General features: G+C 42.5%; 5 protein-coding genes across 9 annotated transcripts; 4 read left to right on the forward strand and 1 right to left on the reverse strand.

Moving 5' to 3' along the window:
• Positions 1–6,485: 6,485 nt before the first annotated feature.
• On the reverse strand, positions 6,486–12,758 carry LOC311021719 (eIF5-mimic protein 2-A-like). Its single transcript, XM_084022475.1, has 12 exons — positions 12,639–12,758; positions 11,963–12,036; positions 11,288–11,464; positions 11,042–11,136; positions 10,895–10,960; positions 10,322–10,457; positions 8,814–8,923; positions 8,423–8,593; positions 8,172–8,318; positions 7,774–7,912; positions 7,428–7,550; positions 6,486–7,201 (listed from the first exon to the last, which is right to left on the reverse strand). Exons 2-12 carry the CDS (start codon positions 12,024–12,026, stop codon positions 7,170–7,172), a joined length of 1,260 nt encoding a protein of 419 aa, XP_083878601.1. The 5' UTR covers positions 12,027–12,036; positions 12,639–12,758; the 3' UTR covers positions 6,486–7,169.
• A 1,047-nt stretch (positions 12,759–13,805) lies between these two features.
• Positions 13,806–70,071, forward strand: myo1b (myosin IB). 4 transcript variants are annotated; one of them, XM_084022471.1, is made up of 32 exons: positions 13,806–14,078; positions 22,182–22,327; positions 24,996–25,111; positions 39,734–39,828; positions 43,077–43,181; positions 44,884–44,930; positions 46,773–46,836; positions 48,851–48,949; positions 50,033–50,136; positions 51,960–52,107; positions 52,773–52,891; positions 53,392–53,478; positions 53,613–53,678; positions 56,130–56,234; positions 57,755–57,817; positions 57,924–58,124; positions 58,345–58,571; positions 58,760–58,960; positions 59,778–59,871; positions 60,970–61,119; positions 61,250–61,318; positions 61,417–61,503; positions 61,918–62,004; positions 62,960–63,046; positions 63,872–63,958; positions 65,690–65,764; positions 65,883–66,011; positions 66,306–66,412; positions 66,533–66,665; positions 67,013–67,165; positions 67,699–67,829; positions 67,923–70,071. In XM_084022471.1, the coding sequence occupies exons 2-32, from the start codon at positions 22,202–22,204 to the stop codon at positions 68,053–68,055; spliced, it is 3,495 nt and encodes a 1,164-aa protein (XP_083878597.1). In that variant the 5' UTR covers positions 13,806–14,078; positions 22,182–22,201; the 3' UTR covers positions 68,056–70,071. The 4 variants fall into 4 exon arrangements, with proteins under 4 accessions (XP_083878597.1, XP_083878598.1, XP_083878599.1 ...); XM_084022472.1 differs by lacking the exon at positions 62,960–63,046 and having other exon boundaries at positions 13,807–14,078; XM_084022473.1 differs by lacking the exons at positions 61,918–62,004; positions 62,960–63,046 and having other exon boundaries at positions 13,809–14,078.
• An 11,585-nt stretch (positions 70,072–81,656) lies between these two features.
• LOC311022114 (uncharacterized protein) lies at positions 81,657–84,688 on the forward strand. Its single transcript, XM_084023145.1, has 3 exons — positions 81,657–82,237; positions 83,542–83,702; positions 84,367–84,688. Exons 1-3 carry the CDS (start codon positions 81,772–81,774, stop codon positions 84,658–84,660), a joined length of 921 nt encoding a protein of 306 aa, XP_083879271.1. The 5' UTR covers positions 81,657–81,771; the 3' UTR covers positions 84,661–84,688.
• A 1,272-nt stretch (positions 84,689–85,960) lies between these two features.
• Positions 85,961–97,155, forward strand: cfap65 (cilia and flagella associated protein 65). Of its 2 annotated transcripts, XM_084023143.1 has the most exons (35): positions 85,961–86,071; positions 86,411–86,493; positions 86,896–87,071; positions 87,233–87,335; positions 87,702–87,868; positions 88,098–88,306; positions 88,413–88,549; positions 88,630–88,855; positions 88,963–89,231; positions 89,320–89,514; positions 89,667–89,872; positions 89,997–90,153; positions 90,273–90,401; positions 90,557–90,808; positions 90,914–91,053; positions 91,159–91,243; positions 91,372–91,518; positions 91,671–91,836; positions 92,107–92,235; positions 92,331–92,493; positions 92,643–92,771; positions 92,903–92,993; positions 93,127–93,212; positions 93,346–93,409; positions 93,558–93,668; positions 94,000–94,191; positions 94,297–94,455; positions 94,602–94,739; positions 94,899–95,015; positions 95,106–95,231; positions 95,303–95,353; positions 95,474–95,673; positions 95,841–95,957; positions 96,173–96,595; positions 96,677–97,155. In XM_084023143.1, exons 2-35 carry the CDS (start codon positions 86,413–86,415, stop codon positions 96,753–96,755), a joined length of 5,220 nt encoding a protein of 1,739 aa, XP_083879269.1. In that variant the 5' UTR covers positions 85,961–86,071; positions 86,411–86,412; the 3' UTR covers positions 96,756–97,155. The 2 variants fall into 2 exon arrangements, with proteins under 2 accessions (XP_083879269.1, XP_083879270.1); XM_084023144.1 differs by lacking the exon at positions 95,303–95,353.
• Positions 97,156–106,797: 9,642 nt separating this feature from the next.
• wnt6b (wingless-type MMTV integration site family, member 6b) lies at positions 106,798–128,133 on the forward strand. The gene is made up of 4 exons (XM_084023248.1): positions 106,798–107,411; positions 116,561–116,781; positions 124,180–124,487; positions 125,825–128,133. The coding sequence occupies exons 1-4, from the start codon at positions 107,332–107,334 to the stop codon at positions 126,284–126,286; spliced, it is 1,071 nt and encodes a 356-aa protein (XP_083879374.1). The 5' UTR covers positions 106,798–107,331; the 3' UTR covers positions 126,287–128,133.
• Positions 128,134–140,234: the final 12,101 nt, after the last annotated feature.

The following is a 140,234-nucleotide window of genomic DNA, read 5'->3' on the forward strand; positions in this document are numbered from 1 at the left end:
GATTAGAATAAACGAAAATGAACACTGTTCAATGTTACAATATATTTAATCGCATGATTAATTGTTTCTCGGTCATAGAAACATGTCTACTCAGATATACTAGATGTCAGCATGAGGCGGGTTTAATTGGGATGCTTTTGACCTGCCTGCCCAGTGGTGGGCAACTGTGCATGGAGAAGAAAATCCTATATTTCATACGTAGGGGAACAGACTGCAAACATGCTACAATCACATTCTTTTTTCGTTTCTTTCATTGAGTAATGAAGCAATATCACCAATCAAAATTGGGAAAACTGTGATTGTTTGATGATTGTGATTGAACCTGCTTGAAAAGTGCACACAGCTTTTGTGTACTGCACAAGGCCAAATGTGCTACAAAGAAGCAAATGTTCAGTGGGCATAATCCTGCTATGGAGCTGCAACAACAAAATCTTTCTCTACCCGGTTTATTCCTCTTCATCTCCTGCTTTGAAAGGCAAAATCAATACCGCATGATGGCTTTCACCTCTCTTTCATCAGTGACAAAGACAAAATGTCCTTATATTCTGTGCAATATGTAACACCATCCACTATCAATAGCGCAGTCGTGGAACACCACATAAAAGCAGACGATAGAAGAAAGTCGGAAATTGACATCTCTCCATACAGAACATATGGAGTTGGAGTTGTTTCATCAAGCTAATTGGTCTAGAGTTTTCTTCACTGTGCCTTTTGGGTTTTTTGAAGCTTTTATTTATTTATTTTTATTTTGAAGGGTTGCTATAGAATTTTAAATAATTGAGTGAGTTTGTTTCATACTGAGGGAAATGTCCACAAGAAAATAAACATCATGAGAATTAACTCTGCTTGTGTGTTTCTTAAGAGTAAAGCTTGTGGGATAAGAAATCAACAAAACATCTCTCCTCTGGATCTAAGTATAATAATTACCTTTTTCTCTCTATTGTTTGTGATCATGTCCTCAGTCTGAATAGGCTAAACAATAAAGATTAGATGCGCTATTATGCTTCCATCGTCTCCGAAAGATTTCAAGGATTTTTTTTCTGAAACATTATGTTCCATTTAAGGCTATTGTGAACTCCTCAGGACACAATAGGGAGAAAGAAATACATCAGTCCATACTCTATTTCACTCATTGATTAAGAGTCTGGTTACATTCCAGATGTTGTGACTGCACACGCCTCTGAACATAATTTATATCAAAAGATTTACTCAATTTGGAAACATGACATGGCCGCTATAATAAAGGTAATACATACATTCAGCAGGATGGACTTTTAAACTAGAATTGATTGCTATGTCTGTGTGGGCTTTCATTACAGGAAAAGTTCTGCAATTTTGTGAAATGCACTTATCCGCTTTGTTCCCCAGAGCGTTAGATGAGAAGGACATCAGGCTGCAACTAGCAGATGGTTAGCGTCAAACTAGTCCTGCACATAACCCCGCGTATGAAACCACATGTCGTATTTGCTCTTTGTTTTTGTTTTTACACAGATTAAGCAAAGGAGATATAACGTGTTAATTGGTGAGCTGCAGAGGTGCTCGTATATGCGTTAGCAACAAGAGGATTCAAAGGATGTTCAACAGCAAAGACTGCGGAGGTGTGAAGGTTTGTGTGGAAGCCTGCTGTTTATTTGAACCAGGTATTATGTATTAAAAAAAATGTTAAGGTTGTAAAAAGATTTCTTTCCTTTTTTTTGCATTTTGTCTCGGTTTTAAACAGGATGAACGCCACAGTGACCTTCTCTGTGCCCTGGCTTAGACGACTGCAGCATCCAGCACCCACTAGAATGAACAGTTAGTTCCCTTGCTTGTCTGTGAAGAGAACGGAACGGCTTGAGATGTGACTTTTCTCTCACCTTTCAATAAATTTGTTAGAGTTTCTTATTGAATAGTATATAGAGTGTGTATGGTAACCCTCTGTTTTGATTGTTATTTTTCCTGTCAATCTTGTAAATGTGCTTGCTATATAAACATGATTTGTATGTTTCCCATTGTCAACCAACACAGACGAAGGCCAAGTGTTTTGGATGCAGAAGAGGTGTGAAGGACTCCATCGCTGTCAGCAAGAGAAGAAGAGAGAGATGGGACTTCACCTCTCCATTTTTTAAAATGAAAAACTTCACAGCAATGCATACTCTCTCAAGACATACACTTAAAATGGAGTTTTAAATTATTATTTCAATGTATCCTCAACATAAAAGTGTATCATTTTAGTTTATCCTCACACTATATTCAAATTTATCCCTATTGCCTTTTTTGGGTCATAATGAAAAAAATAAACTATCCTTTGCTTGGAGCATTATTGTCATCAATTGTGTATTGAGAGAAACATATATAAAATTAATATATTTGTCAAGTAGGATTTTACATAAACAGATTCAGAAGCTTGAAAAGAAAGTAAGCAAAACTATTTTCCTGCCGCGTACCTAATCGGTCGTTGGGGAGGGTTTGCTAATTACATTTTTGAAAATGTCACTTTTCATCGTGTTTGGGTGGGTTTTATTGAATATTTGCTATATTTCTATAAAATAACGTCGCTATTTAATAATAACTGAGTTCCTCCTCCCTACTCTGCCATTCCTTACAAAAACAAACAGTTTTGTAGAGGCTTTTTCATGTCTTTCCACAGCCTGTCTGAGTCCCTGGAGCCACTGGTGCATAAACGGGCGAAAGAAAGCTGAGAGCTGCATGTAGACCCAACTCTCTCTCTCTCTCTCTCCCCGTTGTAGAGCTCCACAGTCATTATGCCACACTCCAGGGAGACTCGTTAAAAACATTCTGGAGATGCAAACTTTCATTCCATTTGCAAGTTATCAGAGCAGTTTGTCACAGCCAAAGTGTTGTGATGTAGCTTTGGTGTTCCCATGAGGCCCCTGTCAAAGGGCCCACCCCTTTCACTTCTTGCACAGCTCCAACGGAACGCACTGACTGTACCATCAGCAGCGGCCTTAGGACAATCATTAGATGTAAAGATAATCAGAGGGAACTCTTGAATAAGCAATGTGATCTGGAGCAGGTGAGGTGGTAATAATGGAAGCACTTCAAGATGCCTCAAGAGCCTTTTTCCTGTGGATACGGAGCCAGGGAAAGAGCGTGCAGCAAGTAAATAGCAGCCCTTCTTTATCAATGTAGGCCATCCATCCCTTTGCTCCCAGTCGTCTGTACACAGCTTTCAGACCTGGGCCACTGAAGAGGGAAGAGGACGAGCCAGGAAAGTAATGATGTTTGTGATGAGCCTCAGTGTTGACTCAAGTCTAGCTGTTAAATCCCCGGACTCTCACAGCCAGGCCATTACACACTCTCAGTGTGGTCCCCATAAGCCAGCAGAGGGGCTTTTAGGGGGGAAGATGCTCTTATTTGAGGCTGTACGGACCACCAGATCAATGAACCCTGTCTGCACATTTCATCCCTTCAATTAAATGTATAGCGCTCACCTTTATGATTCCACTGTTAGCTGTCTTGTTTTTTCGACCCCTGCAGTGAATAGTATGTGGAGCACAGTATCCACAGTTGGGTCTTCTGAAATAATCCATCAATTCCTGTTGATTTCATATTAAAGAACCACACATCTAACATTACGGCCCAGCAGACAGGCTTTTGAGACCGATAAGTAAAATACATAAAGTAAAGGGGTATTCATTCAGGACTCACTTGAGGTATTCAGGTGGTAGAAATGAGTAGTAGCAGCCTTTGTGGAGTATTATGACACACCCGCCCCCCTGCAGCTGGAGCTATGCCTTCTTTTCTCACGATAAATGATAATGATGATGATTTTTCTTTTACCTGGCTCCATCCAGTTTGGCACAAATCAAGTGATTGTAACTCACATCCCCGTGGAGAGGTTTGATTAGAATTTATCCTGCCAGCATTTTCTGCCAAATCAACAGATGTACTACATTGGTCAACTAAAACCACACACTTGTGCACTGCCTTTACATCATATTCCGTTATTTAGGCATTTATTATCATCACATTCAAATTAAATCCATATTTTTCCATTATTTATTATTATTATTATATATTTCCAGACTAAATATTAGAGTAGTAGTAGAGTAATATAGGCCGTGTGACATCCATAGGAAGACCAACACGAGCCGAGTGGGGACAGTTGACAGACAACAGGGGCTTGCAAGCCTAGAACCCCCAAATAAAACCTCCTCAACCCTCTTGGTTTTAAGAGCTTAGCGGCTATTCCTGTCACAGAGGTGCTCAGTTGTCCATGATACAGCTACATTGAGGTTTGGAAGCTGCACTGATTTAGGATGTTGGGCAGGGGTTGATCCTAGGACAAATTGGCACCATTTAGTGAGTAACCATGTTGATCCTCATTTCCATATTTCACCTGTGTGCTAAGCCCAGCATTAGAGCGGGCTACCATAAATACGAAAGCAGCAGAGCAGAAACTAACTGGCCCACGACAAAATGCTGCTTGAAATGCAAAGCAAACAGATATCTCTTACAATTTGCCAATAACAAAAAAACAGTGCATCTTTTGTGCTCGGCACATCGTGCAAGGTCGGAGGCGCGCAGTGGTTTTCTTTTTGGTTGAAAACCCAAGTAATTATCTTAAGTCTCTCCCTGCTCATTGAAACGAACCATTGCCGTCTCCCTCTGTTTTCTGACAGCATTATTCAGATGAGTTGTGCATTGCAGTCTGAGTCGTGTTTACTGACCAAAGCTGCAGTGTGAAATCCAGAATAATTGCTCTCCACTACTCCCCTGGCATTCCCTGGCACATTGTGCCGGGCTCTTCAGTTCAAGCAGGAAGTCCAACTGAGACAGAATATTCCAAAAATAAATCAAGTCAATGCTCTGTTCTTCTATTTTTCTCTGACACATCTGAAAAAAAAAGAAAAAAAAGAAACATAATTTCTTTTTTGTTTGTTGTTGCTATGATTGCTGCGGGATAATAAGATGAAAACGTGTGTACAAAGTCACTGAAGGAATGCAGACACCTATCGCCTTCCTGTCATAAAGAGACAAGTCTGTCTCGCTCAGTATGTTTAGTGCCACCACACAAACCATGAGATAGAGCTGTGAAAAAGGTGAGCCTTTGGGATACCTACAGTATATCCAGCAGCCTAATGTAATTGTTTGAAAATGAGAGCAAAACAAACAGATGTGCACAGCGGCACAGTGTGCACAGCTCATTATAGCTGAGCCTTCTTCCACACGCAGCTATATCTGCTCAGCGCCTGTACAAAATGACATGCAGCGAGGAGCTCTCTCTGTGTGTGTGTGAAGTGAGGCAGTGCTGGTAACAAGGAGATAACAGTCCCACCAAGGCCCCATTGCCAGTGCTTTGTACAGGGGAGGGACGGGAAGCATCATTGCCATTCAGCGCTGTGCACACACACACGCGCGCGCAAAACGTATGCACACCCAAATCATAAAAGAAACCGTGTTTTCCCCTTTCCCCGTTGTCACTCCCCCAAATTGTTCCATGTTCTTTAGAGTGACTAAATAAAACCAAAAGACAAACAAATCCTCCTGGGACAGCGAGGCAGAGAATACACTGGTGTCGGATACATTGTAGTTCTGCTTGTGTAATACTTTCTAGTCTGGTTTCTTCAAAATGGCTTTTTCTATTTGAGCTAGACTCTTACACTGTAAAAGGCTTTGATGGAAGGAGAGATTCTCTTAAGGACTTAGTGCCATCTGTTGGTACCAAGTGAAACTGAGTCAATGTTCTTGGTGCTCTGCTGTACTGTACATATTCAGAATAGTATACAGTATGCATGCTGACTTGGACAAGAATGTATTACTAATTTGGTGTTGCAAGGCCATTATCAAAACACTTGAGAAAATGTGACCAAGGACGATGCTTATTCAGTCATTCAGCCTGCTTACTTACAATACATTCAGTGCCTGGCTTATTGTATGCATGAGTAGATCTCGAGAGGAAGAGATAATGACCTTGATTCCAATACCAAATTCAGAATTTTTGGTCAAGTTAGGGAAATCAAAACGTACTACTTTAATAGAACCTGTCATGCATGAGGATAAATGGCACTTAAAATTCTGAATTTGTTTTGCAGCAGGGCATTAAAATGAACAGTCCATTTCTCAGACTTTGTAAAATGACTGTCGCAATGAATGTGCATGGACCTCCGTTTTCATAACATCTTGAATCGCCATCTCACTCTCATTTTTGCATGCTTGACTGAACCATAATTACCATTTAAACATGGGGTAGCAGTGAGGTGAGGGAGATGGTTGCTTTCGCCCCAGGTCACGCACGCTAGGCTGCTTTTCCTGATTACTTGATTAAGTGAGGCTAGAGCAAATCAAACAATCGGAAAAGTTTATCTGTGCACACCAGATGGTTTTCCCTGAATAACAAGAATATTTCCATACCATTGGCTGTGTATGTATGCATGTGTATATATATATCCTGCCAATTTCTTCCAATTGCTCATAACATTTCTATTTAAATCACTATAATTTACATATAATATGATTGTATGCAATAGCCAATACGGTAGTAATGAAAACCATTCATTTCTCTTTATTTTAAAAAGTCAAACTGTATTGTAAAGGGAAAAAAATACACCTGCATGGTTCTGTTACATAAGATGTAGAGAACAATTTAAGTCATTTTGATGGGGCAACCATGACCGCTCCTGTTTGAAATGGCACATCTCCATCACCAATAATAGAGACAGGGTCTTAGAACCGGCAAAAAATTCAATTGTCGCATAATTGGCAGAAATGTAAAATGAGTTTACAAAAACAGTTTGCCTTTGACAGGACCAAGTTATCATGGCTACACAGATGGACCTCTGGCAAATAAGAATTCCATGACTAAATATTATAGCTGTGAAATGTGCCTCCAAACGGACTAATTTTAAAGGGAACCATCTGTCCATAAAAAGTTCCCCTTTGTTACATGAAAGGGATTTGGATCTATTCAGCTAAATGTGGCACTGTGACCGTCTTCTAGAGGAGTATAAAGAAGGGTACAAGTAAGGATTCAGAAAGAAAACATGTTGGAAATTAAAATAATAGTAAAGCCCTTACATTACAGTTGAACTAGGTTTTAGGAGGTAGGGAATAGAGAAGGAAAAAAACAAAATACAGACAGACTCCTTTGACAAGTCCTTCTACTGCATTTGGTGCTATGTTTATGTAAAAATACAAATCAAGATGGTAGTTGTAGCTAGAGGTCCTCAGTCTGCTTCCTCTTCCTCAGACTCAGACTCTGTAAAAATAAAGACATCAGTCAGCATTATGCTCACAAATTAAAACATTGATGCATGCTATAAGCATTACAAACAATGCAATTTCAATTGAGAAAAAAACAAGACACTGAACACATGGGATAAATCAGGTACGTCAGTTTGTACTCGTGCTTTGTACTACTAAAAACATCAACCCTTGGCATAATTTTGGCAATTAAGGTAAAAAGGAGGCCCTGAGATGCTTACCTTCCTCTGCATTCTTGAGCCATTCAACAAACTTTTTCATTTGTTCAAGGAAAACGCTCTTTCCTTTGGCAACGTGGACTTCGTTGTACCACTTCAGAATTGCCTCCTCACTCAAGACATCGGCTTTGAAAAGACAAAGACATTTTTAAAAATCTGCACAAATATTTCCACATGTGCTTGAAAAACAAGTCACCAGGCAGGTTGACAACATCAATCAAGACACACTTAAAGCTATAATCTCTGACCATCTGGCAGCATTCACACATGGCTTCCCACTATAAAACTTTACTTTTTCCACACAAACATGAGGATGGTAAAAGGAGCTTTAAGGACACAAATAATATACCTTTGTAGAGCAGCACAACAATTTTCTGGAAAGAGTTCATGAAGTGGATGTTGTCGTAACAGTACTCCTGGATCTTCAGCAGGAGAGTTACTTCAGAGAGGCCCTGGGAGGTAAACGCCTTCAACAGTGGGCTGTATTGCTGTAAAAAAAAAAGGGAAATTACAATTAAGAATCTTCTTGAAACAACTGTATTTTATGTAGTTCCTAAACTATCATGCGGCGTACGTGTAATTATGACTGGTAAAACAATGTATTAATACATTTTAAAAATCAGACACTGATACGACACTGACTGGCCAGTCACCAGTCATTGTTGATCTGCTGAAAAACAGTCAATTTAGAGCGTTAGCCAATCGATCGGTATAACTCTGTGCAAGAGCAGATATACAAGTTGTCACCTTTAAGAGTTTGATGGCTTGTTCTGTGACCAGCTCCTCTTTCTTGTTCCACTCCACAGAGCTCATTACACTGGCCCAAATCAGTGCAATCATCGTCTGCTCAGAGATGTTATTCTTCTTGATTTCCTCTCGGACGTAGGCGATGACCTGTAAGACCAGAGCCCAGATATGATAAGAAAAAGCAATCTTATGTGCCAAGATACACAAAATGGGTTTATGTAAAAGCAGCTGAAAAACTAAACTAGGCTTACATCTTTGAGAGGGTCCCCACGTGACATCTGCTCCTCAAGCTCTTTCTGCAACTCCTTGCGAGCACCTATGGATTGCTGGTTTCTGGCAAAGTCTGAAAGCTCCTTTAGTCCGGCATCCGAGAAGTACTTCGAGAAGTGCTCACAACTGCGCTTGTTGGCAGGGAACAGCTCCTGAAAAAGCACAGTCAAATATTGAGGCAGACCCTGTTCAGCTAGATGAGCCTTCTTCAGTCTTTTTTCCCCATAAATTGCCTGAGTACTGGATACCACAATCATACAGATTCTTATATCTTATTTTCTCCAAACAACCTCATTTAGAGTACACAGGCAGACGGTTGACCCTTCCTGCATTGGGAAGCATAATGCTTCATCTGCACCTCGTCATTCTCACCATGAGCCTGCTGTCCATGCCAACCTTTCGAAGACTGGAAGAAACAGAGTTGATGTCCTTTTCAGAAAGCCAGGATTTGAAGAGTTTTACAGCAAAGCAAGCTGAAACACCTGAACAAATGCATAAAAATATGAGTCAGCTGTTGCAAACCGATCTGCCAGGATAAAGTTAGGCTGAGTAATACAACGGTAAACAATATCACAGGATGCGATTAGACAGGTTTTAACTGGAATAATGCCCAAAATGACATGGATCCAGTAGATAAAATCAGTTGGGACCACAGGTATATTGCGTATGCATAAATCTCAAAAAATAAAAATAAAAAACTTAATATGATTTCAGTGACAGTAAATCTGAAATGGAAAACAGCTCCCCTTTATCTACAGTGACATTAAGGGTTCCGATACAGTAAGCCAAATGGGGATCAGTTGGTTGATAACTAACAAGAAGTTGCAGTACAGGAAGGCCAAATATAATTTTGTCATAGTTTAGAACACTGTCAACGTTTCATATTGTAACCGCCAGGAAGCAATGACATGCTTTTTTTTTTCTTCTTCTTTGTAAATTCTTGGTACAGAGTGGGACATTTTGTCACAATTCTTGATTGAATGTTTATGTAAGAAAAGAATCAAAACACAACATTAAACAATCCAGTATTTGTTAGACTAAAGTTTGATCAGCTGCTCTTAGTAGGCACTTCTTCTTTGAGGGTAGCTTGGCGTGTCCGTTTTTAATCCAGTTTGCATGAATATGTTGTGTACATTTGTGACTGCCAACTATCTAATCAGGCCAAATGTTTAGTGTGCGTCATAATGCTCCGGTCATTGTAATTGTAAAGTATAATGCTTACTCTACTTGTGTTTCAGAAAAATTGTTATTTGGGCACTTGCGTTGATTTCCAGGTTCATAATTAACAAAACAGACAAATGAAGAAAAAAACGAAATATCTAGACTTCATAAATCTATGAATGGCTTAGTAAGCGTATAAGCAAAGTTGTTGGTCACCTCTCAGTCATTTACTAATACATATGTAAGAATACAACCTTGATCATTTTTATGCAGTGGAGAAACAAACAAATCTCGAGTTAAACAGCATTTGATATGGTGAATGAATCTTTCTCTGATGCCACAGATATCAGACATGACTGCAGGCATGTACTGTTTTTCCATTTAATACAACTCCAAAACATTATAGGTCCTTTCATTGCTGCTTTATATCTGCATGAGATGTGGATGGGAAACTGTGGGCAGTCTAGTTTGTAGCTTTTTCAAAAACGGGGAAAAAAGGATTTCCCTCCTTGCTTCCAAATACCTGAAAGAGTACCGATTCATTAACTGTTCCTGAGCTAGTGCCTGGTTAGTGCGGTGTCAGCACTAAAAACGTATTGTTTTACAACTATTCATTTGCAGGTATCCTTAATCGCAGTCTGACTACTTCTACCTGCGGACCTTATCTGAAACAATGAACAGCACAATGAAGCATGCCTATGAGGCAGAGACGTAGTTACCTTCTTTGACTAGGTTCTCATTGAAGAGGCTGCTAAGAATGGCTGCAGAGAGATGGCCATTGCCCAGCAGAATTCCTGTTAGCATGGCAAGCTTGTTGCGCTCAGACTCTGTGAAGCCCTTGAGGAACAGCAGCAGCTGCCAAAAAGAGATAAATACAATATTGTAGGCTGAATTGAGTCAGATCTATATTCACATTTGGATTTTTTACATTGTAGAATAACATGGGGGCGGTGTAGCGGATAGCACTGTGGGTTCTCCCCATGTTAGCATGGGTTGTCCAGCTTCCTCCCACAGTCCAAAGACATGCAGGATGGGGATAGGTTAATCGATGACTCTAAATTCCCCATAGGTGTGAATGTGAGTGTGAATGGTTGTCCGTCTCTATATGTTAGCCATGTGATAGACTGGCAACCACTCCAGGGTGTACCCTGCCTTCACCCAATGTCAGCTGGGATCGGCTCCATTCCCCCGCGACCCTGAATACAGGATAAGCGGTAGACGATGGAGAATAACATGGTCAAGAATAAAGAAACTCTGTGTTCCTGTAAAGATGCATTTAACAAAAGACAAACCTTTTTAATCTCCTCCTGAAACCCTTTCTCCAAGTATTTGTAACGCCTGATGAGCTTGTTAAAGACCTACAGGAAACACAAAACATGATTCATAATTTGTACCAACTAAAAAAAGTGAATATTGAATAGTAATTGAATGGCACTCACCTGGGCATATGCCTGCATGGTCTCCATGTCCTCTTGTGCTCTGAAGAGACAGAATTCTGTGCGGGTCATGTCATCTGACAAGGTACCGCCTGGAGCTGAAAAGAAATGAATGTAAGATAGTGTGTTAACAATTGCATAAAACTGAATTAAGAACATAAAATATTTCCTGGGAACTATTTTTCTGACCACAGAGCATTCAGTTGTACAAAGTGTGAAACAAATATGAAAGAGTGTCCTGCTTCTTACCCAGCATCCCACCAGCCACCAGGATGTCGAATAGAGTCTCGGCATAGCGTCGGTAGTCAAGCTTGGCACCAGAGGCATCAAGGAACTTCGCGACAGCTTCCAAATCAGTGCCAGATTGGTTCAGACCTTGTACAATGCTTTCCTGAAACTGGGTGGGGTCAAACCTCTCCTTTTCATCTGTTGAAACAACAGATATTTTTCTTGAATGTATCCCTGCAACTTATGACCGTACAGCATTTTCAACTACATGTCCAACCTCATGCATACAATTCACATGTTATCTTAATTGCATAAGGAAGTTTAGTTAAGTGCTACAGTATAGACACATTTATTTTAGGTTTCTGTGGGTGTCTATTGACCTAATCTAAATGCATTTGCCACATAACAGTAAGCAAACTGTAAAAAAAAAAAGAAATGTGTTTAATATCTAGTCAGTGAACAAATGGGCCTGAGCTAGTGAAACTTTACAATGGTGTTTCTGTGTCTGTGGTTGTAAACAGGTAAGGTGCTGGATGGAAAAGTTAGCACTTTAGCAGCTAGAAGACATCCACCAGGTGCTCTTTGTAAAATTAGATGGAGGCCTACTTTATTGATAAAACTAATATCCAAGACCATCCAAAAGAGATCTCTTTAACCCCAGTATGCACTCTCGCGTGATTCCTTTAAGTTGCTCACCTCTTTTACGGGTTTTGAAACGCTGGCCTGTTAGCGTAGGCTTCTGCTGCCTTTGATTACTCATAAAATACCCTCTGGAAGAAAAAGAGAGATGACATAGGATCATGATTATAACACACATGTGAAACATATTTTCTAAGCCTATTGATCTGCGATGCATTGGGCGAAACAAACCCGATTTGGTTATTCACATGGCTGAAAACAACTATTTCAGACAAAGCACCCATTTACAGCCATTACGTCCAGTTAAAGTTAATTTACCAAATTACGCCAGTGCAACAGAACATTCAACGTTGAAGGCTGTTTTTAAATTGGTACTAATCAAAATATATCGCTAGGATAGTTGTAACGGAAACAAATGGGAGTTAGCATCTAGGATAGCACTGGAGTTAGCATCTAGGACAGCAAGGCATTAGCCATACCAACATTAGATAAACTGTAACGTTAAAAGCAACAGTCTCGAACACGTGTCTGGTGTTCATTGATATGATGCAAATATACCAAACGACTTAACGCTACGAATATCTGCCCGACTTCAAACAACACCGGCTAACGTAGATGCTAACATTAGGCTTGCTAACGTTAAATACACGCAGCCTGACGCAGTGTCGTAAAAAAAATCTTAAATATATGACCGTCGTTTGATCACATTCAATACAAACAAAGAGCAACTCACCTAAATTCTATTAATGAGCAAAAACAATCTGTGAAATAAAAACTAACACAACCGGAGTCCAGTAACGTTACAATCAGTTCCAGCCGCCAGGAAAGAGAAAAGTGTAGACGTAACAGCGCATGCGTATGAGCACTGACGCCAAGTGGGTCATTGCAGTTGTGTGTGGGTGTGGGGGGGTTGGTATCGTTCACAAACTATTCAAAACTTAGAGAAAATTGTCGAAATGAAATAACGATAGTAATCGTACTAACTTTTATATTATTCAATGCAATGTGGTCGCATTTTACCTTCTGCCTGTTGAGCGGAACGGAGTTCTATAACCTCAATCCAACTGTTACCCCCCTACAGATCGTAGTCTTTTTCTTTAGTTAGGGAGGCTACGCAATTGCCAGACCTGTCTTCACAACGCTGTGTCAGCGCTAAAATAATGAATAGGAAACATGTTTCAGACCCACAAAAAAACTGAACAGCGTCAGTTTTCTAGACATCAGACATGGGTTAAGCCATAACTTGTGCATAAAGTATATAGTTATACATGAAGTGTAGTTTCACAGCCAATGGTTTAACCCTATCTATTGACTGATGTGACTAGGTTAGTAGGCTATCATTAAATAATCGTCGACAAGTCGTTGCTATCTAGCCTTAAGACACAGGAGGGGGGTGTTGTGCTATCGGGTGGATAGGCTATCTATGGGAAAACTGTAATGTTGCATTACCTTCACCTCGTAAATATTGGATCTGATTCCCTCCTTTAAACGTGTTTGCTCGACACGCCCCCCACCCCACCCTTGAACCTTAAACTGTAGGACATATGCTAAACAAACTAATTTAATGCATGGTTTTACCACAAATAATCAGTACATTAAGCTGCCTACAAACATCACGTATCCATGAAATTCATTTCCCAGAATGTCTGTGCTCGTTTGTAAAACAAGCCCACCCTCTGGCCCAATGAAGGTTGGGTTAAAGACTAGACATGCACTTTGTGCTGTTTTTGTATGTGAGGTCAAATATAAGAAACGGTTGGTGTTCCAAAGTGTTGGTTGTGTGTGGAAAGCTTTATCATTTCACATTCATGTGGCATAAAAAACAAAAACACATTAATATTTCCGATAACATTTGAAGGCATCACAACCCCACCTCCCCCGCGCTGGAGGTGATTAGGGGACGCTGGACTAGCCCAGAGACGCCGCTCCAGCCACTCCCTACGCCCGGCGTACCCTGCACTCTCAAGTCCACCCGGAGCTCCACTCAAAGAGCTGAGATCCAGATGAGAGCCACGTCCAGCAGCCTCATCCAGCACGGCAGACGCGAGTAAAGGCAGCGGGGCGAAGGGCTTCAGGAGCAACTCCAGACTTGGAGAAGCACCTCTGGGATCCTACTTCTGTCCGCGGATTGGATTTAGGACGACGGGGGAGCAACTCTTGCGGAGATAAAGAGGCAAGTTTGAAACGTCCTCTCTTAACGCGCGCTGAAAATGTTACAACTGTAATGTTCTCGTCTGTTTGAATCGTATTTGTTGCGCTCGCCGCAACTTTTTCATCCAAACTAACTTTTGCACCATCTGCCCCACAAGCCCATTCATTCCTTCTCACTTCGCGCAGGAGGGGGTTGGGGTTCTGCTTTAATCTTTCCTTTTCTTTGTGTGCGGATTGCAATAGTTTGAGGATGAAACTACTGTGCGTTTTCGTCTCGCCATGTGTCTAGTTCTTAACCCGAACCCCAAGGCTCATTCAGCAGCGTTACCGGAAAGTAGCCTATGGCCGCTAATTGCACACATCTGCGGGTTTAAGTGCCATCTTTGTCATCCAAGAGAGTCCGAGCGCTGCAGACGCCGACACAGGAGGCAGCAGCACAGCAGATGTGTCAACTCATTAAAGTTCTTTTTTTCGAAGTAGCCTGCTGCTCAATAACGCCAATATCTGAACTACACGTGAATGGAAAGTTCTCTGTAATAAATGGGCGTTTTCAGTCAGTCGTGAAGGGGTGAATGAAGCCGGTAAACTCTGACCTCCATGTTGGGATCATTCAAAGTGTGCTGTTTAATTAAAACGACATCCTTCCCCTCTTTGATCCGAGGACACACTCGGGTCATTACAGGAAATGAGACAAACGCCAGCTTCAAACTAAATTAGGGTGGCTCTACCCTCGTGTCGCCCTTAGTTTTAGGAGGCTGGAATAAATGAATGCTCAGCCTCATGAATACAACTATTCACCTCACTGAGAAACATCCTCCTTGTCAGAGTTGACCTGCTTTCTGTCTGCTGGCCTGTGGGATCCAGCCGGAAAGTTATAAAATCAAAGTAGGGGGGGATATAAAAACTGTAGTAGAAAAGGATACATCATGCTACAGTATTGAAATATTCTGTGGTTGCATTAAATGATAATAAAAAGACTTGGTTATGAGAAACATGCTGCTGTGAGATCATTGTGGATGCATGTGATGTTCTTGAATACATGTGTCTGCATGTTTTGATTGAAAACAGCAGCTGTGACAGGTTTTCAAATGTGAATCAAGGCCTGAGCCTGATCGGACTCAGTCTAAACACAAGTTTTAACCTTCGTGTTGATTTTTTTTTTTTTTCCTCTTTTTCTTTTAAAAGCAGTCTAGTCTAAACTATGAGCAGTTTCCACACGTCTCCAGCATAAAAGCATTCATTCTTAAGTATTGGGCTATAAATGATTCAACACATGAATTCAGTGGAAATGCTACAAACGCAGTCTTGTTTTAGGCCTACTTTAAATGTTCTAGTTTGTCGCTTGCCTTTTGATGGAGGATTGTTTCTATGCTTTGACATTACTTTGTATCCTGCTGTTTTCGACTCCCAAAGCCATCTGTGGACTTGAAATCCCAAGAGGATCAGATAAAACCTTAAAAAAAGAGGAAAAAAAAAAAGATTGTGCCTTTCTCTTTGTGGTTTTTTTTCCACAAATATGCCCTGCCTCTGTTAGCCAGAGTCTCAGTCGGGAAGCCAGATGGGAACTTTATTACCCGCGCTGATCAAACAAACGGTGATGTAAGATGACTGTGAAAGGTAGTGTGGTGAGCCTGCAGAGTTGCGCTGAGACTGAGACTGCTGGAAAAAGTAACAACCATTCAGCTCAGTCTTGGGAGACGTCAGTGTGTGGGACTGTTGGCTTCTCGAGTAGCTCTCCTCGGTGTGAGCTTGTTGGCCCGCCTGCTTTCAGTTACATCAGGGTATTTTCTTTTTTTTTTATGTGCCTAACGCCTCCTTCATGAACACTGTTGTGTGTGTCCGTGTGTGTGTGGTCCAAAGTCCCCCAGCCAGCGCCATGGTGATGAATACCGTTTGCCTGTAGAGCTTAGCGTAGTGAGCGTGTGTCTTGTGTCCGTTGTCATCAGAGATGGACAGCGGTGCACATGTGCAGCCGCACCGACTGTCCCATGAAAAGCCTCCAGCAGCCCCTGTTAAAGGCTGATTTCCTGCAACCAAAGCCCTGTGGATGATAAGTAATTACATCATTGCCTCATCAACTTTGATACACCATTTCCAATTTATGTTACTTTGTAGTTGAAAGGGTAAAAATGCCCCCCCCCCCCCCCCCCCCCCCCCCCACACACACACACAATACACACACACACACACACACACACACACACACACCCATGCTGTTTGCCTTGGAACATTCTCCACACATATGATTTTACTGCTTAAAACGTGTATGTCCTTGTATGTGTCCCTGTGGAGCTAGAGTAATACAGTTGTACAGATTTTGTTTCAGCTCACTGGTTCTTTGTTAAGGCCACTACAGCTGCTTTCTCCATCCACTTATTGCAGTCCAAGCCAGACCAAGTGTTTGCCAGCCTGAAGTTGCTAATACAGAGGCAGCCTGGGGAACATTTGAGTGCAGTCATGTACTATAAAACAGTGGGGAAAAAAAAAAAATGTAACCTTGCAGGGTCCTCCTGTGTTTGTTTATTTGAAGGCTGATAAGTGGTTAGGCGACATTAATGCTATTATTACTCAGTGCGACAGCGTGCACCCGGAGCATCGGAAAATAACAGCTGTACAAACTGGGAAGTCAGGGTAGAGTTTTTATACAAAACCACATTTCTCCTTTTTATGAAGTGTTACAAGTGGAGTATGTGTATAGATGTGAGCATGCTTTATGTATTGCCATTTTAAAGAGGTTCGACAGTACGTCAACTGCTGCCTGTTCAATGATGCAAGTTGGAATCGGTAGTAAAAGTGCATAACTTTGTGAAAGTGCAGTGAAATAAGTTTGCACAAGGGATGTGTTAATTAATGCTCCATTGCTTCGAGAAGGGGGGGCATGTCAATCTGCCCAATTTGTCAAAATAAATACAATAATTACCTGAGTTGAGAGACTTAACCTTAAGTCTAACATTTTTTCAAAGCGGTTTTCAACATGGAAGAACAGAGAGCAAGAGGGTCCAAAATGGAGGAAGCTGTCGTAGCTTAGAAGTTTTGCGCGACCCACTTTGATTTAAGCTCCCCTGTCGGGTACACTCTGCTGACTGCTCCACAAAAAGAGCAATGGTTTTCAGACGATCATCAGACAGGACGTGAGCAGGCATTTACAAGTCAAACTGTCTGCTGGGAATAAGGCCCTTTTGATCACCACATTTTGATTCCGGTGTTGCTGGAACCTGATTGGTGCATCGCCATTTTTCAGCTGGGCCCTCGCCACCTTGAATCAGCAAACGCACAACTCCCATGAGACCAGCACTGTTCTAACTTTTGTGATCACGTTGCTCATACCAAGAAGCCAATTAAGAATGCGTTTCCGGGGCCTTCTAAAGCTAACACATTAGACTGTTGTTTTTAGAAGTCGTCTTGTCTCTTCTCAATCAAGGTTTTTGTATGCTTGGAGGATTAATTATGGTATGGCTGGCTGGCTGGCTGGCTGGGATCCTTTTGTCATTTTGATTACTAGGCGTAGGCTCGTGTTTTGCAAATCTACCAATCTCCCTGCAATTTCTGCCATATTGTCAATAAATTGCAGTGTTTGTTTGGTTCACAGGTTTATATTTAACCAGGTTGGAAGGTCGTGTGGCATGAAAACGCCATTCGACTGGCGCAGTAGATCGAAATCATGAAATCGGCAGCCATTAAGTGCCCGTTCCAAGAGGTTTGCAGTTTGTTCTGAATTTTTAGCACACGGAGCGTGATTACTCATGCACAGATCTGCACCTGGAGTGCTGCTGAGGACTCTGGATTCCAGGTCATTTTCTCAGGCAGGAGCTTGCTCTCTGTCCTCCTAAACCTCTGTTCTGGCCCACTCTTTGGCACAGCCCAATGCCCTACTGCTGCTCCATTAGGGAGGGCTTTAATCTCCATCCTTGCCAGCGGCCTGTGATGTGGGCCTCTCCTGCCCTGACGAGGCCAGCTCGATCCGCGGGGGAATTGCGCAGACTATTACGCTCCAAAATGCAGTCTATGTCACTGTAGACTGCAAGCTTGCTTTGTTAACGATGAAAAAATGCCAATTTCAGAAATTGGTAGCCACTTTGAGCTGCTTTTATTTCTATTCAAGCACATGCAGCCTAACAAGGAACAGCTGGTTTACTGGCTCCACTTTTGCACGTTTTCACTAATACTGTTTTTTTCATGCATGTGAAGGCCTGCGCGGCCATTGACCTTTTTGGTCGAGTGACTCTCCTCCTTGCTGAAGGACAGGAAAGAACATGTGGCCTCAGTCTAGGGCCTGTAACACAATGTACATTTAATGGTGTTTTTTCATGTTGTCCTCGCAGCTTGATCTGGGGGATCTAGGTCAATGTCAGCGACACGAAAGTAAAGTGTGTCGCATAATATTAGTAGTATGCACTGAAATCCCAGGTCCATCGGATGAAATCTCTCACCCCTGTTTTAGTTTCCCGTTGAAGAACTTGGCTCTTCTATATACAGCACTTTAATCTGTGGGAATTAAGGATCAAACTTCAATTTTAAAATTAAATTCTGTGAGTTGTACTGTATGGCATGTGTAGACACAAAACAGTCACTCACTAGTGTCCTTCTCCTGACATTCAAGGCGCTCTAACGCATTGCGTGACATCGCATGGGGGGGGGGGGGGGGGTATAATGTTATACTGAGGCTAGCAGAGGAGGGCTAATGTACTAGGATGTCCTAGCAATAAACAAATTATTAGGAAATCCTATTGAAACACTTTCCAGATTCAGATCTAACCAAGACGTTTCTTGTTTTGTTTTGACAATCTGTTTTTGATGCATAAGATCAGCACCTAATGTGCCAAACTTAAATGATGTGTAAACCACCATCTGCCACACACAGACATTGCCAAAACCTGACGTTTTGGAGCGCACGCTCTGAAAACAGGACATGCCTCCAGACGAGGGCATTTGACCATAACTTTCGCTACATCACTCATTCATGAGATTTCGATTTGAGATTAATAGCTGCTGAACCACGTGGGCATAATGTTTGGATCCTAAACATGCATCAAAGAGATTTAATCAATCTCTCTGATGCAAAATGCATCAGAGAGATTGATAAAGCGGGACACTTATAATCCAGTTAAACTCATTCGCTCAAGGTTCATTCAAGGGTCTTTGATTTAGACTGATGAAATGACTCTTGAAAAAGAGAGATTCTATAATCATAATAAAGAAGATTTTTCTTTAGTATTTGCTGCTTTGTGTGCATTGAGGCAAACTAAATGTTTTTTTTATTCCCCCCAACATAGACTGGTTATATTCCTCATCCCTCCACCACTCAGCAGTGAGGATAATCCCCTGAGTTTAATCAAGGCTGTCAGGTTTTCTCTCATTTTCCCCTTTTTGGATCCAGTGCAGCCGTTAACAGCAGGCAGCAACTCCTATTAATGGGATTGTGTCACTGGCTGCCTAGAAGCCACTTCCAAATCTGGGGTAGTGGGTTATCAGCAGAGGAGCTGAGGGCAGGCAGCGCCCCAGCTGCAGACAGATGCCGTATGTTGTTGGTCAGAACGGCTCTCGGGACGACATGGACCCACACGGTTGTCCCCCGGGGCATTAGGGGCCTCAGCATCTGTTTTCACTGAGGAGTAGGCTATGTCCTTTAAACTCCTGTCTGTTCGTATCCGACTAGACTCAGCACTTTCACTGTAGAATGCCGATGCACTAAATGTGCAGTAGCTGGGTAGTTAGCCACATCGGGGTAATTACTTTGACCGATATTGATTGAGGCAGACTCATGCATACATCATTTGAAGCTCTGAATGACCGATAAAAGAAGGTCATCACTTTTTTTGTGAATTTGAGTTGATTTGTAAGGCGTATTTGATAAAAAAAAATCCTTACTGTAAGAATCCATTCAAACTAATCTAATACTCTTATGAGTAACACACAAATGTGGAATGCTCTATAGATAATATATGCAGTGAGATCAGATCAGTATACTGCTGTTTCATCCCTCCAGGGCATCAGCAACTATGTAAAGAGGAAATGATTTAAAACTGCATTGCAGACAACTGAAGCAGCTGGTAGACGTGAGCTGTCGCTGGGGATGGTTTGGCTAAGTGCCATCAGACAGGCACGTTGCACTAGCCGGCCGGCAAAAAGTAACAGCCGTCACTGGACTGTAGTTTGACGAGTAAGCAAATTATTTCTCCTCCTGCTTTTGTACATGCCTCTGATTCAAGCCCGAGCTGTTGAAGCACTTTTTATATATATGTCTTAATTGCAAAAGAACATCAATCATTCTCCACCATTCTTCCCCCTCTCTCGGCCCACCTTTCAAAAATGTGTTTTCATGCTGAGTGCGAGACTGAGTGAGTGGTTTTTGGAGCTTGAGTCTTGCCTCCCACTAAGAGCTGGGCAACTTCTTTATGGGCCAATAACATTGTGCCCTGCAGGGGAACAGAAGCCAGGGGAAAAGTGAAGTGGAAGTCTACACATGGAATCTATTTTTCTTTTTTTTCTCCAAGAATGTCGTGCTGCTCCAAATTTCCTGAAAAAATGTTGGTTTGACAGTTGATGGAGTTTCTTGGAGACAAAGTGAGGGTTTTGTGCTGAAATGTCGAAGCATCGAGTCATATTTTTATTTTTTTTATTTTTTTGGCTGTCGGCCAGATCACGTACTGTTATCCTGTGATCTAGTTGTTTAATCCCCAAACACGAACTTCACACGCCACATCTGTGGCTGCATTATCAGATATTTGTGTGATATTAATCCATGCAGGGCATTTTATAGAGAGTTTGCTAACTTCAGGGCTTACAATGAATTCCATTCACACCACTGTTTTATTTATGTCTTATTATTATTATTATTATTATTATTATTATTATTATTATTATTATTATATATCTAATATATATTATTTTTATATATAATACATGGTTTATAGCATATCTAAAATGGAGTGCTAAAATAAATAGCGTTGCCGTATTTTCAGTTTCTGGTTATGCAGAAAAGAAAAGGCAAAGTTAGTGGTTAACAATGGATGTCTACATGGCCTCAACTATTAGCCTGTTGTGCACAGCCTGCCACAACGGCAGACATTGGGGTTTTTAGTGCAGCAAAGCCCTGTATCAAGGTCCTGAATGTATCGTAGGCCCCTCTTTTATCTCCAGCCCTATAGCATTGGGATTACTATCCCAAAGGAGCTGGGAGGCAACACAGGACTGAAAAATGCCACCCCCAGCAGTGTCTTTGTCATGGTGCATCCCAGCACAGGTCCTTTACTGGCTGCAAATATGATATTGCTGCAACAAGCAGGAGGGGTGCAGAAAAAGCCATGAAGCGGTTGACTGTTTTAAGGGCTATATCTTTGATTTATAAAAATCCCAGAAACGGGAGCAGATTCCAGCTGAGCAGACACCCAGAGGTCAAGGGCAAAGTTCCTTAGTTATGTAAGAGCCCATGGGACATTCTCGCATGCAACAGGACTGAATAGCCAATCAAAAGGCCCCGTTCCTCCCCTGGAGTCAAACTGCTGCTGTACAAACATGTCCACCCTGGAGTTTATTTGCATTGGCTAAGTTTAGAGCTGTTTATTTTCTGATCAGAGAATGGCTCTTTAAAAAGTTTGTTGGAGAGCCGACTGTAATGGACAACAAACATGAAATAAGGGCCTAATGGCAGTAATAAAGTGATACATTTCTAGAACAAGCGTTTCTCACCAAAACAAACGGCGTGTATCCTTGAGGTCCAACAAATGGGGTTTCGTGCATTTAATTCTAATAAAAAGTCTGCTGGAAGAAAATCGTGTTTTTCTTTGACCCATTTGCTTTGCCTGTATTGTAGTGGGTGGGATTGTAACATTTAAATCTCATGCTGAATCAGTGTCGTACCCCAAGGAGCACTGACCAAGCTGCATTATTGAAGCCTTGACAATGAGAACTGGTTGGCACATCACCACCTGTCGATCAATACGGTAGCACGATCACGCCACTTGAGTGCTTGCACGAGTGCCATCGCTTCCTGTCCGTGCATACAAAACAGGGGCCCACTCATAAAACATGGCTCTTGCCCCTATTGGCTATCAAAATTCACATGGTCCCCTTTTTCAACTTACAGTATGTGTGATGTATGCCTCTCTTTTGTGTTTCTGTGCAGGGGGGACACCTGCAGCCAAAATGGAGGTGAAGACGTCACTTCTAGACAACATGATCGGGGTTGGCGACATGGTCCTGCTCGAACCCCTGTCTGAAGGCTCATTCATTGAGAACCTGAGGAACCGATTTGACCACAATGAGATCTACGTAAGTCCACATTATTCAAAACATGAGTCTGGCAATACAGCGGCATCTCCTGTGAGTGTTGCATTAGACTCTTCTGCTCACCCCTGCATTCAAAGACTGATATAGATGGCTTCCCTAAGGAAACGCGCAGACACTCTATTGTTTCTTTTAATTTCCTTGCTCATTTTAGTCTTGGCCACAGTAACAAACCGATCAATAAATCACATCACTGAGGAATGTAGATGGCGCCTTTTTTTTAAATGAGGCATGAATTCCCAAGCGCAGGAACTAGAAATGGACCGGCAGGCTGGCTGGCTATCTCTAGAAGAAAGGGGGATTGATGAACTATCATTCCTGCATCAGCCAATTGGGTTCCGGGCTTTGTGCTGTGGTACTTCAGCATTGTTCTTCTCTGCAGGTTCGCTGTTGTAGACTTCAGCCAAGATGATTACAGCTCAGCTCTGGTTGTTGTTGGCTCACAGGGCCCATGGGATGATGTCACCTCATATAGCTATGATTGCCATAGCGGCGCACTAGATATTTGGCCGAGATGCAGCCCACATCCTGCTGAGGAATGGGAATGGTGTTTCCACATTTTCAATGCCCTTAAATTTCTGTCCTAAAGCGCAGAGCTTTTTATTTCCAGTGTGGTGCTGACCTCAATGTTGTGGATCTAGTTAAACACGTACAGTTGTGTACAGTTGTGTACAGTTGTGTATGTCATAAGTGCTCCTCCAAATGCTGCACGATCTCAATATTTGTGAAATTGCATTTTTGGTTTAGTACTGACAGCCTAGAAAAATAAAATGGAATTTTCATGGAAAAGGTAAATCACATTTCTATAATGGCAGTTTTTTGGTGGCATAAGCTGCACCTCGAGAGTGATGACCAGAAAAAAACCTGAAACCTGTAATTATCCAATAAATGTGTGGTGTACAATCCTTGCATGTGAATGTATTTTTCCCTCATGTGACATCATTCCTTACAAATGGTCCCCAACGCCCAACCCAAACTATCATATGACGTCTCACAGCAGAAGAAACATGGCTTTGTTTTCCTGAGGGACAGTGCATCATATGCCCAATAACAGAGTGGAAAAATCGAAGAGAATGAAGATCCCCGTTAACTGATGCCATGCTTCTTATGTCTGATTCACGCTTTCTTTTTTTTCTGACGAGAAGAATCGAGGAGTGTTTCTTGAATATTTACTTAATACCCGAGTCCGTCTTTGTTTTAACTATAATGACTTCTGCATTATAAGTTGCCTGAACAATGCCCTCTTTTTCCTTCACACCGGATGATCAGTCCCAATCTTCGTCCTAAAGGTGATCCCTAAAAGTGTAACTAGCATAGACGGACCCTTTTTATGAGTGCTGAATTTTTAGCCATTTTAAAACAATCCATAAGCCTAGTTTCTTAAGGCCTTTTCACACCAAGTCCCAATTTTCTTCCAATCTTTCAATCCACACACGTCATATCTATACTGCCTTGCACACAACTGTCTGAACAGATTGACAAAGAACTTGATTTATGTAACTGTTAGGCAAGTGATGTCTCATCCAAGCTGCTGTCGTTTTGGTGACTGGTCAGATGAGGTTTTACAACCAGCAAGACAGCAGGTGGAGAAAGAAGGAAAACAGAAAATGTCCAACTACCTGGACAATATAGACGGTGTCTGCATCCGTCATCAACCTCTGCTGATCGACATGTTACATGATCTGATCTGTCAGAGGTTTCATGAAATAGTCCCTTGAAATTTGAGGTTTTCATAATGATCTGCAGAGGCTAGAAGGAAAAACTTTTGATCAAGAGTAACACGGGATACATTTTTTGCATTGCACACTCTCTTTCCCTTTGTTACCCGTCCTCTGCACTTGAGAACGCCTCAACAAGAGGCTGTGGGAGGTTGTGGTGTTGCCACGGGGAAGGCCACGCTCCACTCTAGTCGGAGTGGGTTATGCAACAGCCATTACCATGGAAAGCAAAGAAAAATGTGTCAGGTTGATGTTTGAAAATGCTCTCTGGGCTGTGTTAAGCGTAGGAGGATGACAGAAGATGATGGCTGGTTACATTTGTTTTCAGAAATATCTGGGAGGTGTTATCTGTTGAGCAGCACCTGTGTGGATGCTCTTTTATGTGAAAATGTGAAACAGAGAAAGCGGTGCTTTTAAAAAAAATAAATAAAACCTTTTTGATGAAAAGCCACCCGCTGACATGTTGTACATGTTGAATTTTAATCACATATGATGTAATTATCTAATATTACAACATTTTTAATGGGAATAATGTAACCTCAATGGCTTATTTTTTTGAAAAAGATTTCCATTATGTGTAGAGTTTTAGGTGTCTCCTATTATCAACGCCTGTCGGGCATTAGTATGACAACATGAATACTTGCACACATGGATATATAGAACGCGCCTTCAGCACCATAACCTCTTTACCATCTTGAGTTTACTGCCCAACCTACAGATTCCATAAACTTGTCCTTGTTTTTACACATTTTCACTTTGCATTCTTCAACAGCTGCAAAAAGCTGACTGAAGCAGAATTTCTCCCACCACGTCTTAGCAATTAACACCCGAATGGACAAAGGGCAGGAAAACGTTGTTGCTACCAGTCTGTGTAAAACTGAGAACATATGGATTCACGCTAACCATCCCAACTCAATGTGTTCTTCTCCCTCCAGACATACATTGGCAGTGTGGTGATCTCCATGAACCCCTACAGGTCCCTGCCCATCTACACGCCAGACAAAGTGGAGGAGTATCGCAACAGGAACTTCTATGAACTTAGTCCCCACATGTGAGTCCACCTCCCAAATATCCTCCGAAACCACCTAATGTCGATGTAAACTGTATATCCTGCAGAAGGCTCATGTACTCAGAGTTGGAGGTTTTTCATTTGGTGTCACCCGTGTGAAATCTTTTTATGTTTCTGGAAAAAGTAACTGGTGTTAATGGGCCATTTTCCCCCCTTCAAGGCTTCGTTAGTCTGAATATTTTGAGCAGGAACTGGCATCTGTGTGTTGAAGTTTTTTTTTCTCCAAACCTCTGTAAGGATTATCAATTTAGACCCAGTGATTAATGAGGGGGAGGGGGGGTTGAGATCAGAGGGACACTAGTTCTTGCATGGGGAGTCAGTCTGGTGCTCTTGCTGGCCATTCAGCACCATGGCACACCATCTGTCCATTGGCAACGCTAAGTCGGCATTGCTGCGAGGCTGCCAAGATAAAAACAAAGCCCGGCACTCGTCAATTAGCCTGCTGTGTCTCTAGGCTGCAGCAAAACCCTCGGAGAGATGGACTGAAAGAGCGAGAGTGCCCTTGTCACAGAACAGACATACTCCCTGCACACAAAAGCAAGCTCCTTGGCTTTACTTTACAGCCAGCTATACAGAACTGACATGGCCACAGTTTCAGGCTGGTTTGCCCTCTTTTTTTCCCCCTCTTTAGTTTTACAGTGTCTGTCTCTCACCCCCTGTTCTTTTGTATACTGGTTGGGACTGCTAGTGTGTAGGAGGTTTTCTCCTTGTGCACTGTTTTTAAAAGGAAAGCATTGTGTCTTTAGGAGGTATCCTGATTTACCTGTTGAGCGATAATGACTTAAAAAAAAAGCTGTCCTTGCTATGCGCTTGACTTGGATTTGGAGCCGGTGCTGACTGTGCTCTTGTAAACATAGACAGACCAAGGCCAACTTGTTGATGAATACCTTGAACGGAGATGTTGCACTTGATGTGGAGAAAGAAAATCTATTTTAATTTTTCCCTGTAAAATCTAACATCGAACCAATATGTTCCTAAACAATTATTCCTTCATGGGAACTTTTAGAATAACCAAACATGTACACTGCTAGGTGGATGGCCCAAAGGATGTCCGTATTGGGGGTTTTAAACAACATTGCTTTTGCAGTGGACAGGTATTTTCAAAAATGGGCTCTACCACAAGATCATTTTGATAGTTTCAGATGGTTTAATATCCATTTGTCAATGTCTTTGCATGATCATGTTCACTCCATACTGACATGAGCATCAGTGTCAGAAAAAGGCAGTGATGAAGGATTTGACAAACATGCAAAACCACTTGTGTTATTCTTTAATCTGCTAACTTCAAGCTCTTGACTAAGAAATGACGGATGTATTGCTTGTTGTCCATTTCGGACTATAGTTAAGTGGATTCAATTACTTCTCTGGTGTCTATCTGAGCCATTCCATCTGATCTTTCTGAATCTTAATCAAAACACAGAGACAATGTCTAAGCTATCTGTAAATCCACTGAGCCAGGATGAAGAAGTCATTTTAAACCAGATAGGAGACGATACAATGTAATGTGTCCATTGCCATCCATTACCTAATAAGCAGGACTAGCTGCATTAGAATACACATTCAGAAAACAGCCCAAATCAGAAGCCTGCAGCATCACTCTATGTTCACGTCTCTATCTCCATTGATAGGCGACTTGGTTACACTGAGAAAAAAGAAATGCTTTCTATTGACTGAAATGTACATCTTCTAAACATGCTCAAACCATCTTACCATTAAGTAAAGAAGATTAAGCCTCGTCAAAAGCAGATTGTTTCAACATGCTACAGAAATAATTTTAATCCTCTGGTCAGGCCATCTGGACCATGCTTTAGGCTTTGCATTGATCATCCTCAAGTAATGTTAAACCCTCAGTCCGGTCAAAGATGAAACATTCTCATCTTTGTGTCATTTTTTTTGCAAACAAAATGGCTCTACATTTATCGCAGTTCATGTCGCCTCTCCTGAAGGCTACATGCTCTTCGGTCACTTTCACATTATGCAATGGCGTCATCCATTTAAATCATGTATTCTGTCTAGAGATTCGAGCTGTCTAATTCTAATATGAGAAAAGAGATGGTAATTTTCACCAGTGCTCGACGTAGATGGCCCGATAAAAGGTTTAGCGTCAGTTAAAATGAAAGCTAGCTGAAGAAACGGCTAGCATGTCAAAGGCAAAACACACTCTTCAGCTCCAAAACTGTTCAGTCAATCTTGTCTCATGTTATCTAGCAAATTGGTTACAAATGCATCAAAGATTAAGCGTGATTAATGTTAAAGGCAGAGTGGGTCTTTTGAAAAAAACACTTTGACTTTGAACGCATCGCCAAAACGCAAATATCCCAGACCAACTTTTTTGATTCGACAAGGTTTTTACAGTCCTGCCACGGCCACAGATGACTTTTTTAAAAAATGTTTGTCAGAGCATTTCATTTATTTATCAGTATGTTACGAGGATTTCAAGTAATATAAAAAAAAATGTTTCTGAATAGAATAACCTACTCGAACATTAAGCTAACTGCTCCTTTTGAAACTACAATGTGTATTTTATTTCTACGCAATTTTAATACACGCCTACCTCTCAATAAGCCCTTATTGGAGCAAATTAGAGAGCACATGACAAAGCTAGGCTAGTCGTGTCCACCTGCTTTGGCACTCTGTGACAAGCTAACGTTGGGCTAATGTTGAACACGTCATGCAGCTAACCTAGCTGTGTTTTGAGTGACCAGGAGTTGGAGGTGAACTTCCACAGGGAAGGTCGAAATAAGTGTATTTGCCTAAATGTCAGAGCACAATATTCAGACAATATACTTTCAATATGCAGTGTACTTCATACAGAGTGTATAAGAAAACCATAAATTGTTGTTTTCCCCGGCTCCTAACCACGCAGCGTTGGTGCTGAACCTTTTCCACGGGCCTGTTGACAAAGTCTAGGCAATATCCGAGACAACATTTTGAATATTTATGAAAAAAATTATTCAAATATATAAACATAGATGTAGCTGGATAGTTGTGGTTTGAAAACACATTTGGATGTTGTAATTTGAATGCATTTGACTTGATGGTATTCAAAGCACAGCAGAGAATAAGAATCACTAGGTGATTTAACAGCATGGTGTGTCTTGCCGTAAACACAAGGCCTGTCATTTTTCCCCCTGTGTTTAAGGTCACGCAAATGCAAAAGGAGAACAGTGTTTACTCTTCTCCCTTTTGCATTTTCTGTTGCAAATGAATATATTTGTTTAAGCACATCTATTATAGTAGCCTTCACCAAAATAGTGTAAATCAGTTTTTTAAACTAAAAGCAGAGTTTGAGTCATTCAGGTCCAAATTTTGTCTGTAAAGGTTGTTTATACTTTTACTGATATTTGAATTTTGAGCAAGGCAGAAGGAAAAACACTGCATGGATATCTGGTATACTGAGATGACTGCATGTGTAACAGAAAATTAAATTTATTAGATGTTCTTTTTATGTGCAACAAATGTTTCATTTTAAAAGAGTGTCTTTTATTTAATTATTTTCACATGAAAACACAAAGACAACTAGTGTCCTGTCAATATTTATTAGCCAAAAAAACATGGCTGAACTTCAGCTGACTGAGGTGCTTATTACTGCAGTGACTGGGGATCAGTTTTTGGCTTTAATTAAATTAACAGCAGGGGGTCCCAGGAATCCACCTCTTCCTGTCTTTGATCCACATCAGACACTTGGAACAGTATGAAGTCAGCAGCTGAGAACGGGTTGCATCAGTCAAGGCCAAAGAAGTTCACAGGGGTGTTTTGGATTTCAGTTATGAGCATATGAATCCCCATTGACTTTTTCAGTGGAAAAATGTATAGGTAGTACTGTATCTGTTATGTCTGTTAAGTGACATTCACCAACATCACAGTATTGTTTAGGATGTATGCATACATCCACAGACAGTGTAACACTACTGTGTTGGTCAGCAGCACTGAATTAGTCTTAGGTTTAAGGTTTTGTGTGTGTATGTGTGTATGTATGTATGTATGTATATGTATATATATATATATATATATATATATACGCTTGTCATGGACATGGGCACAATGTCACAAATCTATTTTCATTGAACAATGTGCCTATACAGCCGCCCTTAAAACAATCACCGACCTTGAAACTTGATGCATTATCTGACTTGGTGTGATGGGAATTGCATCCTGGATAGTCTATTCAGATGAGCTAAACGATTAATGCCTTTTAAGGTTATTGATTAAAGCCAGCAAAAGATGCCTGAACAGGATTAGGTTTTCCCTCCCATTGATGCCATTGCATCATCATTGGCTCATCGTGGGTGTGTCAGCCTCTCCACGGATGTCTGAAATACCTTGGTGTATGTAGGGAACAGTGAGTGTATGCAGGTGCTCATCCATTTCACACCTGCTCTTGTGAACCCCAGGTGGGTGGGTGCGTGTGTGTGTGTGTTTTGTGTGTGTGTGTTTTTGTGTGTGTGTGTGTGTTTTGTGTGTGTGTGCACGTGCATCATCTGGGAGAACTGCAGCTGGTCCCCTATCTCTAAAGTTGTTAGTAGACTAATTGCCTGTTACTTCCCATCTTAATTAGCATTAAGCCTATTAAAGATTAACAATGGCTCTTGCCCAGTACTGTACAGTATTGATTAATTAAGAAAAGGACAGTAGCTGTTTCCATGCTGTCATCAAGTGAAGTTTACCGGGCTGTCACAACATACAGCGAGTGTTCTCTTGGGTAGATTTTCTCCCAACAAATTGAAGCAAATTAGTTATTTCACAGTAAAAACAAAACAAAAACATGCATCAGTGTAGATGTGTGAGCTAGCTATGTTATGCTATGAATAAAATATAGACGCCAAGAATCACATTTCTGGAGATAGTAACAAATGCATTCTCATAACAATATAAAACAAAATATAAAAGGGAATTGCACCATTCAGTCAAACGTTTTTGCATAATTGCAAATGTAATGCATTTGATTGGCTGCTATTTGAAATATCAATATCAATATTGTCAAAACAAATATATCTGAATGTAAGAACAAAAAAAAAGCTAGGCTCTGTGTATCTCTGTGAATAAACTCTCCAGCTGGGTTGCCGGCCAATTTAGCAAAATGCTTCTCTACTCAGATGTGGCGCCTCATAATTAACTGGCAGGTGTTTTCCTCCCCTCTACACAAAGTCGAAGCATTAGAGATGAACTAATCAGTGGCCTTTCCCCATGCACAGCAGCCTTACAGATGGACTGGAGTCATCTTTTGTATGTGCCCTGCCACCCAGGCCAGACACAGATTTGTGTGTGTGTGTGTGTGTGTGTGTGTGTGTGTCCGTCTCTAGGGTAGGATCGTATTTCCCCAATGTTTAATGAGGTATTGAGACCCCCGATGCTCTCGGCGCTCAATACCTAGTGGCACTAGAGCATCAGCTACAGGGGGGCTTCATGACTGGAGTAATGGAGCAAAGAGGCCCAATGCGAGGCGTATGTCGGGGGTTTTCAGCTCTTATGCACGTGGCTATGACGCCTTGACTGATCTGCTTTTGTTATGGAGGTTAGACATTGAGGAATATCATCTCACTACGAGTTGTTTATTCATTGTCATTTCCTTGCTTATGGTGGTACCCAGGTCACGGGGGAGTTGTAGCTCTGTCTTTTACTCAGTTTGGCAAATAGCTGACCTTTGCTGTTGTACAACTACAGTATTACGCCACACAGTAAATACGTGTCTCATATCTCAAGAATGACTAGCAGGTTTAAATCCTTGATAAACCCGAAATGAAGAAACTGCTGTGTATCCTTCACTTGGAACAGGAAGCACTAATCATTGATTGCTGTAACTGTGGCTTCAAGTGAAAGGCCTCTGGCCTCCATGTCAGAAAGTGCTGAAGAAGACCAGAGACCACATATGGGTTGGGGGAGTAAGTGACTTGCACTGAGTGCCTTCCTGAACAGGATCACATTCCTTCTATGTAATCTCCTACTACAGAATACGTATGTGTAGCTTTAAGACTATGAGATCATTAGATCTCTCTCGACACTTTGCATAGGACAGTTCATGTGGCTTTTGCCGTTGTCCTGCATTCGGCTACATTAGATCCATTTTTGGGGCGAAGGCCTGGCATCACTACAGGCTTATTTACATCAAACTGCTGCCATAATGTGCAACACAAAACTGCCAGCGACCCATTTGTGTTAATTTCAATCATCAATAGACATAACTGTTTTACATGCAGGTTGTTGTATTACGATAAACTGCCCATGGTAACTTGGTGTTCTATCAGTGGGGAGGATGGACTTTGGAGCCATTTACTGCATCATGGCATCATGTTTACATTTCCAGTTTTGTCAGTTGGCACACTGATCAAAAGGCAAAAAGTAGAAGTTGGAAATTCACTATGTAATATATTTATTTGGGCAGCTCACCAAAATACATCCGACCCTTACCTTTTGTATTGGAGGTACCATCAAAATCCTTAACTGAAGTGATCAATTACTGCTTTCACCTACAGTTGTTGTTGTGGATTAGTTAATGCCCCCAAGTTGAAATGAGCCGTGTGAAGGCATGTTGTTTTGCAGCAGACTCAAGTGTCGGTTTGCTATAAAATCTGAACCTTTTGGAAAACCGAGGGCTCCTTAATAAGACATGAGGATGGTAGTTTGACATCCTTGTTGCTTACTGTCAAATAAAATACCACAGGCACAGCTCTGCAAAATACGATATCTTTTTTGATCCGTGTTTTCTTCCTCTTATCCAGCTGCAGTTATTCAGTAACAAGCTCACACTGCATGTACACTGTTTTGGTTATTATGCAAGACTGTTTTTCAAGGAGGCCTTCGTAATTTGCAGCACGGAACCTGTACGTAGGTAGATTTAAGTGGGCACTTGTTGAAATGGCATTTTGACTCGGGTGGGCAGAGAGTCCTCCAGCATGTGTGTTGGCGTAGTGTTGAGCTTGTTGAACCTAGAGAGGTGTGCGTGTGCGTGTGCGTGCGCGTGTGCGCGTGCGCGTGCGCGTGTGCGTGTGTGTGTGTGTGTGTGTGTGTGTGTGTGTGTGTGTGTGTGTGTGTGTGTGTGTGTGTGTGTGTGTGTGTGTGTGTGTGTGTGTGTGTGTGTGTGTGTGTGTGTGTGTGTGTGTGTGTGTGTGTGTGTGTGTGTGTGTGTGTGTGTGTGTGTGTGTGTGTGTGTGTGTGTGTGTGTGTGTGTGTGTGTGTGTGTGTGTGTGTGTGTGTGTGTGTGTGTGTGTTGTCCACCCACTTCTTCCAACACAAGAACACGATGCAAATGTATTGAATTGGATAATACAGTCATTACCGCTACATTTGTGCATAGAGGCAGCAGGTCTATTAGACACCTACAACACCTGGGTCCTGGTCTCTTCCTCCCCGAAAGCTTATAGATCACATACTGTATACTGTAGGTCTCTCTCCCCATGTAGCTCCACTTTCAAGCTGTGGAGAAAATGGCAGAAACGGTGCATATATTATAGTCCTGTTTATATTCCAATACAGGATGGTTGACATAGGACCCTGACCCGAGTTCAGACAAACGCTTTAATTACCATTTTTATTTATTGCCATTTTAATTCTACATTGGCGGCTATGTCATTTTGCCCATTGACTTTCTCCTACTGTGTGAACCAGGTTCTGTTTGGTGACACATAGTACCTTTGTTTACTAAACCGAGTGGCAATCATTAATAGCAAAGGGTTATGTATTCCTCTGTTTTCAAAGATTGTGCACCTTACTGCTGATAGGTGAATGCGATACAGATTAAACATGTGCCATTATTTATTACTTCTGCAAGCATACGATTTGATCTAATCAATTTTTTTTATTATCTGACTGTCCAAAGCCACTGTAAACTCTATTCTCTAAATCTCTATTCATAGCCAGAACAATGCGTATTGAGCTTTTTTATCTGTGTACACAGCTTGCATAACAACATGTCAGGGGCATACTGAAATGGAGGCAAATAGCCAGGACTCATAACCGTGGCACGCATATTTCCATTTAATCATTGAAGATCTATGTCACTTTTTCCTGCATAATATATTTTATCATTATGCACATTTTTTGGATGTCTTACTGGGACCAGATCTTCTCTTTGAGGTGCATGCACAGCGGTCCTGCAGTTGAATGGATGTAGAAACCATCCATTTTTGCTGTCGAGCTTCTGCAGTGCTGCTCCCGCTGTGCAGCTGGTGCACAGTCATGGCGGGGCAGCATGTGATTAGTCCCATGAAATCAAACAAGCTGTCAAACTGATTTGGAAGTGATTTGTGCAGATTGAGGATTCAGTTGGTTGTGGAAAATTTGGCCACGTCTGTGAGCCGTCAGGCTGGCACATACAGAGAAACTGTAAATTCTAATTTGCCAGACATTGTAGCGGAGTTAAGCTTGTGTCAGGTAGTGTCCACTGCCAGGCTAGCTCTTTATCGATAGATTGGGGGAAATCGCCAATGTTTCATTTACAAATTGAATCCAGCCCATGTGCCCAACAGTAAGTCAGATGCAGACATGGAGACGAGGGCTGGGCAATATATCAATATTCTATCAATATTGTGATATGAGACTAGATATCACTAGATTTTGAATATTGTTATAAGGCATAAGTGTTGTGTCGGTTTTTAAAGCCTTACACTAACGTGATATAATTTTCTGAACTTTACGGACTGTTCTCATCCTCTTATTTGCTTTTCATAATTAGTCATTAGTTACTGATGATTATTCATCATAGTGTACGTATTTTGTGAAACCACCAATATTCAACCCTACTACATCATTGCAATATCAATACATACAATAGTATTGTAACAAAGTAAAATACTTAGGGCATATCATCAGGAATGACCGTAATGATGATGATGATGATATTCAACGCCAGTGCTATAAATTGTATGCCCAGGCAAATATGCTGGCAGGCAAATTTCACATGGCCACTATTGAAGTCAAAACAGCTCTTTTTAGAGCATACTGCACTCCACTTTACACAGCACACCTCTGGTGTAGCCGTAGTAAAGCTAAGATGAATAAGATTAAGGTGGCATTTAATGATGCTCTTAGAAATCCCAAGGTGGGAAAGTTCTAGCAATATGGTAGTGAGCTGTAATGTTCCCACTTTGCAGGCATTACTTAGGAATTTTATGTACACATGTATGTCTCGGCTGATTGAGTCAAGGAGAATGGGATTATGTTTTTGACTGACCCTACCCAAAGTGAGACAAGATTTTCCTCCAGTTTATGGCACCAACATTTGTATGTTTGTTAACCATTGAGGACACATGTCTTTTTATGTGTAATCTTATGTTTGTTTGTATATTGTGTGTGTCTTTTATCTGGACCTCGAGTCTGCTTAAAAAGAAAAAAAAGTACAGAAGGATTTGGTCAAAATATTGTGATATATTTCTCTGTATCGTTTCAACTGAAAGCTCTTTTACTAACGGCTGATGTTTACGCTTTGAGGAAGGAATATTCCTTTTATGTTGCAGGACCCCGGTTACAAAAAGTTACCAGCTTACAAATGTTAAATCAACCCACGTGTATGAAGCGGGGCAATATCTCTCCCTTTTCAATCGTTCATTTGGACTCTGCACAAAAGACCCCTTGACAACTGTAATCCCTTCTCCCAAAACCGCTGTGCCTGTGGCCTCCTCATGTCATGGCGTGTGGAGCAGGAGAAGTTGTCACCCGTCGCTGTGGTGCTGATGTGGGAACCACACTACACTGTCGGTCAAACCCACAATGACTCTGTCTGTTGTCTGAATGGGTTCAGTGGGCCACGTGGTCGCCCTAAGGCCTTTTGCTTCTTTGAGGACATACCAAGTGATGTTGTACTAAATTAGGCATACCCGTATATCAATGCGGCCTTTGTGTGCGCACAAGTGTGTGCACTTTGCAGTGGGCCTTTAGGGCTTTTTTTTTTTTTCATTTTGAAAAACAAATCAAACATTTATTGTTTTTAAAAAGGTCATAGGTCAGTCTCAAATATCTATATAAAGAGATGTGATAATGTAAATGCAGCTGCAGTAGAGTCATACAAGTCTAGTACAGTTTTTTCAGTAGGTCATTTGGTCTGTAGTATGTCAACAGTCCTTCAATATCAAGATGTGTTTTCTATTCAAGGCCTCTGAGAGCCTGAAGTGTCACAGTGGAAGCCTGAGACATGGAGAGCAGGATGAAAAGAGGAAGTCCCCAAACCTTACAGAGCTGCTGCTTTCTGGGCTATAAAAAGGCATCCTGCTCCTTCCACCATCCTGTCTGTGGCTGTGTACAGTGGCTTTGTATTTTTCCCCTTAAGTGTGTTTGTCTACATCTTCTAGCCAAAGGCACAACGCCTTCATTTATCGCTGTATGAAATCTCATGATTGAGACAACACAACAGACTTTTTTTTTACTGATAATTGACACTCATTTAAATATCCAACTCGCTGAAAGAGCCTCAGAAGAGTCTTTGTTTCAGTGGATAGTACTTTGAGGATGTTTTGCTAACTCTCTCAGCATGCCTTCTTCCTTTTCCAAAGATCAGACGAATAACTTGAATCTGTGTTTCCCCCTGCTGTGGAACACTAAATTGCTGTGCGGTAAAGTAAATTAAAGCCCTGGACCCCCTCGAAGTTTGATGTATGGGTGGGGGACTATCAATTAGTAATTTAGCAGAGGTCTCAGACGACCCTGAGCAAGTGTTGAATAAATTAGAGATCTTGCGGCAGCCATGCTTCACTCTGAGCTTCTAATTTAGAGAGTTCGAGGCATTTGTTATTGCACCTTGTGAGTTGCACATGGAGAGTGCTGTTTAGCAAACATGATAGTCAGATGGTTGCTAAATTCTCGCCCTGCGTGCTGACCTCCTCCTCACCACCTGTTTTGCAGCCACACATTGTCATCATAAGCAATACACAGATGGGTCACATCTGTCTGAACCACAGCAGGTTTGACAACACTCTGAATGCCTGCCACTGTTCTCTCTCTCTCTCTCTCTCTCTCCCTCTCCCTCTCCCTCTCCCTCTCCCTCTCGTGTGTGTGTGTGTTGCACCAGCTACCCATACACCTGGTCATGAAGCATCAGGAAAGCGTTGCTTCCTTGGCGGATTTCCTGTGGCCTCCGGAGGAGCCGGCTCACACTGAGATCACAGCTCCATCCAAACACATAATAGAAACTTAACTGGATTTAGCATCAAAGTACTGGACATTGATCCATTTTAGGACTGAGAAATGAACAAAGATGTACTTTCCATATGTAAATGTACTGCATATCAGTATGAAGACATGGCTAACAGCCTCTGAGAAAGATTATTATTGTTTGCAAAAGTCCTTTCATCTCCCAGTGGCTGGGTGGGCCGCACTCCAGCCCATATATTACAGCTTCATTAGCATCTACAAATCATGACTTTAAAGTGTGCCGCATCTGCCCTCGGTGTACTCCACCCTTTTTAAGATTCAGGTCACACACTGCAGGCCCGTCCTGTACTCCTGTGCCCCAGTTACCAGAGGTTGGTAGTAAAAAGAACTGACTAGACTATTTTCTACTGCTTACCTCATGCCAGTGTGGCTTTGTGTTCACCGCTGCCACGTGCAAGTCCAAATTACAGCCTGCAGGCAGATGTGAAGGGGAGGTGCCAAGCAGCACTTATGGCCCAAGGCTCTCTTCCCGGACTAACCCCCACACACCCAGCTCCACGCTGATCCCGGAGGCCGCTGGGATCGCTGTGCCTCACGAAGTGCGTCGTCTGCCTTTGATGGTGACCTTGGTGCTTAATCATCATTTTGACTTCCACGTTTGTGAAGTGGTACAGCCTGTTGCTCTTCGTACTGCTTTCATGGGCCTAATGATAGCACAATGTTGTAGCCACAGGGACGGACATTCATTCTAATTCTGCCTTTTGTACGTGGGGGTAAAAATACAGATTAGTTTCTTGTGTGAAGTCAGTTTTGGTGTACGTTTTGGATGTTAAAATGTTGCCATCGTGTGGACGTGCACAGCTTTGGGTGTGGCCCCTGTCCCTTTCTGACTTCTATTCATATTGTGATTATATGATGGCCATTCATATTCATATGACTGGCTCTGTGTGGTGTGTGTATGTGTGGTAAAGGACCTCCCCCTCCTATTACACCCTTCACCTTCTCCTGGTACACTCCCCCCCCTCCCACTGGCGTCCTCTGGGGGTGACATAATTGTGTGATGCTTTGCTCATTGTCAGGATCAGGTCAGGCAACGGCAGTGTTTTCACAAAGCAGACATCTGCTGCGCTGTGCTGCCCTTTTCAACAGTGACGTAATGTCCTGTGGCAAGTCTCATCCATACAAACTTGGTATACAGGAGAGGGTACGGGCTGGGCAGTGATTAGCGATTGTGAGAGTGGGGATTTCTGAGTGAGAGGCTTGGGCCAGACAAAAACTGGGGGCTCCGAAAATTGACATTTGAGTTTCCGTTTTGCAATCGGTTTCTCTCCCCAGAACAAATTGTGCACATCCCCGAGGCCCAATAAGCATTTTAAATGCAGTTCAGATTTTTTTTCTTTTTTCTTAATACTTTGAAACCCGCAATGTTGACATCCATGTTAACATGGTTTAGCTGCTTTCTTGGCTAATGTTGATCAATGGAATAATGTGATGACACTGTATAATTGTGATCCAATACAAATGTAAAAATGAGAGCTGGATATGGCTGTCACAAACAACCTCAATCATTGTTAAACCGGGAAGGTTTTATACTTGCCAAACTTTGCATGACATGATTTCAATGCCTGTTAAAATAGTGAACCATAGCACCTCTAGTGTTTAAAAAAAAAAAAACATTGTTTAATGTAATTTCACAAGCCTACACCAGTTTGAATGAAAGGAACATACTGCATTAGCGTACCCCTTTTCCTGAGGGTTGGAGGGACGGCCCACACTGGGGGCTGATGAGGGAGAGGACTGGTTGCCGGGCTGCTCTGGTCCAAAACCATGTGTGACGGTGCAGAACCCTAAGCTCCATTAGCCAGCCTGAGCTTTAACTTCGTATTGTGGCCTGGAATGCGTTCATCTGGCTGTCCATCTCTGGGCCCCCCTTCTGTCTTGGCTTCTTACGAGCAATCAGCTACTTTTCAGATTGGAGGTCAGTGTTAGTTCAGCGAGTGATTATATGCTCCACGTTCTGCTCCTCGCCACACTGGCTTCACTGATGCATTTGTTGCCGTACCCCAAATTAGATTTTCTTTTAGACATTAGCTTCTTTTTCCATGTCTTGGTGTATTTGTGGAAGTTGGACTAGATAATAAATTGCAGAGTTATACTGCATACAGACTCAAATGCAGACTAATTATCCCTTAGAAGTCACTTTGAACCCTGTCCAACCAGTGTTTTAGCCTGCTGTTCGGTGCCACGCTACGTTTATGATATGCAATGTGCTTGAAACTGACGACAGCTTTGCCTCTACCACTTAATGTAACCTCAGCGACCGTGCTCAGAGTCCGATTTCCCATTGCGGACCCAGGTACAATCAACTGTTATTCATCTGTGAATGTCAGACATTCCTTCCCGAGTTCATGTCTAGCACTCTTGGTGCATACATACTCTATTAATGGTATTATTCAGACCTAGGAGTGTCCCCATCCTCCAGGCAAGGAATTACACCAAATAAGACACTATGGAGAGACTATTTTGATGCATTCCTCCCAAAATAACCTCCAGCTATATTTACCCTGTACTCAATGTAAAACCATTAGACTTCAAGATATTGATCTTAGTTTGCTAATTTGCAGTCTCGTATCCTGCTGGAGGAGAAGGTTGAAACGCACTCCCTGTGCAAGACTGTTTGACTGCTGCGTGGAAGCCAAAATATCTATTACTGAAGTGTTCCTTCTTTGTGGGCGTATCGCGTTGAAATTACAGACCACTGTGTCACATGATGAAACGGTTGTCATTGTGATACAACCCTCTCGCCATCCACACCCTTCTCTCAAACCATCATAAGGGACCGTCTGCATAAAGAGATGAAATAATATATTGTTCTGGAGTTCAGTAGGTGGTGAAACCGCAATAATCACTCCCACTTTCCCATTGTAACACTGTCCTGGAATGTATGACAATAGGCTTCACTTTATAATAGGCACTCTACTTTTTTATCATTCATTAATACACAAAGGGTTATTTCACATTCACCACAGTGGCTAAATGCCTACATCTGCATGGGCATTTTTCTTTTTGTAGTAGTAGTTACATTTCTGAAAGTTATGTGATAGTTCAAAATTAGTTTACATTAGCAGGAAAAAGGCTTTTAAGCGTGTAATTGTTCTTGTTTGGCGTTCAGGTGCAGGAGATTTAGCAGCATTAGTGTAGTAGTTACGTTTAGAAAAAAGGACAGGAAATGGTCAATATTCCAGCGATCAAAGCCAGATCCCAAATGTGAAGCAGCCCCTGTGGCTAAATAAAGCTGCAGTCCTGTCGCTGTTCTACAGATGCAGCCTGATGTCCAATAAAACCACATGCCATTGATTAGGATGGACCCCATGCGGCCTGGCATAGTAATGCATTATTCCTCTGAACTTTCACCCCGCTATCTCCCATGAAATATCCTGATATAAAATATGGATGTTATGTAAGCTGAGGGCATGTCATTGTGATGTGAAAGCTTATGACTTTGTACCTTTTTTCTTCCAGCTATGCTTTGGCAGATGAGGCCTACCGTTCACTGAGGGACCAGGACAAGGACCAGTGCATCCTCATCACAGGGGAGAGTGGGGCTGGGAAAACCGGTATGTAGCCAAAGGCTCACACCTTTTTTCTTGTTTTTTTATCTTTGTATTTATGCATTCAAGGTGAAATGTAACTCTCCATGTCAGGCAAAGCCGAGTCCATCAACACCCTGCTTGAATACTCCATTACACACATTTATACCTAGCTCACCTTGTGACTATTGGTATTAGTAATGCATCTGTTAAAATGGAAAGAGTCTCCACCATGGTGGCTGAGCATTTAACAAACGATTGAATCATTCTGTGAAAAGTCAACTCCATCGTCAGGCCGACCTGCGGAGCAGCACGTTTTTAGATCATTTAAACCATCCTGCGGCAAGTCTGGTAGAATGACGAGCGTCGTCTAGAGCACCGTTTCACCCAAATGACCCAATTGAAAAGTAAATGAATGTTCCTGACCATTATTACTGCAATTTCCACATCACTGTATATTATCTTGACAATGCAAAGCAGCCATTATGAAGAGAGATAAATTTGATAAATCACAACTTTTAAATGTATGCATATGGTCTGGAGTGGCCACAATCCGATCCGGCGGCTGGTACAGCTGCATCCGGTGTGTCCGAATGGTGTTGTTCCTTCCTAGCCTATGCGGCTCTGTCAGGTAAACATTGTCCATCTCCTCCTGTATCTTAAATCTCAACCAATCCAAATTAGGTTTTACTTCTTGTTTGTGTGGCTTGGAAGATGACATTTGCAAACTCACTGTGAAGGTGTGTACCACCCGTCTACTGTGTCGGAGTGTGTAGTGTAGTCGAGTGTGTGGTGTGAGGGAGAGACTCGAGAAGGCATAGGGTTGAATGTCAAGCCATTTGGGTGAGTGATTCTTGTGAAAACTACAAGCAGCAACACTAGAGACCAAGCAATCATATACAGGAATGTTTTGAAATGGCACTACACTTTAAGGAAATTCAATGGGGGGGGGGGGGGACTACTTTTTAAACTATCAAAGATCAGAATATCTTAGTTCATAGATCCAACAAAGATTTGTTTGAACTGTAGTCGTACAGTGTTTGTAAAGGTCGTTGTAAGATAAGAGTTGTTATGTATAAAGTCACAGCGCAGATTAAGATCAGATGTACGGTTTTCTTTTTCAAAAAGCCATTGCTGCCAGTTTTTGGAAAACATGTTGGTACATGAAACACGACTAAAACGCTGTGAGCACCTGCATGCGTGGGTTTAAAATGATAGACCAGCAGCATACCGATGATTTCCTGGTTTGCCGACATGCTCATGTCAGACTGTGCAATGAACTAGAAATGCGGATCCTGCTGATGCCAGAAGCTGCTTTGTTCACGTCCCTGGTCCATTTATTTCATTGCTGTTTCTAATAGTTTGGCCATTTTTGGGTCGGGAGCAGTCTCGCATACCTTATAAAAACTCAAGAGGAATGGAATTTCCTGATCTCGGTTGGCAGTGCCGTGTCACAGGTAAAAGCCATATTAAGTTGGCTGAGCACAAACTGTAGGAAAGCATTCGCAGTCAACTCCCCTCATAAAATACCTTCCTGTGCAGTAAGACGGACATATATTGATGCTTTTAAAAAAATGTCAACCCTTGCACTTGACACACAGGATTTGCATTTGTGGGACAGACTTTTCAGGTTAGGGCTGATGGATACTCAGTGCTCATTCGGTGTCAATTAAAACTGGCCATGTGGCTTTAACCAACGGGTGAGAAATATTGAAAAATATAATTATAGAAATGTTAACTGTGACAGCGTTATCTGTTGGAATATTTACTAAAGTCCGAAATACGGCAGCAGAAACTTCAAACTTGTCCCATTATCCCATTAACTTGTCACTCAATTAGACATATAGGCACTAGAGGTAAGATAAATGTTGAATTATAAATCCAAAAATGTATCGTTATGACTTGTCGGTATGGCTGTCTCCTCACCCAGCCCTACCCTTTATGTCCCATCCATTGCATTATAATATGACACACTGAGTTCATGCTATTAATAGCTTTGAACTATTTGCACATTGTTCTCTGGCTGGAGCTCCGATTTAACAACATAACTCCCCCCGTAGCATTTTGGCTGCAAACATCAGGGACCGTGAAGCCACACAACTACTTTAACAAAGGCCACTGTCAACACTCTAAAATTGTCAGTCACACGCTTATCCTGATCATTTCGGGGTTGGGAAAGGCAGTGATGCATCAATAAAACAGACCCACTGGAAAGCACAGCACAGTACACTTTGACGGATGATGTTTTGCACTATGCACCAGCCTTTATTTGTCCTCTCAGCCTCATGGATATTAAAACCCACTGCAAGAAGCTGTTCAGCCAAGTCACAGAGATAAATTTGGATTTCAGTAATCTCATCGGCCCCGGAGCTTTGTAGAGGAATAAGGCCATCAAAAACGTGCGTACCCCATCGATATGGGTCATTGACTTTCATGTCTGTTTCTTGTGCCGTGGCTCCCGTATGAGCAGGCAGCCGTGACGATCATTATTTTCCGATGCCAGCGATAACGTACATGAGACATAACATCGTTTTATTATCTGCGAGAGATGACTGAAGTGTATTTTCCTACCTTGAGACATAAAAAAAAAAAACATGTGAAGATTAAGTAGTGCCTATGTTGTTACTCAGCAGAGCAGGGACTCTTGATCTCTGCATTTTTTTTGGTACACCTTCCTATCTTTGCAAAATGTATGAGTGTGTCGGAGCTGTATGCATGCCAGGCTCATCAGCAGTCTGTACCAGCGACTACTGTCAAGCTCTTTTCTATCCCTGCTTGGCACGGCACACCCATCATTGGTTCTAGGTCATCGTCATCTCACTGGATAGGAGAACGAATCCTGAAGCTAGCAGTCATCCTGCAAGGCATGTTACTTGTTTCAGACGGCACAAGAGGCCTTTTTGAGCCCGTGTCCAGTTTCTCATCCAGGAAACACATTTTGGGAACACGCGGCACTCACAAAACCATCTCGCTGAATCCTTCAGATCATCTCTGTCGATCCCAATAAAGTCATGTTTCTTCAATGGTTCCCAGGGAAATTAGTCATTTCAATGATGATAACATGATGCAATAATGGTCACCGACTACTGAAATAAAGTGGGTCTCCATTATGAGGCCTCTTCTTCTGCTCTGCACCCAAGAATAATGAATGACCCACACCCTTCCCTGATGGGTGTCAGGGGGGATGAGGCAAAGGGAGTTTTACAGAGAATGTCAGGTCATGTCTAGCAAAGGCTTTGACCTAATATTATTTTGTCTGCGTCTGTGTGTTCCAGAGGCCAGTAAGCTGGTGATGTCATATGTGGCAGCGGTATGTGGGAAGGGCCAGGAGGTGAATAAGGTCAAAGAACAGCTGCTGCAGTCCAATCCCGTGCTGGAGGGTAAGTGAGCGCCATTCACACACAAGCTAATCCAGGGGGCCATATCGTCTCAAGTTCACATTCGAAGACTGGCCGACAAAACTTCCCCATTCGGGCAGAAACCTCCAGCAACAGTCTTCCTAATGGCCAGCAAGGGGCGACTCCTCTGTTTGCAAAAATAATTTGGATTGTATAGAAGTGGGAGAAAATGGCCCTACTTCTCAATTCGAGTCTTCTTCAAGGTGGCATGATCTTCATTTTTTGCAAATTATGGTTTCAGTTGGATTAAACCAGATAAAGTAAGCAATGTATGCTTTAGGGCGTGGCTACATTGTGATTGGCCGGTCGATTCCACAACTTTTTTGTTTTACAACTTCAACTTTTTCACAGTGAATTTTCAGTTTATAAAAGTAAATGCAAAAAAAACAAGATGGCGACGACCAAAAACCAAAAAGACCACGGCTAAATGCCAAACTCGAGGCTTCAAACCTAGTGGCTACGTTTACTTCTCATATACAGCATATGGTCTCATTTCAAAGCTTCCTCAAAATACAGCATTCTTTAGCCAACATTTGTCAGACATAAATTCTATTATATTGACCAGTATCTTTGCAGCCCTCAGCTACCTGCCTCTCACCCTGCATAATAATGATGTTCGATATTTTCCCCTGGTTTCGGAATACGTAATATGTACCAGGGACAATACATTTCTAACTCCTGCTAGCTCGACTTAGTGCGTCGACACAGACAAACGCATACATATGCAAATTCTACTGTCACAGACAAGTAAGCTGATCAGCAAAATAACATTTGGGGTCCTATAAATACTGTTTAAAGCACATTGTTTTAATTATCTACTTCTTCCCAGGACACCACACAGACATACTGTATCAATCCCACAGCTCAGTGCTGGCACAGGAACAGCTGTGTTTTAATTGGGGGCAGTGGACAGGAAATGCCCATGAATGATGAAGCTGTATACCCGGGTTGAGTCGCTGCAGGAAAAAACCTGCACATCTGCAAGAGTTTAGCTCCTGCCAATCTAATTACCCCGACGCTGAAATGAAGGGAGGGGGGAGCACAGTTAAAGTGCTACACGCAATGTCATGCTCGCTCCCCGCAACTCTTTCAGAACCTTTGTCATTCTTTGTCAACCAACGAAACGCACATTAATCAGCAGTTAAGCAGTTATGCTAATAGCGCACATTAATGGCATATTAATGTAGAAATGCGGTTTGAAGCCAATTGAGAGGGCTCTTGATTAAAAAAACGTGTTCCCAAAGGCTAATTTATGTACATAATCTGAGGTTTACAGTACATGTGCATACATGTTTGTGATGCATTTTCCTTATCACATCAAAAAAGGAATACTGCGTTTAAAGATTATTCATTATTGTTTGTTAATAAGAACTGGCACATACTGAAGCACTTTGACTTGAATGTGGTTAGACAGCCAGATTCAGGTCCTCCTAAACCAGGAAAGCCCTGGTGCTTTGCTTAATCCATAGAGAATTATGGGGCTTCATGGGTACAAATAGCTTTGACATCTAGCCCTTATGTGATTGACAGCTAGAACATTGTTAAGGATCATCCCTATGTTTTGGAATGTAAACAACCTTTGACTTGTTTTGATATTATTAGCCACAATGCCTCTAACTAGAGAGATTATCATAAATTATGCATTGATTGTGATGTTTTCATCATGTCCCACTATGATTTTCAGCCTTTGGAAATGCCAAAACAGTGAGGAACGACAACTCTTCCAGATTTGTAAGTATCCTCTCCAAAACTGACAAAACAACCAGTTCTTTTTTTTAATTAGTTGTGTGCCTCTCTAATGAGGCCTTTATATGCTAAACATTATGCACAGCGTGGATGTTTTCATTCCGACGTCATTCCATCCAGCACATAATCCGCCACTTTCATCTACGTTTTTGCTTGTTCATTCAAAATAAGCCCCCCAAAAGTGTTTTGCAATTTCCTTCTTTTGTGTCCTCCTCTATATCCGTTTTAAGTTCTTTACACAGTGGATTTCTCGTGTCTCTCTGGCATTCACCAAATTGAACTTCAAGTAGAGATCCCCGATGTTGCGGTGGCTTATTTTCCTCACATCTACGCGGATGTCTAGACACTAGTTGACATTAAAGTCACAACATCCTTTTGTAACGGCTTGATGGTTTAAGCAAAGGCCTGCAATTTAAAGGGGTTTTAAGCTCACAATAGGTCAAGGCTGATGTTTCCTGTAGACGCACGTCCCTCTTAAGTATAGCATGGTAATAGACATCTCTGTTATGTCTTTCACATCTAATGTGAGGACATGGTGTAATGGGTCTGTGCTCAGTTACAGCAGGTCTGCCACACTTCTTGTGGCACACTCACATGTGCAACTGCCTTTTGTGAGTGAGTCCTTTGACCTACACTGCTGTTCATCAAACACAGAGTCCAAACTTTCACACAACTGCACAGGTTCATTCTCTCAACGTAACAAAAGGACACGTTTATAAGTTGACTGATGGCTCTTATGACCTGCTGTGGCTGGAGAATGAGGAAGCTGAGGACATATGATGCTTATCTCTATGGCAGAGATAGCATCCCAAGGATGATTCAGGGTACAGACACTTCCACACAAGCAATTTATTTCCAGGCTGTGGCAATATGAAAGGAGACGGCTGTGCTTTTGCTTTTTTGTTTTCCCAAGAGGGCATTCTTACTGTTTCTGGCTCATTACTTACTGGACGGCCTGATCCAGCAGCAGCAGCAGCAGTAGCAGCCGCCTGCTTCAGGTTCCTCCCTCACGACATGACATTGCATCAGATCACCCCCATCACCCTTGTGTTCATGTTTAATCTTTCTAACATGAATGTTTATGTAGCTGCCAATTCATCAAAAAGTCAGTCAGTTTATCTGGCAAAAATAAATTCCAGAACATCCGAAAGTCTGATTGCAACACACAGCCGTGGTGCCATAACATTGAAGGGATATTTTTTTTTTTGCCTGCTGTTTTTTCCAGCCATTAGCAGCTAGCAGGCTTACCACCAATGCACTTCTCAAATCACAATTTTAGATTGCCTTTTCAAACCACATTCAATCATGTACCTACACATGCCCTTGATATATTTAGGTCATCTTGGCATCGACCTGTAGTCGATGACCTCGGGCCTCCCACTGTTCACCAGAACTCCTTTAGTTTATCGGAGACATATCGCTTTATTTTGCCGAGTGCAGAAGACTTGGCTGGAGCCCACACACCAGTAGAGCTCAGCATGCTCCGAGGACCTGTCTGCTATTAATACATCAGAGGACGGGGACTCTTTGTTCTAACTTCCAAGTGTCAGACCGAAGGAGAGAGGGGGCCCAAAACGCTTTGTGTCAGTCCTCCAGTAGAAAGAACTCTGAATGATGGGGGGCCCTTTCGGTCCGCGGAGGCCACTTAATTCATAGTAGTGTGATTGGCAGCTGGTGCTGTATTCTAACTTAAATGGAAGATGGATGAGATCCTCACTGTGACCTTAACTAAACTTATGAGCTGAGTTTTTGCACACGGCTCACATATGTACAGTGTATACAACGGTTACACAAGTCCAGTTCTGAATGTTGTGTTCTGATCCGCAGGGAAAGTACATGGACATTGAGTTTGACTTCAAAGGAGATCCTCTGGGTGGAGTCATCAGCAACTGTGAGTAATATCGACATGAACGTGGCATATGCAATTTGACGTCATATTAGCCACTATTGTGTCTCATGCTCTTTGTGTCCTCATCGACCTGACACTGATACAATTAAACATCGACAACAAATATCTACTAAGAGGCCATTCAAGGTATCATTGCACATTTTCCGCAAACCTTAGTATTAAATATTTTGCATTGATACCAATCTCACTCCCAGACCGGAACAGAACGCACCCCTCCGCCCACCGACTTTCACTCCTTTGCCGTTATCTTGCCTCTGTTCACATTGTTGTGTCTGCGCTGACTTCTCCGCCAGAGGTCACAGAAACAAAGGGAGGAGCTGACGGCCGAGGCACAAATGAACCACTGTCTGCTGGCTCGAGTTAGTCCAACACAAGGGACTGTGTGTGTGAAGAACAGCCACTGACATGTGACTGCTTCAGACAGGGCCGTCTGACTGCCTGGCTGGCTAGATAGACAGATGGACGAGGATGCTCCTCACATCCTTGCTCTTCACCTCTCGGCTCATTATTTTCCCACTGATGCACATCTATCGAGCTCTGTCCTACAGCTGATACTGCATAGCTATAGTTTTTGAAAAGGATATCACAGGATATTGTTCTCACATTCCTACTTTAATGTGTGTTTGCTTATCTTAAGGAGTAGGGTGATGTTGTGAACGTGCAATAGATGCTCTTCAGGATGCTTCACTCCAGAAAATGAGGGTTGTAGCTAAAAAGAAAAGGCAATAAAAAGATAGTTTGGAAGTGTTGGGATACACAGCGTGAAAGGTCACTTCAGTTCCATGAGGATGTGAATATTTCGATCAAATAAATTAAAAGCAATAAAATGTAGAACTGGAGGTAGTAGCTCTTCGCTGGTATTATTCATGCCCTGCTTCCAGCTACTCTGTCGTGGATGTTGTATTATTGATGTTCCGGCTCCTATAGAGTCACTTATGTGATCCATGGCGAGTAGGTGACACAGATTCACATTCAGCCTGACCCCCCGCTAACTCTGACAGCTGCGGGTCTCTGTGCAGAGCTCTCCAGTTAGTATGTCCTCGGATGCAGCGTAACGTTGCCCTTTCTGTCTTCCCGTCACACAGACTGGTGAGTCAGAGTTTGTCTAAAAAATCGACAAAGCCAGGAGCAGTTCTTTTTTTAAACAGTGGTTGAAATGGCAGTTCATGTGGATATTTATTTTTCTTTCACTTTAGTCGGTTTAATGCGAGTGCAGGCAGTCTCCTAAAATAAGATGTTTTTTAACCAGCCAAATTGGATGCTATTATCCCGCCAGACTGGAAGTGAAGAGGATCTCAAGTAGCCTTAGATCTTGAGCTCTGCTGTTGGTCTTTAATTAAATCATACTCAGCCTAATGCGGGGAGCAGATGATGGGTCCCCTTTTAATCAGGTACTGTTGCACTTGGTCAGTAGCCCAGGAGAAAGGGCTGACGTTTGATGTTCTTGTGTGCTTCCCACTTCCACTTCTGGCCACTTCTCTCTCTCTCTCTCTCTCTCTCTCTCTCTCTCTCTCTCTCTCTCTCTCTCTCTCTCTCTGTGTGTGTGTGTGTGTGTGTGTGTGTGTGTGTGTGTGTGTGTGTGTGTGTGTGTGTGTGTGTGTGTGTGTGTGTGTGTGTGTGTGTGTGTGTGTGTGTGTGTGTGTGTGTGTGTGTGTGTGTGTGTGTGTGTGTGTGTGTGTGTGTGTGTGTGTGTGTGTGTGTGTGTGTGTGTGTGTGTGTGTGTGTCTCATAATTACCAACATTATTTCAGTCCCCATGGCAACTTGGATACATACAGTAGTTTGAACCACGGTGCACTCTGAGCTCCCTACATACGCTGGGCATCAATACTTACAATAGCAGCCTAGCCCATTATTTACTTCACAAGGACACCTCAGTGAATCGCCATGGAAACCTTTTCCTGTGAAGACTATTTTTGGGGAATGACTTCTTGTCATCATGTGTCATTGTTTCCTTTTGTTGTCGTCCTACACTCTTTTTTTGTTTGTTTTTAAAGATCTGCTGGAGAAGTCGCGTGTGGTGAAACAGCCAAGAGGAGAGAGGAACTTCCACGTCTTTTATCAGCTCTTGTCTGGAGCCTCCGACGAAACACTCAGTAAGTCTTCAAAATGCTGAAGTGCATTGAAAGGGAGGTGGATAGAGGCAAAAGTTAACTTTAAGATTAAAGTGCTCCTGCTTTTGAGAGAAACTGCAGTTTCAAATATTGAAACATTAAAATGCACCCTTCTTATGAGCCCAAACTACCAACTGGGGTTGTGATATATTTAGCCTGATTGCCTGGAATAGATTGTGGTTTCAGAATATACACACATCTACTCACGAGGCATAATGACTCAAACTTCACTAGCTGAGCAGTCTAGTCCAAAGGAGACTAGACCATACTTGGATCTTCTGTTTTTACTTATTTAGGTGTCACCCACCAGCTGGGGATGGTTAACATGAGCATGGAGTTTGTGTTTCCTATTCTTTTTTAATCTATCCCCATCATCTGAAAAGCACCAGCGTGGCCTTCCTTATGTTAAAATGTTGCATACATATTTTCCAGCAGGATCGCAGCTGCGCACAACACATGGCTAATGCATTAACGAGCCAATCTTCCTGCCTGACAAACGGCACGGAGAACAAAGGCCAGCCGTGAAACCTCTTCCCTCTATTTGCTGCTCCGCGGACGGAGGGCATTGTTTTTATGTCCGGAACACGAGAGAACAAAATAACGATCATCGACTCGAGAGCACACATACATCAGGGGGGCCTGATTCAGCTGTAGTTAATGCCGCCGCTAATGAAATCTGACACTTGCACCCACCAGAGGAATAGATTTCTTTGCTACTAAATAGGGGGCTTTTAAAGAAGGCCATTTGATCTTCCACAATAATGTTCACAGCAGTGACTCAAAGAGCATACGCTGTGTAGAAAGTGTCTTAGGAGTGGGTTGAGCAAATTTGTATTAAGGGCCGGGCTGTCACATTTGAACCTTTGTACTTTCAAGTGATCCTTTTTTTTTTGTTTCTCTAGAAGGTCCTTAAGGACTGCAGATTATAACCATCATTACAAGATTGTATGTTTTTCCAAGCGCCTTCCAGCCGCGTGCGTGTGACTTTCTTTTAATGTAAATAAAGTGTGAGTTTCCTGTCGCTGAGCAGCTTCAAAGTTGAAATGGCAATGTTGTGTGTCACAGAAAAGCTGAAGCTGGATCGGGACTTCAGCAAGTACAACTACCTGAGCCTGGACTCCGCCGCGGTCAATGGGCTGGATGATGCGGCCAACTTCCGCACCGTCAGAGTGAGTAGCGCATGCATGCATCTGTTTTAATGATGCATTCAAGCCATTTGGTATTTTTTGGAGTAACCTGCAAAAAACTGCTGGTAGAAATGATCTCACTTTTTTTCTTCTTCAAAAATCCTGATTCCAGTTTTCTAAACCCAAAAAGGACTATCACAGAAACAGACGAACGAAAGCACACACTCATCATAAGCGGCGACACGCTCCGCCTGCGCTCAGCATTGACTTTGCTTTGCATCACAGCGAGATAAAGCCCGCACAGAGGGCCGAGGCGGGGGTTTCTCTTTATCGCCTGGACTTAAACTAACAGAGCGATACCTGTAGATCATAAAAGTCCATCTTCTGGGTTGTGAACACACTCCCTCCCAGATGTTGCCTAACTTGAACTTTGAACTGAACTTGAAAGTGAACGTGAAGCGTTGATTGAACACGGGGAAATTCCACGTGATAATTGGTGCACTCTGAAGTCGGTTCAACTTGTAACGGCAGCATTTCTTTGGGGAAAGCCACAGGAGACGAGGCAGCTGCTTCCTTTTTATTTAAATATGTTGGTGCACATACATGCAGGATCTTGTCCGCGGGTACAATACTGCTCCTTGTTATCGCCCCGAGCGTGACACATGCAGTAGGATGTTGTGTCTAAGAGACTCTTGCTACTGCCCTCTATTGTTATCAGGCCCGCTCCAGCGCGCCCCGCTCGGCTACCGTGTAAAGCCTCCGCAGTCCGCTGTGTTACATTCTGCTTTACTTGCGTTCCACATCCTGCTTCTCATCACCTCTCACATGGAGTATTCACAGTATTCCCCACACAGCTGTGTTTCACACACCGGAAACACAAAGAGGACTTTCCCACTAACTTAACAATGAGTCTCTCCACACGGTCCCGTCTGTTAGCCGAAGATGGACCCGCTTTCTTTACCATAAACCTTTACTTACATGTTTAGTTCAGTGTTAACTATGGAGTTTAATTTCAATAAATATGACAGGACTTGAACCCCAGTCAGTACTGTGCTGGTGTATTTTGAGGGACTTGTACTTCCATTTCTTTATACTTCTGCTGCAATACATCGGAGTACTTTTTACTTCACTACATTTATCACTTTAGTCACTAATAATACAAAATGTAATCAACAAATGAATTTAGATTGATGGAATTACTAAATTATTTTCCTTTTTTGTACTTTAAGTAGTAGTTTGATGCTGATACTTTTGCTTGTAACAAGAGTGTTTCTACTATACTTCAGGAAAACAGTTGAGTGTGTCTTCCTTCACCGACAGCAACAAGGATCATAAAGCTGCGGGTTTTGCAGCTCAATTATCTCACTATCTCCGGGATTCAGTTCAAGACATTTAAACATTCAACTGTGTCATTTGCAGTTTTCCATGGGTAGATTTAGCTGATATGTTAATGATTTTTTTTTGCTCGTCTCCTCTTTTCTTGTCACCACAGGAATTATGTAAATTGGATGCACTCTTAGTTTAGCCCTCAAAATAGAGACCTCCGTCAGAAGAGACTATTCTCTTGAATAAGATTGGGGAAAAATAAAAAACATGGTGATCTGGGGTTGACACAGCTTGATGGCTGGTGCAGTGCTGCCTTGTTCAATTTTTTTTTGGCAATTCCAATTATCATGACAATACTAGCTGAAGGCTGCAATAAAAATATGTCAGCTTTACGGAGGAGTGCGTTTGCACAGACAGACACTGCTATTACAATGCATTCATAGATTAATTCCTCTTTACACCCCTGTGTCTGTTTCTTAATAAAGCTCATTGACGTCAGCTGATCTGTGATGTGACCCCTTTTGCCCCCCCCCCCTCAGAATGCCATGCAGATTGTGGGCTTCATGGAGGACGAGGTGCAGTCGGTGTTGGAGCTGGTGGCGGCCGTGCTGAAGCTCGGCAACATTGAGTTCAAGCCGGAGTCGCGCTGCAACGGCACCGATGAGAGCCGCATCAAAGACAAAAACGGTGAGTGTGACGGATGACGAAGAGGAAGAGAGGTCTGCCTTCCATGTTATTCTAACTCATTCACTTTATCACGCTGGCAGCGTGATGTAGTCATGAGCTGTATTTTTGATTATTCAATAAATTAATTGGTTCTGTGGATTTCTTGTGAATATTTTAAAATCCAAAACCTTTTGACCCACATGGGCCTGATGTTGAGCCACTGCCCCCTATTGGCCACTTGTATCTCTTTTGCAGTCATCAACAAATACATATTTTTGTACTTTATGATTTGCATGACAAGAGCTGTTTGTGTCATCACTCCCACAGCTGTTCTGTTGAGGCAACATTTACATATTTCCCTCTGTGACGGTGGCATGAGTCATCTGAGTGCCGTCCTTTGCTGAGAGAACGCGCATCTTTCATTCTTATGAATCACTGGCTTGTTGCGGTCATATTGCATGCGTCTTAATGCGACCGTTTCCTAAGTTAGTTTTTAGCAGTCTTCCATCTCCACCAGTGGGATGACTGTGTTTGAGTGGGATACACATATGGTGATCTAAATCTTCAAAAACAAAACAAGTTTACATCCATCTGTTCAACCAGCTTTATGTTTAGCTGCAACATAAAATATAGAAGCGGGCGAAAGGTCATAATTGTATCCTTTTTTTTTCTTTTTTTTTTTAAAGATTTGAAGGAGATGTGTGAGCTGCTGGGGATCGAACAGTCGGTGCTGGAAAGAGCGTTCAGCTACCGCACAGTGGAGGCTAAGCTGGAGAAAGTGTCCACAACCCTGAATGTGGCCCAGGTCAGAGGAAACGTTACAAATCTGTCTTGCACCAGTTATGCCAATGCGTATCTGCCCTCCTTGAATTGACATTAGCACACTCTCTTCTCGCACACACACACACACACACACACACACACACACACACACACGGCATAAAAAGATAACGGGCCATTTCTTCCCCCTGACTTGCTCCTCCGGCTGCCGACTCTCATCCATGTCAATGGAACATGAAAACCTCTCCATTATAGATAAGCATTATTCCTCCTGGAAATTCAAATGTGGGTCAGTTTTTAGAGGTTAGTGGGTTCATTCAGACTTTATAGATGGGCCTTCTGACTGAAGATGGAACTGTCCAGAGAATTCACCTGACCTGAGAATAAGAATTTTTTTTTTTTTTTTTTTTTATTGTTGACCTATAACACTCAAGTATTAGCCTTCTTTAGGATTTTTAGTTGGTATGCAGAAATGTCGTGAAAAAGAATCCATGCATTTTCATCACCTGTAATGTGTATTTACAGGCTTACTACGCCCGAGACGCCCTTGCCAAAAATCTCTACACTCGTCTGTTTAGCTGGCTGGTTACCAGAATCAACGAAAGCATTAAGGTGCGTTAAATGCAGGAATATATTTCATGTCGGTCGATTTTGGTCAATTATTCAGTATTTTTCATGCTACTATAAAATCTGTCAGTACAGCCCTTCATAGTGTACTTCTAATATCGACAATATTCTCCCTGCAGGCACAAACTAAAGCTCGCCACAAGGTCATGGGTGTCCTTGACATCTATGGCTTTGAGATATTTGAGGTAAGACATAACGCACATCACACGGCCTACTCCTTGCTCCGAGCCACAAATACCACATCTGACCACTCCGACGCTTTATTACATTTAAAAGGATTTGGCCCTGGGCTCTTTGCATGCGCGATGTGGTACCCGTGAGGACCTTATCAACAAGAACTGAGGGCTGATAAAAGCACATTCACATCAGATTAGTTCAGCTTTATTGCTCCTATGGGGGAAATAATTGTTTGTGGCAAGGTGATTTCAGCACTAAAATCAGCATTTCACGGTAGGCAAATGGCAACGTTAAGAAACTGCTCAAAATCCATGAAAGGCACAACACGTCCTGTACATACAGACTGTCAAAGCCATTACACAGAGAATGTCTTTGACACCTCAGTTACATGACATATAGCTATGGGTTGTATGGTTGTTATTTTAGTTACACAGGCGTGCATGTGCATGCAAACACATGAGTGCACAGTGTAGACTAAATCCAAGTCGTATAAATGTTGTGACCCTGTTGCTTGATGCCTTCAGTCCCCCCACCTTCATATGCACTTGCCTTGTTTGTGTCATATCCCTGCCTGTTCACTCACTCTCAAGTCCTCCCTCTCCCTCTCACCGTTGTTGTGTGTCTTGTTCACCAGGACGGAGTAAGTAACACCTGCACCGGCCTGTTTGCTGTGCCAGTGTGCATGCTGTGATCTAAATGACTTCATTAACTCCGCTTTAACGGCGATTTCGGGCTCCCGGTGTGCAGCATAGCCACGCGACTGAATCGATGCAGAAGAAGCCGTTTTTTTTTTTCAGAATTTGAATCATGACATAACACTGAGTGGCCAGTTTATTAGGGAACACCCGGCTGAAATGAATGCCGTGCAAAACAACGGTTAATAAATAAACAGATAAACAGATATTTGTTGTCTATTATGGAGTGTTACACATGAAGATTGATACCACACTCTGGAAAATACATCCAGTTACTGGACAGACATCTACAATAACATAATGGTATAGTCCGAAATGTTCCTTTAACAGATGCAGATAGGTTGAAGTTATGGTAGCCTAGTGGCCATTATTATAAACACATTATAGTGAGAAAACTAAGTGTCAATTCCTTATGACACGGTGAGTGTATGTGAAGCAAAAATGAGTGGAAAAAACATTTCAGACCAGTCCAAGCCAGTGTACTCCACCCCCCCATAGAAATGTAAATGATTTCAATTTGTAACGGAGCATATTAAATGCAAGGAATTCCCCCTACCTTGAGGCGGGAGAATGGCTCAGTTGGAGCTGAAATAGTTTGAGGGTAACCGTGCAAGTCACATTTCAGTCCGGTCTCTGCTGCCATTTGGGTATAGACATGCTATCGAGTGCGTGTGTGTGTGTGTGTGTGTGTGTGTTTATTAGGGGTGAAGACGACAGTTGGGTTTCTCAGTAAAAGGAAATTAATTCTTAACTATAATCACTGATCTCCTTGAGGCCATGCCGTCTGTTCCATGGTCAGTGAGAAACCTTGCTGCGTCGTTCACTCCGAGCTCTAAACACGCCGTTCTAACCACCGTTGTGTCCTCACAGATGAATGTTAACCTAACCATGCACATAATAGGGCTGCTTCCAAGAATGACTCACCACTTAATGGTCATAATTGACAAGATAATTGAGAAACGTGGGGAGTGAAAAAAAAAATGGTGGAGGCGTTCAACACTCCGTCAATGTTTAATGAGGTCTGTCATGGTTTACAGGAACATGTTTTGATAAGGGTTTATAATCAGAAGGTGCACCAGCGAGATGCACCGGCGTCCCTGTCATCTTCCAGATGAATTACATGCAGGGTTATTACATACAGGTTATTGTTTGTTCACGCTGATTATTCGCAGTATCATATCAGATGTGCTGCTTTAAAAAATTTAAATAAAATAGTCCACCTCCTTTGCTGAAAAAAGAAGCCGGAGGCAGATGAGTTCAGTTATTGAAAATGGGCTATATTTTGAACTAGATGCAACTGCAAACATTACTGCGTGGCAAGAATAGTCAGAAGTGAAATTTGCAGGTTTTGAAAACGTGATTGCATCATTGTGGATGTAATCCGCCTATCAAATTACCAAAATCGTATCTTTTATACTAAATCTTAATTCCAGCAGCCACCTTTAGTCATGCAAAATGTGTCGAAAGCCTGTTGTAAGCTCTCCTTATCATCAATATTGGGACGACCACCCTCTTTGATACACTGCAGGGGATTGAATAAAGCAGTTGGCAACGATGGGAGCATGCATGTAGAGAAGAAAGGATGCTGTCAGAGCTCTGAGAAATAAGAAAACGAAGCTGGAGTCGTGGTTTGTGTGAAAAACGACAAACTATAAGACGCAAGCGTACCAATTGAATAAGTTCTGTACTAACAGATGTGGAGACGTTTGCTTCCACATTACAATGGCTGAGAGTGATTGTACTTTTTCTCTGCCGCTCCCACAGGAGAACAGCTTTGAGCAGTTCATCATCAACTACTGCAACGAGAAGCTGCAGCAGATCTTCATCGAGCTGACGCTGCGCGAGGAGCAGGAGGAGTACGTCCGAGAGGTACGTTTGTGTAGACGTACGACACTTGGACGAATTGCCCATCAAGCCCAGCCTGTAGCCCTGGAAACTGTCGGCGTTCAATGTGTGTGCGATGACAGTTGAACCTTTCAGGCCCCTGCAGCTCGATCCCACCCTGGCCCTGCCACTCAGCAGTTTAACCTCTGCGTTCTCGCCCTCGACTCAAAACGCATTTGTACTTCATCCGTGTCCGCTATCCCGTCTCCGTCGTCCATCACGCTCTGGAGTTAACCCTCTCCCCGTCTCCCCTCTGCGGAGTCCCGGGGACGGAAGTGATCCCTCACTCCAGTGAGAGTAAACACTCCCCGTCGTGGGTCTTTAAGCTCCGTTTGTTTTGAGAGCTCTATGTATGCGAGTGCTGCAGTGATGACCCCCACACCCCTTCCCCACTAACACCGCCACCAATGCTATTCCACTCCTGGCCCCTATCCAGTGTGCTGCATGGGAAAATACCACAGCGCTGGAGAAGGGGGGGGGAGTACCAGTCTGGAATTTGGCCAGTCATCCGTCAGTTTAAGCCACACCTTATTTACGCCCTACCCCCATAAGATATCGGTCTGATTGCTTACCGACGCTAAGTCCCAACCAATAAGCAGCTGTGCGTTTTTTAGTGGTAAGATGGAGATTGTTTCCCCTCTCTGCTCCAGAAAGGCTTCGTGCTCTGTCCTTACTCTGGTGAACATCGCGTCAATCCGCCACGGACAAATATGGCTATGAAGACGGATGTACCAACCATTTAGACTAGCTGAATAACTCCTACTAAGTGCACTAAGGTGGATGATCAAAGTATGCTTAAATGAGGAATGTTAATTGTTACTTTAAAAGGGTCGAGCCCATTTGGTGGTTCCGGGACATTTGTCCTAATGAGGCCCACATTCCCCATGTGGATGTTAAGTGCTAATAATGTTGATGTGTCTAGATTAGTGTAACATCAGTTTCTAACAATGTAAAACGCATGAGGTTTTAATTTTGGGTTTAGAGACACACTCGAGATTTTCACGTTGTCCAGGCACCAAGCATCGAATTAACAGTTTATAGACAAAACCCTTTTGTTTTGTTTTGTTGTGAGACTCATACCCATCACCAGTGGAATAACTGTCAGCACTTCTTCATCATTGTTACCGCAAAATCTGTTTGACTGTGAATAACTTTTTTTTTCTTTTCCGTGTTAAGCATGGTTGGGTATAAATAACACATTTGAAGAAGAGATGCTATGGAAGAGATCTCTGGTTGTGACTGTTGCCACAACTGTCACTTCTGCCTGATGAACTTTGTAGTATCTGTGTAACTGCGAGGACTACAATACTTGTTGAGGGTCACTGTGAGTGCAGCGTTGATTAGATGACTGTCCTTCAGGTACTTGACCAGATGCTCAGCGTCGAGACGAAGGCAGCTTCATCAACCGCTCACTTCTGTGAGAGGCTGTCTCATGCCGGAGAAATGTCGTGTTTGCTGGAGATAGAAAGCCATTGTCCCTTTGACCTTAATTTCTTTTGTTACAGGGCATCGAGTGGACCAACATTGAATATTTCAACAACGCTGTTATCTGTGACCTCATTGAGAATGTAAGTCAGTTTCCCAGTTATCAGAGCAAAAGCAGTCCAATGGCTATGCCTACAGTCCGGTAACAAAGAATCACGTAAAATGTACCTGAACACAATCTATGTCCAGCACCAGAATGGAATCTTGGCCATGTTGGACGAGGAGTGCCTGAGGCCGGGGACGGTCACCGACGAGACCTTCCTGGACAAACTGAACACCATCTGCGCTGAACACCTGCACTTTGAGAGTCGCCTCAGCAAGAATTCAAAGTTCCTCACTGACCACAGCCTGCCGCACAACTGCTTCCGCATCCAGCACTACGCCGGCAAGGTACTGTACACTGGTCTCCATACACAACAGGAAGGGACTAACGGATACTGTTTGTTGAATGACCTAGTGCCATAATGGGAATGCCAAAAACACTGATTGGATATAGATTGATATGATCTATTTATATACAATTAAATTCTATCCTTGCAGTACAGTTTTTGTGCAGTTGTGCTTCTTTGCATGATGAGAGGAAACGTCCGTTCTTCCTGTCCATATCAAGGTGCTGTACCGCGTGGAGGGCTTTGTGGACAAGAACAACGACCTGTTATACCGGGATCTGTCCCAGGCCATGTACAAGGCCAACCACAGCCTCATCAAACAGCTGTTCCCCGAGGGCAACCCGGCCAAAGTCAACCTGAAGAGACCACCGACGGCTGGATTCCAGTTCAAAGCATCGGTGGGGACGCTGATGAGGAACCTGCAGACCAAGAACCCCAACTACATCCGGTAAAGTCCTGTTATTCCTACAGAGTGTATCGGTGCCAGTCCAGCATATGGTGGGTTTGTGAAACTGCTGCTGTTACTGTGATACATTCAAGAATGCTTAAGTAAAATCCACAGTGTGTCTACAGTCTTGTAGCGTTGAACAGTTCAGTAATCAGTCTGACCAACCTCTCTCTCTCTCTGCTTCCCAGGTGCATCAAGCCCAATGACAAGAAGGCCTCCCACATCTTCACCGAGTCCCTGGTCTGCCACCAGGTGCGCTACCTGGGCCTGATGGAGAACGTCCGCGTGAGGAGAGCGGGCTACGCCTTCCGCCAGGCCTACGAGCCGTGCCTGGAACGTTACAAAATGCTCTGCAAGCGGACCTGGCCCCACTGGCGAGGACCTGCCCGGTAATGGTCCTGTTCATTCTGTGGCGGGGACTAATTGTTGGGTGGCAGAGGGCAGAGTTAAGAAAGTGCTCTTGTCACTGGAAGGTTGCCAAAACAAAGCCCTCATCTAGGTCATCGTGAGAAAGTGGAGGAAGTGAAAAGCGCTCATAGGTGTCTCTAACTACGGCAGTGAACCCCAGACGACTCCCAGTGGAGTGCCTGTGACCAGCACTAATAGACTGCAGTTTGAGTGGCCGGCTCCCGGGTGTGATTGTGTGCAGCTGTGTGGATTTGAACTGGGTTATCGCTGGAAAACGAGTTCAGCTAGCTTCCCTTGGATGAATAAAAGTTCAAATGGGGGAAAACAAATCAGCTGTACTTGACAACAGTTTACCGACTCAGCATTTATTTAAAGATATATAGCATTGCATGTGGACACAACATGAAACTCCCCCTTTACACCCTCTCAGAAACATACTGTACCAGTTGTTAAGCAGAAATGACCCAGTCCCTCTCTAAACTACATGTTGAGACAGCTCATCCTTTATCTGTCTCATCGGCCAGACTTGCGTGTTCCGTCCTCTCGATTCCTATCTGCCGTACCGTACGTTGTTATCTTGTTGTTCAGCCACCCCTCAGTTCTTTGTGCGGTTTCCGTGTTTCCTTCCTCCACATGTTTCTCTGGATTTGTTTCGTTCTCCTTTTTAATCATTCCCTTTCTCCGTTTCTCCAACTCTACATCCTCACTGCTCTTGCGTCCAAAATCGTCTCACTATGTATCAGTCGCTCTTATGTTGGTGTGAAGTATACTTTGAATGACCCTTCTGGCTCTCTTTAGGGAAGGAGTGGAGGTGCTAATGGCGGACCTCCAGGTCCCAGCAGAAGAGTTCTCCTACGGCCGCTCTAAAATCTTCATCAGGAACCCAAGAACGGTAAATAAGAAGCCCTGCGCCCCTTAAATATGTTTTGTAGCCCCAGTTTGTATTCACATCTGCTGTGTACTCCAGCAGATCAAGCTGTGTTTGAGCATCTAAAAGTTGAAAGCAGCGTGCTCAGCTGCCCTGTTTTCTCACAGTAAGATGTTTGTAAAGCAGGGTGGGCTGCACTCGGAGCCCCCACTTGAGCAATTAGCATGCAACCACCAGGGGAAAAAAAAAAAGAAAACACATGGTTTCACTTAGCCATCCCATCTTACATGGGAAATGAGCTTCTTTACTCGCTGCTTGTCTGCTCTACGACTGCTCAAGCCTGCAGCGATTGAATGGACTTTCTCTCCACCCAGTAAAAAAAAAGACCAACAAAGCTTGGAATAACATGATCTCATTGTGGGAGAATGATTTTTTTTTTTTTTTCCATAATTGCTTTTTTTTCTCTATCTGATCAACCTATCTGCCTTAGATATCTGCAGCTGCAAAATCACCACATAAGAGTCTAATCGAGTGGATTTAAATCCACGGTTCCAGACAATATTTCTTTTGTCTGTTAATCCAGCAGCCACGCCTCTGCTTTTAATGTTATCGAGGTTTGGAGATATTCATCTCATAAAACATGCAACAAGATGTGCCGTCAAAATGAAGCTCTCAGTGTACATTATTTATTCTATATATAAATCATGTGCTTTAAATAAGTTACCTTTCCTCACATGAACAGTGAGATAAAGTTAGAAATGCTGTCTTCCATGTGCAGAGCAGTGAAAAAGAAAGATACGTTGCCCTCAGATGAACAGATTGCTTTGGCTAACAGCAGGACAGTAAAATGATATAGATAAGTCGCTTGACGTAGGTCATTTTTTGATGCCCAAACTAGAAAGAGTTTCTCTGCCTTCCCAGGCAGATAGAATGGACTTTGTACTTGATATCAGTGAATCAGCATTTGCTCAGATAAAATATTTTTATTGATCTCATGGAGGGAGGAGTTTCTCTTTTATTCGTTTTTTTTCTTTTCATTTTATAACCCTGACCTTAAAGCAGAGGTTAAATCGGCACCTTACGTGACACCTGCCAACTTAATTCCCTCCTCTTCCTCCACAGCTCTTCTTCTTGGAGGAGAGGAGGAGGCAATGCCTGCAAGACCTGGCCACGCTCATTCAGAAGATCTACCGTGGCTGGAAGTGCCGCAGCCACTTCCTGCTGCTGAAGCAGAGTCAGATAGTGGTGGCGGCGTGGTACCGGCGATACGCGGTGAGCCTCTCCGCGGAAGCACAACGCACATGCAAATCACACGCAAAGCAAACCGGGCAGATTGACAGATGGTGTCGATGCGTGAAGTGAAGTTAAATCCCCGTATTTTCCATTTTTTTCCATCTCGCAGCAACAAAAGAAATACCAGCAGATCAAGAGCGCCACCACTGTGGTGCAGTCCTACACCCGAGGATGGCAGGTGTGCACCTTCCTGTGACTTCATTGTTTTAATCAAATGTAGCAGCAAAACAAGGGGGAGGGGGAAAAAACATTAAAACATGTACCCGTTTCCACCAGGCCCGCAAACTCCTGAGAGAGCTGAAGTATCAGAAAAGATGTGAAGAGGCAGTGACCACCATCTCAGCGTTCTGGCACGGCACACAGGTACTGAGGCATGAAAGTGCAGAGGAATATCAGAGAGGGAGGTTATTACCGCAACACAGCATCAGTCTGGGTTTGATACGGGCTTCTTTATTCATGTTGGGCGGGGAAAAGCTGCTTTTGAAGTCTGCACAGTATTTCCTTAAACACTTGATTTTTTTTTCATCTCATGCTGTGTCCTGCCTAATTGCCAAACTTACAAAAAAAAAGTTATTTTTAAGAAGCTGCCCTTGATGATATTGCTGCTGTTTTTGCTTTTGGTCCTGCTTCTTTTTGCTGATCACACAACTGCCACTTCTTTTTCTCTCTTCCCTCCCCTCCCTCCCCCCGACTCCTCTTTCACTTTGCTTCCTTGATTCTTTTTCCCTCCTCGCATCCTCCACCCGTCTTACCTAACGCCCACCCGCGTCCCACCAGGCTCGGATGGAGCTGAGGCGTCTAAAACAAGAAGCGCGGAATAAACACGCTGTGACAGTAATTTGGGCATACTGGCAGGGAACCAAGGTATTTCCACCCAGCCGTAGTGTGTCTCTGTCCCAGCTGTCTTGTCCTCCCTGTTCACCGTCCCATCCCATCCCCACTTTTGAAGCGACTAATAGAGGAACGGCCCCTCTGAATGAACTCGGATCCCAGTCCTCTCCATCACCCGCTGGTCTGATTAATGTGCCATGTTGTTGTCCGTCCTGTTTTCTGTTTTGTAGCTCTTACACGTGGAGTTGTACAGATGTTTTGGTTTCCGTCACGGTGTTACAAACCCAAACTAGAATTCTACACATATGAAACCCCGACTCTCTAATCTTGTTCCACCATGCAGTGCCTACAACACACGGCTGATTTTCGCTGTTATTTATTCGCTGCCATGCAGAGACGTCTCTTTTTAGTTCAGTGACTAAGCTCGGAATTACGTCCATATGATGGCACGTGTGCTGCGACTTTATAAACCCTTGGGGGCTCAGTGGAATCTAAGCCACCGTGCAGACTTTGTCGTCTGCATGAATAACATCATATCAGCGTTTACTTAACGTTATCCTTGGTTGTTAATAATCAATATTTTATTCCAAGGTCTCAGTATCAATTGTGCCTCATTATAGATCCTGTTAAAGATTATTCTGTGTTAATGTGAACTTTGTTCTTAGCAAGCATGGAGGATTCTTATTGGCCGGCAGCACCTTTTTATGAAGCACAGAAACTGCATTGAGAATCCAGACCCTCCCAGTGATGCGTTTTTATTTCTTTCCTCTTAAACATGAGTCACAGAGCGTGAGCGCCCCCGAATGTCGCTCGCATGTCGATGTTAACCATCCCGTTTGTCCCGACATCCCTTTTGTTGTCTTTGGTCAATATTGTCCTCATAATGCCTTTTCACACCTACTCAGTACGTCTCCTGGGACGAGTACATTTTTGATTGTCACTGAAATTAACCTCCCCCCCCTCCGCTACTGCCACCGCTTCCCATCAGGCCCGGAGAGAGCTGCGTCAGCTGAAGGAGGAGGCGAGGAATAAACATGCCGTATCGGTCATTTGGGCCGGCTGGCAGGGCACCAAGGTATTTGGGAAGCCTGTTGACTTGACTTGCCGTGACTTGCCGCCTCCATCGACCCCCCCCTCCCCCCTCCTCCGATCCATAATCCCATCCACCATTACCATACACCCCCTCACATATACACTCCTCCACCTGATGCTCAGGTGGAAAGAGGAGTCTTACTAATGAGACTGCAATGGTCATTTTCACCGTCTTCACTGCTGTCTGCCGACAGTAATGTGTAATGTGTCTTATATATATAAAGTACTAGTTATGGACTCATGGTTACATGACCCCCACTTCCTGGAAGATAACAGTCACTCTCACACACACCACAGACAGACAGGGTCATATGTTTGTTTTCAGCTTCTTCCTCCAAGGCCTCATCAATGCATGCTTCGCCTGCCCTCTGCACGACCCCTGCCTTCTTGCGTAGTTGATGCATGTTTACTCTTTACATCACAGTTTGTCCTTTTTTTTAGATGGAACTGTTTGGACCTTTTTTGAGGTGACTCCCGTCGCCTGAGTTGTGACTTGCTTTCCGCCCCGTTTACTCTCAAAGTTCCACTAAAAAGTCTGTTTCTGTTCCAGAAGTTCCCCCTCCCCGATAAATGTGTGCCATATTTGTTTCTGGAGTCTGGAGCAGTAGAGCTGTTCTTTTGCAGGCTCCCAGTGGTTACACAGGGCTGGTGTGCAGTGTGTGTATATGTGTGTGGGTGTGTTAGACTGACCTCAGGCAAAACAGTGTCTCCCTCTTCTTCCTCTCATCTTCTCTCGCTTCATTTGTTCCCACTCTCTCTCTCTGTCTCTCTCTCTCTCTGTCTGGCCCCGCCTCCCCCCCCTGAACAGGCACGCAGAGAGCTGAGGAGACTGAAGGAAGAGGCCAGGCGTAAGCATGCCGTCGCTGTGATTTGGGCCTACTGGCAGGGACTCAAGGTACCTTACCAGCCCCACGGCACAGCCATCACCACGTCTGCCACCTACTCATCACCCCTGACCCTCTTCATCCTCCTCCAACCATCTGCTATATATGTATAAATGCACACTTCTACAGGAAGCCTTTCTCCGCCGAAGGCTATGATCACACTTTATCTAGAAGGGCCTTGTTTTGCCATGCAGAGATCCTAGATGGTTATTGGCTCATATATTACAGCAACTTTTGCAGTAACATTTGGTTTTATGCATAATCAACAGAATTATGCTACACCACCGCAACATATAGAAAAACTTATAGAAAAAAAACTTTAAAATAATTCTGTCATCGTCAAGTTTGTTTTGTTTTCTCCGTGATGCCGTCCCCCCGCCCACACACACATTTCCCCACCCAAATATGGAAATTCCTGCTGTCCTCGTGGGACTTGCAGGATCCTTTAAGATTCACCCTTGCATCACCGGTGGGACTCGGGGGAAATATATAGCGTTGTAAATAAAAAGACAAACTATTCCCAGTTTACTCCCAGTGGTTTCCAGCCATACAGATGGTGTTGGTTTTACTGGCAGAGACATCTGCCACCGCTCCATTGCAATGGATGTGAATAGAATCCTATTTTTTCAAAGCATTGAAAACTCCAAGGCACTCTCTTTTTCAACAATTAAAATCTCATTGTTGTAATGGCGTAGTCGTGTTAGACCTATTTGACTTCCTGATGAAGACTTGATGCCGTAATGTGTGGGAGGCTTTTTTTTAGGTCAAACTAAGCCACTACAATAAATCCTTTTAATTGTTTAAAAGGACATAGTTTTCTTGTGATTTTTCTTTCTACATGCACCGTTACTGAAAGAGCACCTTTTAATCAATCTATTTGAGTCTAGGAAGCACTCCTAGCGAACATTTTATTGAAAAAATATTGTATTTGAATCCGTGAAGCTCTGTCCTGGTTACTCAAAGTAATCCACAGCCCTTTTACATCAAGAAATCTCATCACAGCAGTTTGTTTTGTGTGAAATAATAATTTAAAAAAAGATGTGACATGGTAGTGTTCGGTTAACTTCCTCCCATAATTCTATAATTCATTTATACATTCATTTGAGATAATTATTTAGCGACAGCTGCCGTTTCCTCTATTTGGTTTTTAATGCTGCAGATTTAAACCGACAGAGCCTGACTGACACATGAGGCTGTCTGTCTCTCCTCCCGATCTTTTCTTTTCTTTCCTCTGCTTCTGTGAAACTAACCCCATTTATAACAGCACCGCTTCGTGTACCGACAGTATTCCTTTCACTTGTTGTCTCTTTGTCTTCAGGTGTGTAAAGTCAAAAGTGTGCGCAGGTCTTAGTCTGTCAGAGCTTTATCTGTCGCGTGTCTGACCACCGTCCTCACACTGGTCATTTGTTGCCGTGTTAATCTTTTCATTGTGTTGATTGGCACCTGTTCACCTCTCAATGTGTGCAATTGAGGTCAGCATAAAAGGTCATTTGGTCTTTTCAGTGATTAAATTGGTAATCTTGTCATTTTAATTAATTGCAGCAGCTTGGGGTCGACTGTGTCCATTCCAGGTGTTCATCGTTTGTGACTAACCACACGTCTGTTGTTCTAGCGTGCCGTTTGTGTCAACCTGTCATCCTCCTCTTCACTGAATTCTTCTTTCTCTCCTGCTGTGCATCAAAGTGCGGAGGGCAGCAGGTGATTGACAGTGTATTTTTTCTCTCCGTTTATTGCCGTAAAAGGTCCGCAGAGAGTACAGAAAGTTCTTCAGGGCAAACGCAGGCAAGAAGATCTATGACTTCACCATCCAGAGAATTGTAAGTGGGTTGTTGAAGAAATGCATAAAAGCTGTAATTGTGCTCCCTTTTTGTAAAAGCAAAAGGTATTTTCTGTTGTTTTTCCAACAAAGGTTTTGTTTTATGTCCATTTGTCCAGATGCAAAAGTACTTCCTTGGCCTGAAGACCACCTCCATGTCCCCCATCGACAAGAGCTGGCCAGCCAGGCCGTACCTCTTCCTGGATGGAGTCCACACAGAGCTGCGCGCAATCTTCCATCACTGGAGGGTCGGTCACCTCCGTCTGTCCCCATCACCCATATTTAATCCTTCTCTCATTTCATGATTCATGCTGCCTGAGCGTTTCTATTGCACACCTGGTAGAATGGTAGAGAGCATTATGATCTTCTGACTTCATTTAAGAATTCGACTCAGGATATGAACGGAAATCCGAGCCACGGGCTGTAACGAGCAATCAAAAGGAGAACACCACAGAACCTTTGAAATGGAAGCCGTTGGATAGACTATACAAAATATTTAACACAAGAATCCTTATCTCAACTGCTGCTGTTTGTGTGTTTAGTGCAAGAAATACAGGAGCCAATTCACAGAGGAGACGAAGGCAGTTTACGAGGAGAAGCTGGAGGCCAGCGAGATCTTCAAAGACAAAAAGGCTCTCTACCCAAGCAGGTACCAGATATTCACTGGGACAGTTTCAACCATCACAGTAATATGGAGATGAATGTGCATCTCAATTTCACGCTCAACACAAAGCATCAGACCTCCTCGTGATACGAATCTCTGTTTCAGCGTGAGCCAGCCCTTCGTGGGCGACTACCTGGAGATCAGCACCAATCCCAAATATCAGAAACTCAACAGCGCTGTGGACGAGAAGGTTCTGCTGGCTGATGTGGTCAACAAGATTAACAGGGCCAATGGCAAGGTAGGAAAGATCACTCGCACTGCGATATATCCAGCTCCTGTGCAAGCCAAATGGATCGTTAGGTCCAGCAATCACATTTGTAACCCTGCTCTTTAGAGGTGAGCTCCACACTCCCGCTTTTCCAAAACTCTGAAGTTATATCGATGCTGAGGCAATCTGCCTTTTTTGACATCTTAACAGCTGGCATTTTTCTTGTTCCAGCAGACAGTAGGCATGTCTGGACATGTGTATTATGTTTTCCTCTCACCTGTCAAGATCAGATGGACGTTTAAAAAGAAAATACACCTCAAACGTGCAGTTTGCTGTAGCATGATATTAAAAAATGAGGTTTGTGCCACCGTTTGCAGGGAACAGCTCGAATCTTCCTGCTCACGAAGAAGAGCGTGGTGCTGGCTGACCAGAAGACCGGCCAGGTGAAGGCCAGCGTTCCCCTGCTGGACCTCACCAGCGTGTCGGTCAGCACGCAGAGCGACGGCTTCTTTGCTCTCCGGCTCAAAGAGGTGAGGGGGAGACTGAGTGTTGCGGTGTGTCGATTTAGTGCAGGTATGGTTCAGTATCGATCTTCACATCTAATTCTGGGCAAGAAGGCAAGCGGAGAGGTTTTCTCCGGATGTTGAAAATATAATAGTCCTGCTGGGACTCTGAAGTTGTTAAACGGCAGTCAGCGATATGCTGTTAGGTGTATTGGAATATCTACGGATTCTAAGCTGAAAAGCTGCACCAGGCAGCATTTTTGTACACAGTGAGCCTGCAGTAATGTGTCTTACTTCTATCAACCGAAGTAGATTTCCTGTTTGCCGAAATCAAATAATGCTGTTTGTTTAAATTCTGGTGGGTTTTCGCAGAAATCAGTACTTTTTTTTTCTAATCCAACATCAATGAAAAGCACAACTAATGCACAATTTAAGAGAGTTATGTTTTTTCTCATTAACCCAACACAAAGGGGCATAAAACCCCTGTATTGTTATACTTTTTCTTTTTTTTAGGTTTTATTTAAAAAAAATTTTAATGTCGGCATGTCGTTTTGCTTCAGGGCTCGGCCTCGGCCGTCAAAGGAGACTTCTTGCTCAGCAGCGAACATCTGATCGAGATCATCACCAAACTCCACCGCACCGGGGCCACGGCCGCAGACAGCGAGCAGCTCAACATCGACATCTCAGACGAGTAAGAGAGCAAGAGTTGAATGTGGTCACTCCGGTCAAAGCATGCGATTGGCCGACGGTGTTTAACGACGTGGCTGATGTTTCTGTGCGGCAGGTTTCTGGTGCAGTTCAAGCACGAGAAGGTGTGCGTGAAATTCATCCAGGGCAGCCCCAAGAACGGCAACAGCGTGTCCTGCAAGCGCAAAAACAACCGCCTGCTGGAGGTGTCCGTGCCCACAACGGCGTAGTGCCAGGCGATTTCAGAACGCCCACCACCCACTCCCAAAACCCTCTGGTCTCAAGAACCATAACCCCAGTGCCCACCCTGAGCCTCGACGTGACAGTTATTTGGCTTGTTGTGTTGTTGTTTCTCCTTCAGCTTCTTCTTATCAGATTTACCGTGGCACCGCTATAGCTGTAACCGTGTGCCCATCTGTTTTTTGGGCCAAGAAAATCCTTATCTGGGTTGCATGCCACAGAAGTTTGGTCCAAAAAATGTCACTGGTGTTTTTGTAAAACTGGAGTTGAAGATAGATGGGGGGGAGTCTTGGTGGAGCACAAGAAACATCCGTATACCAGTGGTGATATTGATAATGATTGTTCTGCCTGTATGTTGAATTAGTATTCAGAGAAAATGTCATTATAAGACCTCTTTGACGAGCTCCAGCCTCAACTGGCCTCGACTCATCCATTTTTAAGCGGCCATGGCTTCAAGCAGATGGCTTAGAATTAGCGATGACCGGGGAACTTTTGGGGCTCGGCTCGGAGGAACTTAAATACTGCACTTGTTTTCACCTCGGTGTAACCAAAAGAGTATGAGCTGAAAAATGATTTGATTGTATGTTGTTTTTTTCTTTCTATATATATATATTTTTTTTTTTCTCTGATACAAAGAAACATTGCAGTCAAATGTTGTTGGCTAAATAGTTGTAAAAACTCTTTTGTATCCTCCTGTATGTGCCATTGAACAGGTCCCATGACTTGTGTACAAAAACCAACCTGATAAAACATGTAGGTGATGGACCTTGTTCTCCACAGCCAAAAATGTTTAAATAAGGGGGATCTTATCAGCCTGTGGTGGCAATTTCTTCTACGTTTTGACAGCACTACACATGTGATCAACTTCTATTTCTACAAGTACAGTACACATTTATCATTTATTTCATCTACAAATAGTCGTTGTTGAATTAAAATCCTTAAGTTCTCTCGTAAGACCCCCACTCCCTCTTATTTTATGAGCGACACGCGTAAAGATATTGAAAAAGGCAATACAGACATTCCATTAGAAGCACAAGTCTCCAACCACGAGCAGCGAAGGTACTTTTCGCCTTCCATAATGTCTTCAGCAGATCCAACGCGTTCTCCGCTGCAGAGTGAAACCCTTTGCTATTGATCTTTTCTGTTGTGTGCAATAAATAAAACGCTGTGTCTCGATTTTTCTCTTTCCAACAAAACGGTAGTGGGACCCCATAGTGAGCAGTCGCCCATTAGCTGTACATAGGTTCTGTAGGCTGTAAGCCCTGGCATGGACAAAGGGTTCCTTAAGTAGCCTCATTTGAATTGCCGTGTTTGTGAATTAGCTGTTTTTTTTGCCACTGCAGCTTGACTTATTGTAGTGCTTGACCCACTCTGACCTAATGTTTACTCTTCAAGGGGAAAAGGCCAAATATTAAGCACACGTGACCATAGATTCTTGAGGCATCTGAAGACACACCCGTACAAACCAAATCTGATTGTCAAAGAAGCTGTTAGATCGCTTTGTTTTCAGATATGTTGACTATAATCTGTATTTGGATGTACCGGTTGTGGGTTTTGTATTGTTGATTTCTATGGCAACCAGATGTTGCTCTGGCAACTATTTGGGAGGAACACAACCAAACTTGGTCTAGGCATGTTTTGCGATCTAGGGTACATGGGTTTGTAAAAAAAAAATGTTTTTAAGGTCACACACGACACAGGGACTTGATGAATCAGTGGTCGCTGTCCCTCGCCTAGGGAACGATGAAGCTGAAAGCCAGTTTAGGCACTGCACAGTTTAAATGTTTTGCTAAGGTGCCCCCCCCCCTCCCCCCACTCTTCTCTGTTTCGTATTTGAACAATGGCTAGCGCTGCGAAATGATGTCTGCATTCTTGTGTGCCTAATGTTAACCTGTGTTGAGAGACACGACGTGGAAACGTTTCAATAGAACTCAGTGTAACATTTACAAGTTATCTTTTTTTAAATTAAATAAAAATCTGTAATAAATATACATGTTATTCTGGGATTCTTTTTCTTTTTATTGTTGTGTTGTCATCAGCTACACCTACCCACGTGTGAAGGATGTGTGATGTTTCGGAGCCTTTTGAACAGAATCCTCGGCGTGCAGGCTGGAATCACTGCATCAGATTATTGAATCTTGCATTCCTGCGAGGGCACTGGTTGCTATTTATCAACAGGGGGGGTTGGCAGGGACTGGAAAGTCTTATGCGGGTTACTAGCATTGAGGCTGGACGGCCGGGCCTTGTAGTCAAGCAGCTGGCCAGATGTTTTCCATCACATCTGGGGAGAGCTGTCTTGGGGTTAAATTCTGCGGCTTGAGGAGAGCTGCCGGCAACAGGTCTCCAGGGAGCAGCCCTCGGATTGAGCACAGAGTGGTAAAAATAGCATATACCATTTTGGGCTGCCCGGTACCCGGTTCCCACCACTCTGCAGGCTGGGAAAGGGAGGAGGAGTCCCAGCCTCCCAGTGGATATTCAACCCTCAGTGGGAGTTTGAACCGTACAGCACACAACCCCATATCCTGCAAAAGTGAAGCAGATTTGCATCCAATTAGGGCGAGATCCCTGTTTCACAAGATGATTAGGTTCTACTTGTTTAATGTCCAACACTCCGGAGCAAGTATTTATCAAAGTTGATTCATTCGGCTTAGATTTGAGTAATACTGGACTGCCTGCCACTTGGAAACACTGCCATACTGATATTAACTCATTCCACTGAAAGGTCTCACAGAGTCGGGGAGGGCAAATGGGAGGCAGAACCACGCTGCTTTCGAGATTGGGCAGTCTTTGGCGACCTCCCATGGATGTTAGAGGACATTACAACATAAAGACAACAGAAAAGCTGTCCTAAGAGGTGCCTTTTTGCTGATATGCAAACCCCTAATAAATGAATGATCCCACATAAGACAAACATTACTGGCAACGTGCATGTGCTTCCTGACAACATTTTGTTTGATATATAAATATATGTTCTCGATTAATGCATACAAGGAAAACTGACCTTAAAGATCTGCAGGAAGAGCAAGTTCAGCTGCAAATTTCTGTGATTCGTGTTTTTCATTGAAAATGTGTTCTGTTATGTTCTTCACCAAAATTGAGCCAAGGCCAGTGAGTCTCAAGTTGAAAAAATGATTAATTGTATAATTTTTCTTTTAGCAAACACAGACCCGAACAGCAAATTACATGTTTTTAAACATTATTTTTTTAAGACTATGAATTAAGCATTTAAACTGTAGTAAGTTGGTAAACTGTAGCATATTCTCGTTATATTGCTAGCCACATTCTGTAAAAATGTTTTCCTGAATAAAGCAACATACAGACGTTTGAAGAACCCCTCAGATGAGAGCCTGAGAACAACGGGCTGAATTACTCTTCTGTAGGGATTTCACATCATGTCCAAAACTGTATCAGCTGCAGTGGACTCCACTGCTGCTGGTCATAAAGGCAAAAAGAAAAAAAAAACTATTTGAATGTAGAAGTCTCTTTCTATCATGAGCAAAATAAAAATAGAAAGAAATAGAAAAGATACACCGTGGCTACACCTACTCGTCCCTGACGGTTAAAAAGTAATTGCCTGGGGGATTAAAGTTGTCTTTGAAAGCGGTGTGTGCCTTGATGCAATGATGGTACTTACCTGCTGGCAGTAAAGTGTTGTCTCTGGTGCCCTGCTGTCTCTATACATTGTGCCTATTGTAGCCTGTACATTAGGTGTATTTTCTGATGCCGACTTTAGGATTGTTTAAAGTCGCCTCAGGTTCAACATCACTACGGTTACCAAACCGCCCACCAGGAACACTAGAATCCATAGATGGTCGTGACAAGAGTGTGGCTGGTCCTATTCTTACTAAAAATCAATAATCATCTGTTTTGCACACAGCTTCTTCCACTAATACAAAGCTGTGCTGTTTTTTTTTTAATTGTCAGAATCCATATCCAATTCCTTCCTAACTATCATTTTAAAGAGTCTCTTTAAAATGACTGTGATGTTTCGAAGGCAGGCCTTGTAACTGTTGTTTGAGCACTCTTTAAAATGGCTGGCTCTGCCACTGGAATGGGTTGTATTTCGGCAGTTATGTACTATAGTTCTGACACTAGGGGCCAGTCAAATTCAGCTTGTGGAGCCAACAATAACGTCCCGTTGGAAGCATTGATTTTGTGTTTGAAAGGAGGAAATGTCAGACCCAGATGCCCTCTGACAGTTGTGTCGAGAAACTAATAAAACTGTTGAGATCTTGCTCTTGTCAATTTCCACTTTCAGTAAGATGTAATTTGATGTTGGACTGAAATCCTCTCAAAGAGTCCATGGATAAACATTCTCATTCATTTCTCATCAGGCTTACCAGAGGCTTTGAAGTTTGCATGTTTGATATGCGTCTCTTCCAGAAGCTAAATGACCACTGTTTGAAGACGGCCGCTTGCTGGCTGGATATCGTTGCCTCTCCCATAATGCAACACGGTAAACGCACAACTATCACTATGTGAACCATCAACGCTTGGAGCTAGGGTCACCAAGGAGACCCAAATAAACCAAATAACGTCACACCAAGGAAATTGACATTTGTATGCCCCCAGCCAATCACCCATGGGGTTTTCCAAGTCCATAATTTACTGCCACCAAGAGTCAATACGATCAAAGTTCAGTGTGAATTTATGAATCTCTAAATCCAACACCCAGCCCTCCCTCACTCCCACCTTTCTCCTTCTCCCAACCTTTCTTTTTGTGCCTTTAAATTAATGTTGCGTTTTATTAGAGATGAAATCCTCATGAGTAACCTCCTTTCCACATAAAATATTGGACCATGGGTTATTGCTCTAATGTGATTTAACTGTAACTGTAATTCACAAAGCATACTGCCTGCCTCTTGGAAATATCCTGCAGGGACATCAGATGTATTTCTCCGACTGCGCTCAGCTATCTGATGCCGTTGGAAGTCAGTGCACTGCTCCATTTGTTTTTGTTTTTAGCACTTTGTTTGGCGGTGACTGCGAACCAAGACTCCACAATAACGAGAACGGAATTCATTTTCCAAAAAAAAAAAATATCAATTCCTTTCTCACTGACTCACACTGTGAACATTGGCGGTTTTTGCAAGGCAGATACATCCCCCAAGTGTGCTGGAGGTTAGTTAACCGTATTGACCGTATTGAGCCGTCTCAGCACCGAGGCTGACTTCATTATTGAGTGCGGGGAGTTTAGGATGTAGATGTCAACACGTTGCCGACCGGGCTGCTAATTTACTTTGACATAAATCTATGCTGTGATTTAAATGAAACCACCCATCAACGCTGGAAACAGGCTGCCTGTCATTTGGAGAAAATGAATTTCGTGCACCTCCTCCGTGGGATTAAAAAGGCGAAGGAGGTCATATTGGTTCTGTTCTCCTCACCGTCTTTTTCTGTTGTTGTTTTTGCTTTGAAGCGTGACCTTTAATAAATCCAAGCTAAGGTGGAAACAGCTCAGTAGGCCAACATGACATCTTGCAGGTTATTGCTCCTCAATTTTAGTTTAGTTTGCATCATTTTGCCAATTGCACTGTCTTTATAATGAATCTAGCGGTGGTGACACAAAGACATAAACAGAATAGACGAATGCAGGAATGAGGTGTAAATAAAGGCAGACGGGGAGGGACATCCAGAGGATTACATTACTGGCCCTAGCAGTCTGTCAGGTAGTCTGGAGGGAGGGACGGGGGCTGGAAGGGGTCTGATTAATGTGTGTTACTGGGTGGTGGAGAGTTTGTGTCCCCACTCACCCTCTTGTCACCAGCACACTCAATGGCTTCATCAATTTGTAGCTATTATCAAGTCAATAGGCAAGAAGGAGGGAGGAGGAGAGTTAAGGATTGGGGGGGGGGGGGTTCTGCTGCACCATCTGTGGATAGCTGAGCATGGGGGAAGCAAGTGATCACTTCAGTAAAGAGTGTGAAATTAACAAAACAAACATGCTGCTGCTGATTGTTTTACGTGGCAACTCAAATTATGTTCCACACATTTTATATTGTTGCTTGGCGAAAGAAAGCAAACAAGTTTGGTGACACGTTCTCTGAGGCCCATGTCCATAATGTCTGATAAGCATTCATACATACATAATGTGTTAGAATCTGCTGATAGCACTGCATAATTTAAAGCTCTCCTAAATATTCAGAGAGCTTTATAACAATAAGCATACCACATTTTGAAGCATTTTTAATGATAATAGTAATGATATAAGTCTGTATCATACTTCATTATTGCTGGTTGCTTACTGACACATTTTTTTGTAAGATCATAGTGTTTTATAATTACATTGTAGGAAAAAAACTTATTATCACAATTATAATGCATTATGACAGCAATTCATTATAAAATGATGCTAATGTGTTACAAAAATGATATATAAAAAGTATTAAGTATCATATTTGGCCTTATAAGCCACTGTAAAATGCATTATAATATGAAATGATTATTGTTCTAAAGCTTAGTATGTTCACAATACATGGACATGATATAAAGCATTAACAAAACTTTACTTATACATAAGTATAATGGCAAATATTTGATAACTTAAGCTATGATTGATTTACTTTAAATACCTTCACACAGCTTCAGAGCACCTCGCTTTTTTGTGTGCTTTTTATGTTTTTGTGTCCCGAACTTTAAGCCAAGTTTAAGAGATATGAACTGAACGTTGGTGGTCACATCTACCAACAATTATGTGAAGTACCAAAGTACTCACTCCAACCGCTCTATCATTCTGTCCTGTAGCAGGCCGCTACTTCAAAAAGAAGAAACACAAGTGAGGACGCTTGCAGCATAAGTTTGAACGAGTAAAACAATAAATCATCACTATCTTTACGCTCAGTCATCATCATTGCGCCAACAAAATTGATCGGGTGTGTGTGCGTTTGAGTCGGTGTGTCTGTCTGCTTGTACGTGTGAATGCAAGCAGCTGCCGAACTGATATGAAAGAGCAAATAGCTGCACACACATCATTAGGTGCTCATTGACAGACATTAGGCCAAAGCACAGGCATTTGAACTGTGTGGATCTGCTCCCTGTCCCAGACCTGGGCATTTCAGACAATGTCATCTCATGTGAGCCATAATGTTGCCAATTTTTCCTCCTCCCATCAATTTCTTCTCTCCTTTCTATTGCTCCCCTCTAGATCAGGTACAAGCCTGGATGAGAACTAGAACTTGAGATCTTGGTTTTACTGTTTATTCCTTATACTTCTCCCGATAGCCCCCAGGACCTCCTCCCCTCTTCCCATGTTAGCCCAGGGATCAGCGCGTAGACCCTCACATACATTCAGGCTGCTAGCTGTTGATATTTCCGCTGACACGGGTGTATACAGACGTTTTAGTTTCTTCCAAAGGCTGTTTACAGTGAGAATAATCATTCTTCATCAAGCAGTTCATCTGGGCCGTAATGACTCTAATCAGTCCACCAACTGTCTTTTGATTGCACATCACTGTAGCTAATTAAATTGTTCAGGCTGCCATTAGACAAACAACATCTGGGGTGGGAAAGAAGCGAGGGCAGAGCAGAAACTGGGGGGTGGGGGGGTACTGGCAGAAGGTGGAGCAAAACAAGAGAGAAGGTGTTAAATCAGGGCGAGGGGGGAGGGGTCAATTAGGGAAATGAAATCTCATCTTCAGTGTAGGGCGACGTACATCAAGTAGTGACAGCCCCGCCTCTAAGCCTGTCAGTCCCGCCTCAGTCAAAACGACCAATTAAAGCAAAACTAATCCCCCCTGTTAACCTCTGGATTACCTCTCTAACACAACCTCCTCCTCTATACAAGAACACATGCTGCACACAAGCACATCTTTAAACAACATTATTTGAATCAAGCAGTTATGAAACAGAATAAAGCCACTGTGTTCTTCATAGATGTAAAAGCAAATATTTCCCCTTTCCTCATCGTGGACTTTAAGTTGAAAACCTGTTTTGTTGCTTGTGAGGTCTTTCTATTCATCACCTAGCAATTTAACCTTCTTTTTTAGCATTTAAAGGGACAGAATTACTTGTAGATTGATCTCATTGGCTAGGTTGTTGGATTTCATGTTATTTTTTTATGATATCTTCAAATGGACATTGGCATTGACATTTTTTCAGTCAACACCATGGTGAAACATGAAAAAAAAGTGCTGTGTAAAGCAAAAACCTTGACACACAATCCAGGGGAAAAAAATGTCATTGTAGAGGACACGTGTCACCAATGTTGCTTATTGCCTCTTTTATCCAAATTGCTTTCAAGCCATAAATCACGGGGTCATTTCAGCACACTCTCACATACAGGCAGTAACAACATCCCTGCAGACTACAATGCAATGACTTCTAGAAACCTGTAACACTCTTTCCCTGAGTTACAAGCTTCCCCCCCTCAAGCCTTTTTATTTAATCGTCCCCACTTGAACAATATAGTTAATGTTCCATCTGAATTCTTCCGTGTTGGGGCAAGGAGAGGAGAAGAGGTGATATGGCAGTGTCATTTGTGGTTATGGTAAAGAAATATGTGTTTCCCCTTCATTACCTTAACCCTTACGATACGCACACACGCACGCAAACACATGCACGCAAGCTGATCTGATTAAACCACACAGACATGGATTGGTGGGAGTGTCCGTGCACCACAAGGCTAATTGAACTGCTTGAACTCTGGAAGGTGGAGGGTTATGGGGAGAATGATGAGGAACAGGCAGGAGTCACAGTCATAGGAAAGACGTGAAGGAAGCATCAGCAAGTTATGATTGAGGTTTATAGATTTATATGTCTGAACACAAGATGTAGAAGAACAAAATTGGGTTCTTGAATTCTATTTTCTTGTAGGTTGCAATAACAATGTTTTCAAGAACTATTTATGTAAGTATGATTTTCTTGGCCTTTTATTTATGGAGAAGACAGCGTGAAAGAGGGAGAGAGAGAGGGATCATAGGTGGGACTCGAACCCAGGGCCGCTGCAACGAGGACTTAGCCTCGGTACACGGGGCACCAGCTCTACCAAATGAGCTATGACCCATGACTGATGACTTACTGACTAAAATAAAAAAGGGAATAATTACAAAAAGGTTAACAAGGCTCTGCTTGTTATGCCTTGATGTATTGTTTTCTGTCAAGTAGGCTACTTTCTTCAATGGACTTATCCCATGGTGACATTTTACCATTTGTAACATTTGAGATTGAAACTAGTCTCTTCCCTTGATTAGATTTGACACATGCTAATCTTTAGTTGAATGCAGGTAAATAGTCCGAGTGGAGGTGCATCGGCCCCAAAATGCATCGATTTAGCTTTTCATCTGTTTAAATTGGCTTGTAAAGTGGCTACTTGTGTATCAACCCGGTTGGACTTGTCTTCCCAACTCCCAACTCCGGTCTTGCATCCGCCGGCTACACAGGATCCCTAGAAATGTAGCCCCTTCCCCCCAGAACTGAATCCATATAGCTTAAATGCGTACAGGTTGTGTTTGGTTCACATTGTGTTCCCTGAAGAAGGAGATAGCTCCTTTAACCACGAGGTTGGTGGTTCAATACCTGGCTCCTACTGTCCTTGAGCTAGACACTGAACCCCCCAGCTGCTCCTTAGGATGATGCAGAGGTCAAGTTGCATGTATTTATCCGTATGTATCTAAAGAATGATTGAAAAAAAAATGTAAATACAGAAAAATATTGTTTTCACTCATTCAAATCTTCTTACAGTGACGACCCATCTAGTAGAACTACTTTACAGCCATCATGTATTTGTATGAAAAGAAGAACATATTTGGGTGATGAGTATTTTGGGAAGGTGACCCTGCAGAGCAATCTCGGTGTCCCTCAGAGCAACAGATGTTTAACTGCTCTCTGCAGCCACCGCTCTGCCGCCCCGTCGCCCCGTCTTTGTGTGTTAACCAGCTCTACGTGTGTCTGTCTCCTCCTCTTATTCAGACTTCGCTTTTGGACTAATTGGCTATGTGCCCCCCCCCCCCCCCCCCCCCCCAACTCCACTTCTGCCCTGAAGCCTCATCTCATTGTGTTGCCATCTCACTGTTTAACATGCTAAGTAATAATCATCCAATCTGGGCTCTCCTCCTTCTGCCTCCCCTCCCCTCCCTCCCCCTTCTCCTCCTCCTCCTCCGCTCCTCCCTCTTGTCCTCCTCATTATGGCCCGGTCTCAGTTGTGACGGCCGTCATTAATCAACTCATTTTGAACGACGTTGAACCTTGCAACCCTGAACACCCACCGCTGCTCAACCAGGAAATGTTCTTTTCCCCTGCGGTCCATTAGGGCCAATCGGGGCCAAACTGGGACATGACAATAGATAGAACAATAGCAGCCAAACGCAGATATGAGACTAGAAACCACAATAGGACACAGACAGCAGGAGAACAACAGGCTTTTTTTATACTCTATCTGTTGGGGATTTTCTTCTAGCCTTGATGTCTCCTGGGATACATAGTCATATTTTACTTCACTAACACACTGGTCCTATTAATCATTTGCATCTGACAAAAGGGATCAATAAAGTCAGTATCATTTGGTTGAATTATATATATATATGTTTATACTATACAAGATAACAAATTGTTTTAGCATCTGCCATATTCCTGTGCACCACCGTGCAAGAGAGGCGTAACCTTTTAGCTGCGGAGGTCTGACAGAATCGCCCACTGGGTTAAACTCTCTTACATTTGTGTATGAATAGAAGCAGCATGAATGGTTCTTTTACAACTAAGGGTAGAAAGGAGCTTTAGCCTGAGTAGCTGCTCTGTGTCTCCCAGACATGCTCTTGTCTGTTTTGACTCTGTGGTTCATGCCTTGTTTTGCGCTTGTCAATGTGTGTGTGTGTGTGTGTGTGTGTGTGTGTGAGTTTCCTGACTGTAGAGGTGTGCCTCCTCAGAGCGCATCTTCACAAAAAAAATGTGTAGCCTGAGAGATCGAAACATAAATGCAGTTAAAATTTATGACGATTTAAATGTTATTTAGTGGGATTGTGCAAAACATCATTCATTAGTATTTCAAAATGTAAGATCATTTTGATACTCATCAGTGCAAAATGAGTGTCAAAAAAGAAAGAAAAATAAATAAATGTTACCTGAACCTTTGACCTCTAAGCTAAAGCTATATTTACTGTCAATTTCCACCTAATATAAAAATATCAAATTTTAATGTAACATCTTGGTGATGTAGTTTATTATTCCAAATGTAAGTGAGTTGCTAAATTAAGTCATGATGGAGAATAAAAACAGAGCTAAACTTCTGCTGAAGCGAACATAACCTGTTCAGCAGAGTAACAGACTTCCGTCACAGTGTTTGACTTGGTTTCATACTCTTACTTATTACTACTTATCATAAATGTATTAGATGTTATCAATCAGTATATTATATTTATATATTACCACAACACTTGATCTGCTTAAAGAAATGAGTTAGAAGGGTCCGGACTCCTGACCTCTGCTTTAATAAATGCTGCTCTATAAAGGAATGCCACTGATGAACAATGTTGCCATTTCAATCATATCTGGATATCTTGGCCTCAATCATTTGATTGTTCCTTCATCAGACCAGAGTACATTACTGTGCAAAGTATCAAGTTATGACTGCTATCTATTTGTGAATAGATAAAAGCTATGTGCATGGGTGATATGAATACACAACAAAGACTCTTTTGTTAGGGTTATTGGCTTGGCAATCTAATAACCATAAATCACAATTCCAATATATTAAAATACGTAATATCTCTCAGTGGTGGGAAATTTAAAAATGCTGCCTCCTTTATGTATGCAGAACCTTATCTCAAACGATGATATTTGTACTAGGATAGCAAGATATGTTAAACTTTATTAAATGGGGAGCTACGTTATCTAATGCAGAAGAGATCACATTAATTATTTTACAGCTGTCCTTAACAACGTCCTATGTTGGTACTTCACACATTACTGTAACCTGTCTGACAATCAGGGGCCTGGAAGCAAACGTCCTAATCACTAATGAAACATTTATTTTGACATAAATAATGCCATATAGACTTTTTATAACCTTTCATTTGTAATTTAATTACTTCCTCTTGCTTTAAAAAAAAAACAGACCAAAAAACATTGTAGCTCAAACATGACTTTGACCGTGTAATAACAGAAGAAAGCAGATATTCTTATTGTATTTTTGGTTATTATGGAATACATTGATTCCATACATTATATTCTCACACATCCAAATAATTGGTTTCGACAACAAAAGCATGAAAACTTTACCAGAATGACAAATGATAAACAAGTTTTTGCAAAGTTGGACCTCCTTCTATATAATATATCTATATTACACACCTGTGGTCGACGGGAATATATGTGATTCTCAGTCATGACTGATGATGCAACTTGTAAATCATTAACGCATGACTCCTGTGGGATGACTTCAAACATGGAACATCAAAGTCACTTCAGGCAAATCAGATCATTCAACCAGTTTTGTCTCCAAATGTCGTTCATGCTACGATAATGCCCAAACAGCAACATTTTCAACGATAAAAACGTTTTATTCAGCAACACGGAGAAATTTGATTTTTGAAGAATCTCAATGTCTCATAACACACACACACACACACACACACACACACACACACACACACACACACACACACACACACACACACACACACACACACACACATGCCTGCACACACACACACACACATTTGCATCCATAAGCTGTTTATATGTCGGGTAGCTCAGCAGGTGTTGGTGTGTTTGCCTTTGAAGTGAGAGCAGCTTCGTTTCCCAGCAGGTCTCTTATCAGTCCTGTATAAACCAGCAGGAAATCACCACCAGTTAAACTGTGGCAGATAGATGCAGTTTGGACGCTGTAGGTGAAACTGAACCTGAAGCCTTACATGAGGTAACTGTCAGGTAGGAATCAGCTAAGATTTACAGGAAAGGCTCTTCTACAAAGCTGTATTCATGATATAATATTTTGCATTGTAGAGTTTCATCCAGTTTTAGGGGTAAACGCCCGCACAACTGCCACAGGATTTTGCATCACCTGTGTACACTTAGTGTGCGTCTCTGGCCTGCGGGGGAGAGAAAATGAGTTTGCTCTCCGTCACTTTACTGCCCCTTTATCTCCCCCATGGTGTGGTGATGACCGATAATCATGGCAGCAACCAGCGATAAGAGCTGTTGGGTTTCTGTCAACCTTAGCCGGCAATAAAATTTAATGAAGACGTAGTTGTAAAAATGGTGAATTTCGTCATGTCTCTAAAGTGAGATTACAGTAATTAACGCAATATACTTTTCAAGTGTGTGTGAGAAAGTTACACCTCAATCTCACCTGAGACAGGAATAAAACTGCCAGACAGATAACTGAGGAGAAAGAAGGGAAGTCATACGCACGTATACTTATATGTGAATTGTGAATGAGGAAATTAAGTAAATACAACTTTGCTGTGTTGAATAGTGCGGATCTAAGAATGCAGCCTACAGACTAACCCTTTAAAAGAAAGAGTACACCCTGCCCTCGTGGGGCTCTGGCCAATCACAGCGCAGCAGACTTTATAGCGCTGTTCGGTGCGAGTAATGTCTCCCTGTTGGAGTAAGTAAGTGTTTTTACGCCCGGGCTTAAGTGGAAGAGTGGGTCAGAAAGAAGACGTGTCTTCAGGGAAGAGGAGTGAGAATACACCAGTTTCTGTTCACTTTAAGATACTGTGTTCAGACATTAGAGTTTACTTCACTTTCCAACTTCAATCATTCACAGAATGACTACCACCATGGAGAAATCTAAAAACTTTCGCATAGATGCGCTGCTGGCGCGCGACGCGGACCAAAGGACGGACAGTGATGGTGCGACCCCCGGGTTGTATTGCAGCAGGAGTCCCGGCGGGAGTCCGGTGTCGACCCGCGGCTCGGAGACCCCCTCCCCTCACCCGAACCCAACCAGCTGCTCTCCAGTCCGGCCGGGAGTCCCGTCCAAGTCCCAGCTCTTCAGTTTGTCACAGTCAGGATTCACTGCCCTGCACCAAGGGGGTCTCCTCGGAATGCACACGGGATCCATGTATCCTCTGGCGGCCCTCGGAGGCCAGCACTCCGCCTTCCTGTACCCGGGTTTTAGACAGCTGGTCCAACCATACCCGGAGCAGCTGAAGGGGGCCATGGCCGCGACGCTCCCCCTGGATCCCTGGATCAGAGCCGGGATGATGATACCCAGACTCATGGAGTATGGAGGTGAGCGGATCTGTCTCCTACACTTGATCGAACTTACTTCCTGGAACTTAGGATGGTGAGAGGGAACTAAAATGCATGACGTTCATCCACCTCTGATTACAATGAAAATGACGTGGTTGTAAACTTTTTTTTATTTGTATAATAATAACTTATTATTTTGTATCATTCGGAGCTAATAATAATAATAATAATAATAATAATAATAATAATAATAATAATAATGTGTTTCATTGCATTATTATATTTAATATGTAAAAGGAAATTATAATCTTGTCATATTATAAAAGAAATAGTAACATATTATAATGTAAGAATAAAAAGTATTATATCTATACAATTATACATTTTCAATATTTTTCTTATAACAATATCATTTTTATTTCGATTATTCTTCAAGCTATGTTTCTTATTACTATTTATTGAAATTTAGAAAGTAAATACATGAGGCTAATTCACTTACAAATATACACTGTTGCCCATAAAGTTTAGACGAGTATATTTTAAGAGATAATTTTTTTTTCAGAAACAATCCTCTGTTTATTCCAATTTAAATGCATCAGTGATCACTTATGACCAGGTGCAATGATTACATTATGTGTCACAATGACCCAGGTGAAATTAATTCATGCATAACATTTGTTCGGCGCTATAAAAGACAAAACATTTGCCATGTATTCCAACTTCATGGGCGACCCTATATATATATATATATATATATATATATATATATATATATATATATATATATATATATATATATATATATATATATATATATATATATATATATATATTTTTTTAAAATACAGGATATAGGAACTCCAGCTGCCATCTTAGACCTAATTAAAACCATATGGGTTTGTTTCCCCTTAATTAAAATGTTATTTAACATATGCCAATTTTGTTATTGGTGTTGGTGTCCGTTTACAATGTCTCACAAAAAAACGTGACGTAAAGGTAACACCTGATATAGACCTACCACTCAATCAATTGATAACATTTACAATGTTTTCATTAAGGTAATGGTCTCCTGTGATGGTTTACTACCACTTCAACGCAATATCCTCGCCATATCGTCACATCAAGGCAATAAAAGTTAACGGACATAGACAACAAGATATACAGGCAGGAAGACAGAGGGACAGATAGGTCTAGTTTCCAAACAGTGAAGGGGAAACCAAACTGGAAGATGTTGTGAGGATTTATTTGAGATTTATTTGAAAAATATCTGACAAATTCATTCTTTTTATATTCTATAACCCATCCCTCTGTTGTCTCTGCTTCTCTCTGTCCTCCCCTCTCAGCCCCGGCCCAGGCAGGTTTGTTGGGGAAGTGTCGGCGGCCCAGGACGGCTTTCACCAGCCAGCAGCTGCTGGAATTAGAAAAACAGTTCAAGCTCAACAAGTACCTGTCCAGGCCGAAACGCTTTGAGGTGGCCACTTCACTCATGCTGACTGAGACTCAGGTGAGAGAGGCAGAGCCTGTAGGATGTGTTGTATTTGCAGGGGAATTTTTTTCTAAACCTGATTCCCTCAGTGTTAAATTAAGAACTGTTATCTGAGGAGTTGGTTTCCCTTTAAACTTAGAGTTATTAGGTGTCTCCCTCTCTAGGCGATGCAAGGCCATGGTCAAGACACTGTTGTGTCTGGTATGCTGAACACAGGGTTCTCCCCTACCTACCTAGACGTAATACAGACGCCTCTGCAGCGCCCTCAAGATAACTTCTTATAGCCTTTCCATAAGGACAGTGTTCAGACTTGGGGTTGGCACTGTTCATTTCATAACTGTACTGCTGAAACCTTGATTCTCACGATGGCCATCGGGCATCAATACATGTTGCTGCATAAGACATCTACCGTCTCCAGAGGTGTCCTTGCTTCAACTCATAAGAGTTTCCATCACAGTATTGAGTTATTGTGTCACCTGGTATATTATTTTAGTGTGAGTATATTCCCTTTATTCCGGTCCTTCCTAGTCATAAAGTTATTAAGTTATTAAGCTTACCACCAATGACGCACTGCTTTTTTAACATTCTTCCAATCCCCAGCAACAAATCCCTTAAATTAAGGAGAACATATATTTGCATCCTGAACCCTGACTTAGCACAATTCCTGTTGTTTTTCCACCAGGTTAAGATCTGGTTCCAGAACAGACGTATGAAGTGGAAGAGAAGTCGCAAAGCCAAGGAACTAGTAACGCCGCTGACTGACACAGAAAGAGCTGGAATGGAAAGTCACAGTGGCAAGCCTCAGAGTGATTCCCACAGCTCGAGTCAGGAGGACGAAGAGGAGATAGAAGGGGATGATGAGGACGAAGTGGGCTTCATGAGGCATGCTGGAGGAGGAACAGGGAACTATGGCTCTTGCTCAGAGGAGGAGTTGGAGGAGGGGGGCCCAAGAACAAGAAGTGGGGTTTTCCCATAGTTATAAAGTTCAGCATGCTTTATTATACGCCCTTGTATGTTTATTACTCTTGAGAAGACGATGCATTCAGGCGCACGAACATGATGGCATGAAGAGGATCACTCATGTTTCAGAGTCCCTTCCATAGTGCCATATCTGCACCTGGAACTCCCACATTAGCAAAAGGTTATGTTGACACCTGCACATTGGGCCGGATATGAAAACTGATCACATCAAACCAGAATAATAGTATGTACTTGGACATTTAATGGTTTAATGGTCAGTAATCCATCTGAGTTATGACTTCAGGATCAACAAATAATTCTGACTTAAAATGGGCAATTTGGTGCATGCTTTACTAGTGATTTAAACAGTATACATGTACTGAAAGCTTATGTTCCTGTCCTGTCATTTGCAATTAATTAATTTATATAGGAATGTACATGTTCTCAAACTGTATGAATGGGGGTGATGATAGCACTTTCATGGTAGTGGATGAAGATATAGACAAATTAACTTGGAGATTTGTGTTGTCAAGAGTCAGTGTTACATTGTTATCAGGTCTGTTACAAATGCTGGACAAATATTCCACCAATATTTTACATTTTTCACGTTTTCAACAAGACTTCATACATAATGTAATGCATCTTCAGCCAATTAAAGTTTAGGGTATACGTGTGGCAAGAAAAATGCTACTATGGGAAATCTACTTTTTGATTATATGGTCATGCATTTTTGTTGTAAAATATTCAACTCTTTGTTTTGTATTATCTTGTTGAAGTGGCATGTTATATTTAGTTTAAGCCACACACGCGTACACATACACATACAGGTAACATACACACAAAATTGGCTGAACATACGGTTTGATATTTGAATTTAATGTTAGCGCATTTTCCCTGTATTTTATAAACTGCTCTCATATTAAGCGTGTTATGTTGTCAATATAATTTAACATTATAGAATTTAATATATTTCACTTTAAAACCAAGACTAGTGTTTTTTGTGGAGATGTAAAGCTTGAAAAATAAAGTTGCATTCATGTGTTCATGTGTCATTTAAGTCCAATAAAAAGACTGAATGACAATTAATGTCATTTAGGGTAACTAGATACTTTCTGATTGGAGGGTGATTGCTTGAGTAGTTTAATCGATTATTGGACAATATTTGTATCACAAGTTATTAATAACTCACAAACAAATGAGTCATAAGATCGTTATTATAAATATAAACACTCCTGAGATGCTTATAAATCGACCGTATTGTCGAATTGCAACTGTCCCACTTCGTCTGCCGTATTTACTATGGCTACTTGTTGTCATGGTAACTCAGGGGCTGACAAACTTGTGACAGTTGTTAGCGTTGTTTTCACAACTAAAATGGAATGAATAGCACTAGTTTGCAAACTTCATTATTTGCCGTTTGAAAGGAGGTAAGCAAGGAAGGAAGGTATAGCGATACGTTAAGTGTTAAGCCACGTTTAATGTTATTGTAGTCTGTTTAGCTATCTGCTTTCTAATTCCGTGTTAGCTAATAGCTATGGTCCTGATGTACGTCGAGCTACTTCCAAAACACTCTCCACGTTGTCGTTGATGTAACGATAGCGATGTTTTAACTTACTATATAGATCTAGTGAGACTGTAAAAAAATGTGTCAACTGTGCAAAAATAACAAATAATCAAAACCATGCTAAACGCCCGGCCACCACCAAACACTTTGTTTTGTATTTTAATTTACAAATGCTAGCTAAATGCCTTCTGCCTTTTTCCAGCCATGTTAGCTGATTCTCGGGGTCCCGAGCCATTGGCTTCGGGGGCACCGTGGAAGTCCTCCACCCCAGGGAAGGATATCAAAGTAACTCAAGTTTGGATAAAACAGCTTGGCATCATTACTAACCTGTGGTCTGAGTGTGCGGCAGCAGCTTGTGTCTGCTGGTGCACACTGTCTGACTTAAAATGTACCTAATATTTGTATTACTTATCAGTTGTTCTGACTTAATGAGTGTGCAAAATATGTGTTGATTTACGACCAATTACATCCTTTCTTATTGGTCTCAATAACCACAATAACCCAAAACGTTTGAGTCTAAATTACATAATTTGATGCTTGCCAGATTATGGACTTTATTGATATAGCTATCAGTATGACTGTCCGGCTCTGAAATAAACATGAAATACTTAATGTTCAATTTACAATTTCTTTTTGCGTGTCTTTTGAAGTTTTTTGAAAACAAATTTCTATTTTTTAATTCTGCAGGATCCGATTATTCACCAGAGACGACGGTGTGGAAAGAACCTGCGACCTGCATTCAGCCAAAGAAGGCTGGAATTGAAGCCAGAGCTGGTCTGGGAGCACTGGGACCTGGGGAGAGAGTTCACCAAGACATTAGTGTTGAGGAATATTCATAGCAAGCTGCAGAGGCTTCATGTCAGGTATTCGACACATGGTCATACATATGCACACACATATAGTATAACCGCAGGTATTCACACAAACACACACACTTTCTGGGTTAATGTTTACTTCCAAGCAATGCAATGTCAATTTGATGAGTATCCACAGGCTATCATATCCTATCTTTCACCCCTCACAGGCCTCCCGAGTCCACGTTTTTCACCACCATCACTCCCCAGATAATTGTTCTCAGCCCAGGCACTTCTTTCTCCATGCCAGTCAGCTTCAGACCACTCCAGAGGGTAACGCATCACAATCTTACACATAATTGCATCTATTAATAGAGTTTTTGGATGTATTGTGCCACAGGGGTTTCAAATGTGAATTGACTTTGCTAAACAGATACGTTGTCAATCTTAGAAATGGTCAGATACTCTCAGTCTAAATAATTAGGGAGGATGGGTGAGGGAGACGGGACAATTACAAGAAAAGGAAGAGACAATTCTAGCCCATTATTGTCTTTTCACAATTTTTTGAGCTGAGGACATTGTGTGAATAAAATGACTCACAGTACCGCACGAAGCATATATGCATGGCTTTAAAAAGAATCGTTACCCACATGATAAAGGTGTAACAAGATCTTCTTCTCCTGTTTTTCCTCTTGACAGTGTAAGTATGAAGACAGCATTGAGTTTCAAGGTAAAGATGGCAGCTTCCAGGTGTGGCTCCGTGCCATCACTCCCTGCCATGCCCTGGAGGTACCCGACTCTGTGTTGCTGCCAAACTGCGCTGTTCAAAACTCCTCACAAACTACTTTCCTGCTCAAAAACGTCAGGTACGTATGAGTGTGGTTTAGGCTAATGCAGAGAAGCAGGAGGGATGAATATCCTGGGAGGAAAGGAAGCAGAATGCTCACTTAAAATGAATGTATTTTTATGTGTAAATAAATTATGTCAAGCTCTTTACTCCTTCACCTTTCACTCCGTTTCACTCTTGCTAATCCCTCCATCTCACTTTCCTGTGTCTTCTCTATTCCCTATTGCCACATACTCTTCTTCCCACAGTAAACTCCAGACATGCTTCCAGTGGGAATGTGCAGCACCGTTCCAGTTGAGCCCTGAGCAAGGCCTGTTGAAGCCTGGCGAGAAGTGTCACATCAGTGTGCTCTTCCGACCACAAGAGGCACTTGTGTACCAACAACAGGCCAACTGCAGGTTTGGAGAAGAAGAGGACAAGGCAGAGAGCTGCTGCACTATACTGCTGCAGGGATTAGGTACTGTAATTATCAGATGAGACAGGAGGAGCTCTCAGAATACTTTATGAGATGCTGGGTAAATAGGGACCCTTTCCTCTTGTAATGCCTCTGTGTTCCTTTTCAGCCAAATACCCATGTCTTCAGCTGAGAAATCCAGGTACGAAGAATGATAAAGAACAGTGCGATCCAGAGCTGCACTTTGGCTCCGTGGCAGTTGGACAAAGTTTGCAGAAACCCTTTGACATCTTCAACCCCTCTCCAGTGAGTAGTACACAGAGATGCACAAATGTGAATGTACACACTCAGGGACCTTCTCATCCCTCTTTTTGCCCCGTCTCCAGGTAACTGCAGCTTTCTCTCTTTCACAACTGTTCAACGGGGTCCCATTATTGGGGTCAGAGTTCAGCTGTGATGTGAGAAGCGGTAAGGTAGCACCTGGTGAATCGCTGCGGGTTTTAGTCACCTATACTCCTGCTGTGGTGGATGGTGTCTCTGTCAAGTACTTGTCTCTAAAATGCACGGGGGCACTCAACGAAATTCTACTCAAACTCACCGGAAACTGTGTAGGTAGGGGATGCACATAAAGGCACACACTCACCTCACTAGCATATTATCACAAAGGAACTGTATCTACTACTAGATGAATATATAAAAATGGTTCTTTTTGTAACTAGGTCCCAAAGTGTCCTTGTCCTGCTCTGTGGTGGACTTTGGTTGTGTTGAGGAAGGAGGAACAGTCGAACAGACAGTGGAGCTGGTTAATTCTGCGCCTGCTGAGGCTATGTACCAATGGGACCTTGACTGTAGTGGGAACAGTGTGTTCAGCATCCAGCCAGCAAGTGGCACTGTGTGCCCACATAGCCACACCACACTGAAGGCCATCTTTAGGCCCACGCATCCTATTGCACATCACAGGAGAGTGGCATGTATCATACTGCACAGGGTAGGAGCCAATATCCAGATGTATACACACTCACAGGACACACACAAGCATCATCAGTGCTCATCTACTAACCTACTCTTCCCCGTAGGATCCCATATTCCTTGATCTGATTGGTACCTGTCACTCAGAGCTCCAGCAGCCAGCGATACTGAAACCTGAGCACTTGGTTGTTAACCAGCTCCACTGGTCTCCCAGACAGGACCTGCCAGAATCTCTGACGGCCATGCAGCAAGGTCACAATGTAGACTTGAACCAACAGGGAGTGTTCTGCCCTGTGGAGGAGGTAAAGTTCCAAAGACAGATGAAAGATTTGTTTAGATTTTAAATATCTTATACGACAACATTAAATCACTTTGAGTATGAACAACAGATTTTACCAGTAAAGTATAGGTTTATTTTTTTCTCTCTGACTCTCTCTGTGTCATTTTGTCGCAGCCACACAAGAGACCAGACAAGAGATCTCCCATGGAGGAATATTACCAATCCTGCTTGGGGTGCATGGCTCACCTCTCTTGCTGCTCTTTATCGTCCCCGCATGTATCTGTGGTGCCCAGTGAGCTACTGTTTATTCACAAAATATTGACTTCAGCCACTTCCTCTCAGGCTGTCACCATTTCCAACCACACCAGGGGGAAACTCAGGTACCAGTGCCTGCTTTGGATTGTGTCTTCTCACTAAATACGTTTTTTTTATTTATTTCTACATAAAATGTAACGATCTGTTTTATTGTACTCAATCTGCTCGTTGCATGTGATTCCGCTCCAGCCTGGTGTGGACTGCTGCCCAGGACTCTCCGTTCACTGTCTCTCCCTCATCATGTGACCTGGCTTCTCTGAAATCCACCTCATTCAGAGTGACCTATGACCCCAAGGAGCGTAATACTCTGCATGGAGCGCAACTTGAGTGCTTTGCATACTATAAGGTAATGTTTATTCAAAATGTATCTCTTGTCTCTGTTGAAAGTACTGCTATGAAAGAATAACATTACCATGCAACACATTCTGCTGCCACTCTGTCCTCTCTCTTCCCTGGATGCTGTAGGACACTCATCACATAGAGGAGCGGCTGCTGTGTCCACCCTGGTGTGTGACTGTTAGAGTCTTAGGCCACTCCTTTCAGCCGGGCAAAGAGCATTTCATCCCATGTTGTTCCTTGAAGCCCCCTCGAGTGGTGAGACACAAGCATGACAAAGAACGCAAATCTTACAGAATATCTCAACTATAGTTTTGCCAAAATTTCCCTTGAAGCCAGTATAAAGGAGATTGTAACACTGCTAACCATGAAGAGATAATGCCCTGGTAACTGTATTATGTTGTTCTTTCAAGGTGTTTCCGGCCCTTAGTGTTCTTTCCTATCGGACAGCGCTCCTCCAGAATTGTGGAGACCTGCCCCTCACTTTTAGTCTGGATCACAGCTCAAACCCTGCTTTGGCAGAATCTGTGTCTGTCGTGCCGCGGTGTGGTTTAATCCAGCCTGGGAAACACCAAATCCTCACCCTCAGAACAACTCCCACAGAAGACAGTCCCAAACAAGGGTTCGGTTTACACCTTCAGCTCAATGCAGCTAAACACACAAAGGTGCCATACCCACTACACAGAAACACAGCACAAACGCTGCAGTACTTACCACACTGTACTTGCAGGCTATTGTTTTTCCTGTGCATCTGTCTCCGTGTCCTTTAGGAACTGACAGTTGTTAGTGTTGTGGAAAAGTTGTGTGTGTCTCTGGAAGGAGACGGCACTTTACATTTCCAGCCAACGGCGGTGGGCTCACGGACGCGGCGCTCCCACCACATCAGGAACCTGAGCCTCCTACCTCTACGGTTGTTATTCCACTGCTTTTTCAGTGTATTGTTTGCCGTCTGGATTTATCCCAGCATCATTAATCTTGTCTACAGCTGGCTTTCTGCGATTGTCTTTTGTGATAGATTCCAGTGGAGCGTTCCAGAACCAGACCAGGAGCTTATCTTTGTGGAGCCAGATGCCGGTGATCTGCAACCTAATGAGAGCTCAGTGAGAGACTGAACAAAAAAACACAAACAAATACCGTGCTTAATGCATCGGATTCTAACAAATTCCTCACAGCTGACCTTATTGACCTGTTTTTTGTACTATTGTTTGTGACTGGTTTGGCATTACAGGTCCAGATATGGTCCTTCAGCCCACTGGTGGAAAAAACATACACACTCACACCTACTCTCACCTTCTGGCCAATCCAGACTCCTGGATGTAACAAATCACATGTTACCCTCCGAGTGGTGGGGATGGGCTCTAAAGGCTTCATAGAGGTGTGTATGTAGATGGCTGTATAGATGTGTGCATAGCCTGGAGCCGTATGTGAATTTTCAAGAAAATTCAAGTGTCTGTTGCCTTTTGGAGCATAAATGACTCTCGAGAAGAACCCAACAAAGCAGTGAGTGCATCTCTGTTTCCTTCCCAGGCAGAGAAAGCGGTTCTGGATGTGGGGGAGATTCTGGTTGGAAGCTGTCGGTCCATATATGTTCCACTTGTGAACAACAGCCCCTGTTCTGTCTCCTTTTGTCTCTCTGTACAGCAGATCATTCTGGATGAGGAACTCACTTACGACCCTGAGACTGAGCCAAATGGTATTCTCTTATGTGGAGTCTTTGCTGTCGTTTGTGTTCTGTATTTACATGATATAGATCAGCTCCCAGCAGAGTATTTTAATTTAGTATGTGCAGCAGTCAGTAAGGCAAATTAACACAAATGTAGCTTTTTCTATTTGACTGCTCGTAAAGCAATTGCACCTTAGCATTACTATGACCAATAAACCCTTTAAAGGTATAATATGCAACAATTTCCAAAAATAAATCTCAACAACATGTTATACTTACCGGTCCTCTCTGGCCCTTTAGCCCTGAAGCTGGACTGTGAGAGCGGAACCATTGCCTCACACTCGACAATGGTGCTCCGATCCAATGTCAGACCACACAGGCGGGCCCAATATCTCTGGACCATCAGTTACCAGATGATGAATGCCAGTGGTAGATAGAAAACCGCAACTTTACACACCTGAATGTGTTTTATTACGTGATACTTACTGCTCTCTCCCTTTCTGTATCTGCCTCTCTCTCCCCAGCATTTATGCCATCCCCTCCCCAAGTAGTGTGTAAAGTGCGAGCTAGGGGTGTGCATCCCACCCTACAGGTGGTTGATGTGTGCGGTAGTGGCAGTGTGGGAAGACTCAGTAAGGAGCACCTATGGAAACTCTTCTCACTGGACAGCCTCAACGAGCATATGCTGTAAATGAAAAAAATCCTGTTTTTGCTTGGTTCCTTATAATGATTTGATTGTTTCTTCATTACAAAAGAGAAATTAATAATACTTGAACTATATATATATATATATATATATATATGTGCATAACCACATCTTCCCTTCCTGCATGTAGTTTGAGCAGTTGTCCTTCCGTCTTCACCAAAACCATGTTGGATTTCCACTTCAGTGCCGCTCCCGTGAATTCTCAGCCCTCAGTCTTTGTGTTGAGGTTTCACAACCCTGGCTCCGTCCCTGCAGACTGGTGAGGCGAAAGCAGACTAAAATATGGGTAACACTGTGAGGTAGAGCTTGACTGGGACAATTTGAATGCACCTTTTTTCTTTTTTTGACTAACTTTTGATTACTGATTTGTGGCCTTCTCTTCCATATTAGGACCTTCTTGTTTCCAGAGGACCAACAGATGGAGTTGGAGCACTGGGCTGAGACCGGAGAGTTTAGCAGAACTGAACTGTACCAGATGAAGGTCAGGCATGTTTTCTCTTTTTTTTTGTTTGTTGAAAAAACAGGAAGACATTTTAAACTATGTGAATGAACTTGACTGAGATTGGGATATTTCAGTATACAACCCAGACATAATGTCTTCATCTCATTGACAGGTTCAACACAACCATCTGTTCAGCATTTCCCCCCATTCTGGAACTTTGCTCCCTGGCCAGCAGAGGGCAGTACACTTCACCTACAGGTCTGAGATTATTGCAGGATAAGACAGATGGATAAATCAGAAAATGTTTCTAATATAGGCAAGGATAAGTGTTGTCTAAAATCACTAATTATGTGATTCTTATTACAATATTATGATTCTTTGAACTTCACAGCCATGACTTCGCTGGGACAGACCGGTTTCCTGTCGTGCTCAAACTTTCTGTCAGAGAGATCTTGGTGAGGCAGAGCATGTTGGTCGAATCAAAATCACACAGTTCTTTCAGTTCAGTGCTGTCGCCTAATATATCACTAAATATGGTGAACTCTTTCTATCTGCTAGATATTTCACGTTAACCTCATGCATGTGTTGTGGTTCTTTGTGCAGCTGAACTTTCAGGGGGTGACAGTGGAGAGAGACAGGCCTTATCTCCACTTTGCCTCGAAGCAACATGTCTTTACCTCTGTAACCATTGAGGACTGTACTCCGCCGAGGCAGGTGTGTTGATTTCTCCAACACAAAGCTGATAAGGAAATGCATTGCACTCTTATTGATAGGATATTCCATATTAACTCCAAAGGGTCCACAGATTTATCATGTTATTTAACTGATTCCATCAGAAAACTCACAATGAATTTGATCCACTAGGCAGCAACTGACCATTACAATCTAAAATGTTAAATCAATATCTATAATAGCTGTGTTTGGAAATCCATTGTTTGACTGGAATGTTCCTCTCTAACTGTTAACATTACAACCTGAGCTTCTCTAGAAGACTAAACCAAACCCCGGGGATTTGTCATGTGTAATATCTGTGTTTGTCCTGCAGGTGTATGAACTACACAATGGCGGCGCGGTGCCGGTCCGTTATGAGGTTGACGCGGCTGTGTTGTCACAGCTGCAGGTGGAAAACTTTGGCCATCCAGTGCTGTGCTGCCTCAATCCAGAGGGAGAGGTCCTACCTGGGAAGACGGCCGCGCTGGAATGGATCTTCTCGCCATTGGAGGCTAAGATGTACCATGTAAGGGTTGAGCAGTACTCTGCCCACATACCATAGCATTATACCATTGACAAAGTACCTTAATATCCATGTGATTTTAAGTCTGTTTTTTCTGTGTATCACCAGATAGATATTCCTATCCACGTCCAGGATGGGGACTCCATGCTGGTGAGGTTTGAAGGTTGTGGGTTTGATTCTCCTATACGTTACTCCACAAACCCATTTGACTGCAGTGGTACGAAGGCATCTGAAACCTGTGTGCAGAGAGCGCCCTTCCCGGGACAGGTGAGAGCGGTTCTTGTCTTTTCAAATCACATTTGAATCTAACTTAACTTGACTATAACTTGAATATCATGAGTCTATTCATTATAAGCCTCTGGTTTTGGTCTGTGACCATGTGAGGCTGAATGTGTTCATCGTCATGTGTGTAGGTGGTATTCTTGTCTGAGGACAGTGTCTCTCTTGGCGACATCCCATTGTGCTCCCGATCTACAAGAATCCTCTTCCTGACCAATGTGTCCCGCACAGACAGTGTTCACTATACATGGGAGCAGCCGAGCTCTCAGCAGGTAGGAAGGTGTAGCCTGTGAATAACATCTTAAGTATATATGTAAACTTCACCATTTTGAGAAGGAAACAAGCCGATCCTCCATTTTTTTGTCGGATTGTGTCAAAGTCCAAACAAATATAGGTTGGTTTTATGTCTGTGTGGTTTTGTGTTGTGTCAGGCGGTGCACATCCATCCAGAACAAGGTAGTTTGTGTCCAGGGGAGAGTGCCCTTTGTGTCCTTACCTTCACCTCCACCGACTACCCCACTTGTTACCAGCTCGATGTCATCTGCCAGGTGCTGCAGCAGTGCTAGTGCTAATAGCTAAGTCCAGTATTCAATGACAAGTATGGATGTTACTCACAGTGTTCTCTCCTCCCTCCCCAGGTTATCCAGAAAGCTGCACTGACTCAGTATTATGATGCTTTGCAGCGTTGGGAGGAAGAGAAAGAGAGACAGCAATATGAATTCACTATCATGGATACAAATGTGATAGAAAGCCAAGGAGTTCTGGTAAATAAGATCCTTCCTCAAATGCAAAGTGATATTCTACTTCACCATATTCACCCTATATCTTATAACAGGAACCTGTACCGGCTCAAGTAAGAAGAGGGTCATCTCTCAGGAAATATAAGGTGGTCTTCATTTGGTCTAAATATTAGGCCTGAAAAATATAGAGTTATAGATATGCAGTTAAATAAATCTCTGGCTTCATTCTGACGGCTCCTCTATGTCTCACTTTCTTTTTCTCACAGACTCTTCCTCCTATCTGTGCGGGTGGTAGTTGTGATACAGCGTCCACGTTATGTACCAAGACAACAAGAGCAGAGCGGCGGGCCCAACGAGCATCAGCAAACGCATGGAAGCGTCCTGAAAGCCCCCAACCTGCTCTGCTGCATCTCAGGGTTACAGCACGATCCCGCAGGCCTCCTGACCAGTCCAACGAGCGCTATAGGTAAAGCATATTAAGTTCACACTTTATAACACAGGCACAAAGACAAAGGTAACTTACTTTTTTTTATGTAAAAGCTCATGTTTATATAGAACCTTTCGGAAAGCTTTGACCCCTGTAAAGCATCCAGAAGAGCCTGATCTTCATTACATACATCTGTGCTCTTTAAGATGCCTCCAGCAACCAGAAACCAATGCTTCAAGCACTTCCCTTCCTGCTGGCCTGTCCTCCGCAACACATGGCCCCGACAGAGATGTCGCCATGCACGTACTCTCCTCTCTGCTCAGGTAACACTTACACAGACACCCAGCTACCTCCAGTTAAGACTTACAGTCAGACATCCACCCTGACCTACGCACCAGAGTGAACGTACTTAAATCTGATGGACATTCCATGGGATTTTAAGATTAGCAATATAGTGAATTTACAGTTAAGATCAATGGTGCAAGAAATAGTGCATTTGTGTATTCATTTGTCCCTCTCTCTCTCTCTCCTTTTCCAGTGGCATCCTCAATGATCCTGCCTTCACCCAATCTCTGACTACTTTGGCATTGAAGCCCATCAGCTACCGGGTTCGAGAAACTAGTCCCTTTCACTTCTCCTCCTCTCCAACCTCTCTCCCTCTCCCTCCCCCTCCCTGTCCCACATCTTCTCACCCTGCACCCAAACCTCATGTTCTGCTGTGTGGGACAGTGGGACAGAAAGAACAGCACAACACGGTGGACAGTGACGGGACTGCAGGACGTTCGGGAAACGGGCCACAAACACACAACACACCACACACGTGTGTGCCGCATGTGCCTGCTGACATAAGTGAAGATGTGTTGCTGAGCACCCTCCAAAACCTGATGATGGAAGCTGTCAGGGGAGAGCTTGTCCTTACAGCACACCCCCGCACAATTATCTTGCCACCTGCTTCTACCAGGTGAAGACAGACACATTGCACATACACTCACTGACAGAAATACAGTATACCAAATGGCTAACATATTGTGTGTTCCATTAGTACCAGAAGGATGTGCAAAGCCATGGCTGAAGAGGAGACGGAAAACCTGAGGAACATAAAGGAACCAGCGAGGACATAAGTCTCACCATCTCCCTTATTGCCCCTCAACTTTCCTCTTTTCCTTGTTACTCCATCCCATCTGCTTCAGTCATGTATCTATTTGTCCTAGTCTCTGAGGCTCATTCTTCACAGACACGTTTTCTAAATGATGTTGCAGCTGTATGAAGACATGACCTTTGTTTTGTGCATTCTGATTTGTTAGAATTGTGTATGTATGAGGATACAAAACGACAGCAATTTATTTAAATGCTGTCTTTTTCTGACTTCATTCACCAATCTGTGGCAAACAACAATTTACAGAGCCATTGTGTTGTGCTTTATGCACATCAGTTTGAGTCCTTTTTTAAAATCTGAGGCCTTGATTCCATTTATTTCAGTGTTGCTATGTTTTGTCTTTTTGACAATTAGCAGTAGTCAATAAAAATAGGGGTAATAGTACAGTTGATTCCAGAGATGTGTGATTTCCTCTTTATGACCTTAAAAAAGTAAGATAATGACATAAATATAATAAATATATATTTATTTTATTTGTGTGTATATATATATATATCAGTTATAAGCCATTAATAAGAACAACATCTTCACCACGTGGCAACCCTGAAATGTTTTTTTTTTAAATGATTACTTAGAGTAAAGCAATAACAAATTGATGACGGACATTGATGAAGAAGGATAAGGGCAGCTTATCAGACAATTACACTGATCTATTATCGCTAAATGAAGCTACTCTTCTTCCAAGTTGTTTCAGCTCATCTGTCCATGTTTGAGTGTTTTCAACTGTTAACATGTGAATCATAATTAACTTAATAACCTTAATTGACTGACGCTGATTTCCTGGTCTTGCAGTGTCTATCTACAGTGCTTAAGACTCCCCACTAGATGGTGCTACATACAAACAGACTGACCTTCCTTGCAGTTCGCATTGCCTCAAGTCACAGCTGAGCCTAATTTATCCAAAGGGTATAGACTTAGTGGGTATTTTGCAGTGAACAGCAGAGAACCTGTCAGAAAGTTTGTTGTCAACTACAGAGCACCATAATGGAATCACAAGACCTGGAAATAAGAGTTTCTATCTTTCGTCTGACAAATGACAACTTTGTTATTGAGTGATGCACAGCAACGCTTTCAGAACAAGTGTTTATTGTTTTCGTGGTAATTATTGAGGTTGTGGGCTACTTGTTTTAGTGATGAGCATAGGTTTTGATATTGGAGTTTGGTCAGTCCCAGGGTGGGCTCCCGTTGAAAACAGCTATGGTTCTAGACCGAGTGCTCTGTGTTTGTGTGTGGCTGGCGACCCGGAGTAGTGTACGAAGGCTGATCCGAAAGTCATCTGCGTCCCATATCTCCAAGACAATCTTTGTGTGTGTGTATGTGGGTGTGCGCATGTTTGTGTGTGTTACCCATCTGGCCGGTTCCCCTTCTATCTCTTTGCAACACCACAAGCCCTCTGGACATGAGTTGGACAAAGAAGAAAGAGTTTAAAGACCCAGAGCTTTCAAATGGTGAGCAGGGCAGAGCAGATAAGATCTGTTATAATAAAGTTGCCGTTCTACCAGTAATGCTGATGAATCACACTGAATACTAACTCTGGCTGTGTGTCCCTGCGTGTGTTATGTGAAGGAAGTGGAAGAGTGCGTAAAAAAAATATAGTCTGCTTTCAATTCTTGAGAAAAACACATTTGTGCTGCAGCGGTACAACATTTGAGACAAACATCGTTATTTCTTCAGCCTCCCCAAAAAAGCTTCTCTGGAGCTAAATCAGCCGATTTTATCATCAGGAATCACGATCTTCAGATAACTCACTAAGCACTGAACTTGTTGGGACAAAAACTGGACTTCTGAAATTTCATTACAAACCCTGGAAATTTAAAATAAAACATAAGGACAAAAAGAACTGGACAAAACACTTTCCAGTACACGTTCATGTATCTACGTACACACAAACACACGGTGTATGGGAATAACATCACATCCAGCTTTGGCCAAATCTAATCTAATAATCAAAAGTTCAGCTGTGATGTTATCATTACTCACAAATGGATGTGACGCATTTGGAGAACATGTCTACTCCGTCCCCGTCTTGCCTAAATTATTGCTGCTATTAGATTAAAAATAACAGAGTCCAAATAGTTAACTTCACTGTGAGATTTAGTGGGAGAGTTCAGCTCACCGACACTACAAGTGTTTGAAACCTTGACAGAAGATGTCAAAGTGGTTCTCTGGAATACTGACACTGATGTGGAAGCTTAACACTGGTGGAGCATGTAAAGATTTATGTTCAAATTTAAAGGTTTCATATAGAATGTGAGATTTGCTCTAGGATTGCAGTAAGGTTGAGGTATCACAACTACAGTCACCGTAAAGACGTGCTGCTAAACTTTGTGTAGTTGACACACACAGTGAGTCCTCATCCGCAATGCCGCTGAAAAGATGGTATCAGCACCGATGCAGAAGACCGGAAAACCAATCAGAGCAGACGGGGCTATTTCAGAAGGGGGGGCTTAAAGGGAACGCTTCGGACAGACCGAGATGACTAGTATATGCAGAAAAGACAGTATTGGAAAAACTGTTTTTTGTTGTTGTTTTTTTTACATTTAAAGCATTTAAACATATTCTAGCAGAAACCAAAAAAACGTGTTTCCTTTAAACAATGTTTTCTATCTATCTATCTATCTATCTATCTATCTATCTATCTATCTATCTATCTATCTATCTATCTATCTATCTATCTATCTATCTATCTATCTATCTATCTATCTATCTATATACTCAACACAGGATCCATTGTTGCAACATGTATACAGTAATTAAACTCAGTGAGAGGGAGCTAATTTCACTCCTTTTTTGAAAATAAAATCTGTCACAATTTGTATTAACTGTAGATGAGCGGAAAAGCAGGATTCCATTGGCACAATATCACGTGACGGTGCGGTCATGGTGCACACACGCCTTTGTGTACATGCACAATAACAAACAAAACAGGGGCCCACTTTTGAAAACATTCCTCCACGGTGCTACTCGCAGTCGAAAGCGCCACAGGGCATCTTCAATCTGCAAAGTAAGTAGCAACTATGGCTGTCAAATAAATACAGAGACAAAGTATAGAGGACAATACAGTAAAGTGCTCAAGAAGTATCCCAAAAGTTGTGCTTAAGTACACTTGTTGAGTAAATGTAGCAAGCTACATTCTACTCCTGCTGTTTGGTACAATTTGCTCAAACTGTCAAAGCTAGCAGATGTGAAGCACTTTTAGAGTTAGCGCTAGAATGTATCAACAGCGTTTCCAGTCTTGTGCTTTGAATTGGGCTTTTAAAGCAATTCAATAATCCTCAAAAAACAAGTTTCAAGTTATGCATTAATAAAACTTATCACTTGACGGCTACAAGCACATGCACCCAATAAACAGCCTTTTCCTCTACACCGGCCCTGTGTACAAATATGGTATTGCGGGAGGAGATTCTACCAGAGCTAACATGAACAATTGAGATTCCTCTGGCAATTCAAGTGGCATAAGATGTTACAGAGAAATGATCTGTACCTGGTTCATTGGAAGCTTTGGGTTTAACTCTTTCCCATCGCCTCCCTGCAGACTCACAACTCATTCTTCCAGATAATAGGTCAGCTGGTTGAGTCCGAGTGTTTTTAAAGACCCAAGTAATCTGTGTCCAATTACGATAGGGTCACTGAGCCGACGCCGGCCCAGCCCCATGAGAGAGAAGCAGGATATACAGGAATCCCACCAAATGATGTAGCTTTTGTTGACAGGTTGCAGCCATTCTCAGTGAGAGCCATGTGCCATGGAAAAGGCTTTACCTTCATTACTTGCTGTAACAAGACCATCATTTTGCATAACTTCAGTTCCTCTCCGTTCTGCTTCTCGACATGTAAAATCATGTGTCAGCGGGAGGCATCAATATTTTATACTACAACCTCTCTGACACTCTCACCATGCGTGTGCCAGTTATGAAGGAATTTCATGAACATGCCTTTCTCCTGGGGATTCCAAGGATGACTGTGGTTTGTTTTAAAAAGGTTAGGACCGTCATGTGTTTCTGATTTAGATCTAATTCAAGTTGTGACATAAAATATTAGCTCCATGGGATTTTTTTTAATCTATTTTCAAGCATAACCGACCGGGAATGTGTTTTGTGGTTTTTGCAGTGTGGGCGAGGCCTTTTTTTTTTTTCTGTGGAAACAAAAGGGCACATGAGTGGTACAAAAAAAGAAAGACAGGAAAAGAGAAGGAGGGTGAACGAGGATCACGTCCATAGATGCTGGCAGACAGTAGGAATCCATTTCACGCCCAGATGAAAGCAGTGTGAGAGGGGGAATGTGTGTGTAGTCGTATGATAGGTGTGGCAGGACAGGGGTTAGGCCTGTTAGCTTTTCCTAGGTGGAGGAGGGAGGGAGGGAACACTCCATAACCCGGCCCAATGCTCGTTCAGTTCAATCAGTGACGGACCCAAGGGGAAACCAAAAGTTATTGCAACCAATTGTATTTTTTTCTGTACAGATAAATCTTCTCATATGAGATTTCCCAAACACAGTATGATCCAATATAACACAGTATTCAGTATACAGTATTCCAGTGCAGTTTGGAACAGTATTTTATAGTATTGTGACATGAAAGTGGACATTCTGTTGTGCAGGACCGTACCGTGTCAGGGTACGGTTAGTTAAAGTCCTATAATCAACATGGGTTTTGGTGAACGTGACTATGGATCCATCACAGCAATGCTTTGAGCTTTATGCAAACAGCAGGGCAACATGCTCATAATGACAATAATGATTTACCATGTTCACCGTCTAGGTTTAGCAAGTTAGCATGCTAGCATTTGCTAATAAGCCCGTTTCACACCAGCCATTTTGACATGTCATCGCAAGGGAAACAAAGGTGTCGTTAATGACCTCAATTATGGCCCTGTTCCATTAAGGTGGGCCATTGTATACTGTGGCTCACTGGATGTTGTGATACATTGAATAGAATGGAACAATAATTCATAATTGTATACATTTAAACCTGTTTACTGTGGTATGACAGCTTTGTAAATAGTTTCTTAATGTGTGTTCAACAATGTTTCATCAATTATGGCTGAAATAACCAATAGTTCTGCGTTGTTGGTGATGCGAAGCCCCAGATATGCTGAGTAATCAAATCGCCAGAGAAAAAAACAGAAAAAAAAAACAGAGCCAAGAGAGGGGGGCAATATTCAGAAAAAAAAAGTCGCAAATTTACTAGAAAAAAGTCGCAAATGTACAAGTTTATAAAGTCATATATTTACAAGAATAAAAGAACTACCGTAACGTGCTTTGTATGATGCCGTGTGTTTAATATTCTATATTGGTCTGTTTAAATTATTGTGCTTTGTCAAATTAGTAACACAAGTGTTTTGTATAGTAAATGATGATGCTAAACATGCCAGCTTAACTTCCCAAGGATCTATGCATTTATTTTTCTAATTAATATATCACGTCTTGTAACAACGCCTTGTTAAGGATGCCTGTTAATGTTCTTATTTTATTTATATGGGCCAAATTGTCATCTTATGGGTGTTTATTGATCGGGTGGTTGGGATAATACGCTAGTGGTAGTTTTCATTTGTTGCGACTTTATTATCTTTAAATTAAAAAAAGGTTCTCGTAAATTTGTGACTTTATAAATTGTAAATTGGTGACTTTTTCTCATAAATTTCAGAGGTCTGTCCACGTGATGATGCACTTTAAAAGATGTGTTCTGAATGGAGTTATTCAGACTAGAGGTGATATATCCGAGTCAGTGTGCTTACTCACAGATCTCTGGGTCAATCTCCAAACTGATCAAGGTGACTTGAGTCACTTGAGTCAGTGCCTCCCAGATTATAAAAATCTGTAAAACAGTAAAACAGATAAAAAAAAATATTTTTTTTTTTATTTAAATGAAATTGTATTTTATCGTTTATGATTTCGTTTTAAAAGGATGATTTATGCTGTTGAAGTCTAATCTCCTCCTTAAATATCAGTGGTTTAAGTTTCGAGGAATCAGATTCCCTCAATCTGTCGGGCTACGTGAGTATGGTCTGTTTTTATGGTGGAACTTTGACTGAGTGATCCATGCAGCGAGTCCTCCTCTCTCACCCGGATCAGTTAAAGGATCCGGGTGATATGAGTGGGTGAGTGAATCTTCTCCCATCTCTAATTCGGACATTCAACCCGCGTGAATACAAAAATGTGCATATTTCGACCGATTCTTCACCAAAGAGGTGGACTGAAACCACTGACATTGCCATCTTGCCATGCCACTACCAGCATAAGTGACGTGGACTATGCTGCGAGATCAAGTCCAATCTTTTTCTCAGGTCACAAGTAAATGCCCGTCATTCTTCTCTTTCTCTAAAACACAAAATCATGTATGTCACGCCTGTCATTCTTCCTGTCTTCAACTACCAATCATCTAACGGAACAAAAACAATGTTTTAAGTTAAATGTAATAACAGAAAAATCCACTATTGGCAGCTCCGAGTGAAGCTCCCGTATCAATCAGGGCGTTCTCCTTTACAACACTGAAACTAAGTCGCTGCAGATGTATTATACACACTGGAAGGACATGTTACATATCTCCAACTCTGAGCGCGATTATTAAGATGAAACACTCAGGGAACTCCAGTCGATCACAAAGCTGTTTAAGGTCAACATGGCGTCATGGGAAAGGGAGAGGGAGGGAGGGCAGAGAGACGAGGCTTAAACCAGAGAACCCGGGTCCCAGCTCCTGTGTTGGCTGCCTTTGTCCCGTTTTAGTGTCTTAGAGCGGGATGCTGAACCTCTTGCTCCTGCCACTGTTGTTGCGAAACTAACAGTCAGAGAGGAGCGAGAGAAACAGTTTTCACACATTAACACACATCAACCACAAATTGCGTACACTTACACTGCCAAATCATACCTTGCATATTTGAACTGATTTCGAGGTGAGCGGTGCTAATTTAATGCTGAACAACTCAATGTATTCTAATTGTAACTGTGTGAGGCAATGCAGTGTACAAGCACATACTAGAGAAGTCAATCATTGGGTGCATTCAAGGAAACTCCAACATTTGTGTCAGCTGGAATATTGACCCCTTTAATGCAAAACCTATTCATTTGTCTTTAATTTAACGACAGACTAGCTTGTGAGTGAAATGCCTTTAGCATTCAGCAGTACGGACAATATTATATACAATGTCAAATTGTAATCTTGAGAGCAGCAGTGACTCTGGCGGTAAAGTATAAAGCTGCACACAGACAAGAAGACAAGTAGGTAGTACGACTTAAACTGACTTGAATGAGAAGGAAAAGCTAGCTAGCTAACTAGCCAGACATCTCTTCCTCGTGACCTGCATTTTCCAGACCCAAAAACAACTAACAAAAATTTACTTTTTTTTTGTACGAGTCAAAGGTCCACTGAATAACTCCAATGTCTATACCACTCCGGTTCTTTTTCTATGATTTGAACAATACACATAATGTACAATATGAATCTACTGTATGTGGGCTGATGGCCATCTGGTTAGGGGCTGTGCAGTGTCTCCTCCCAGCAGGCAACCAAAGCTGTGAGCCAAGACCCCAGGCCCAACACCCTGCCGGACTTTGAAATCAGATCTTTCTTGTCCATAAAGCCTCAGCCAAGTATGAAGAATCAGCCCTCCCTAAAAAAAAACACTCACCCAGCAGAAAGAGGGACAAGACGAGAGAGAACCTGGGGGTGAGTGAGACACAGGCAAAAAAAAATGGAAAGAAAGAAATAGGGGAAGAAAGAGAGGGTAAGGTTGAGACTGAGATGTGAAGAGAGAACAGCCAGTACAATGCCCTCATGCCCACACAGTTATTTATAGGTCACCGAGAGATAACTCAATTTTCATAACTTTCTAATTTTGTTACGGGTGGTCCCAGTTCACATATCAATACGGCACTCTCCAGGGGAAGCTGCAACGTCAGAATAGTATCTGTTTCAGCCACTGTATGCGAAATATTCACCTTGTTTTGACCATGTTTAAATTGAGATATGCAAGAGAGGGAAACAGGTCAATGGAGATCAACTAAATGATGTTGGTTTGAAATAAAGTTAAAGTAATGCTTGCTTCTAAGAATATTATTACTTTGGATACGTTTTGAATGTAAAACAGAAAGTGTATTTTTGCTACAGGAAAACACATTCAACATTGTTTTTGTAGCAACAGAAAGCTAAAGGAGTCACACCTGGAGGAATACATCCTGTCTGAAGAGCCCTAGACAATAATAGGGTGGATTAAGAAAGGCCTCATTACAAGATAACCAGAGGCTGATTTTCCCAAGCTGTCATGAATGAATAATGAGAAGTAAAATAAACTAGAATTATGGCCTTGTGCAAGTTGCAGTTTACATGCATTTCTGTCCAAAATGTCATCACTTATCCTGTTAGTCATTTGTGTGAAATTGTTATAATTAGCATGACTTATTGATTTCAATTTGAAGACATTTCCTCGAGGTGTTTCTGAGATATACTCCACACTGAAAGTCAATACCCAGTCTTCAGTCTCATCAGTGTCCAACTTATCCCGCAAGGAGAAAGAACTGTACCTTTAAGTCTATAACGGATGCGTATATGAAGTCAAAATGTACATAAATGATGATCAAAAGCTCTGACATCTTAATATTTTTCTGCCAAACAGCTTCACAACATCAAACTTAAATGACAGACAATACAAAAATATGGATGTCATGACAAAAGGAAAATATGCTCACTTCTTTAAGGATAAGGCCAAATCCCCCCAAAAAGAAAGGTGTTTCTGACAGCACATGAATCTGTCTTTCCAGCTGATTTTCCATGCCACATACCGTACCACACTACATGATACTTTGACCAATAGAAAGCATGAAATTGAATGTGACAATTTACCTCAAGCAAACTTGATGTTCACGCTGCAGGGAAATGAATGGGAACCGTGTCCGAGAGAACGTTGGGGAAAATGCACCATAAGCTCTAAAAAAGCGACGGCGTGCTTTGGTGGGCAGCAATGTGAAGCATACACCGTCTAAATGGACCGCATCAAGCAAAAACGCCATTGTGTTTTCAATGGACTTGATTCATGTTGTTTCAACCCTTGCATATGGCACCGACACACAAAAATATTTCAATGGATGAAAAGTCTGGATAAATAAATGAAACCTGCCACTCCGGTGGGACTCCATATTTTGCAGACTATGGGCAAAAATTACAATTACTTTGAGACGAAGCGTTTCTTCACTTTGACTTTATCCTGTCCAATTACATATGAAAAATGTGTCTAAAAGGTTTAAGTCGACACTATTTTCATTGCCAACCTTACACCCCAGTTCCAGCCGAGGCTACGGTTTGTGCAGACGTGAACGGGACAGAGACCCTCGTGAAAGACTCGGGTACTTGACTGGCTGACTTCTGCCTTTTGTTACACTTGTGATTGATTGCATCACTGCAGTGGAACGAAGTCGGGTGTGCTGGCGACTACAGTACAGTGGTGTTGGATTTCAATGGATATGCCCTTGGCCAGATATGTGATAACACCATCCAGTCTCACACACACACACACACACACACACACACACACACACACACACACACACACACACACACACACACAAAACAATTCTTCTTGGGGGCAATTGATTAACTTCGCCTCTGCAGTGCAGAGAGCACATAAAAAGACATCAAACCATGACTTGAGAACGTGCCATGATGCTGGCACACATATCAGAAAGGTAACCACCACACCTGTGATGACATCACCTCATTCCATAAGCTCTGATTTCGGGTCAACCGTAAACACACTGCATGACAGCTCTCCCTCCCTCTCCCCTCCCCCCCCCCCCCCCCCCTCTCTCTCTGTGTTTACTCCCTCTCCGCCCTCAGCCGGGTCCTCCTGAACCTAATTGCAGCTTCTTTCTCTCTCCCTCTCTGAGTGACAGCGAGGATTTCGCTTCGCCCGGAGCGACGTCACGCCGAGGTGGAAGAAGACGAGCGCATTTTTTCCTCCCTTTATCATCCAAAGAAAACACAACCGCAGACTTTGGCGCACGAGACGCCCTTTACCTGCAGCCGGTGCGCACCGACAATCACTCCACCGAGTCCACGAGACACGACCAACACCCGGCAGCACTTACAAGACCGAGAACGAAAAAAAAAAAAGCATTTGATTCTGTATCATTTCATTGTTTTGGAGAGCGGCGGGACTCGCGCGTCCTCAAACACACCGCGCGCTGTTTCGCCGTCAGAGAGGACTTCGCTGCCCGGAGTCACTTCGCCTCCTCGGACCGCTGCGACACGGAGCAGGACGACGATGAAGAGGTTAACCACACCTTTGAAAGCGGACATCTCTCCAGTAGCCTCTTGACCAACTTCGTTGCGCATTAAGATGCGCCCCGCAGAAGAGGAGTTGGATGAGGAACTTGTTGCGCTCTCGTTGACAGACAGTTTCCAGTGATTTTTGTTGTTGTTGTTTGTTGTTGCTACGGTCAGAAGGCAAGGACCTCCTATGTATTTAAGAAATAATCCAACTCGGTGTCGGCTGAGCTCGTCAGTGCTTTAAACTTTTGCCCGGGAATCTCCTTGAGGATTTGCTGCGTTCACCATGACGGTTCGCCTCTCCCGGATCCAACTGGCCCTGTTCTTTATCTTGCTCTGTCCGGTCAATATCATCGGACTCTGGTGGTAAGTGCTCTGTGTTTACCACGTGTTTTATGTTCATCTGCCTCGTGTCAATGTTAGATTTATTTGATTTCTGCCCGCAAACATGGTGAACTATATTTAGGCTACCCAAAGCACCATCACAGAGTTTACCGGCGTTTCCCCTAAGTACTTTATTGGCCGGGCTGCAACAGGATGTAACACAATATAAAGAATCTCTAAAAATGAATGATAATTATAAAACAAGATGAATAAGAGTGTTTAAAGAATAAATAAAAGTCAGTAACAATTATTCAGACTTCATTCTGTCCATGTCTTTAATATTAAAACATACAAAACTAAATTTAATTTGTGCTTACATACATACAAAACCCTCAAGTCAAATCTATGTTGAGACTGGGATGAGACTGGGAATTATAGGTCCGCAGGGTGAAGGACAAAGAGAAACAGGGTGGTGAGAGAGGTGTCTGCTGTTCATTGCCTGCAGTGATACATGGAGGAGAGAGGACAGGGAGATCGGTGGAGTTGGTGTGTGTGTGTGTGTGTGTGTGTGTGTGTGTGTGTGTGTGTGTGTGTGTGTGTGTGTGTGTGTGTGTAGTGGGGGTTCAGAGTCAGGAATGTCAGGTGGCCCTCTAGGCGCAGTGGATATGTCATCATAAAACAATCCATATAGGCTCAGCTCTGCAAGGTGTGTGACAGACAGACAGACCCTGTAGATCTGCTGATAACATGTTTTCTGTCCATGTGGGTCTCTGTCTGTCTGTCTGTCTGTCTGTCTGTCTGTCTGCCTGTCTGTCTGTGTAGTCCTTTCACTGTCTTGTGTGCAGCGTTTCATTAGACAACATCCAATATTTCTGTCTGTCTTGCCTTCTCTCTTTTTCACGCACACACACACACACACACACACACACACACACACACACACACACACACACACGCACACTTGTGCAAAGCGGCAGCGTTTGAATGTGAAGCTTTGTGATTTTTTTTTTCCCCCAGCGAATCCTCCCACTGTTCATTCACAGCCCAGTCAAGGTCAATGTGGGTTGTAGTGTCACCGCGGCTGTGTGAGTCTGCTGAATGTCCTTGTATGACTGGTAGATGGACCAGCAGCTTCACAAGACACGTCTCTGGAATCAAACTTTTTCATTGCAATCCTTATAGCTGTGAGGTAAATTTATTAGTTACAGAGAATCGCCCTTGTGAGGATCAATTAATAGATACATAGATACAGAACTGATTGGATATGGAATGGAAAAGAATGGACAATGCTCCTGTTGTAAATGAGGGGTGGATAGGTTCACTCCTCTGGGAAAGCATGTTACCTTTGTGGGGTGTCACTGAACAAGACGTGCATCCACACTCATGTTCTCAGGATGTTTTCACAAATACATCCACACTTAGACGCCTGAACAGTACAACATCTGAAACTACAATAATGCATCAGAGCTGACGTCCCGTACTCTGAGCTGAGCCTCAGACCTCCATCCTGTCCTCCTCATGCTCTCCATCATTGTTAGTGTGTCTTCATTTTAAACATTATTCTGCTGTATTTGAACTTGAAACAGTAATTTGATCTCGGCTACCTGGTCACCAAACACAAGCTCTTACTCTGCGATGCTGAATTGCTATTTTATATTATCGTCAATACTGGTGTTAATAGTAACTGATCACAGGGAGGGCTCAATTAAATTGGGTGTGAAAAATGCCGCCTCAGTGTGAATGAAGAGCATCGTCATGTTTAGCCAGATGCTGCTTGTAGCTGATCTGTGCTGTGACCAAGCTGTGGACGGAAAGAGGGGAAACGATACCGGAGTCATTTACAGTGTCGTCCAACTAAATCCCAGGTTGAATCCAATTCACTAAAGAGAAAGATGAGAAGACATATACCATAATACAATTCTGCACATTGACCCTTATGGATCCTTATTACCAACCAAAGCATAATTTATTTTTACGGTGGGTTCTCCATCCGTGGTGTGATCAAGTGGAAGAGATGAAAGACGACATCACAAAAAATAAAACACAAGTCTGTCCTTTATGAAGCTGAACTTGTGAGAGGCTCAGACTAAGTAGCTGTTGTGTTAAACGACATGAAAACTGTGACGTTCTGCTGGCGGCGCATTCTACACAACTCCGGACGTTCATTTGAAAATAAAGCTGTAGCGGATTAAGGGAATCAAATCAGCAACTTCCTTTTTATCCGCACTGACATACGTTGTCATCTTCTTTCACTCGCTCACTTGTTCGCTGGCTCTCACAGACACACATGTGGATGCATCCACGCACAGATTCACACACTCACACACACACACACACACACACACACACACAGTGGCTGACTGTGGTGCAGCTAGGGTGAAGCCACACCTGCGGGTCGCTCCCCAGTCTGCCAGGACAATGATGGTCTCTGTTGAAAGCTGCTGGACATACCATCATACATCTCTCTCCCTCTGTCTCATGCTCGCTCCTCTTCAATGTCTTGAGCCGTACAGATAGGTTGTCGCTGAAGGAAAAGAGAGAGAGAGAGAGAGAGAGAGAGAGAGAGAGAGAGAGAGAGAGAGAGAGAGAGCTGCAGTGATGGACAGAGAGTGAGGGAGATGAAATGTGGGGAGATAGCTGTCCTTTCAGAGCCTCTGCTGATTAGAGCGCTCTAATCATTTGGCCTGAGAGCAGAGAGCACAGCTCAGAGACTCAGTGGAGGGAGGAATGCCTTTGCTCTCTTATACTGGATTTGACTGCGGTGCTTAGCAGGGCCAACTTTGCTCTATGTCTGTGTGTGTGCGTGTGCGTGTACATGTGTGTATCACAGCCCCAGTTTGGCCGACAGCCAGCCTGCAGCGTGCCACAGGCCTACAGGTGCACACACACACACACACACACACACTGCTTTTGTGTGTGTTTCGCTTTTGTGTGTTTACGTGCGTGTGTCAGTCCAAATACATCTCCGACCATCGGATCCTTGTTAATCTGTTTAATCTGTTGAACATGCACTCTGAGATATACAAATGCACTCATTCGGTCATACAGTTATAGGAAAATACACGCTCACGCACACACACGCATGAACACAGACTGTGTTCACAGACTCTATAGTCAGAACTGCCATCATCACCAGAGGAGAGTTTCATTGTAACAGATCTTATCTTGTCCACTCCTGGTCTGAAAAGCTAGATGTCTAATCAGGACCAGGGAGATGGGTAAGATTAAATGACGATGTGGGTTTGGCATCAGGGAGAGGACTGAATTAAATGTGTTTATACGTGTGTGTGTGTGTGTGTGTGTGTGTGTGTGTGTGTGTGTGTGTGTGTGTGTGTGTGTGTTTTTGTGGGCATTCGTACTTTAAATGTGTTCCAGTGTCAGAAATGTAGGGCAGTAGGTAAACGTGGTCCAAGAAATGTCAAAATGCCTCAACAATTATACAAAGAGGGGCAAAAGCAGTGTTCACAGTTTGGGGGCTGGCAGAAGCCAGCTTGAAATGTAACTGTAATATTATCAGGTAATGTAGGAGCTGCTGTTGTTCGGAGTCCTTTCTTGTTCTTTCTTGCCTTCCATGTTACTGCGCTGTGTTACTGGGTTTAGCACAGTCTTCTGAGCTGCTCTCGTTTGTCAGACTGCCTGCAATGGTGAAACGCAAGAAGGTTTAAAATTGGACAATTAATCAGTTCTTAAAGAAAATCTCATCAGAAAACTTTTCATGGCATAACCTTTGGAGTGCAAAACAGTTTGCCATCTGTGGCCTCTGATATGTCGTCGTACAATGTCTCACATATAAGACATATAATGTCATATTATTGGCACATTTATGCAAAGCTCCAGGTGGAATTCTCTGCAGTGGTTAAGTTGAGTTTGTCTTTACTAATATCTTATTAATGGTAATGGTAAACTTGATACCATTACTTTTACAAATATTCATACCACTTGATTTTCTGAAAGACACCATTTACATTGGAAATAATATAAAACTAATATAACTTAAGGAAAGATAATTAGAATGAGCCCCGTTTACTATTAACAGAGCTATTCCAAGCCGAATGCTTTTCCTTCATTAACTTTGAAAATCATGGGTGTTTGTCGTCCTGCTCTACCTGTCCTGAGATAACTTTTGTTAAGGTATGAGACTATAAATACAATTGACGTAAATTAAACTTTACATGTATAATGTAATGTTGCCATACTTGCCTCTTTAGATGTCCATAAAAAAAGCACCAGCCTTCATATGAACTTGGCATTCCAGCTCTCCATATTTCCTAGCTATCGATGAGCACCACAAACATACGTACACCCCCCCTGCGTTCCATCGGAAAATATCCATTCTTGGATCGCTTCTACCTCGTCGCTGCCAGTGCTATTGGGTGTGCCACTGCACCGAGTTAATACAACAGAACAAACTTGTGAATGTTTTCCTTACATGAAATTGCTTTGGCGGTGTCGGTTTCCCCTTTGGTCACACTTTATTGCTACTTTTTAAATTGGGTGCATTACAAATCACGCGGTGAAACGTTTTGTTCACGACCCTGCCTCACGTCGGCGAAAACAACATGATCAAACATGTCAAGTGATCGACGTGTTCCAGACTGCAAGGTCAGGAAAAGAGGGTAAGTAATTATTGGGGGCCCACAGGCAGTCTCAAACTGTCTGAGGCAAGGTGCTGAATTAGTGGCCATCATTGTGTCTTTTTGGAGACGTCTGACAAATTCTACATGTGTCCTTCATCTGCATTTCTTCATCACGTTACTAACCTTATCGCTTTGTATCCCCGACCCCGTCTTTCTATCTCTGCACACCCTCTCTTTAGCTGTTTCTATTTCTTATTCTCTCTCTCTCACACTGGCGTCTCAGACAAGTGCTTGTCGTGACTGTCTTCATCTCCAGCATACTTGAGGGATTAAGGAGGGATGAAATTCACTCATTCGTGGGCGGAGTGAAAAAAAGAAAGAAAGAAGGGCCCTCGTACAGTACAAAACTTTATCTATGGTGCCGTGAGATCCTTAATGAAACCTGATGTCGCTCTTAGCACCGATGTTTAATCTCTTTCTGACCCACCTCAGGGCACAGAAAACACTGGATAAGGCATGTATTTCTATGAAACCTCTGGGATTTTTTCTCCCCAATTTGCTGACAACATAATGACAAACAGAAACAGAAGCAAAAGCAGATCACTGATATGATCTCATTTCCATTTTTCAAGCGATACAAGTAACCACAAGGAGAAGATTTGGATTGGACCAGCTGTTGACGTGTTGCAGGTGGTAGCAGCATGGATGGTCCTGCTGTCATTGATTTGGGTATTTGTATGCCCTTTCTTGCTTTATCTCTCACTGTATGACCCCCCATCTCTGTTTCGGGACTTTATCATCATGAAGAACTATCCATGCGTGACAGGTTTTCCTTAAAGCCCTTGATAACATCAATGACTGAACATCCTGGATGCTGTTTTGCACTCAGTTATCTGTTCAAGAGACGTATCATAAACAACAGTAGCAAGTTGCATGAAGAGGATCTGATTACTGTGTGGCTTTGTAGTTTCTTGTACTTTGTATGCCTACACAATAGAGAGAGTTTCTGCTTGTGGGTACTGCATATACAGATGGTTCGTAGATAGTTCCTTATTGATTCATTGAGCTTGCAGAAGGCCGGGGAGCAGCAGACAAACATGAGACATTTCAGTAGGATTTGAGTCAGGCCAATAGGTGTATATCGTAAACGACAAGATGCAAACTTCCGTGCACCATTTTATCCCCCGTTGCTCCCTGGAAACCAAACGAGAAAAGAAAAGTAGATAGGTGATTTCTTTAGTAATGTTCACTGTGCAGACACATAGCCCCCACCTAGCACTGATCAGTTTTATTAAGCACAATTCTTCTTGCACTTTCCACGATGAAGCATTCCCATATCCTATTCAACCTCGCAGGGATGCACACTTTTATCTACCGATCTCCAAACAAGGGCAAGAATGCTGGCCGCTTACTGTCATCCTATTATCCAATTATTGCACCCCCTTTTTTGGGTATTTCACCAGCAATGCGATTTTCCACCTCAGTTCACCCCACTTTCCAATTACATTCCCATTTCTGCTCCCATCATGCCCGCTTTCTAAGAGACTGTCTAGTCGGGATTGTCAAAATAGCCTTCAACCAAAATGAAGGGATGCCTTCATCCTGCTGTGTGAAGGGCTTCACACTTTGTGCCCATTTGATATCTGTTTTAATTGTTAGGACTCACATCACCCTGTCACCTGACTTAAGCAATGGTAACTCATGAAATTAGCCTCTAAACAAGTCCTACTATTGCTCATGTCTCTGCTCTGGCCAATATCTTTCTCCATTCGTTCCCCTTGCAATTGTTTTGTAGCTGCTCATTTTTTGAAAGATACTGTTGAAATGAATTAAATTGTATGATGTGACAGATGGCTGCATGCACATTCATTGTGCTTATTTGTTGTGGCCTGTTAAGCGAAGTGAGGAAAGAGAGAAGATACTGCTGACACTGATGTATTCTTCAGGACTAATCTCCAGTGTGAATGTCAGTCATGGAAACTGAACAATGAGAAAGCAAAACTTTGAATAAACATTTCTGTAGTATACAATCAGTCAGGGAGAACCATGGTATACTGTTACCGTTGCATCTGATCTTCCATGAGAAGCAGTTTATCTCGTTCACCAGTTGACTTATTTGCTTTGGTGCAACTGAGATCATAAGAGAAGATTTCTCTTCTCAAAGCTCTGTAACTGTCTCTGTTGTCTGCTTCCAGGACTCCATCCAAATGTCATCCAGTACATTCACTAGTTTTACAACTCTACACCTCCCACTGTAAAAACCATGCAGGCTATTGTAAGCTGCTGACAGAGCTGGCTTCCCGGCGCTGCCCCTGACATGTGCACACACTCAAGCACACGCACACACACACACACACACACACACACACACACACACACACACACACACACACACACAAACAGGCCCAAACAAGCAAACATAAAATTGTTTCTTCTCACTTCCTTAAAAATCTACACATACTTTATAGAGAATGATACACTTCCACACACACACACACTTCCACACACACACACACTTCCACACACACACACACACACACACACACACACACACACACACACACACACACACACACACACACACACACACACACACACACACACACACAGCCTGATTGCTGTGGGTATATAATAAGTGGTTGTTGGGAGGGAGTATGTGTTGCTAAGTATTGTACCTGTACCTGCTAATTAACACATACAGTGTGTCTCTATGATTTCATTATCTCTGCGGCTGCCACACACACACACACACACACACACACACACACACACACACACACACACACACACACACACACGTTGTACAGTCCCACACACATTGTACACACATAACAGAATTGTTTCCATAGCGATCTTGTCAATACACTCTCAATAATCATAGTAGGAATGCCTGTCCCTGGAGTGTGTGTGTGTTTGTGTGGAGACTGCATGCATGTATATATGTGAACGTATTATCTTTTATAATTTTCACACAGATATCATGGCTCATACTGTAGGATTAGGTACATTTACTTCCCCTAATCTTTAGACAAATTGAATTAATAGATTACAAGGAAACCATAATCCATTCTGTCTGCCATTATCACACGTTTAAGTCCTGGTGGATAACAGTCTTTGGGCACTTTGCCTCTGGATCTTCCTTTTCCATGATGTTATTGGCAAAGAGGCTGATGTAAGATTCCCTGTGAATGGTGTTTTCATTTAATCGTGTGTTGAAATGTTAGTGTCGTATAAATAGCTTATCAAAATAAAAATAGATAGGTTTTCAAAACCTATTTTGTGCAACTTTTTGTGCAAGTATGAATATGCGCGCATGTGTTTGTGTGCAGATGTCTCACTCGGTATCAGACCGCCAGGAGAGGGGATTGGTGAGCGTGTTTGTTCTGCTTCTTAAAACAAACTCTCGTAGCAGATGAATGATATCAGACGGTGCGATTAACAGGGACAAGGCTGAATGAAAACCTATGAGGTAGTCTTTTGCTCTCTCTTGCTTTTAAAAAAAGTTTTGCTCTCAATCTCTCTGCCTTCTGACGGTAAAACTTGCAGCCATGGATCACATCTGTCGAGATTCAGAGACTCAAAGTCAACTGTGGAGACGAGTGATGAGAGAGATGGAGTAAATGAAAGGGGGGATGTGAGAAAGGGAATCGAATATAAATAAAGTCAACAGCACAGAGGAGGTGAGTGGGGGACAGTTAAGGCAGGGAGATGAGGAAAAGAATGGATATAAAGTCATCTCATAAAGCCGCTTTTCTTGTTATGCCACTGAAGTGGCCACAGATGCTGGCAGTCCCTCTAAGTGGCAGAGCCAAGCCCCTCTTTCCCATTAAGAGTGAGAGTAAACTATGTTTCTTTATTATATACATTCATCTGTCATAGCTGCTGAGGAGGTCCAGGGCCTGTATTAATCAAATTCACGATGTGTTTTATATATATTTTAATGTTTTAAATATTTGTACTATACAAGACATGCTTGATTTATTTTTTTGCCACACATTTAAACACTAATTGTATGTTCTTTTAGTCATATAATATCAACATTTCCACCTGGGAACTGTCCCAGCCACTCGACGGAAATGTGTAGTTTAAGCGGTGAAGTTCTTAACTAAACTAAAAAAAATCTCCAAAGAGGCTATATCATCAGGAAATCCAGCAAGTCTGTCTTCTGGTTCACCAAAGTCAACTTAGCATTAAGATTAACTGTAAAGCGGCCCGTCTGTTAAGAGGCTTCCAACTGTTTGGCTTCCAGCTTGGTGAGGACCACACAGTTCTCCCCGGTGCAGTCCAATAGCAAAATAGAGACTTGTGGATCTGACGTCAGAGCTGAGATGCCTCTGGGAAACTCAGTGCTCCGTTGTCCTCCCACGTGCCTTCTCAAGAAGCACATTGTCGCCGCAGCCGAGAAGCGGTGGGTAGAGTTGGCAGGCTCGGCAGCCGCAGAGAGGACGGAGCTTGCCTTTGGTTCGTGGCTGCTGATGTGTTCAGCCACACTGTTTACTCTGCGATTAACTTAACACTTGTCGCTCACCGGAAAAGAAAAACTTGCCGTTGCTATCACGTGTCCGAGAGATGACTCTCGTCTCTAACGTTTGTTTAAAACTGTTTTTTTTCCAGGGCGGTGGGCAGTCCGCTGGTGATGGACCCCAACAGCATTTGCAGGAAGGCAAAGCGTCTGGCGGGGAAGCAGGCGGAACTGTGCCAGACTCAGCCAGAGATCGTCAGCGAGGTGGCCAAAGGAGCCAGGCTGGGCGTCAGGGAGTGCCAGTACCAGTTCAGGTACCGCCGGTGGAACTGCACTAGCCACAACAAGTACTTTGGCAAAATATTGCAGCAAGGTGAGTAAGGGAGGGATGTGTATTGCTTAACCACCTTCATGTCTCCACCAGTACTAGTATGGAGTGTCATTTATACATACGAGCAAATGTTCAAGATCTTGGGAAATATTCATGTCTTACGGAGAGTTAGATGTTCAGATCAATGCCTTTCTTTCACCTATCTGTTCCATGTGAAGCTACAGCCAGCAGCCTAGCTTAGCGTGGACTGGAAAGTAGGGGAAGCAGCTACTGTATCCACGATCCACCGTCCAAAGGTAACAAACATTGCTTACTTTTGGACAGTGCCTGGCTCGCTGTTTCTCCGTTTCCAGTCTTCTGCGAAGCTAACCCACTGAGCACTAGCCGTCTTTTCAGCGTCTCCTCTGGGCTTCAGCTCTCATATCAAGAGTTGCGTATAGCACAGATGTAGACCATATTTTAAAGACATCAATAAAAATGCATAAATGTTGAAAAGACCTTGAAACAACGACTAGACTCGACGTCTAGTAAAAAGAAAATCATTTTTCAGCCCAGAAAAAGCTGAATTTAAACTAGAGACAAAAGGACGTCTACTATACATCTACTAAATCTATTTCAGATGTGAAATTGCTCAGTTGGAAGCCAGCTTTCTCCTCTGTAGCCTCATATTCAATGGACAGATATATGAGAGTGGTATCAATCTTCTAATCCAGCTCTTGGCAAGAAGGCAAATAAGCATTCTTCTATATTGATTTTTTTGTTACTTTAACCCAGGCATCAATAAGAGTCAGCAATGACCACTTTGTGTTAAATTGGTCCTACCAGATGTTTGGCTTCGTTCAGACACTTTTTCAAACATGAAAAGTCTTGCATGTGACTCATTTCTATAGATGTTTGCCCCTTGACCGAGACTAACGGTGGGAAATTCCCATAATCATCTTGGTGGCTCTCTCTATCAACTCTTCCAAAAGCCTTTCACGTCGTTTTTAAAGAAACGCATTAAAAATATTGTCATGTCCCATTTTCCAGCCGTGAGTACCTTAGGATCTGAACCCGTGACCTCACGACCGCAGCTGACGCCCCTACGCCAACTCGAGGTCAGATCCCCGTCTGATGGCACTCCAACAGACAAGGGCAGCTGTTGTATTTCAAACCAGACGTATTCACACTTGACTGACTCTCCTCTTCATCAGATTGGGCACGCTTGAAATGATCAGCTAAAATTGCCTTTTTCTCTTAACATCTCTCTTAACATCTTCCTCCAGCTCTTTGAAGTCTGTAATATAACTGATGTTGGGTCACCGCTGGGTCCTCTCCAATTACTGTCTTGGTTTTTTTCTCTTGTATGATTAGATTCATAGAGAGCTGCCTGTCTGCTCTTTGACTGGTATTACAGAGAGCCTTTATCCCTGTGTTTAATCAACAAACAGGGAATAACCCATATTAATATACAACAACAACATCTCCAGCATGTTATTAAAGCCAAATTGGTTCTCATTTCTAGAAGATGCACATCGTTTTGTGCTTGCCTGTCATTAATAACTCAAGGAAGTGGCACATGACATTGACATATTCATTTTCCATGCTGTAATATAACAGTGAATACCCATTTTTTTTATGTTGAATCATCCGGACATATTACATCAAAGTTGCCCAACTTTTCCATGTTAGATCATTCTGATAATTCCATATCTTATAAACTGATAGAAAATATTCAAGATCCCTGCAGGAAGCAGTTGTATGATACAGTCAGGAAGCTGATATTTATTTACTGTATAGTTTTTATGCTCAAAAAGCAAAGGTGGGATATTTTGGGAAATGTTCATTCTCAGTCTTGTGTAATTATAATTGATAAGATCTTGGACCATATAATGAAATGCCACATTAAAGGACACTCCACATGAGAGAACTTGCCCTGACACCATCAGAAAACGTCACATTATTTGTCAGTAAAACGTGGAGCTGAATCCGACTATATGGATAAAAATCATGTTTGTTTGTTTTTTCTCTTATTCATTTGACACTTCTGGTGTGTCTTACAGGGAAAGAACGAGGGAGAAAAAAGAATGCAGACACAAAGACAGATTGAGGAAGAGAATAAGAGAGGGGAAAGGACAATAATCTACCAGTAGAAGATAGACTAGCAATTAATCATAAATTCCTGCCTGTCTATGAGGCAGGCCAAAGTGCTCGGCTGTTTTGAAGCCTTTGTCCTCAATTACCTGGATCTTCTCGTAATGGCTGTTTATCATGAACAAGTAGCAGTAAATGTCAAAATAAAAGTGCCTTTGTATTTAACGTTCACTCTCTCTAAGTGGTCTACTTAGCCTCATTGACCTCTATTTAGATTTGAGGTGATAATAGACTCTTAGTGTTTTTAATGACAAGCATTTTTATTTGTAGAGAAATTAGACAATACCAATGAAAGACCGTAGGCTCGAGTCTATTCATCTCTGTGTCCACGGGTCATATGTGGACATACTGTGCACTTATTTGTCTGCTTACTTTTTAATCCCACTGAATAAAAGAAAATAATAAAGAAATACGATTTTTCAAATCTAACACATAGTGGCTGTTAACATGAAGGTCTTCCTTGCCTCCCCTCAGACTATGGAGTGCATACTTTATTTAGCGGTAAAAAAAGAGTCCTGTTGGGATGAAGTCCTTTTGTAGGCCAAACCGGAAGTTAGCGCCGCACTGGTTCCTTCGAGAAAATATCATTGGAATTTTCCCATTGGATATTGGATTAGTGCAGAAAATGTTGCAAAGCAATGATTATGATACCTCTGGTTTTAGGACTTTTCGTGGAACTTTGAAATGGATTTCTGGACAAAGAATATGTCATTGCTTATGTCAGGGTTATAACTGCACAGTGTAAACAAAGCTGTACTGATGAGGAGTGTACAGCCAGCATGCAAGTGTCTATGTGTGTGTGTGTGTGTGTGTGTGTGTGTGTGTGTTTCTCTCATTCTAAGGTCTCAGATGATGAACATCAAATACATTGAATCTCAGCTGTATGGCTGAAATAACACATGCACAGATATCCATGTGGCATGGTGCAAATGTGCACTTTTTGACTTACGCACTTATGCATGAAGATACTTGAAGCAAAGAGAGGGAGGAAGGAAGGTGTGGAAAATGTGTGTGTGTGTGTGTGTGTGTGTGTGTGTGTGTGTATTATAGGGGGTTTTAGTGGATTCCACAACATTACTGAAACTCTGCCGTCTCACGACTTAATCACAGAAAGTGCAAATAGATGAATATGTCGACACAATGATGGCAAATCGAATTGTTTTCTCCTCTGGACCTGAACATTTCAGCTGTATTCTGTTGCAGAACAAGGTCAAATTTCTGGTTACTCATCATTAATTGGTTGTTAGCACTCCCTCCCTTGACATCCACTGTGTTTAAGTATCAGACTGGCAGATCCAACCAGCATACTGTACAGTGATGCTGGGGATCACATAAGGGATGTTGCTGGTGTATGAAAGTCATCATAAATTGTGTTCACTATGTGTGTGTGTGTGTGTGTGTGTGTGTGTGTGTGTGTGTGTGTGTGTGTGTGTGTATCGTACTGCTGCAGCGTAAACAAGGACTCTGCGGTTGTGCTCTTGGCTGTACAGTGGTTGCACAGTAATTAAACCAGTCATCAATTGTGTCAAACATTTTCTCATTAATCTTTTTCACAGGCACAGACACACAGGTATCGAGACAGGTACACACATGTTTGCACCTTTTTACACTTGTGTTTTAACCTAGTGTTTATAGTAAATGAACGTAACTGCTGTACTAAAACTATCTAGATCTAGAATATGATGATGAGTCTAATTAATAGTAGAGACTGCCATACAAGGTGCCAACCTGTTCATCAGATTCAAATCTAATCATTCGCACACTCACAATCCGATGGCACAGCTTTCGGTGGGCAATTCAGGGTTCAGTATCTTGCCCGAGGACAGCCGATCTTAGCGGAAGACCCGCTCAACCTCCTGAGCCTCTTGGCTTCGCATCATAACTACAGCCGCTAGAGGGCTTTGTCAGTTGAGCGTAAACAGATGTTGTTATAGGGCACATGCTCAAAGGGGTGATGCTGTTGTGTTTCTTGGGAGGTCAGTCTCAAAATGAATGGATGTTAATCACTCCAAGTATTGCAGTCATTGGGTTCCCTGGTAACTCTTATTTATCTCATTTGATGGTGTTCACAGTCAGCCTCAGCCACAACAGACAGCTTCTTCCAAAGACATTCAGAGGAGATGCTGCAGGATGCATTGTAGTCTCATAGTGTCCACTGCATGGTCATAGTGACGAATGCATGCTCTTTCATTTGGAAATAGTAAGAGAGAAAAAATTATGCTTTTAAACTATGCTTATCTGCACTGTGAGGTGATTTTATATTAAACGTTCAGCTTTTAGATATCCCAAAAGTCACAGTATTAAAATCATATGTGCCAATTCATGCAGAAGGGCTTTCTGGAATTAGAAGCAGACGTAGACAGGCCCAGACACCCGCCGTGGCAGAGAATTTGTTTGGAATTCATGTCTCCGAGGAAAATATGAAACAGGGAGCCTCAAATCATCGGATTTTTGATAGCTTATTTAACACATAACAATACTCCTCTCTCTGTATATTCAACTATTTTTCTCTTTCTCCCTGACATTTGGCTTTCTCTCCATCTGCGTCCACTTTTAGTTCAATGGCATTTTGTTCCAGGTTACTGATATTTTTTTAATAAACCAAAATCTAGATTTCAGGGATAACTGGTTTCATTTTTTATGAAACGTCTATCAAGATGACATTTTGTGTTTCTTGCACTAACTGCGGCGTAGGACCAGTGCATCTGAGGACATGTGCGCAGGTTTGCAGCCTGTTTGGACACATGCTCGTATAGTCATCACCATATTGAACTGATATCGAGCCGTGTGCTGATGTTTCACACACGTGTCTCTTAATACATCCAGGCAGGGTTCGAGATGACACATCTTGTTTTGAGTATCTAGCTGCTCCTGAAAATCTCAGCTCCGTTCTGCTGAACAGCAGGAGCAGCAAGGTGTGGTCTTAACTGAGCAGCACACACACACACACACACACACACACACACACACACACACACAAACACACGCACACACACACACACACAAACACGCAGTTGCAAAAGCTCTACATGTAAAGTAAAACACAAATACAATTAAGTGATTTGTGCCGAACCACAGCAAAATCCCAAACAAACCATGAGATCAAATCTACAGGCCTTGTTCATTTAACACGCATCAACATGAAAAACACTAGACAGGCTGACTGTGAAATGTCATTAAATAAAAGTATAAATCACACATTGACATACATGCACACAAATGTAGACATATTGACTACTTTGGAGACGTTTCTGGGTGTTGGGGTGTACAGCTGGTATTGATATTACAGCGCGCCGGGGTGTGCAGGTCTCATCGCACGCCACCCATTCTGTGAGTGTGTGTGTGTGTGTGTGTGTGTGTATGTGTGTGTGTTACCATTCCTAATGAATCCCATTCACTGAATCATGCGATATGGAGTTGGCAGTGTTGACGGTGGTGACTGCACGCTAACCGCCTTCCAGCTCTTAAAAGGCCTTCCCATAGTCTCCGCACACACATACAATGGCTCGCTAAGTGGCTATTCTCCCTTTCATACTCTCACACACAAACACACACACACACACACACGCACACACACACACACACATACATATACTAAGTCCCTCGTTTCTCATCTATCTAGGCAGAGTTCTGCCGTTGAAGTCATCGATGTCTTGAACAATTCCCACTGCTTGCTTGTTTCTAGGCAAAATTGGGATCTTGGGTCTTTTTGCCAACTAATCCTATGAACACACAAACACACACACACACACAAACACACACACACACACACACAAACACACACACACACACTCACACACACACACACACACACACACACACACACACACACACACATGATGGAACTTCTCACCCAGAGAAGTTTTTGATTGTTTTTGGACAGAAATTGAGTTTTATGGCTCACAGAATTTACTTCATCAGGCTACTTGTTTGTAGCATCAACCTGGTCTCACTCCCAACGTGTCAAATACGTCTGGTCAGTGGCCTTCAGGGTCTGATAGCGATGCACAATGCTTTCAGCTAACTCCAATGTGAACCCATTGTTGCTTAGAGCAACTTACCTAGTTTAAAGGGCATGATAGTCCACACTTTGGTTGGTATCTAACTGACCACTCCGGTATTTGGTGAGTTGGAATGAGAATATGTAGATGTAGCTGCAGTTTCAGTCTATTCAAGGGATTTGCTTATAATAAAAAAATATAGAATATCCCCAGCTGCATCCTTTTTTTTTCACAATTTATTCCTAAATCATGCTTCATTGAATCCCAGTAACTAAACACAGAGGTTTAAATGATTGGATCTAGAAGGTATAAGATATTAGATTTGTTTGGATCAATAAAGATTCCCTATGAAGGAAAAGTCATGGAGACAGTCAGGTTGAATTGGACAAAGAGGACCAAAGAATGCACAAGATATTTACGACGAAGCATTCAGCCCAGTAGGGCTCTGAGATTCTTTCATAGCTGCAATAACTGGGGATAAAGACGTGTTGAGCCAAGGGCGAGAATGATGTTGAAGCCACGGGCGAGGACAGACAATCAATTTGCAGTTGTGGTTGGTTAAGCTCTGCACCCGAAATAAACCCGCAGCTGTGGTGTGTGTGAGCGTGCATAAGAGAGGGAGAAATAGCCATCCTCTCAGCACCAGCGATCCAATTGCTCTTGTGATTGTATTAATGGACCAGGAATGAGAGAAAGGTGCTTTTATCCTGGGGATGGAGGGACAGATGGATGAATGGAAACTAGCGTCTGTCACTTGTGGTGCTCTCTTTTTCCCCAGTTGTTATCCTGTGATTGATTGAGTAGGAGCATGATCAACAGATATCTGAATGTAGTGTGGCAATGTTTATGTATTTATCGTGTGCATGTCTTGTCACTGTGTCATAATGAAGGTGCTGAAAGTGGTGAAATGAAAAGAGCAAACGCCTGAGTGCATTAGTATATTTGGACCACCCATTCTTATTTTCCAAAATCTATTCTTCCAAATGAATGGCCCTGCTTTAAACCGCCTGTTTAGTTTCCAACATACAGTATAGCCTAGTATAACATTTTGTTGGTTTATGCTTTTGATTCATTTTTCTTGCAGTGAGGCTGACTAGCTTAGCAAGTTCATATCATCTCTTTTGAATGTTGACGGTCTAAATTTGGATTATGAATTATTTCTTTGAGCCGGCGTGAAATCTTAACGGATGTCTCAATATGTCATCAGATATCACTATATCGTGAATATGTTGGACTTGGGGTGTGCAAACCAAACTTAGAAAATCAATCAATAAACTAAAACCTCTCTTTTGCTTGTCCCTCACAGATATCCGGGAGACGGCGTTTGTTTATGCCATCACGGCGGCTGGCGTGACCCACGCCGTCACCCAGGCCTGCAGCATGGGAGACCTCCTGCAGTGTGGCTGTGAGGCGACCAGGAACAGAGCTCCTCCGAGGCCGTCCTCATCCTCCCCCTCTGGGGGGGACGGAGTCAAGTGGGAGTGGGGGGGCTGTGGCGACGATGTGGAGTTTGGTTATGAGAAGTCGAAACAGTTTATGGATGCCAAGAGGAGGCGGGGCAAGAGTGACATCAGGACGCTCATTGACCTGCACAACAACGAGGCGGGGCGGCTGGTAAGGAAGAGTTTCAGGACTGTCTGTTTACATCTTGAATGGGTATAGTTCAATAGATTAAACATACTCTAATGTGTGTGTGTGTGTGTGTGTGTGTGTGGGGGGGGGGGGGGGGGGGGTATAACTGCTACTGTGCTGTAATAGACAGGTGTGTGATATTTCACTACACTCTCAAACATTTTTTTGCAGCAACGGTGTTGCTTGTCCTGTGGAATGTTCCATCATTCCAACGACCACGCAAAAGAGAAAAACATCGCCCCCAGCCATATTTGTGTAGTGGCGTAAGCGGATATTCTAACAAGAATCGGGTTTCTGAAAGACAAAAACACGAGCGTGCCACACATTTTGTTTTCGAGCCTCCGAGGCAGGTAGCTCCTAACGTTTCCACGGCCTTTGTAGAAGTTTAAAGTTCCTCTTTGTTTCCCGTACGAACGTCGGAGTGAAGCACGGCCCCGACGAGGCAACATGCTAACGAAAGCGTGGCGATGAAGTGAGAGTAGTTAATAACTCTCATTGGAAATATAGCGCCGTAAATCTGCCAGATCACATTTGGTTTTAGCTGTCAGTGTTTCATCTTAGTTTGTCTCACCCTCTCGCAGAAATGTTGCACACATGCACGAGCAAATCGAAGCGTTACACAAGTTCACTTTGGTTCGGGTCAAAGGCAGGTAGAGAGGAAAGGGGTGGATTTTGGGACACAGTCCAGTTGTAGCATTATGGAAAACAAACCGTTTGAACAAAAGGAGAGACGTGCACACAAATGAGGTTAGAAATAAGCCTGCTGTCATGTGTGTGCATGCGTATGTACACATGTTTTGCAAGTATCTGTGTGTGTGTGTGTGTGTGTGTGTGTGTGTGCGTGCGCGTGTGATGGGTTAATTATGTGCAGTATAAGTGAATGATCTGTTGTCAAGGCTTGTTAGATGTAGGAAGGCCAGAGGCAACATGGAGGTAGAGGGGGGTTGGGGAGTTAAATTCCTTCTGAATAGCGTCTGCTTTTATCTTACCTATCTATCAGTGTGTGTGTGTGTGTGTGTGTGTGTGTGCGCGTGTGCGCGCGCGTGTGTGTGTGATCCAGTGGCTTTGTCCGTGATTTATCATGAAAACACAATAATAAATTACGTCTTAAGAGAATTTGTCATTCGTCAAAAGTGGTCCTGTTTCACTTCAGGGTACAAGTTTAAAAGTTTCATTTGTCCTTTTTTTCCCCTGTTTGATCAACTTTCATTCTTTCTTCTGCTTATTTGCCCATTTGCCCTCCTTTACCTCTTTGCTTTGCCCCTGCCACCCGAAAACCCCCGAACCAACCCCACCCCTCCACGTTTTCTCTTTCCCAGGCGGTGAAGCTCTACATGCGGACAGAATGCAAGTGCCACGGTCTGTCGGGGTCGTGCACCTTGCGCACGTGCTGGAAAAAGATGCCTCATTTCCGCGAGGTGGGCGACCGCCTGCTGGAGCGCTTTAACGGCGCTTCCAAGGTGATGGGCGGCAACGACGGCAAGACCCTGATCCCTGTCGGCCAGAACATAAAGCCACCGGATAAGCAGGATCTGATCTACTCCGATGAGTCGCCCGATTTCTGCCTCGCGAATCGGAAAACTGGCTCTCTGGGGACGCGGGGACGCATGTGCAATAGCACGGCCATGGACATCAGCGGCTGTGACCTGCTGTGCTGTGAGCGTGGCTACCGGGAGGAAACGGTGGTGTTAGAGGAGAACTGTCTGTGTCGTTTCCACTGGTGTTGTGTGGTCCAGTGCAAGAAATGCTTGGTCCGAAAAGAGCTTAGTCTCTGTCACTGACGAACTGATGAACTGAGGTTGACGGCGGTCAATTTGACTTTGTTGCTTCTGTGACATTTTGAGCTTGGTTTTGCTTTAGTTTGGCTAGTGTGAAAGAAGGATAGGGTTTGGATTTCCATGGTGATCCTTTTGTCTCCGTTTGTTTCACATTTAGATAATGTCCCCAAAACGCTAATTTCAAATAGTATTGGATCCCATTTCTGTTTGGTTCCAAGGGTAAGAGGTGCTGGCCAAAAGCTCAAAAGGTACAGAAAGTAAATGCAACCACGTGGAAGCAAAAAGGCAGGGGGACTAAAAGAGGTCTCCAGAGAAAACCAGTTCTTTCTGAACTACCTATTTTTAAGGACCAAAGAATGTGAAAATGTGTGTTTTCCATCTGGATGAAAGGGGAGGTTTCTTAGTGTCACATCCACCACCAGTTGAACAGCAGACCTTGATGCTGGCTGCCATCTTAAACCAAAGGGTTTCAGACTTCACCGTGCTGATGGACCTGATTTGGTCCTGGATTTCCCTTAACTGACCATTCGCTAAACCCCGTCTCCCTGGATTAATTCCTGTTACTACTTCTGTCCAGCTTCCCATTCTCACATGGTACAGTTTACAGAGCAGGATTTAGGCTACTGCGAAAATGTCTCAGTCGTTTTTGTAACAATGGACCCTTGTTTTTAGCCAAAGTCAGACAAAGGCAGGCTTCAGTTTTCCAGTGTGAAGTTACAACTGTAAGTGGCAGCTTTTATCAAGTTGTATGATGAGCAGGTTGAAAGTACTGACTTGTTTTAAAACAGTTAGCTAAAAAGAAAAATGCTTGGATGTAACTGCTAATTGACTATGCTAGTTAAGCATGCTAACAATTGCAGCCTCCAATTCTTTATACTTTTACTCTTGTCTTTTGAGTTTTGGAAAAAAACACACCACCAAAGTTTTTATATGTGGAGCATCATTCTTACTACAGCTACTGGGCTTGATAGACCTGCCATTTTTGCTAAGCTACAGTATAGGACAGTTGCTGTTTGGGAGAGGTTTAGCGAACGGTAGGTTGTATACATTGGCTGCTAATCTACGAGAGCCATCCTTACTTTTGAGGGTCTGAGGATTTTTCATTGTATTATCTGTCATTTTAAGACTATCAGATATTATGAAATGTGCATTTAGCAATAAACAGAACATCTTTACATTTTACCACAAATTAATTTTTTTTTATCTGTCACTCGGTTACAGTAACTGTACCCTTTAAGTGATTATCACACATCAAATACAAAAAGAAAAGGGAAACAGTGACATTATCATATTTGAAGAACGCTGTCAACACCATGTTTTGCAGGTGTGGACTTGGCCTGCCAGCAAAGACTGCTATTTATATAAAGATATGATGACAAGACTACTCACTCCCATCTCACTCTGAAGCACTTTGGACGCAATGGCTGCCGTGGACTTCCTCAATAGCTTGGCAATAAAACCGTTTGCAGGTTGTCTATTCAAACAAAGAGAAAACCTTTATTTACATGACATAATGTATATAATGTATTTTGTTTATATGATATACAGGGCTAATAATGCACTTTGGATGTTAGCTTTTGTTTGATACTGTATTTGCAAGATGTGTGTGAAAGTGTGCGTGGAAGTGTTGTTTGTGTGTCCGTGCAGGTTGGCCAGTTATCACCATATCCTACAGTTGACATTACCCTTTATAGGCCTATATCTTTAAGTTGCTGTCTGACGTTAAACTGCATTATGTTGGTTATTAAAAGCACACTGCTCTTTGACGCTCTGTCTCCGTGTGAGGCAGACAAGATCTTGTATTTGTTCATTTCCAGAGGAAGTACGTTCCCCATAAATCTGTCATCTCATTTACGCTTACATTTATTGCCAGACAATGTAAAGGACTATTATAATGCATTGCCTCCACTTGTTCTGTTGAGGCTGTTAGGATTCAGAGTCATCTTGTCTTACAGTTGGTGGTGTTTGTGTTTCAGGAAGCTGTCAAGAGTCAGATCTGGCTGTTTCATATTTACATACTTACTTTCAATATGTGCTGTATGACAGCGTTTTGAAGGGTGGAAATCAAATGCATTTGACTGCGGTCTTGTCATTAAAAATAATACAGTGACCCAGTTCAACAGACTGAGTCGTTATTAGGATGATTACTAAGCAACGAAGAGTATGTCTATGAAGAGTGCACATATATCTAACATTATTATGAGATGAAAAAAAAAACTCACAGTCACTTGTGATGATAGGGCCATGATTTCTTTTCTATCACATTAAATATTTGTACATGTTCGGTCAATCATGATGACATGCTTTGCTTCTATTAATATACTGTAAGTCTCAGAAATAATGGAACAGTAGTCACATGATCTGATGTTTGTGTGATGCATTGGGCTAACGTTACACATCACTATATAATTGATAGCTATAACTTCTGTAACAATCCTTTAATGGGAATACAAGAATGACTCAAGTCACAACAGTGCTGTCTGTTTTTGTGAACTTCTTTATCTGACCCGTCGAGGGACATGAACCGAAGACCATATCAATATCAGCATATATTAAATTAAGCACATTCCAAGTTCTTTTGGACAATATTCCAACCAGGTTTGGTGGGAAACAACCGAATGTAGCAGAAGGAAAGAAAAGGAAGAAGCATATAAAGGCATTTTTACCAGAAATAATTAAGCATTTCAGTGACAACTACATAACACATCACAACTTTGGCATTTAAAGACATTTTACACATAAAAGACATTTTGTCATGTTGGCTTCACATTTTTTTATGCTCTTCATTTTTGTATTCCTCAGAAATAATTTCATATCAAGATGTTAGGATGCATTTTCATTTAGCATAAAACTACAGTGTGTGTGTGTGACTCACATTCAGAAAATTATTCAAATAAAATGTAAAACTTGTGTGTTTAAATTAACTCCCCCTCCCCCCTAAATGCAGTATCAGACTGAGGTGATGAGACACTCCTTTACAAGTGTAAATATTACGAGTGTATTAAAATTCATTATTGGAACCATGTTGACATGATCAGGCACACATAAAATTAACTGATTGTAAGTATCAGACAAAAGGAAAACAAAACAGTTGCATAGCATATTTGAGCTCAGTACATTTTTAGGTGTCAGTTTGAACTTTAGAGTTGGCTTTGAGCCCACACCAGACAGAAATATTCCACATCAAACCTCTCATACTAAATATCCTGCATGAGGAAGCAGTACAAATTAACCTGCTGACACATTGCACATTCACAGACAACATTAATAACAACTATCACTTTTTCCTTCCAGAGGTCTTCCAGACATTGTGTGAGTGTGTCATTTATTTTAGGTTTTCACTTCAGTGATGATTATCACCACAACTAGATCCTTTCTGCACCTCCTCTGCCTTGACTCGATTATTTTGCCACTCAGCAAAAAAAGATGTTGTTTTGAGGTGTTTATGCTTAAGAAAGACAAGAAGGGGGGAAAAAAAGAAAAGTCGGCCTCTATTAGTTTGAGCTGTACAAGTTGACACAAGTTCATATTTTCCAGGAATTTGTTGCATGATGGTGTGAAGCAGAATTGGGCCAGCAGTTGTGTTTAAGACATGAGGGAGGCCAAAGATGAGGAAAATGCCAGTCAGCTCTTGTCTCCTCCTATCTGCCCTCGCGTAGATGCCTTTCCATCTTCTCTCCTCTCCTCTGTTCCCTTCTCCTGTCTCCTCTCCTCATCTCCTTTACTCTCTCATCATCGAACCTCTTATCTCCTGTTTTCTTCTCCTCTCCTCTCCTTTCCTCCTCATCTCTTTTACTCTCTCATCTCTTCTCACCTCTCCTCTCCTGAGTTTTCCTCTCCTCTTCTCCTCTCTCCTCCTGTCTTTAAGCCGTGCAGGCATTCAGTGCTGCATGGGCAAAGCCAGAGAAAATAGACAAGTGAGCAGATAGATTTATTCAAGCATTGGTATAAATATGGTAGTCCTTTGGCATCTGTGGATGTGGCTGCATGTGGCTGTCTCTGTCAGTCAGTGTGTGTGTGTGTGTGTGTGTGTGTGTGTGTGTGTGTGTGTGTGTGTGTGGGAGTGCATGGCCAGGTTCAAATGGGTGTATTTTTCCATGTGACCCTCTATGAGAGAAATAGTGCCTGAGGAATGAAACATTGTGTCTTTGCACACGCACACACACACACACACACACACACACAGTCACAAATGTAACCTCCCACAAAGCATTAATGAAGGGTTGCCACTGTAAATGGATCTATAGTGTTAACCTGCAGACAGTCATTTCCGTAGACTAGTCAGATAAGTCCTCCTATTCCTTATCTCCTATAGTGGAGCGTAGGTGGTCTGCTGCTTTTATTCGTGCGTGTTCACTTGCAGAAAAACAAGGAGAAATGGAGGCATGAGGTTTTATAAAAATGAGAGTGGGCCAGTGGAGTGAAATGAGCGACAAGGGAGGGAAAATTATTAATGAAAAGAGGAAAACGGAAAGGAGGGAAGGACTGAGTAGATAACAAGAGAGAAAGAGAGAGAGGGAGAGAGAGAGAGAGAGAGAGAGAGAGAGAGAGAGAGAGAGAGAGAGAGAGAGAGAGAGGACTTAGAGGTAACTCGACACTATAATGCTCCTCCATTTGTGTGAACCCCTCCAATTCTCCATCAATCTAGCAGTGAGATGTTGCTTACACGAAGGGCACATAGAGATCAACTCTGTGTGGGGTTTCATCTGATACCAATGACTGTAATTATAGCAGTGGAAGACACACATGCGCGCACACACACACACACACACACACACACAAATGTGTTCAATACAGACCATGAAATGCAGCAATCTACTCCTTTCACAGGCGAAAGGTGCACTAAAAGTATCATTTTTCATGCTTTTAAGATAGAGACTCGCACACATCCGCATGAACACGCATGGCCTCCACTGTGGCTCGGCGTGTTTGGAAGAGACAATGATCTTTATGAGTTAATGCAGGCCCTGGAGGTGACGGCTCAGCTGCTGCCTTCCTCTGCTGCCTTCCACGGGCCACCCAACTAGGCTGCTGGTGCTAAGAGATTTAAAAGTCCATTTTTGTGCACAGCATTGCATCTTTTAGGCTCAGCTTGCCTCGGGACGCTTTAATGACGTTTCATGTACAACAAAGACACCCAGAGTATGAGTTATCATGCACTGGGCTGTTCCCCGAACACAAGGTGAGTCGAGTGTTAAGTCAGATAAATGGCTGTGCAGATAAACCCTCAGCTACAATGGTTTCCTTTTTAAAAATGTATTTTGGCAAAATTCCCCCTCCTCCTTCAGGAATATACTGTATGAGAAAACACGAGTGCTTTCCTGGAGGAACCTGTCATCATTGCAACACCCTGAAACAACACTTGCTGCCTTGAGAAACACTCATTGACCCTCATCCTTGTTGTGGGTGGATAAACAATGTATCTTGCTCTTACTCATCTCGTTCCCCCATCTGTCCCACATCTCTCTCTCTCTCTCTCTTTCTCTCTCTGTCACATCTTCCCTGCATTTGAGTCATTTATCAAACTCCACAACCGTCTCCTCCCCTTCTTTCTGTTATCTTGGGTTGTAAAAACATGGCCGCCAGAGGTTGGTGGGAGACTGGGGTTTGGGGGTTGGGGGCTGCTGTCTATAGTGGCTGCTTTGGCTCAGCGTCTGTTCCTGTGTGGAGGCTGCGCAGGTCTCTTTCTCTTTAGGACAGAGACAATAAACATGGCTGTTTGTGCAACAACAGTCGTGGAATGCCTTGATGGGAAGCAGACAACCAGCTTTGTGTGTGCAAGTGTGCATTGGCAACTTGTGGTCAGCGTAGAGAGCATCTTTTCCATTTGGGGGAACTAAGTGAGAAATAATCCCTCTGCACAACACACACACACACACACACACACACACACACACACACACACACACACTGACACACACACACACACATACTTTTAAGACCTCTGTTTTGCAGGATAATACATGGTGGACTGAGATGCTCTATTCATTTTGTATTTTGAACACAAGATGGCGTCCTTGGAGCAGAAAGTTGGTTTACTCCAGTAGACGCCTCTGTCCTGCTCAGACTACGCTGGGAGGACTGCTGGTAATGATAACTGTGATCAAAAAAATATATATATATATCAACTAAAAGCAAGTAATAGCAAATTGAAATACAGCAAAATAAAAAAACAAATCTGAGAATAAAGCATTAATGACTTGCACATGTGCAGCATTGCAATGTTAAGTGGGACTCCTTTATGTGGCTTGGTTTCAGTCAGCTCGACTTTTCAGCGTGTGTAACCATTTAACTGTACTTGTTTGTGTGTGTGTGTGTGTGTGTGTGTGTGTGTGTGTGTGTGTGTGTGTGTGTGTGAGAGAGAGAGAGAGAGAGAGAGAGAGCTGAAGTTTGTATGTGAGCCAGAAAGAGAAGGAGAGGAGATTTTTATTGACATTTTTAGTTTAGTAATCCATATAATTATCCAGCTGTTCATACGCCAAGCTTGCTCTGAAGCAATGATACGGGTTTGTAAACACAATCTTGGCGTGGCTCTGTCTTGTACCTTTCATACCTCCCTAGTTGAATTCAACACACACGCACGCAAAAACACACACACACACACACACACACACACACACACACACACAAATGTTTTGAGACAACAATAGCATGCAAACATGTCGTAATCATCCCCAATTAGAGATACGCAGTAAGTGAGACAGGAAGGAAAACAAGCTCTCCTGATTCCACAAAAACAAGACTGGGTGAGTATGTATTTGTGTGTGTATGTATTTGTGTGTGTGTGTGTGTGTGTGTGTGCGTGCGTGCGTAAATCCACACATATATTGGCATTTTGAACTAAGACTAAATCAGAATAGCATGTTTCCCTGTGTTATCCATGCCACAACATGTCAGATAAAAAATCAACAAAACACATATCCTTGGTCTGTTTTTCTGCTGAGTGTGTGAGATTGCTTGGAGAGTTGATTCAGTGTAACTTAAATAACGAAAGGAGTTTATGGATGAGGCTCTACAAAGGACTGCTGAGATCCAGGGCATCATTCACCTTAGAGAGCACCTCAGTAAGATACTGAATGAACTGCTCTACCTGCCCCTTAAAGAAGAAAAAAAAGTGCAATGTCAGAAGCTTTATTTTTTTCAATTGACATTTACTGTAGTGCCTTTGTTTGATCCAAGAATCTAAAAGAGACTTTCTTACACTTTCTCCATTTCCCAAAAAATACAACCCAAGTAATATTCCTGCATCCCTCCTTGGTGCCTGTTTTGTTCAAGGATCCTCCTCGGAGGTTCACCTCCCTTCAGTCATGTGTTCTTTGTACACACTCTCTCTGAATCGTCAGGATCATCCAAAAATAAAGCCATTTCTCACAATCCCAGGATATTTTAAATAGATTAGAACCACACCGGTGTCTCGGCATGGGGATCGCAACACAGATACAATAATAGGAGTAGTACAGCTCTGTGACTACTCTAACAGCATGCATGCGTTACTGGCACTGGAAGACAGGCATTATGTACAGCAGGAGATAAGTACTTTGTAGAAATTAAAGGGGAAGTCTCAAACTTGTGATGCCATTACGTACTCACATGAGACAATTTTTTTGAACCCACAGAATATTCTGAGAAAAACCTTTGTATAATTTGATTAGGTCATACTCTGCAGGCACATTTATGAAGATATAATCAGAGAATATTAAAGTTGTATTTCTCCTAAATGTTTTTTCTGGAAAATGTACCACTTAAATCTCAGAAGATTTCTGAGTTTTTTCCCTCGTAAATGAACGACTTTAATATAAAAAATTCAGAGTTATTTCTCTGAATATTGCCCTCCCCCTCCATTTAAATACTACTACATCGTAGTACAAAAACGCTTGCATTTGATGTTTTTTCTCTTTATCAAACACTTCAATCACAGATGTCATCTATCTAGAATACTGACTGTATAATTTGCATGGTTTAGCCTGCCCTGCCCTTCACACAGAATCACAACACATTTGTCCCTGCATGCAAAAAAAAAAATCCAAACATCCGTGCTTATCGACAGCCTTGTGCGCCCACACTCATTTTATGAGTACACTGAGCAAAGGATCTGCTTGTTAGTTTGTTACTAGAGTTGAGCCTTGTAATTGACTAACCTCTGCTCTGCCACGCTTTGCTCCGCTTTGCTCATTTTTCTCAACTCTGTCCAAAACTCTTCAAGAAACGTGAACTTCGCTTGAACTCCTTTCTCAGAGACACAGAGCGAGGGTGTGACAGACACAACCTCTGTCAGTTAATGTACGACACACTGTACTATCAGAGTTATAACAGAGTTATTGGTCGGAGAAAGTGAGGTACAGAAAGCTTCATCTTCATTTGTTATGTATGCAAGGGATATAGGCTTGGATCATGATTGTCCTGTGCATGATGCATTAAATGCATTAGATGCATTAAAAGTAACCATGACACCCACTCTGCTATTTCTGCAACAATGAAGTTCATGGCAGTAAGGGGGGGGGGGGGTCATACTAATGAAAGCTCAGTACTGTACTATGTAAAATTCACCAAAGTCAATGACACAATGGGAACCCTCTACAGTGTAAAAGGCAGTAACATTTCCTTCAACACCTTTGAGTTTACTAGTGTGACAGAGGTAATCAGACCAACGTTGCTATGGTTTTCAACCCAGGACGAACCTAGCAATGCAGTTGAACTTTGAAGTCACAAAGGAACCGATCTGGATCCTAACAAGTGGACATTGGGAACAAAGTCTCGAGAAACATGTTGTTACTTGACATTTTGGGACGTAACAATTATTCGCCTTCCTGCCAAGAGCCAGACACCAAGATTGATAGCACTCTCATGTTTGTATGCTAGCCACCAGCCGATTGGCTCAGCTTACCTTAGCTTTGGACAATTACTGGAAACAGCTAACCCGTTTTCCTCTGTTTCCAGTCTTTATACTCAGCGAAACGAATATAATATGATAACTTAATATTTAGCATACAGAATGAGAGTGGTATTGACGCTTATCCAGCTCTTTTCAAGAATGTAATACTATTTTTTTAAGTTGGATCAGAGCCGTTTTAAACTGTTTCTTTAATTTTTTTTTTATCTCAACTTCAACTTCATTGCTGCTTTGGCGCTTGATTGAAAACAATAACTTCTATGACACTTCTAAAATTAATCGTGATATAATAATTGAATATATAGCCATTGGTGAAAGTGGATATTAACTTACTTAGTAGGCCAGTACAAACTTTACGTGTTTAGGGGAAAGATTATTACTTGATGTTCACTAGACAAAGTCCTGTCCAATCCAGAATACAATTTCAAATCCTTTCCTCTTTGACAACGCTCATCGTTAAGGTCGGCTCAGGTTTGCCTTGAACCAGTGCTTAGTTATGCTGATATACGCCGATGACTGCCGGGGGACTTATAACGACACACTGTGCCTCTCCCTCCCTCACTCTCTTTATGTGTTCCCCAGAGTCCTCGTCCTTTCTCGTCTTGCAGGTTTGCCTGGATCATGGTGGAACCTGATCCTGACTGCACCAACACCGTGGTCTTTCTTGACTCTTACTGCTAGTATTTTTAGGGACTATTGATGAAAGAAATTGATTAAAATCTGCATATCTAGGGTAGTCTATCTAAGGTCGTTTTTTTCTCACCACTGTCACACTGTAATATTTGCTCCTGGGTGATTTGGGGATTTTGAAGATTCATTGACTCGTGTTCTAGTCCTGCTCTTTATGTAAAGTGTCCTGAGGTAACTTATGTTGTGATATGACACTATAAATAAAATGCAATTGAATTGAATTAATGCTCAATAGTTTTAAGCATTGACTTCCATTGTAACTTCTTGCTTTACTTTTGTTCCATCAAACATTTTAAATGTCACTTTTGCATAGTATTAAAAAAATAGTGTGATGGGTCTCATTTGCTGGAAGTGCCTTGCTTTCTATAATGCGTAATCTACATTTGCATGCTACACGTCGCATAGCAAAGCATTTACTATTTATTACAGGGAAAAATTGCTGGAAAAGAAGGATCACTGTCTTGGGTGTGAGAGATTTTCTGTTGAGCCTGAGGCGAAGGCCACGTGAGAAGTCCAGTGTCAACACTTACTGTATTTAGGTCTTCAGGCCAACAGGAACTTCACATTTTACTACATGTGTCGGACAGAAACGGCACAAACATAAAGATAGAGTCTTATATTTCCATGTCTTCCGCTTCAGTTGTAAATCACTGCTGTTCCGTGATACTGCCACACTAAAAAGTTAATAGTCTGATTGCACAAGACCAGAAACTATATGTTCATAAATACCATATGACCTAATGTGTTTACATGGCCACTCGCCACCAGACTGTGAAAACTTAGCTCGGCCGTGTCTCTCCCTGCAGGACAATAAAGTTTCTATTGAACCAGACACCGCAACTGCACAAAATACCGACGCTGTTGGGAAAACTCTGTGTTTTCCTTTATTATTGAATTAAATGTTCAGCAGGTTCAAATTTCACGCAGCAGAGTGAGAGAAAGCAGTGCAAGATAAAAACATAATACATGTTTTCAAGGGCTGCAGGAACATTATGTTAAAACAAAACAAAAAAAGGCACAAAAAGTGAACCTGGCATGTGTATTTGCCAAAAATAAAGTTCACGTCTCCAGACGCAGAAGTCAAGTCGAAGTGGGACTACCACTGAAATGTTTCCCATATCATTTTTAATGAATGTAAGTGAACATACTCTCCGGTGAAGAATGGGAAATAATAAAAGTGTGAGTGTGTGCACGAGGGAGGGACACACACACACACACACACACACACACACACACACACACACACACACAAAGTGGCCGGGAGAGTAAGACGGCAGACCTACGACTCCAGATGTGGAAGTTGTGTGTATTATGTGTCTTCAAGTGCATGAGTACATGTGCACATTTTCCTTTTCAATATAAATAATGTGTAATAGGTACAAAACATGAATATGTAACATGGGTGTAAGGAAACGTTGTCTGCTGGGACCTGCACTTGTCATTCGGGTCAAAAAAAAGTTAGGCCCCAAAGTCATCACCCCCGTCACATTGTTGGAGTAGTAATGCTTAAATAAAAACAGGTGGAGCTTACTGATCCTCATGGTATTTGCTGAAGCCACATTGACTCAAAAATTACAATAAAAAGATGAAAAGCTAGATCTGATTAAATAAAGAAATACTCATGGTAGACATGGTAAAAAAAAAAAAAAAAAGTTTGGTGAAAAGAGATTAAAAGTTAACCATGATACATTTACTTTATCGTTGTCCTATTTAGTGAAATTATGACATTTGGACATTAAAAAATTACTTTATCAATATGAGCACTAGCATATGGGAGCTAACGTTAGCCAGTGTTTTTGCCCATAGCAGACATTTTGCTGAGTTTACTCCTGTCTAGTTGTGTTGTTTAGCGTTTACTGGTTACTTGTGGCCACAGTGGCATCTGCACAGTTACTGTAAATAGACCCACTTTAAACAATATATGAAAAAGGTCACTTAAAGAGAATCTGCAAGTGACAATTGTGGTATAAATGAGTCAAAAAGTCAGCACACTGAGTCAGTCATGTCATTTTTATAAGGTTATAAGTGTATTTTTAATTCTTTTTAAAGTGGCAGTCCATAAGATTTGAGATCCGTTGCTTCTAGCGGCCTCTTTGGCTGTAGATGGAACTGCAGACGAGCCTCTGGGACTCATCTCCCTCACCGAACAGTGTCAACTGTCTCTCATCTGCTTGATGCCTTCAAATGCTCAACACTGTCCGTCGTTTTCCCTCGTTGGCGTTCACTTTGCTTCTTGTTTACTTGCCTTCTTCACTTTGATTCGATTTTTGTTTCTCTTTCTTCAGACTGGAAGTTGAATGGTATTCTTTCTCTGGCTGTTGAGCCTACATTGTTAGTCAGCAGTAATGAAATGTACCTGGCTGCGCTGGTCAAACACTTTAGACTAGAGGGAGCCTAGCCACGTACACACTACAGCCTTCCGTTGACGGATCTCATTGACTTTGCATGGGCTTGCGTCACATTATGGTGAAATTAATTGTGGGTCCGCTCCGTCGCATCGCTTCACTTTCATTAGTGGGTTTTAAGATCAATCACCATTGTTTTAACTCACTCTTTGATAGAAAGTAACTTAAAAGGCAATTAAATAGATGCAAATATTACAGACTGCCACTTTAAGCTAAGGGTTGTTAGCATCACTTAAGATTAGCCTGTAGAACTGACTGATCATAGCAGAACAAGTAAAGCCATAGCAGCAAAACCAGTGAGCACATTAACCTGAGAACGGTGTGTTTTACTGCTTATGGATTCAATTTTCTGTTTTGAAGAGATCAAATTAATGTCTTAGTTCATAGAGCTGCCTCACTGGATCAAGTGGAGACGGGGAGTTATATGAGTCATATTAATATAGAACTGCGATTCAGAAATTAATTTATCATCAGTCATGATGGGAGCCTGAGAGACAGAAAGACCGAGATTATAGCATGCAACACACCCCGCTGTCGAACCGAAACACAAGGTCACAAAAACCGCCAAGTTGACTAACACTTCACATGCCCTGAAATAATTTAGCGCAAAGTTGGCGCCCCTGCCAAATTTTCCAGATCAGTGTGCTGTGATGAATCCCTCTGGGAGAAAAATTGATGTGGGATTGTTGCCCTGATCTTCTAAATTTGTGTATGGCAACTTAATTGCGTCTGAATGCTAAACTCGTGTTGTGTTTTACTACTCTGGTGACTCCACGCTGGCAGAATGCTTCCTTCCCTCCTCTGGTGGGGGAAAACCTTTTTATTTGTGGTTTCTGAATCTTTATTCTAGGCTTCTCATAAAGCACTGAGATGAGTGATATCATGTGGTCTTCATCAACAAGGGAGCTTTGTGTTATACTTTATAGTCATTTAAATTGAAAGATTAAAGGCCATGACACACAGGCAAGGTTAGAGAGGAATGGGAACTTCAGCCGACGATTTTAACAAGCGCTCGTTTTTAAATGATACTTTTTCTACAGTTGCAAGCCCACTTCAATACACATATTATTGCTCGTATGCAATATTATTAAAGGACGACTCGGCTGCTGTTCCCACATCAAAATCAGTTGACTCGCAATTGTTAGCAGTGCTCAGCCTGTGAAAACATCATGTCATAGAAGAGGTTACTAGGGTCTGAGAAAATAACCCACCCTGATGATGCAAACAGGGGCTTAGCAGGCACACAGGGTGTAATGAAAATATGCTGTTGCATTGCAGGAAGTGGAAGATGCAGAGTTTTTGGGGCTTACTAAAAGTCAGGATATTTCAGCCTCTAGGCTCAATCTTGTTCTTAAAAACATCAGTGAAAGAAAAAATGAAATGCAATATATCTCAATGTCATTCAGGGTGCAAATGAAATAACCTCACTGCTTCATGATAAATAAGATCACATGAAGCCAAGAACTAATAGTTAGGAGTGAATTTAAGGAGGTAAATTAAATATTAAATTGTCTCAGTAGCTGGTTAAAAAGTGTGCTATGGTAGCCTACACAGATGCAACCCCCCCTCCCCTTCCAAAAAAAAGTCAGTCTTCCCAGGACTTCCTCTTACAACTCACACCCGTCTTCATCAAAGTGTCCCTCACTTTTGCGCCTCATCCTCCTCGGCGCGCCGCTCCTCCTGTGAATGGAAAAAAACCGTCCCAGCTCGCAGAGAGGGCGCAGGCTAAGTGTTTCTGGTTTCCTTATCTAAAATGATCTCTATCCTGCTCTAACGAGACACTTGACCTCCCTCGGCGCTCGTGTTCTCCCCGGGTGACGCAAAAACAAAGTGGGCTGGCGAAGCGCTAAGTGCAGTAGTTTTGGAGGAGTATCGGAGCGCACCGAAACATCCCCGCCAGTCAAGCAGACTTCTGTTAGAGCGCCTATATCTCGGTCCGGCCGTCTCTCTCTCTCACCCTCTCTCG

Source organism: Eutrigla gurnardus (assembly GCF_963514095.1).
Source record: "Eutrigla gurnardus genome assembly, chromosome: 12".
Lineage (NCBI taxonomy): Eukaryota > Metazoa > Chordata > Actinopteri > Perciformes > Triglidae > Eutrigla > Eutrigla gurnardus.

Bases quoted from the DNA above. Each gene is read 5' to 3' on its own strand.
- LOC311021719 (XM_084022475.1), bottom strand. From the start codon at position 12,026: ATGAGTAATCAAAGGCAGCAGAAGCCTACGCTAACAGGCCAGCGTTTC. The intron at 8,924-10,321 runs GTAACTACGTCT...GCATTTGTTCAG, and splicing joins TGAGAACCTAGTCAAAGAAG to GTGTTTCAGCTTGCTTTGCT. The intron at 8,319-8,422 runs GTAAGCCTAGTT...CTGGTCTTACAG, and splicing joins GTGGGGACCCTCTCAAAGAT to GTCATCGCCTACGTCCGAGA.
- myo1b (XM_084022471.1), top strand. From the start codon at position 22,202: ATGGAGGTGAAGACGTCACTTCTAGACAACATGATCGGGGTTGGCGAC. The intron at 58,125-58,344 runs GTACTGTACACT...GTCCATATCAAG, and splicing joins TCCAGCACTACGCCGGCAAG to GTGCTGTACCGCGTGGAGGG. The intron at 61,120-61,249 runs GTGAGCCTCTCC...TCCATCTCGCAG, and splicing joins CGTGGTACCGGCGATACGCG to CAACAAAAGAAATACCAGCA.
- LOC311022114 (XM_084023145.1), top strand. From the start codon at position 81,772: ATGACTACCACCATGGAGAAATCTAAAAACTTTCGCATAGATGCGCTG. The intron at 82,238-83,541 runs GTGAGCGGATCT...CTCCCCTCTCAG, and splicing joins CAGACTCATGGAGTATGGAG to CCCCGGCCCAGGCAGGTTTG. The intron at 83,703-84,366 runs GTGAGAGAGGCA...TTTTTCCACCAG, and splicing joins TCATGCTGACTGAGACTCAG to GTTAAGATCTGGTTCCAGAA.
- cfap65 (XM_084023143.1), top strand. From the start codon at position 86,413: ATGTTAGCTGATTCTCGGGGTCCCGAGCCATTGGCTTCGGGGGCACCG. The intron at 90,154-90,272 runs GTAATGTTTATT...TGGATGCTGTAG, and splicing joins AGTGCTTTGCATACTATAAG to GACACTCATCACATAGAGGA. The intron at 94,192-94,296 runs GTAAGGGTTGAG...GTGTATCACCAG, and splicing joins TGGAGGCTAAGATGTACCAT to ATAGATATTCCTATCCACGT.
- wnt6b (XM_084023248.1), top strand. From the start codon at position 107,332: ATGACGGTTCGCCTCTCCCGGATCCAACTGGCCCTGTTCTTTATCTTG. The intron at 107,412-116,560 runs GTAAGTGCTCTG...TTTTTTTTCCAG, and splicing joins AATATCATCGGACTCTGGTG to GGCGGTGGGCAGTCCGCTGG. The intron at 124,488-125,824 runs GTAAGGAAGAGT...TCTCTTTCCCAG, and splicing joins ACAACGAGGCGGGGCGGCTG to GCGGTGAAGCTCTACATGCG.